Raw genomic sequence first — 128,175 nt, forward strand, 5'->3', positions numbered from 1 at the left:
GTCCAAGCAACAAGAAAAATACAGAAAATCTGCATCAATTTAGTTTTTGCACATTATGTCCACATTTGTATTCATTCAGCTCTTTGTCACAATATGTCAAAAGCCAGAGTGTCTTAGGCATTTTGACCCTCTGGATTGCCGGATATCTTTTCAGGGCAAAGTTCCTTGGAAGGATCCATCACGAACGGTGCAGTAATGTTCAGACATGCCGCCTGGGCCTTAAACTCCTCCATCTCCGTCTGTCCCACCTCCCTACTCCTGCTGAACAGGTAGAAACGCTGGACTTGCTTTGACTTGTCAAAACGCATCGCCACACAGTCTGAACAAGATGTATTGAGGGCCGTCACAGTGACGTTTAGCTGTTCAAAGGTGAAGCTGCTGCCTTGTAGTGTGATATTAGAATGCATGTATTGACAGCTGTCGTGAGAACTGAAAACGCGCGTGAAGGATATTTTGGAGGTGTCATTGTTACCGGCAAAAATAATCCTGGCACTGTCTCTGCTCTTGAGGCTTTCCAGGTGCGCCGGATCACTCACGCTTCCTGCAACCAAGGCCCAGCTGCCCTCCAAATGGTGAAAATCCAGTTGTTCCAAAGGATGGAGCAAGTTTTCACAGGCAGAAGGAGCTGCATGGCTCACAGACTTCCAGCAGATGAAAACGATGATATAAACAGCAAACATGTCTTATGTGTGATATGTGGCCCTCTTTATGTTGGCAGTGTTCAGATATTAACTGTCACAAGTTAGCATCAGACTGAAAATGAGCCTGGGAATGCAGCTCAGGGGGTTTTCATCCAGTTTGTTTGTTTTTTTTGCAAGCTCTGAAGAGCAGAGTCCTTTTCTTTTGTGTGTCTGTTTATTTTGTGATTGTGAAATGAGCGTTCTGGGACTATCTAATATTAACAGTGCTCGCCTCTCTCTTGCATTACATGTGATGCAGCATTTGGTTCACTGTTGGGTCAACTGTGACTCGGCTGTTCTAGGGTTTGTACATTGTGGGAAACTTCAGGGGGTTTTAATGCATTTATTTTATAAAATGCAAATATTTAGATACAATACTTGTATTATTTTCATGAGACACGCTTTTTAAACCCTCTCTTTGGGTTGATTGTCAGTATAGTTACATACACTTTTACTCACAGCACAACTCTGGTTCCTGTTATAAATTATGCAATTTCTGTGATTAAAGATCAAAGTGAAGGCAAAAAGAAAAGAAAAAGAGAAAAGGAAAAAAAAGTCCCAAAACAGCTCACCTTCTCTTTTCATCGTGTAAGAATTTGCCAGCTTGCAGAAACAAGATGAAATATTGGAGGAAAATTAATCCACTCATATAAATAGACTTATAAAACAAACATTTGAACATACATAAATTAAATTCAGTGTTAAGAACATACAAATAATCAGATGCCTGGGGTGAGAGAAAGACCAAACCATGACTTAAGACTTTTTGCAGTTTAAAATTAAACAATTTAACATAATAATTAATTTTTATCAGGTTGGGATAATGATGGTGTTGGCATCGTTTGTTGTGTAATTTTGTTATTATTTTGTTATTATGTGTATTTGAAGTTAAAAGCCCCTGAAAAAATGGTTAAAAAGGATGAATGTGCCGTAACATTACAGGCTGTGAACACAATCTGTACGAGTGTAACGGCGTCACCGTGTTAGACGACAGTTGATTCATGTAAATACAGAGAAGAAACAAATCAGGCTCTGTAGAGTTTTACTGATTACAAAGCAGTAACTTTAAAAGAAATCCGTCAAATATTCTGTGATGAGCTTTTACAGATACCGTGTTGGCACTTATTTTCGGTGATGTTTTCAGTCATTGTTTTCTCCTATTGCAGAATATTAGCAGCACGGTTCCTGTTGTCACGAAGCTTAAATTAAAAGCTCAAGACGCTGCAATAGAAAGTTTTCTTTGAAGCCAGAGGCTTAAAAATGAATATACTTCTAGTTACAGACTGGTTGAAGAAAACAGATATTAATGAGATGGTTTCCATCAGTGACAGTTTAATTTTACCGAGCTATTATCTCATTGTCTTTCAGTACTTCCTTTCCTCTGCTTTTCTAGCATCTTTAGCTGTTTTCTCTTCAGGACAAAGCTCTTTGGTGGGATCCATCACAACAGGCGGAGGCATGTTCACACACTCCACCTGAACTCTGAACTCCTCGATCTCCCTTTGCTCCAACTGTCTCCTCCTGCTGTATAGGTAAAAATGTCGCCGGGTCCCCGATTTTACATCAAAACTCAGTAGTATGCAGTCGTCACAGGATGTCTGGATGAAGGTTGTGTTGACTCTGCCGTTGTCAAAGGTGAAGGTGCTGCCCTCCAGCGAGATGTTGAAGGACTTATAAGAGCATGTATTATTTAAACTCATGGTACGTCTAAAGGAGACGTTGGTTTCACTGGCGCTGGAAAACTTAGCAGTAGCACTGTCTCTAAGTCTTAAATGCTCAATCAGGGGTAGTTCACTCAGGCTGCCAGCAATCATAGCCCATCTGCCCTCCAAATGATGGTGGTCCAGCTCATTCAAAGGCCGGAGCAAATATTCACATGCTAGAGGCACAGCATGGCTCACAGACATCAAGTAGATGACAGCAACGGCACACACAGCTAACATGGCTCTTTCTGACACAGTACCGTCTCTCTGCAGGATTGTGTTGATTTGTTAAGTCTCAGTTTGTATCAGAAAGGTTGGTTAATAAATATATATTGGTTTTATAGTTGCTTAACAAACATTACTTTCACAATACTGAAAATACCAGGGAGCAGAGTCCCTTTTTCATCTGTGGTTTCTTTGATTACACAATAAATAAATGGGACACTGCTTTGTAAATAAGTACACCACGCTGATCTTATACAATTCATCCATCAATCAGTAATCTGTTAAAAGAAGCATAACAAGTACAATCTGTAATAACACCCCCCCCCCCCCCCCCCCCCCCCCCCCCCTTAAGCCCCGGGGCGTTGGGGCTTAAGAGGCTAAGTGCCTTATTGATTGAAGTCAGGGGAGGATGACTAGACCATTTTGAAATAATAGGAAGGAAACAGTAACTCAACAAACCACTTGTTGCTAACAAGGTATGCAGAAGCATCTGAAGCAGGTAGCAGAAGAGCATCTTTCAATGTGCAACACATTGATAATGGGCTACAGCAGCGGAAGACCACACCAGGTCCAATCCCTGACACTTAAGAGCGGGAAACGGAGGCTACAATTCACACGGGCTCACCAACGCTGCAGCAACTGTGTGAGGCTTTGTTGTCACCATGGACCAAAATCTCTGAGGAATGTTTCCAGCACCTTGCTGATCCTTTATGTGACTGTTTTTATTGTTAACTAGCAATATACAAGTGAGTTGAACTGAATCTATGCCACGAAAAATGAAAGCAGTTGTGAAGGCAAAGGGTCCGGTCCTTTTTACTAGCAAAGTACTTCTAATATGTTTGTTTGGAAAACTACATTTTATTTGATAATATTACAGGCACTTATGATGAAATGAGTCTTATGTGTTCAAAGCATCTAATTTTTCCCTTTCAAGAATGTCTTAAAGGCCCTCTGATGAAATTTTAATTTTAAGCCTTGTTAGGATCTGTATGGGTTTTTTTATATGCCAGAAAACACACCATGACCAATAAAGGTTTTTACCTTCTGTGTTGAGCACATTGAGTTTGCATGTGATGAAATGTGCTGTATGAATAAAATGAAACAAATGACAAAATATACCATCTTGCAGTGGTACATTTTCCATCGTTTCACACAGCTACATTATTCAACTGTCCATCTCAAACTGAAAGATAATGAAGACACAAAAATGCCTCTATGTAACTGTCTTCATACAGTTCACATCACAGAAGTTGGCAAGCTTTTTGAAATTCATTTTTTATGGGCCATTTCACCTTTATTAGATAACACAGTGAAGAGTGACGGGAAAGCAGGGAAAAGAGCACGTGGGAAAACATGCAGCAAGGGCCCTGGTTTGGAATTGACACCCTTGTGACAAATGGATGTTCGCTCAGCTTGCAAACGAAACCAAACGGGGTCAAACTTTATAATAATGACACACTACTAAATATTAATAAAAATAAGTAAGTGCTCAATTCATCATTTATAGAGCAATACTCCTCCTTAGTATGCAGTTTATTTAAATACAGATATAAATGTTTATTCTTGTTTAATAAGCTCATAACATGCTCATTTTATCATTTATAAAGGCTAAGCATGTATATATATTATGATTAAGGTATGATCATTTGATTAATAATAATTTATTAATTAATAATGTGTCATTATTAAAACAAAACAAAAAAAGTCAACTCACTGTTTGATGGGAACTCCTGAGGTAAAAGTTAAGAAATGATAGTTTTTGTGATTTTAACAGTTTTCATGTTTTTAATTAATTACTTTATTTGGGTTGTGAAATTAGAATTTAAATTTGCACCTTAAAATATCTTCTCAAACATGCCTGAGATACAACAACCTATGAAACAGAGAATAATATGGTGGTGAAGGTGAAAGCTAAAACGTGTATTCTCAGATAATCTTCAAATGAGTTGAAAAACAAAACACTGTATCATAGAAATAACAATCATTTATTTCAAGTTACAAAATCAAATATCAGACTTTTGATCTTTCTACACTAAGGAGTGTGAAATGCACTTCACACACACAAATAATTTTTATTGCTGTATGTTCATCCACCACATCAGAGTGAGAGTTTTCACTTTCTCTTATTCCTTCTGTCCCTCTGTTTTTTCTTCAGGCTGTGCTGCTGGATCGCTGGCAGTCTCTTCGGGACAAAGCGCCTTGGTGGGATCCATCACAGCAGGTGGAGGCATGTTAAGACACTCCACCTGAGCCCTGAACTCCTCCATCTCCTTCTGCTCCAGCTGTCTCCTCCGACTGAACAGGTAAAAATGCTGCCTTTCCCCCGACTCCATTCTCATGTGCATCAGCATGCAGTCATGGCAAGACGTATGGGCAAAGTTTGCACTGAAGTTGTCGTTCTCTGTCCCGTCAAAGGTGTAACTGCTGCCATTCAGAGTGATGTTGTAGGTGTGATACTGGCACTCGTTGTGTAAGCTGATGCTGCGGGTGTAGGAAATATGAGTTTCACTGGTGTTGCTGTAGAAGTTCACAGAGGCACTGTCTCTTTGTTTAAATCGCTCCAGGAATGGTGGGTGGCTCAAACTGCCTGCAACTAAAGCCCATTTCCCCTTCAAATGATGAAGATTGAGTCGGTCTAATGGACGGACCAACTCCTCGCAGGTCAGGGGAGCTGAATGACTCCCAGCCACCAAACAAAGAAGAGAAAGCGCAGCAAAAATCATGTTGAGCTATTAATAGGCAGTCAGTGGAATGTTGTCAGTCACACTGCAGTTTCAAACCTCTGGAGACGGTGAAGTGTGCCGGGTCGTTTTATAGTTGTTCGGAAACATGTAGTTTCACAACACAGGAGAAAAAAGCACGGTAATTTTTCACCTGTGGTTTCCGTGATTGTAAAACTAAACAATATTTTGAAGTCCTGCCTGTGACTATTGATTGTTCACAGATAAGTTTTACCCGCTGACTGGTTTCTCTATTCCAGTACCTGTGGTGTAACACTGTGAAGTCATATTGTTTTTATTTACTGTTCCCAGATTCCGGCTGTCCAAACATATTGTAAGGCATGAAATGCCAGGAGTTGAATAAACAGTACATATTAACAACAGGTGGTGCGCTAATGAAAGCTGCAAAACCTTATTCTTTTTTATTGCACTTTGGTAAACTTACCCTGGTTGGGAAAGTATAAAAATCAGCTTGGTGTTGCATATTTTCTACAATTAATTGTATGCTGAAATATGGAGTTTGGAGTATATAAAATATTCCAAATGAATAAAATTCAAAATCTGTCAAAGTCTGTCAAGTCAAATTCTTCTTCTTCTATTCATCTTCATCTACTCTGATTATAATAAATTTAGATGCTGAACTTTATTGTTTTATTTACTGATAAAGCAACTTTACATAATATTCTGTTATAGTACAATGAACTATGAAGTATAAGAAAGATGGGTGGAGGTAATGGTGGCGATATTTACTTACCCTCTGTTGCACTTTGTGTGCAACTATTTGATTTGGTCAGAAACCCCACAGTTATGCAACACTACCAGAGCCAGAGGGCAGAGTCCTCCCTCTACATGCAGATTCTCTGACATTTTTCTGAAACCATTTCGAATTCTGATGTAATTACATAACTGGGATTTGCTTCATCATAAAAAAAGAAGAAAAATCCCTAATTTCAAAGAATGAGCACACTTCCTTCATTAATTTGTGTTTAAAAGCAACATTGTTATATTCTTATGATATCTTTATTTTGTTAAAGAAGATGTAAGCAGGTACAAACAACCCAGTGGCTACAACATGGCATGCATATTTTTGTGTCTGACTGCATCACATCTGTTCAAAGTTTTTTATTCAGTTCATGATTTGTAGGAGTTTATTTAATAAAACCTTTTTAGTTTGTATACATCAAAAAAAAAAAGTGGGATATTCTTGTGTATTTTGGTATCTGTAACCCAAAAATATAAGTGGCTGAACTATCCATTTAAATGAGCAAACTAAGAAAATAATTTAATAATGTTATCTAAAGCTGTAAGATTATATAATGGATTTATTAAAGGCCTGTTATTTCTAATTAAAATTATATTCTAAATTCCCACAGCTTAACAAATTAAATCAATTATTTAATCAAAAAGGACAGTCAGACCCAACAATATGAGCCAATATGAGCCAACGAATGTTCTTTGCTAATCATGACATACCTATGATAGCGAGAGCTTCTTCTTCTTCTTTTTTTTAATAGTAGACTTAATTTAAGTATACTGATAATTGATTTAGTTTCAGTTTTTAAGTTGTTCTTCTTGGGATCAAAAAATATGTCACACAAAACAACTGAATTAATAGCATATAAATATACTAAAGGTATAATATCATAAAAAAACCTAATTCAGTCAGAATGATAATTATCTGTTTTTAGTACATCCAAAGATGTACTAAAATACAATAAGTACATGCACATGTACTTTAAAGCTTTTGATTATTTTTGTGTATTAGAGCTAAACTACATATTTATGAAGCGAGAGTAGGATGATAAAAATGTGAAGGAAAAACATTCCAAGATTAAAGTTTATACTGTCAGTTTATAATGAAAACCATTTAGTATGTGGGTGTTTGCATATTTTTTTATCTGTAGTATATTATGTCCAAGATATAAATAATGCAAGTCAGAATCAGCAACAAATATTGCAATCGGTGAAAAAACAAAAAGCATACATTTCAAAAAGTAGCATCATATAAATGAATTCACTTCATATACAGCCATCTGTTATGGTTTCCAACACATGACCTTGATTTGGTAAACTTAGAGAGATTTCTGCTTAGTAACAAAGCTCCTTGGTAGGATCTGTCACAGTAGGTGGTGGCACCCCACTTGAGCACTGAATTCCTCCATCTCCTTCTGCTCCAGCTCTCCTCTGGTTGAAAAAGTTAACTGACTTGTAAGTGGAGGTCATGATGCCAGCAGCGCAGTTTGGACATGTATGAAAGAATGTTAGAGTAAAGGTGAAGCTATTCAGTTTCATGAGGAAGAGCGCCAGTGTGTAATGTACTCTCCGTACTGTGTTTCTCACTGATACTGTGTCTGGTAAAGACGTTCAGGTTTCATAGTTCAGTTTCACATATTTAGCTCAGGAATTCAAAAGATCCTGGATATGTTGATTTGGGAACTGTCAGACCAAAGGGCATGGACTGTGCGTTATTTACACTGGCTGTTTGGTCTTGGTTAGTCGCATATTGTTTATGAAATTAAATTAAATTACAAAAACAGAAGTGTAGTGTTTTTGTGAAATTTTGTAAATTCAGTATTCAGTGTGATATTTGTAATATTTGGGGAACAAATATGAGTTGTACTCTTCTTGTGATTATTACATATGGATATATTTGCATGCATACTAATGAAAAAGCTCACTTGCACAAAATGTGCATACATTCTGCAAACATGCAATGTGAGCAGTTAGACTTAAATAAACTTATTAAGTACATCAAATGCACTTCCACAGAGAATTTAACTTTATATTATATAGCTTGTGTTTAGTTGTTGAGACATCAGGTCTACTTTGTTGTGTCTCACACGTTTGTCTGACAGTAATGTCTTGTGTGGGCAGAGATTCTAACATAGCCACATTAGCTCTACCAAACTGTAAAATAAACTGTATAAAAACTCATAAAATGGTAAGACATCAAAGCTTCATGTTGAACCTATAGGTCACAAATAGGTGGTCTTTATTCACCCTTTCTTCCGCTTCAGTTTCACTTGACTTGATTTTGTGTTAGTTTCCGCGTTAAATGTCTTAATAATTTTTATCCAGATTGACAGATTTGGTTACAGCAATAGTTGTACAATACTTTGTATTGAGGCAAATGTAAAAAAAAAAAAAAAACTAAAACAAAACACTAAAAGAAAGGCGGTGGAAGCAAATCTGGCTATTGTTTTATAATGAATTAAAGTCTGAGTAGGGGAAAAAAGTCTTCTCTACCAGGGTTCATTAAAATTAAACTACAACCTGAATCTAGGTGCGGAAAAAAATTCAGTTTAATTAAAAAAATGACTATTCACAGCCATCTTCATTGGAAACTGGGCTTCTAATCTCTGCTTTCGTATAAAGCAGCAGGTTGACCACTATCTAGCTGCTGGCGCAGGATCCATATGTAATTGCCCTTTGAAATCCAGTCGTCAGGCAGGACAGACGTCCTGGGAGTTCTCAGCTCAGCAGGAGTTATTTTCACGTAGAAGACATGCTGCATTCCCTTACTCCAGGCGAGTCCAGAGCCTCTGACTTTGGTTTGATCCACATAAGGACCCTGCTGTTATCCATGGGACAATCCCAGGAGCTGGTAGAGACACATGCAGTGATACATGCTGAAGGGAACAAAAGGCACAGACACCGAAAAACAACAGACACTCTGGGCCTTCCAGTTTTCTGTCCTGATTCAGTTTTTATCTCTCAATCGTCATCTTGATTTGTCGTAATGCTACCATCTATGCCTGTGAGTGACTCACTCTTCTCTGTAAAAGTTTCTGTTTTTACTTTCTCCCACACAGTCTTACCCCCCTTTCCTCACTCCCTCGTCGCCTGCTTCTGGATTTAGCAGAAGGATTTAATCTGACTGTGTGGACTCCGGTTGATCTGCCTGCTATATAACGTCTCCATAAACATCATGCCCATCATCGTCTGCTCTCATCATCAGAGTGCCCCTTTCTTCCTCCCACTCTTTAACATTGTCATTTGAAACCCGAGCAGGATCTGCCTCAGGAAAACCCAAATCCATTTCCATCCTCATGCTAAGAACAGTGGGTGTCATTGACCTGTTAGCAACTGACTGATTATTCTGCCCTCGAGCAAGGTTTTCCCTACTATTGGTTAGGATGAGTTCATTCTGCTGTTTAACAAAATGTATCAACCACTTCAAAAACAGCAAATAATAAACAAAACAAAAAGAGAAGAATTATAAAATGTTCTAAACCTTTATGCTACGTCGCAAAGCAAAGAAGCAATGGCTGATTGAAGAGTTGAACACAACTCTTGGTGAATTGTGCAGTCTGGACAGAAAGTTCTAGACACTGGATGATATAAATATAAATGAAAGGGTTCAATGTATTTAGCAGACTGCATTTATTGACAATATGTAGTCTGCTACTGAAAGCTGCAGCACTCATTTTCGATTGGTATTTAAGGTAGCTTCTGAAGGGCTAAAAATATTTTCAGTTTGGCATATTTTTGCAATTAGCTGGATGTTATGTTAGAACAGTTCACAGCATATAAAAGCTCCAAACTAAATAAGAGAAGTTTACTGAATAAGAACGTCAAAATAGACGTACATATATTTCTTTAAAATGATATAAACTGCTATAAAATAGTGCTGAAGCCAGTTATCCTCTTCTGTACTGTGTACAACTATTTAGTTGGATCAGAACCCTCCAGTTATGCAACACTGGCAATAACAGGTTCTATGATTTTGAAATAGCAGAAATTTCTGTGAACTGTAGCAAAATCAGATTCAGTTACTGAATAGGGATACACTTTTATTCTATCATCAACAAAATAATGAAAAAAAAAGTCAAACAGTGAACTAATTTTTGTCATGAATTGATGCTGATTGAAAGCTATATTTTCACATTCTTATTCTACCTTAAAGACAAGCACACATTTTAAAAGGTGTGACCTACTGCTTACCAAATATGCAACATGACGAACATGAAATATCATGAAACCGTGTGTGGATAGTCATTTTTGTTACGGTAAACTGGATGTCATTAATCTCAAGTTTCACAATTTCCCACTGCACAACAAAACTAAACAGACTTTATCTTTCTTTGCACACTGGGAATACTGAAGCAGACTATGAATACTTCCATGTGAACCCATAATTGCTTTAGTTTGGTTTATTATGATGCTACAGTTTCCCACTTTGCTCTTCCCGAGGACAAGGGGAAAAAAGGTATCATCATAATACGCAACATAGGAATTTAATTAACAGCATATGAAAATGTACTAGCGTGCTATATTTGATGCACTAGCAATTTCAGTAGGTTAGTAATATAACATTAGTACACCCAAAGATATGGAGCAATACCGTTAGCTAAAGCTACTATTCTGATGCTCTTGGTTAAACAAAATACTTTGGTTAACCTCTCAGTATACTATGTATTTGAATACATTTTTCAGAGAGCTTCTATTTACTTCTGTGTAAAAGGGCTTATCAAGGTAATTTAAAAATGATGAAGTGGTATAGTGGGGTAATGTGCAGAGAAAAGACTGAGAACTTCTGAGATTAAAGTTATAAATTTACAATAAAAATCATTTTACAGTCTTGGTCTAGCATGGTAATTTACAAGCAAAAATATAGACATTTTTTGATGTGCAGTATGTCATTTGCAAGATATGATTAAATGCACTATATAATGGATCACATAAAACTCATAAAACCATCCAACAAGAACAGGTTCAACAAGCTGTTGTTGGTCCTTAAACATAAAAAAAAAAACACAGATTAAAAAAATGGAGAATTAGAACTCGTTTTTATAGCTTCCAACACATGATCATCAATTGTTATTCTTTTTGTCACACTATACGCTGACATTTGGCACATTGAAGTTAACTGTCTTCTTCGCCTCCTTCTTCTTCTTTCCCCTTGCTCCCTTTATGGGACTTCTATCGTTCTCTGGTCAGTTTGTTGGTTGGTTGTCTGTACAGGACAAAGCTCCATTTTAGGATCCATCACAATAGGTGGAGGCATGCTGAGACACAGCACTTGAGCACTGAACTCCTCCATCTCCTTCTGCTCCAGCTGTCTCCTCCGGCTAAGCACGTAGAACTCCACTGCGCGGTAAGTGGGGGACTTGATGTGCATGGTGAGCACCATACAGTCTGCACAGGATGTATAAAACAAAGTTCCAGTGAGGTTGACATTTCTCGCCGTCATGGTTAAGACGTGGCCTTCCAAAGTAAAGTCAAGGAGTTCATACTGGCATCTGCCAGCAACTCGTTCAGCTGTGATGTACGAGGAGTTGCGGATATCAACAACTACACTGGCTCTTCTTCTGGCAATGGAATCAAATTTCAGACTGACAGCGACTAAAGACCACCTTCCTGTCACATTGTGAATATCAAACTGTTCCAAAGGCTTGACCAACTTTTCACAGGCCACAGGAGCTGAACGGCTCACAGACACCAAACAGAGAAGTGTGAGAAGTATCGCAAACATGATGTCCGTCGCACCGTGGGGTCTCACTGAAAATGTGTCTGGTAAAGAGGTTTTCCTTCTAGTTCAATTCTTTCACATTCTCAGTTTTTTAGTGCTGGAAATTCCAGGATGGGTGAAAGGATTGTGTGTTGTTTACACCACGTTTGGTAAACTCAACATTCAGTCTAATGCAATATTTGAGTAACAAATGGTCAATGACCTCAAGTTGTATGCACTCTTCATTTTATCAGTTGTGATAAATCTGTTTTAAATTGAGAAGAAATGGAAAAATATTAAAACCTCACTTTTGCTTTATTTAGCAGAGACGTTTGAAAGCTTTTGGGTTGGTTTAAGTACCTTTGCCAGCGTGGCTGCTTTAAGCGTAAAATTCATCATCTGCTCTCCCCATAGAGAGAAAATCTTAAATATGAAAATCTAGTAATAATGTTAACACGATACAGGCTGTTCCAATATATTGTGTGCAAGTTTTTTAATTGTTCAGGTTTCAGGCTATTAAATCATAAATGAGAAGTTCTTTCTCAGATGCTCCCCTACATATTACCAAATCTAACACTGAGCTCTTGAGATGAGAAGACAACTTGTGGTTTGCACCAAGTAACTGAACAACTTTGCTTTTTAAGGCATTCTTAACCAGAGTTAAGCCAAGTAATAACACCGGTTGGGCAATATCTCATTAAGTCTCGTTAAGTCTGTTATTGAAAGGAAAGAGTGATGGCGATGGAGGAATATCTGCCTGTTTTGCAATGCTATGCACAACAGCAGTGACTAGCACTGTTACCTCCCGGCAGGAATTTCCTGGGTTTGAATGCTGCAGTTGGCTGGCTCATGTCTGTCTGGAGGTCATATGTTCTCCGTGTGCCTAAGTGGGCTCTCTGAGGCACTCTGTCTTCTTTCTGAAGTCCAGACATGTGCATATTAGCTCAACCAATAATTCCAAATTGGCTGTAGGTGGAAATTTATTGTCTGTCTCTCTTTGTTAGCTCTGCAACAGACTAGTAACCTGTCCTAGGTGTGACATGGATGTGTGGGCCGGACCAGTGAAACTTTGCCTTCTGCCAGTGTGAAGACTTTAAACTGCACATTTAATCACTGAAATATCTCTGTATAAAATGACCATACATGATAAAGAAATGCTACAATAATAAATGAAAGAAATCTTAAATTGAAAGAAATAAGCGTGTAGGTCAGTAGACTTAATCTTGGTGTTGAAAGAAAGGGTTGGCTATAATAGCAAATTTGTAAATATGTAATTTATAGCTTGGACAAATATATCCATGCACAGCCAATCTGCACAGTGATGTTTCAACCTAGTTTAGAGAGGTACAGGATCCCCATGCAATAACTTTTTGAAATGTCTTTGTTGTCAGATGGAGCAGAGATTCTGGGAGCTCTCAGCTCAGCAGGACTTCTTTTCAGTTCGAGGACATGCTGCAGTCCTTTCTCCAAAGACTCCAGCTTTAGTCTGGTCAATAAGAAGACCCTGCTGTTATCCATGGGACTATCCCAAGACCTGGGAGAAGCACATGCAGTGAGACATGTTGAAGGGAACACCAGCTACTGCCAAAAGGTGATGACTAGTTCCCTTATTTCTTTCATAATAAAAAGCTTCATGTGCATACATTTGGAAGACTGGTCCAGTGTGCACTCATGATTCACCTTTCAATGCTTTAACATATCTTTTTCTAAGCAGTATGTCCAAAATAAAAACCAATAAATACAATCTAAAAGTAAACTGCATGTAGTAATACATGCAAAGTTAAGTTTTGTGTCGTGGGATTTCTCAATCTGAATCTTAAATTCTGTTTCCTAGTGGTGTCTATATAACTAGGTAAAAAACCATGAACAGAGAAAAAATGTAATACAGCCGTTTTTGCATTTCTTTTGCATGAAGCATGGATGATGTTTTGGGATAAATTCAGTATTTGAAGAACAAACACTCTGAATGCAGACCAAGTTATGTTAAGAAGAGTATTGCAAATGACAGTTTAATCATTAAATCATTTCAAAAAAAAAAAAAAATTATACACGCTTTCTGTATACAGTATGTACATTTGTAACAGAGTCATCTCAGGAATTCCAGGCCTTCCATGTTAAGAATTTTTTTTTAAAAAACCCATATGTATCATACTTTTAGGTAATATTTTTTTAACTATCAATGGAGCACACTGTTTATAAATGACACAATTTAACCAAATAGTCAGTTGGTTAAACCTGTTTAGGCTACTGTAGTGGGATTAAAAACATTTATTAAAAAGCCTAAAGCGATAACAGTCCAGCTTCAAGTCAGTAAAACAGAATATCTCCAGAAATTTATGAACCTTTCCATAACATTGCAATTTTCCAGTTACAACTCAGATTTTTAAAACTACAAAATGACTTCAGCAAATAATGTAAAATACATGAAATCATTTTTGTTCTCTCAAGAGAATTTTATCAAACTCAAAACAGTGTGGCCCAAAAAAAAACTGTGTGGTTTTTCTTTTTAAAACTGTAGTTCCACTTTAAAACTAGTTCAGTCCATGTGATTCCTCTCCTCATGTTGGAGCGAGCACACTTCCTGTTGCAGCATCAAAGCTTGAGACTGGGGATGAGGAAATTTCAAGAGGAATACTAGGAATGTTGGCAGTGGACAGTGGAGGAAAGGGAAGCAGCTTCCAGGCATTCTTATTAAAAAAAATGGATGGATGCACAAAACAAAGAGATGAGGGAAGTAATTGTTATGAACTGAGCAGCCAATGCACAGGCTGAAGGATACTGGCAGAGTGAAGAGGTTGAGAGTAAATGCATGTACACAGAGGGCATTTACATGACAGAGCAGCAGTCGCATTTTTTGGGCTTGGTTGACTCTCCTTGGCTAGCTGCGTTTGGGCTCGGTGCCCCAGCATTGGCTGGGCTGTCAGCGCCTGCTGGCTCTACCATGGTGCTGGGGGCTTTGGCGTTCAACAGAAGGGGTTCCTGTTCCCCAGACCCTGCCTCTGTTCTTTGGTTTTCTTGGGCATCAGCCAGAGGCACCTCCTGGAACTGATCAGTAAGACAGGTAGCCTCTTGTGCTTTTGATGCTGCCTCAGTTTCCTCTGGTACTGCTGCTGATTCTTCAGCTTGAACCTGTAGATTGGGACTAAGATTAGAAGGTTGTGCCTCAGTATAGACAGGCAACAAAGCCACCACAGTGCTCTCTGGAGGACTGATTAGGGACTGCGACTGCACACAGGCTGGATCTTTCAATTCGTTGTCCTGGCCCTCAGTTTTTACATCTCTATCTTCATCTTCACCTGGATTTGCCTTTATGCTATCATCTATGTCTCCCAATGGCTCTGTAAAAGTTTCTGTTTGTACATCCTCCTCTGCAGCCTCCCCTCCCTCTTTGCTGGCTTCTGCTTCTGGATTTGGCAGAAGGATCTGGTCTGACTGCACGGACTCCTGTTGATCTGCCTGCGGCACAACCTCTCCAGAAACATCATCCCCATCATCTGTGATGAAGATGCATTCTGCTCTCATCACCAGAGTCCCTTCTTCTTCCTCCTCTTCTTTAACATTGGTATTTGGAACCTTGACTGGATCTTCCTCAGAAACATCCAAATTCTTTCCCATCTCCACACTAACATCACTGGTTGGCCCATTAGTGAGTGACTGATTATTTTCATCTGAAGCACTAACTTCAGTGTTTTCCACACCATTGGTTACAATGACTCCATTTTCATCCAGTGGTGCTTCTTGGTATACCTCCGTATCACTTTCACTTTTTTCTGAAGAAACCAACAAATACATATCAATAAAGGTCAACAAAATTCGTTAAAAAATGTTCTTCATTCATCAGTATTGAACTGAACCTTTTACATTGATTATAAACATTCATAATGGCTGGTGTAGAAGCAGCTTTTCAATACAGTTAGAGGTTGCTTTTTACATCATTAGCTCAGTGCAGCCAATTCATGTGCAACATTTAACCAAACGGTTTTCTATCCATGAATGATCCATTAGATGGAAAAATTATTGACCTGCTCCATGAAGTGCATACTAATGAAGAGAGGTATCCATTTGAATGAAGCAGAACATATTGACCATTTCAACATCAGCTAAAAATACATTAAAAAAGAAAAATAATAATAATATAGATATATTTTTTAGCTGATGTTGAAATAGTGTATATATCAAATAGTAAAAAAATAAATATATGCTAAACCTTTTAGGCTCGGCCATGAGGTAAAGAAGTACTAGCTTTATAAAGAGTTGGAGACACGAGAATGGAAAAAGGACTGGACTTAAACTAGATACGTATGCCAACTAATGTTTTTGAAGCCATTTAAATTCTGCAGTCTGGACAAGAAAGTTTTAGGCACTGGATGATTTCAATATAAATGGATGGGTTGATTACATTTCACCAACTCTTTTGTCTACTTTAACAGCTTGAGTAGCATCCCAACGGACATGTCCATGAACCTGCTGAACTATAAAAATGCAAGTTATGCACTTAGGTTTCTATTAGCATATATTTAAATTCAAACCCTTATCCAACATGTGTAATTATTCATAACAGAATATATGATCTTCCAGTACAGCATAGGTACGCGTGTGCCACTCTGTCCTTTATAATGCAAATTTCTATCAGTGTATACAACTCATATAGACAAGCACATCTGCAGGGAATTACGTGGTCTTTGAGGTGAGATAAACAGGGTCAGCACAAGCTGGTGATTAGATAAGAATTAACAAGAGGAAGGACAGAGAAAGGATAAGATTTTATCAGGCTCAGGATGATGACGGAGATTTTAATAAAAGCCTGGATGTTTCTGGATGATATTCTGTTGAGGTGAATGTCCTATGCCCACCTGATCCAGTTGAATTGTTTTCTCCATTCTGTGCAACATCACTGACCACTTCTAAGGACAAAATAATTAGTTATTAATAGACATGTAATGTGTAACTTGAGCATGCTGAACATGATGGAGCAATAATTAACCAGAATTTACAGTATAAGGTGTAGTGCATCAGTTATTACACCTGTGCTTTGGATAAGCTGTCATGTCCTGACTAAATAACGTTATTCTTTTCTATAGGATGGCATCCATTCACAATCCATTGCAAGTAAAGAAAGAGAAGCTGGAAGAAGTCCCAGAATTAAAGAAATGAAATCTAACCAGTATGGACTGATGCAATTAAGTAAAAGCAGAATTAGTAGCGCAGCTGTTGACTGATAGTTGGTAGGTGCCAGAAAAGTGTGCACGCACACATTAAAAGGTTTTGGACAGAATACCATGTGAGTGTTAAGTGAAGCAGGCAGATGGATGACAGCAATACCTCACTCTACATTTATACATACAAATTCTTTATGAATTTAAACTATTTTTCAGGGTTGATTTACTGAATTTATCACTTTCTTTGATTAAAAAGACAATGAAAAGCAAAGCACCAAATTTTTACATTTCTTAATTCCCAAAGAGATGTTCATCTACTTACCATCTCCAGCATGTAACATTTTTACCTGTTGGGTAAAAAGGAACAGGGGACAAATGAAATGTATTGTACTCAAATGGTGACATTGTGAAGTGTTGACTTTATAAAGTTTGCTAATTTCTACCCAACACTATAATCAGTTAAGACAAGTGCAGTTTAAACTGATCTAAACTGACTAAACTTCCCCCTTCAAATGGGTGAGATCTGATGAGATTGAGACAGATGATCCGCTATGGCAACCACTAAAGGGAGCAGCCAAAAAAAGATGATGCACATTTTAAGTGTACTTAAAGTCAATGCTCTGTCATAAAATACAAACATTAAAAAAGCAACAACCACAATAGCATGAAAGAAAGAAATGAAGCTTTATTTCTGAACAGACTGTGGCTGTAGCCAGCAGCTGCCTGCTGGCGTCACCTCTGCTAATTCGAGTCACTGACTCTCTCAACCGTTATTGTGATGTTGATGCCCTTTGGGGCATTTCTAATGCAATTACCTAATTGCAGACCATCCAAGAAGCTCATTCTCCACTTTTAGTGACTGAAATTTTGGCATTTTAGCCTAAAACTTCGCTCTACAGTTTTTTTTAAAGGTCACCACATATTATTTTCTGTGGTGTGTGAATGTGCTTGCAGAATGATTGCAGTGTTAATGGCATTTATTCACATACTGACTAACTTATCTACTTGTTGCTGTGGCTTGAGCATTCACCCCTGCTGTGTTAGTCAGCACCACTCAATCAGTGTAAAGCTAGCACAGCACCGCTGTCTGTTCAGATGTTTTTGGCCAACGTAATCATGCTGATGTAACATGGATGGAGAGACTAGCTGATGATTTGCACTGAGATAATGATTTTATGTTTGCTGGATGAGTCATTAATAAGCTACGTCCCAGTCCTCCTCCTTTAGATTTAGCGTTCGACACAATTTATTTTGCCAGCTCCCTATAAACAAGCTGCTGCTGCAGCTGATGAGCAAAATTTATGTGGTTTTGCTGTAACCGGTGAAAGTTGACCCCATCTAAAGTACTTAACCACATCAAACACGCAAGAAGTGAAGAAAAATGTGAATTTGGTTTATCAGATGTACTGTACCTTTCACTCACTCCCAGTCTGGCCCACTAAAATCAAAGCCTTATTGGCTGAGCTTGTTTAAAACATTTAATTTTCACAGAAGATAAGGTCAAGCATTCAAAGGTTCCTCTATCACAGCCAGAATGGCTAATAGGCTGTAAAACCTATTAAAAGTGGAATCTTCTGTTTACGTCTCCTACTGATTTTAGTTGAGCTCCAAAAGCCAAGGTTAAGATATACAAGTATGACAAACTTTACTAAAAGACCCTGGAGCAGGCAGTTGACGAGGACAGACAACTTTTGTCCGACTATAAAGGCCTTCGGACGTGAAGTACACATACACGGCCTTGGCTTGAGCTAAAACAATAATTCAAGAGAGGATCTAATGCCGTATTGTTTACATAACGGGGTTGCTTGCATTTATAAAGTTCCTGCTTTTGAACAAGAGGTGCTACATCAAAGGTACATTAAGAGTGGAATGCATTATGCATGGCAAAAAGCCACAGACAGAGGTTGTGGGAAATTTTCTGCTTAATGGAAGATGATGGAGCAAGCTTGTTCAACACATATACCAACCCCTTTTGTGTCCACATAGTGACTGGGTGAGTGGGTGAGTGTGAGTGTGTGTGAGCACACAACTACCGCACCGTTTCACCATCCTCTGTCCTTTGCTCCAGCTTTTCTTGCTCGTCTGCCAACTGCTTATTCTCTGACTGCGACCTGAGATGGACACAAACGTACAAAGAAAGAACAAACACAATCAAACCTATGATAACAACATCCTCATACTGGGTAAGGTCTAAAAGAACTTGGGTAAATATTACATTACCCTAACTGAATAATAGTAGGCATCACTACTACAAGCACTTTCCCCCAAAATTTTAGTTTACATGTACAACATGTGCTGGAAAACTTATAGGAAAGTGATACAAAGCTGTGGACCTTTGGAATAATTAGAGTGGGATCTTTGTAATTTTCAGAGCTTTGACAACTTTGTGCACTACAGTTCAGAAAAATCTCTTCGTGTGTGGCTCCTTCTCTGCGTGAGTTCAGTACTGGCAGGATTAAAATTCAGTTTTGCCAAAGAATACATTATGTACAACAAAAGCAAAAAAAGAGAAGAAAACTATTAGAAGACTGAAACAGAAGAGGGTATTCTGCAATATACATGAAGTTTCAACTATGCAAAAACAACTGAATTGTGACACTTCTCTCATTCTCTGCTTTGCTAACTGTCTCAGACAAACACAAAATGTCTTCCTTGTCTTCTAGCACTAACACACAGATGCACACACACAAAATCCCACAAACTGTGGATATACTTTTCAATGTGCTCTTCCATATGCTGGGCCTGGGCACTCCATGGAGGTGAGTGAAGGCTCTCAGCGTCCAGAGAGGTTGGGGATAAGGGAGCTCCTTCCATTAACCACTGCTCTCTCAGCGACTTCCTCTACAGGAACAAAGAAGGGGTGAAGGAGATGAAGGGGGAAAAACAGTGAACCAACTTTCATTAGTATTGTAGTTCATTAATGTAATTATATTACTGATGGGTTTAGAGGGTAATAATATGGAGAAATAGACTGCAAATATTTTATATATATCCTGATTATATCTCAGATCATTTTCAGTCATATGTTTAAGCAGCACTGCAAATCAATAGATAAACTAGCTTATTAGCAGCACTGGAGGCCTGCCAACATTCAGTTTTTTCATGTTTTCTCCTGTATTTTAAGACTCCCAGCATTATCATTGTGTGTCTAATGATATTCACTTTGCCAAACCATCCATGAAACACAGTCTACACCACAGACATAATAAAAGAGGGACGTGGCTCCAAGACTTATCGTTGCATAGAGGTTTATGGGAAAACAGTCCTCTGCCCCCTCGGTCTTTGACATCAGTAAACACTTTCCTGATGACTTTACTGGACTCAAACACTGTTACAGGTCACATTAAATGGAACATTATTCATTTTATAAATTATAGTAATTTTAAGACTCAGACAGGAGGATTATAAAGGGTACTGCTGATTAGTTAACAATATGTCACTCACAAGTGGTTAGCCAGTAAACATGCAGCTTCGTATCCATCGTGTCTAATTTCAAAATCCCACAATAAAGTGGTCAGGTTTCGTAACAGGACAAACCAGCAGCTGAAATCATGGTGACTACATCCTTTAAAAAAAAACAGACCGTCTATTGTCTAGGCACACAATCAACACACTGTATATAATTTCAACTCTTCTGCCACCTTAAGATACCAACACAAGACCTGACACAAGAGGTGTGCGCACAACTAATAACTCTGTAGGAAGATCTTTTAGATGCTTCACAACTTTTACTTCGAAGGTATGGTAATAAAATGATGAAAACAAATAAATGTGACTTGGGACATATGTTTGAATCAGTGAAGTTGAAAAGCTTTCTAATATTGTACTACTGGATTTAGCATGATTTTTAAAGAAAACATGGTATCCAAACAGTCAAATTATTGACAGGTTTGAAAAGCTCTGTGATATTTTATTTTTGCATTTGTTGAGTATTTCATTTGGTGGATTGGCCAGAAACCAAGAGACTTTTTTTTTGCTACTTGTTAGCACAGGGGAACAGAGCTGTATGAATTTATATTTATCTTCTGTCTTTTATTTTTTTATTATTCTGATTTATTATGTTTTGTATACATATAGATATGAAATATTAAATAAAAATATTCTTACTAATGTGATTATATTATACTACAGCAGTCCACATATAAGTTTAACAGCACAGTCAGAAAGTTTAACAAATGACAGTTAGCACACCGCTACTAGCCTATTTAGCACGAGGCTAACCTGGGCTAGTAGAAATTAATAGACTACAAGAATATTAATAAAACAGCTTCAGAAAATGAAATACCTACAGATAGTGGTTCAGCAAGGTTAGATAAGTTATATCTGGAACGTAGTGAAAGCAATAGAGTTAAGCTAGCTTACTGTTAGGTTACTCTTACTGTGCTGTTAGGTTATGGAACCGAGTTAGCATATTGCTAGTAGTGGTTGCTACCAGCAACAGACGTTTAACTGAAACTCAAGGCCTCTGAACTAACTGCAGGTGGCAGTATAATAAAACAGGAAAACAGTGCAGTAATATTTCATTAACACTTGCGCTAATATATTTAATGCAGTTTGGGGACATTTAAAATTTAATCTTGTTTTACTACAAAAACTAACATTTGATAATGTTATGATAATAGACAGATTTTGTTGACATGTACTGTATATTCTGAAATTGGCAAAAGTCAATATTACCATATTATAAAGGAAATCCCAGTTGGCCAAGAAAATTGCAACTTGTGAATCTCTGCTTAACATGTCTCTAGGCACCTGCTTGTGCAGTTAATCGAAGCATTACATCAAATAACCTTAATTTAAAAGCACATATCTGATAAAAACTGCTCAAACCTTACCTCGAAATAAAGCATGGCATATAGAAGGCATAGATTTCTATTGAGTGTCATGTCTCTCTATTAAAATGTCTGGTCAAATCAATTCCAGCTGACACCGGGTGAGCTCTATCACAGTCCTCAATGTGATATAAATCTTGTAAAAGTGATATCTCTCACTCTGTAATACGAGGCGATGTCTGCAATCTTCTCAGAAACCGCTCTGTTCCAGATTATTGGCCCATGTGTTCATAATCTGGCCACCGTTGGCCAGTAGTTTCCTACTCAAAAGTAAACGTCACAATACCATCTCTGTGTTTTCTCCTGCTGTGCAGGACAAGCCTAGCTCTGTTCCCCTCCCTGTGCCTTTGGCTAGCTAGGCAGGCCCCTCTAAACTTCTCTGCAGGTCAGGAACTGCATATAAGCTGCTACTCCCACTTATCAAATCCTTGCATCTAACCAGAGGTTAGAGTCAATGTCAAAGCTAATGAATGTGCTAAAAGCTGTAACGATAATAACTCCTGCGAGACGGCAATACAATCATGTAAGATTAATCGCTGAAGCCTCTTGCACATAGACTTTTGATCTCAAAAACGCACATTTGGAGCACTCTGCACAAATTCACAGGCACACACAATATTCTGCTACAGGATTTATACTGGCACACACATGCATACCTGCATGCACACAAACACTTTCTGCACAAATTTCACAAAATTTGAGGAATGTGCCCCAGGGCAGCATAACACAGTGGAGTAGGAAGTTGGAACACCAGTGTGGAAATGATGTGAAAACAATAGAGCAGCTCTGTAACTATGTGAGTGTGTAAACACACACATAAAAACTGATTTCAACAAAGGAAGGCTTGCCGCTAACCTTGTGAGAGAGTGACAGGGCGAGGAAATGTGCAAGTCTGTACTTACAGCTCATCCGTGTGTCTATGTGTGAGATACTGAATGTGAAAAGGAAATAAATTTGGAGGCAATCTGCTTGTTAACAAGCTGGAATGAGCTGGAATGAGCCTACGGAGGATTTTAGCTGAGTGAAATTAAGGCTGTGTCTCTCTGTGTGAGTAAGTGTGTAAATGAATGAGACAGGTTAGCTCATCCTGAATACGTGTGTGTCAGACCTTGAACTGCCGTAGTCTGAGCTTCTCATCCTCCTTCTCTCTTCTGGATCTGTCCTGCTCTTCCTGCAACCGACGCTTCTCCTACAAAAAAGAAGTGGAGGAATGCGAAATATGGCAAGGAAAGAGAATAAATATGGACATACTTAGAGAGTTTAGTAGAAATGAAGAGAGGCAGCAGGAAGATGATTTGGAAGAGTAAATAACACATCAGAAATAAAGAAAGGTGAGAAGCAGCCATGAAGAAGAAGTTAATGGAGAGGAGAAGTGAAATGAGGACACCTATCTAACCACCCATCATGTCATAGGACACTGTCACTGTGAACATTAGGTGTACTCTATTTTACATAACGCTCAAAGCAGCTGTTGCCTGGCAAACTGGTGTTGTTTTCGTGGGACCGGGGACAGACTGGCTCAGCACGCAGCACACTCATTAAAATATTTAAGAGTTAAGGACAGCTCTAAGAGCACGGTCTCTTCACCCTCTTTTTTTCCGTGTATGCAGACAAATATATGTGTGTGTGTGTGTGTGTGTGTGTGTGTGTGTGTGTGTGTGTGTGTGTGTGTGGACTCACAGCGATGGCCTCAATGCGCTGTTTGTATTTCTCAGCCTCATCCATCTCGGCACCTGGGACAAAAACAAGACGGGATAGGAGCAAAGGTTAAAGATCAGAGGTTAAACAAATATGAGGCGAGTCAGCTGGATGCATTTATGCTCAAAATGTACCATATTCACTGAATTGAGAGAATGAGCTTCAGCACTTATTTTGGATGAATGCTCTGGATTCCTATTATGTGTTTCCTTTTGTTGAGATGTCCATGTTATGCAGTTTTTGACGAGGTTTTTGTGTTCTTGCAAAAAATGTCTCTTGCCTGAAGCAGTATTTCATAAACTTTTTTCAAACTTTTCTCAATAATGTTCCTCCTTTGAATTGTCTTCTCTAAGGGAAGTAAGCCCGAGCAGCTCAAAGCATTTTCTAGTAAAAAAAAAGAAGACATCTGCATAATATGTGTCATTGAACATAAAAAAAAGACTTAAAATACTACTCATTAGCTGTTTAAATCCATCACTAAGTTAGTGATAAACAGTATTTTCATGACTTTATTTTTGCTGTGTTGTAGCATTGTTTTTCTTCCTCTCTCTGGTTTAGAAACTGGCTAATGACAGTTACAAAGTGCATCGGAAACAGAAATACTGAACATAAAAATGTGGCTTGTCAAACATTTTTATATCAACTTACAACAGTTTTGTTTAAAAAACATGCATAACTGATAGGTTTTAAATTAACATAAAAATCATAAGAACCCTCAGCTCTATTTAGACTAACACTAGGGGTTCTAGTACCCCCAGTTGAGAAACACTGGTTTGAAGAGTGTATAAAGATGAGAATCAAACAACATTTCTGCATTGGTCCCCAACTCTCGGAGTGCAGTTGAGTCTCTACATCAGAGGACAGCGGCAGCTAATGAGCGGTATCAAAAATCAAAGGCAGGAATTTAGCCTTTGCTATTTGTGAAGTATGCAGCTGGACTAGCATTACTATGTATCCTCATTATCGGACCCAATATGACTCACGATCATCCGCCCAAAATGTCTTTCCAGTACCCCCATTAAGCTTTTTGTTTTTGTCATGACGCAGCCTCAGGCATCTGCAAGAAGATAAGCACAGACAATATTTGTTTTCCCTTGCAGCTGACACTCTGTGGGATAATATTTGAGTTACCCCAAACTAGGAGCAGAGCCACACATAGCAACCAGCTCACGGCAACTCAGTCATTACCGACTTCCTGCCATCACAAGCCATAACTCTCCATATTTTGCTCTCCACAGAGTGAAACTCTTAAAATAAAATTTAAAAATAAAGTTAACTTCCTAGGAGAAAAACAACACGTATTTCTGACCCGCATGTAATTCAGCACTGACTAGGTTCCATAAAAATATAGGAAACATAATTAAAACAGTTATTGGAAATTGAAGTTTTTGGGGGTTTTTACCCCACAAAATGACAGCAACATTTTGCTTGTCACCGTCAATCCTGTGTGGTATGCTAGGAGTGCTGTCCTACACCAGTAAACATTTAGCCACCAGGGTAACTGAGATGTCACACTGGGACAGATCTGACTAATGCAGGGAGCCGTTTCTATACCAAATGCCACGCTGTCACAACTACTGCTGCTAATCGCCATCACAGCACTTTGAAGCGCAAAATATGTGCTTACCAATGCACAACATGCACTCGCAAAACACTTTCCAGATGCATAACCTGTAAAACCTCATAAAGATGGCAATAAGCACACCAACAGGAAGGCTACATTTCAGAGATGATGCCAGATTTGAGACTAAAATAAAACTTTATCCTGGCACATCAAATTCAATAAAATTAAAGAAGCTGCCAGAATAAGCCTTGACACATCAACTCTTGGACACATTGCTTGTTTTTCCCCAAAATGCCCTCCCCATCCTGATACACGCACATTGCAAATCAGGTCTCTTTTCTTTCTTCCCAGAAGGCAACCTAGCACTTTAGCTTATGTTGCTCCTAAAATATGGTAGATCTTTCAGGGCTTATCATAGCAAGAAACTTTCTCTTACCAACACCTGAAGGATTCCTTTTGGCACCCTCCAGGAGTGGGGAAGGTAGTGGTGGTGGAGGGGGAGCGGGAGCGGGACTCAAATAAAATATATGAAAATGTGCATGCACTTTGTATGGAGAGGGGAAACAGAGAAAGATGGAAAAAAGGAGGAAAGAGAAAAATTTTGATGAGGACACAACCTCCAGCATGGCTCTCATTATTCTGCCGTTCTCTAAAATGTGCACAAAGTAAAAGCATCAGCAGAAAGACATGGGAAAGTATATACATATGCTATATATACAGAGACAACATAGAATGCAGCTTTCAAGAGCAAAAGAGCAAAAGAGGTAGAAAGAGACAAAATCTTATTGTGCCAGGGTTTTGAATGACTGAAGGTGCAGTGACAGCTTACAGTATAACCCTCCGTGGGGAGCGGCGGCTTGTGTCTCATCAGGGCTCCAGGAGAGCGCCTAGAATAGCAGCCAGAGATAAACAAGCAAACACAAACAAGAGCTTTGATGAGGAGGTATTGAGGAGCTCCCCGTAGACACACAGACTTCGATAATTAGACATGATACAAGAGGGTAGAGAAGGGAAGGCTGACAAAGTCAAAAAGTTAAGAGACTAGGAAAGTCAAGCTGGCTGAAGCTACAGAAACGGAAAAGATGTAAGGGGACGGAGGTGACATGTGCAAATGTAGCAACTGCTTAGGGATTGTGATTTCTTATTGTCACTGCGACTTATTGTCAATGTGACTGACCTGTAACACAAAGAGCCAGAGAGAAAACAAAGGATTTAGAAGAACAGATCCTGATTGTCATCAAACTCAGGTCAGTGGGTTTGCAGCTAAACCAAAGAATAAATTTGTAATCTGGAATTTTAAAAGCCTGGAAGTGGCGCAAAGAAAAACATCCAACATCTGGAGAACTGATTTCCATGCCCTCTGGTGAGGAGGATTTCAAAACCAATCAGTCAAGCTAAGTCAATTTTGTTAATACAGCTCCAAATCAAATCCACTGACACTGTCTAACTGTAGAACCTTAAAGCAAATGCGCTACAAGCATATTTTAAAAGGATAAAAAACAGCACGATGTGCATGATGGGAAGATGTGTAGGTCATATTAGAATAGATAGAAATGGTAAAACAAAAACAAAAATCTGATTTGTGGGGACAGCAGTCTAAGCAGAAACAACCTGACTTCCTCCTCCCTTGCCATCTCTTCCAGGAGGACACCAAAGGTTTTTCCAAGCAGGCTGAGAGGCATAATCTCTCCAGCAAGTCCTGGGTCTGCCCCTGGGCCTCCTCCTGGTAGGAAATGCCTGAAGCATCTCACGCAGGAGGTGGCCAGGAATCATCCTAGTCAGATGCTTGAACCTCCACATGGGGGATATTGGCTTGAACCCCTCTTGAATGACCAAGCTCTTCACCATGTCTCTAAGGGACACCCTGCCACCTTTGGGAGGAAACTCATTTCTGCCACTTGTATCTATTATCTCAATCTTTCAGTCTCACCCAGAGCTCATGGCCATAGGTGAATGTAGGGACATAGATCGACCAGTAAATCAACAGCTTCACTTCACCACAGCTACAACGTCCACATCACTGCTAACACCAAACCAATTTTCAGTCTCCAGTTCCACTCTCTACTCACTTATGACCAAGACCCAAGATACTGATACTCCTCCACTTGGTAGAGCTACTTATTACCAACCCCTAACTGGGTAATCCATCCTTTTCTGACTGATAACCACGGTTTCAGACTTGGAGGTGCTAATCTTTATCCCGTTCTCATTGACACTCGAATGCAGACCACCCAAGTACAAACTGAAAAGTCAAGTCAACAACCCCCCCCCCAAATTAGGAGTCATATGAATATGAAATCTTTTTTTTAAACTATGAATCTTTTCACCTCAACTGTGAATATTAACACGACTCCCACAATCATATTCTGGCATTAAGAAAGCCCAGCAGCGCATAAATGTGTGGGACTTCAGGGCCTTTGTTAATTTGGCCTAAATCCAATACATCCCAGAAGCAGACAGCGGCAATTAAGTCATGTGGTCATAATCATAGTTTTGCCACTACAGCATTTAATTACAGATAATGCTTCACCTGTAACACCTGCTACATGCCAGCTTAGATCAGTTCCATTAAACCAGATTTGGTTTTGAATGCTGTAATTTGCGTCGAACACAAAGCTTGCCAATTGAAGCTATCTGCTCTCAGTGGTATGACCCTCTACCACACACACAGACACACACACACACTCACACACAGTAGTCTGTGTGTGTCTAGCAATGCTGAGATATCGTTAACAATAACCATTTTGCCAGTGAACCAAAGCAGTGTGAATGTGGGCCAACATAAACAATACAAGGACAGGTTGAAGAGCAGAATTCAGCCATCAATAACTTTGTTTTTCAAAGTTCTAGATGTCGTAGTGCTTTCCCCTCTGTGACATATAAAAATGGCTGGTATAGAAAAGATCTCTCTTGAGAAATGTAAGGGTCAACTATCCACTATCAGAAATAAATGGCAGCTTCAAGGGATGCAACCATACATTTGCTTAGCGCCAGTTGACCGATTCACGCTGACTTGCATCAGCCTGTTGGCCCTTCTTGGACACTTCAATGAACTGCTAATTGATGTGTTCATTGGAAGGCTGAGGAAGTCGAGTTGCGTCACCGTCATTCAGCATTACCCCAGCAGGGTTTCTTTACAAACATTCCTCCTGCCCCGTTGCAAAAGAATGTGGTGCATATTTGCCGTGCATGCATGTGTATGTAAAAATGTATATTTGCCTAGTGGGGAGTCATGAAGTCTGTATACCAAGTGCTTGTGTAGTGACATTAGCTCTGTGGGAACAGATGGAGGAACAGTAGGGTGTCTGCAATGCAAACTACAAGTATTATAGAATTACAGCTCGCAGTTTGTGCTGTTCTCTGATCCACACCGACGGGGAGTGCACAATTGACTGCATATGAGACTGAAAAATGGGAAAGTTGGGTAGTGTTATTTCTAAAAGGCAAGGCACTTAATCAAAAGACCAGAACAACTTCCCTACAAACTTTGATGTTCAGCTAAATCACAGGGCGAATGTAAAGAAAAGTCTGAGAAAATACCACAAAAACCACTTTAAAAAGAAAGTCTCTAAAGAGTCTGCGTGGGATGCAATCAGCACAGTCAGTGTTACCTGATAGGCAGTCATCACATGCATCAATGCCTCATGTTGGTCTCTATTAGGTGGAATACAACCTATAGTGGTAGGAAAGATGCAATGTCTATAAGCTTGCTACATGGGTGTCATAGAAATCTAAAGGATGTTTCTGAGCTCAGAACCTTATTTAAAAATAATAAATGACTCAAACATGAGAGCAGCAACTGCAGTGAAGCATGGAAACTGAACTTTTGGTATGAGACTAGCAAGATTGTGACATGGTGCACTTTGAGTCCAGACATTGCTACATTGGGATAAATGACTGACAAAGCTCCTGTGATGAACAACTGGCTTAAACAGGAGCACTATAACACCCTAAATATATTTTGGGGAAATTGCATCAATTTAGTCAAAAACTGAGATTATAGGGGAGGACGGTGAGGAGAGGGAGTCACTGAAAGGCCACCCATTTACATTTTGATTGTGGGTGAGGATGAAATCATGCTGCTGACAGAAATACAGAGAAGCAGGGTGGCCAGCACCGCAAGTTTCTGCTCCATTTTTTTTAAAGCTCCTTTCACAGTTCATCCTATAATGACGCTAAGAATACCCCCTCATTAAACTGCTTTTCCTGGTTCAACCCGAAGCAAACAAAGAGGGTTGACGACTAACACAGCAGTGTAGGTGTGCAGGATGGCGTCCTGCTATGCTGGCTCCCTGTTTCACACAGATGTTGATTCAGCTCTGTGACTGGCTCTGTTACAGGCTTAAAGGCAACAATAATCACATAAAAATGCATAATGGCAATGTATGACTATGTGAAAGGGGCTTTGAAGAGATGTGGGGATGGAGATGGGAGATCAAAAAAATAAAAATAATATAAAAGAAGGTGCCGACTGAGAGGAGTGGGGAGCAGATAAGTGTGCGGTATCGTGTGTCCTCAATTACTATAAGCTTACCTAAGTACTAACAGTGTTAGCTTTTTTTCTTTCATAAAAGCAAACCTCATACGCTGAAATCAAGTATAAAGTTTATTGCATCAGCTTGAGGCTCATTTACAATATTGCTTCTAAATGTCCTATTTGTGTTTCTGTTCAGTATTGCTGTAGTTCTTTTCAGCCTTGGGGAATAGAGTCTTCAACTGTAGCATTTAAACTGCAGAAAGGAATAGTCAAAGATGACAGGAGCAAAAAAAAAAAGGTTCAAAAACACACTGGGACTAAAAGTTCAATCTGGAAAGTTTCACATTTTCTAATCTGTGAAACAAAGAGAGACAGACAAAGTATTTCAAGGCCACCGCAAGTTCAAAATATCCTTCCACCAAAGTGCTTGGGAACAGGAAGAGCGAAAACATCATCCTTCGGCAGGAGAGCGTGCAATCTCACCGACCCTGATCTCTGAACCAATGCATCCTCTGCTTTCGTCACCGGCTCTTGCTCAGGAAGAGGCAGATTTAAAGAGCCTGCAAACTTACTGTAAAACAAATTAGCAGACTGAACTTCATTTGGAGACGAGTCAGTCAAAGAAGCAATTATTCTTTAGCTTGAGGGATGGACAGAGCAAACTGTAGTAAAGTGCTTTTTCATCAGCTATTGACTTTTGGTTGCTTTGCAGACCCAGCAGCAGAAATTACTTATTGGAGATGGACATCCTGCATATCTAGATGGAAATAAATCTGACACGCAGTGGGAAGGTGTGTTTATGTGGGTTATGTGTGTGTGTGTGTGTGTGTGTGTGCTGTACATGAGTGGGTGGTATGAGTGGAATTTGTGTAGCTTGGATCGTTCTGTCTCAAAAGCACACGGCCAACATCCTCTGATTGACAGTCCAGGCCAGGGAAATGAAAACACCACATTCCACTGCTCTGTGTGTGTGTGTGTGCACACGCGCGCGTGTGTGTGTGTCTGCGCACAAATCACAAAAAAAAAAAGTTTAATGTGCAATTTGTGTGTGCATTCTAAATCACAGAGCTAACAGTGTAGTAGACACCGGAGCATGTTGAGGATTATCAGAATCAACAGCAGACATCACAGAGCCACTCCAAGTCATTTATCCACTTCATAACTCCAACTACAACCTAGCATCTACGTAACAAAGAGGATAAAACAATTTGTGAATATAAAAGCGCAGAGAAAATCATCCACCTACGAATCTCAGATTTATCAGAGGGTTACCTTTGCAGATGCGAACAGTAAGCTTGCACAAGTCATCACAAGGGAACGCATTTGCTTGAAAGCATCAAAGGACTCACTGCAGGAGGATATCAAAAGACATGTTCCAGTGGCTAAGACTAAAGTGAGTTTAATGCACTGACAATCTGACTAAACAGTGTTGAGAGAGGAGACAGTGATGGAACAAAAGCACCTCCAAGGAGCAAATCTCTTTGCTCTCATTTGGTCTCTTAAGTTTTACAGCAGTGAAAAAGATTCAGCGGGATCAATAGGATCCTGTCAGGTAATACACTCACAAGTGCATGTGTGCGCACAGACACACACACACACACAATAGAGTCTCTGTTGAGCAGGTAGTGGGCTGGTCTTCGTTCTGCCCGCAGTATCCTGCTCCAACATAGCACACACCCACAGAACTCCATCCGGGGTTGTACCTCAAAGCAAGTTCAAAGATATGTTTTTGCGATCTTGCTCCACTAAACCTAATTTCTGCAGTAAGGGCAAATACAAAGCTGCTTATAAAATATTTGAATCTACCAAAGATTTGTCAATATAGCTACGACCACATTCAAATTAAATGGGTGATGTTGTCAGCTTATGAACTTATGACCAGTCACAAGTCAGGAAAGATCTACTAGCAGCAGAGCAGACACATTTTACAAAGAGCAAACTATATATATGAACTATGACAAGGTTAAATACGTTACATGCTAAAAACAGCAGCGTTGTTCCAGCCCTAGCAGCACTGTGTGAATGCGTGTGTTTTAGGAAAAGTGTTCAGTGTTCAGATCGTAATATTAAACTGTCTGAAAGCAAGTAAAGAACAAATAAACAACCAGCAAGAAAACCTACGCTTATACAAAAGGTCAACAACTACAAAGAGTTGGACATGAAACAATGGAAACAGATAAGTCACATCTGTGAGAAAAAGAACAACAGCAAGGGTTTAAAAATACTTGCAGTCAGTGGTTAAAAAGAAATTTATAGATTGCATGAAAAAAGGGCTGACTCTGCTGGAATCTATATTCCTCATGATGCTCGCCAGGAAAGACAAAGATTTTAAGCAGTCTCTGAAATCTATACACCTCACTATCTCTTACGCAGGGCTGCAGGATATTCTGAGAAGGAATGAATGATGATGCAATTTTCAAAGAGGTAACTGGTCAATTGGAAGTGATTTTCATATGTGCTGGTCTCTTATCTTGAACGTAACCTGTTCCTGGGCAGATTAGGTGGGCAGAAAGTGAATCATATTCATAATCCTCGGCTGATTCATGAACTCCAGTTGTGATTCTCTTTCCCAACTGGAGTTTGGTTCACTTGGTTTGAAGCAGGGAGAAAAAGTTACACACTGTAACCTATTAGACCTGGAATGTCAGTGCTACATGGATCCATGTACAGAAATGAAGCAAAGCGAATGATAGGGGGCTCTTTCTTTATGGAAGGTTTAGTTTCTTTTGTGTCACAAATAGCTCAGAAAGGTACAGGAAATACTTATTGGGAACAATTTTAGTCAATACTGCAGCTTGACTGAATAGTGTTATCCTGTATCTGACAAAATGATCTACCAAGTCTGCCTTGTTGTGCCTACTGACATATTCTGTGCTGTTAAACTACAGTTTGTGCAGCCATTATGTCTTCAGGCAAACACAGATGGCTGAAAGAATACTAAATACCGTATATGGCTACCTACTGCTCGATGCTGCCCTCCGAGTGGTTCTCAAGACGGGCAAGCTTCTGATCACTGGCTATGTCAAACTCACCATCTGCCACACACATTTAAAATATTAAGTCTAGATGGATTTGGGGTGAGAAATATCAGTTCCACAGCCATTAGGCTGAGCGACTGATCAAAAGCGACAGCATGGCGAGGCCTTTGTTAAGACCTTGTCATCCACTCATCAAATCAGCAGAGGGGCTGCAGAGATTAACACGGTCATCCAGAACATACATATGTATGATGAAGCTGAAGAATAATGCGCGACGCAGCTTGGATGAGTCATCGTGGCTTACTGAGCATGATTAACATGCAGGATTATCTGTTTTATCCAAATGTGAAGAAGTCAGATTGCTGTAAGAGTCTAACTGTACGCACTTTATAGAATGGCTCAGTTTTAGAAGTGTCAGTGTGCGGAAACACCTCTGTGATCTGAAGGTTTGTGTGAAGTCAGCTCAGGCAGTCTTAATGTAATTAAGAGCTAACAGGGGATTATTATTTTGTACTGAAGATTTCATAATGTTCACAAAGATTATATTTAAATTTGGACTAGATTAAGGTAAAATTTCAGTATTTTTTATTTGGTCTGTAAAGTCAGTGAATCTCTTCACGCCTTAAATTATGGTATGTTGGGTTGGACGTCTCTAAGGAAAGTTAACATTATACAATGTAACGACTTTGCGATTGGGCTATTAAAAAGATAAAATAATTGCATTTCATTTATCATCCATGATGCACTGAACACTTCCCTTAAGCCACCACTGAAAACCATTAACTTTTGAGAACTGTGACTGTATAAATGAAAATCGAATTGAACCTAAAACGAAGCACAAAATGTTAAATTGACCTTTTGAACATTGAACAAATTATTTTTAATATACATTTTTTGCTACTATTTGTGACATTTTTGTGCAAATGACAGAAAATGTGTTAAGAGTTTTCATCTCAATGAATAAATAAAGGCTTGATTCAGTTTGAGTGATGCAAATTTTGTCATCAGAGGATCAGCGCCCTCAAATTTGTACTCCAGTACTCGAGATGTACTCTTCAGGGACTTGAAAAAGTGAACAACAGTAACTGCTCATCCGTGGTGCCTGTAGCTGTTTGTGTGCATCCACAAGTGAGCCTAATCCCAGCCTCAAGCTTCAATTAAAACAAAACCAGTAGTTAAACTTTTAGTTTTACAGCTAGTTTTGTTTGGTTTACTGCAGTCGATGACAGTGCAACTTAGTCACTGCTTTGAAAAACACAGCTATGAGAGCATGATGAGTGGCCATCTAAAACCACCCAAGGTGTGCCTTTATCCACATCTTCTTAGCTGTGGACAGCTTGCAATTAAGCCCACGCACTTCCAAACACTATAGCCACTGTCCCACTGCAGGGCCAGCAGAAACTGCAAAGGAATGCAACACACTGTTCAGCATGTGGGTCTAATAAAATATCCCTATTAATATCACTAAAGGTTTCAGCCGTGTTTCCCTGGCCTAGGTGAAACCCATCGAATTGACAAGGAAGATGTTTGCAAAATGACCATCATGAAAGCACTGGCTAATAGCTGGGTTACCACCCAGCTTTTTGTTTGCATGTAGACTAAGTCATGACCCTGCATGACAGTTATAAAGTGTCACCCTTAAACTGTAAGATGCGTAATCACTGTGCTTTCAGTGTTTTGGTATGCACAAATTCCCTCTATCTGCAGCTACGAAACACTGTGCACAGGTAGTCAAGGTACGTATTAGTTTTCCCGATAAGTAGGAAACCACTGGTTTTTAACCCTGAGGTGGAATGCACCGAGTGGGTGGTGTTACACTCAGATGAGTGAAGATTATATGTTAGATGAGGCTTCACAGGAAAGCGAGAGAGGGTAACTCGATGTCATTACAGTCATTATAACCTTTTACAGTATATTTCACTTTGGTACATGGTGCCAGTGTCATTGCAAGACGTATACTGTTTACATAATAGCTCTAGAAGTGTAAACTTGAAATGAATCTGTAATTTTAAAATGACTAAAACCTCCTAACTTGGAGGAGCAGGGCGAGCTTCAGAAATGAAAAAAGTAAGGGGAGATTAAAGAAAGCATAAAAGACAGATGAGACGGAGACATAAAAGGAAGTAGAGAGGTTAAAACAAGCGGGAGAACAAGAATTAGAGGAAGTGAAGTTAAGAGGGGGATCAGAGTTTCAGACACCTGTTCTGACAAGTCCTGACAAGACACTTGAGGCAGTAACACCACTTTTAACAGTCTACCCGCACACATTAAGTTCACACCAAGACTCTTTATAACGCCCCTGTCTTCATTCTGTGCAGACACATTCACAACAAAGCTAGAATAAAACTAGGAATGCGATAGTAATTTCACCTGCAATAGTGCACTAACAGTTAAAACTGTAAAATAATCATTTTTCCTAGAAATACAAAAGTGACATTCACATTGTAAGTAAATTACTGAATATCCTGAAATAACCTTTGATGATATCCTCTTATAAACGCTCTATTCCATAAAAAATATTGGACTAAAACTGAGTTTTAAACTTGACACAAGCTTATATACCGAAACTGTTCACTAAGCATAAATTTAGTTTGGAAAACATACTGGGTACTTTTGACTATTCATTCATTAGAACCTGATAAAACCATATTGGGTTTGAAAATACAATTACTCTTGTTTTGTTTAGACTTCATTTAGGAGCTGATGTGAAAAGGAGGCTTCAACTAGGCTTGGACAGACTGGGCTTGTTCTTTTCAAAGAGCACTTTAGAAGCCTTGTGCACTGGCAAAATGTCATCAAAATGAAGGAGAAGACTCTTTTCTCCCCAGCCCAAAGTGGCTCTGCCTCCTCTGCTCAATGATGCACGCAGGCAGTAAGGATGTTCATTTATATTGCTGCCTTCAGGTTATCTGTTTGTGCTGCTTTGTGGTTTAATCATTCACCACTCTGTGCATTAGGAAACTGTCGACTGTGTTAACTGAAAGCAGGTCGTGACAGGTGGCATTCATGCAGCAGAATCTAATAAACAAAGGCTGCGAACAAATTCTGAATTAAATACTAATCAATTTTAAAATGTATTTCTTGGCTAGCGTACTGATGATGCAGACTGGGCCAGGACTTCATTTATTTTCAAGTCAGCACAGAAAAGTCTGGGAGTAGAACTGAGCGAGTACAGTGAAACACATCTAATGATCGTTATCAATGATTTGACCTCTTTTTGGTTACTAAGACTTATGATTGTGTTATTTTAGGATGTTCTACTCAAGTATTTTCAGACTTTCTATTCCCACACAATTCTTGTCCTAAGTACTCTCTTTGCACTTTAGGCAAGAGTGTGTTAGACATGTATTGGCTTGCTTCTGTGATCTGTCTGCTTGTGTGCCGGATTAGTGCGTGTATGTGTGTGTGTCAGGCAGGTTTGGAGAGGAATGCAGGACTGTTGTAATCCAGTCTCGGTTCATTTTCGCTATTGTCACCGAGTCAAAAGCCTGTAGGCCTGTTTGCCACAGGGCCCCATAGCTCAGTCATGACTACAGACATATTCTCACATATAGTACTGCAGCCTAAATCGTTTTTAAAACAACAACGGGACAACACATCATTAGAAAAGCAATCTGTAGATACAGTGAAAAGAACTCTTAAAAGATCTTTAAATTTCAAGTTTTGAAATAACCTAAGGATACAGTTCACTAAGGTAACAAAATGACCTTGGAGTTTCAAAGTGGTGTTTGTTTAAATTTGTTCTGGAGGATATCCAGTCACCTTGCAAATGTCTAGTCAGGCAACTTAATGTTTAACTTCCCTCCTTCCTTGTAATCATTGTGGACAAGCAAACACAATTTCAACCAATCATTAAATACGTTAAAGACAATACACTGATCCTTCAATCCATAGCTGTCAACACTCTCAGCTTACCATTATGTAAACACAATGTTAGAAATGTGACATGATTTTGCTGCATTTCATTTGGGCATTATCAGTGCCAGACTTAGCTAGGCTGATTTAGTTATTATGGTATAGTTTATCCCCGGATGTCAAACTCGTTTTACACAGAGGGCCACATACAGCTTACTTTGATCTAAGGACGGCCAGATGAGTCAAACTTGTAAAGATGTTTAACTACACATTAAAATGCTGTGTCATGGCAGTGAATGAAAGACATCCGTCATTTGTGCTTAAATTGTAACAAACAAATGCGTAAAATTACAGGTGAAGTTCTGGTAACATAGCTAGTTTTTGTTATTTCACAGAAGAAAAATCCCTTCTTTTTCTGTTTTGTTAAATGGGGGCCCGTTGTAGAAAACAAAACATGTACTATAGTTAAATTTCTATAGTAGATAGTGGGGAAAAATGAAAAAGTCTACAATTTAAGCTTCACATTTTTCAAAGTGTCCTTGCCGGGCCGATTCTAGCCCTGGGGCATTATGTTTGACAAACCTGGTTTACCCTACCAAAGAGTCTAACATTTTTAAATATTTTTTAAACATAGTCATAGACAGTTAGGGAAATCTGTCACTTAAACCAGCGGTCCCCAACCTTTTTTGCGCCACGGACCGGTTTATGCCCGACAATATTTTCACAGACTGTCCTTTAAGGTGTCGCAGATAAATACAACAAAATAAAAGTAGTACCGGTACTGAAAAAAAAGAAGATTTATTCATAACACACGTGAAAAGACCCAGGAAAACCGAGTTAACGATAAAAACGATAACAAAATAACGCTGAAAACCGATAAAAACCCTGAAAACCATACATTTCACACCTGAGCCTCTACTCTCGCGGCCCGGTACCAAACGACTCATGGACCGGTACCGGCCTGAGGCCCGGGGGTTGGGGACCGCTGACTTAAACAACCCTCTTTTTCAAAATTAACTTTTTCTACTGCTCACTGAGTGACTCTGCTCTGCTGACCTTTGGCGTTCCTCAGGGATGTGTTGTAGGACCTAATGTTTTCTTTAACATTCTTCTTTTAACAACATATTTTTCATCATTATGAAAAAAAAACCCAGAGAAAAATGCACACCTCACATATTCTCAGACTTCTTAACTTCAGCTTTAACATGTTTAGTTTAGTTTGGATTGCAAACACAAGCGCACAGACACACACTCATACTTATGTAATTGTTATAAACAGCTGCATTCGTGTGTAATGGTTGTCCATAGAGACGCCTGCTCTGGCATTGTGGAATAGTTTATTAGGCTAAATAATTAACTGCCTTATTTATCTTGAGCTTATCTAATAAAAACATTCAACAGTTTGTGCACCTGTGTCTCCGTCTTCATCTCGGGCTCTTAGAGCCACCCAAAGCTGAGTGGCTCTAAACACAAGTGGAGTAAGCTATCACAGATAAAACAGGGTTTGCTGCTCTTCTTCATGTTGCCCTCAAGCTTTTTTTGTGCTGATATGCTTTTTTTGCCTCACATTTGTAGTCTGACGACTTCTCCTTTTTTTCACCCCTGCCTGGTTCCTTTGCTATTGCATAGAAGTCTTTTCCTTCAGTAGTGTTTGTTCAGTCCTGATTCCAAAAGAAAGAACATCTAATAAAGCAGTTCTCCTTTTCTACTCTTCTCGGAGTTTCTTGATTTTACATTTGGTGTGCGGGATTTCAATTAATGGGGCTTGTAGATGAAGATGAACACATTTTCTGAAAAGAATCCATATACACATTTCTTCCTTCGTTCACACAGATGTGACACAGTTTTATACATCTGTCCCCTGGCCTTTGCTCCAAATCACTCCTTGGGTAGAGTACAGTGTCGTTCATCTTGATTTTCTTTTCCACTTAAAGGGGATCTATTACAATTTCTCCAACTTTCAGTCATTCACACACACACTATTATCATGTTGGATGCTCATATTTAAAGATGGCCAAAACTGCAAATAATAAACTCATTGTCTGTGTAAGTCACCCCATACTTGAAATGCTTGTGCTTAGATACTCTTACATGTGTGATGTCGGACTGGGAAAATTCATAATATAATCATCTTGGCTTAAGGAGAGGTTCAAGAGCTAAAACTGCTCATTTTAGACAAAAGATGATGCTGCACCAGGACACCAAAATAAAATAAAAGGGGTTGTTTTGTTGATCACATAATGCTTATTCTGTGAATACAATTAAACTTAAGAATTAAGAGGTAGATAAGAAACCACATTAAGAAACCATGACCTTATTCACTCATATCCTCCAAATGTAGAACATTACCTCCTTGGTTCCTATTTATCACATAAATCCAAAATCCCACTCTTAATATGAGGTACATAAACTCCACAGGTCATGCTATCTCAAGTCCTCGTACACCTCAGACTTTCAGTACAACCGATTCTGCAGTGGTTGGATGCATTAGTTATGGGCATGAGAAGGAGTATACAACACTAGTGGGTGGTTTTGTGGAGTGGTCTGGGAGAAATAATCTGCTTATGAATGTGAATAAGACCAGAGAGATGACCTCAGAAGGAAGAGGACAGCTACACAACCCATGTCTATCCTGGCGCAGGATGTTGATATGGTGGAAGAGTACAAGTACCTGGGCGTCCACATCAACAACGGGCTGGAAGACCAGTGCTGTATACAAGTTAAGGCTGCATACAAGAACGAGATGAGCAGGCTCTGTTTCTTAAGGAAATTCAGATCCTTTAATACAAGCAGCAAAATGTTGGAGATTTCTTCCAAAAGTCCATTAGTGAGTGCAGTATACTTTGCTGTGATCTGCTGGGGATGCAGAATCAGACCTGCTGACACAAACAGACATAATCAACTGATTAGGAAGGACGCCTCTGTGACTGGCTGCAAACTGCATACTTTTGGAGGGGAGAGGAGGTCAACGAATAAATAGTTTCCCATCACTGACTCATTGTATCCCCGTTGTTTGTTAATTTAGTGGCAGCAAGTTGTGAAATGATTTTGGTCCCTTAGCTTGTCAGTTTGTGGACTGAGCCTACCTGGTTGGAAAATGTTTTACGTACGGCCAAAACTTAACTACACCACCTTATTCTGTACAAGAATGTTTGGTTCTTTGCAGTACTGAAATCTATTAAAATGGTGTAAATGAATATTATTTCCAACCATATATGCTTGAAAAGTCTTTTGTAGCAGAAGTATAGGCTTGGCAAGGGTTTCAATAGCAGCTGACTCAATAACACTTTACCACACTAAACAGGCTATTAGTCAATGTATGAAGGTAATAACTCTCTTTATCTACAGAGCCAAACTTTGGAGTTGGCCATTAAAGTCTGGCACGTAACACCTGCAACTCCATCACAAGCTCTGTGTCTAGTTAGACTTATTGACAGAAATCCAGTAAGAGTGAAGAGTCCAGTAAGAACAAAACCTTTCAGAGCAGGTATGATACACACGTTTCTTCAAATATCCAGAAAGGTTACAGCTCACAATCTCTCATGGTTGCCATTAGACACGGAAAAGGGGTTTAAATGCAACTTCAAAACAACATGTTGAACATTAATTGGTATAAAAACTCGTGACTGCAAACAATTATACAAAATAAACTTCAATAATAAGGGAACAAGTAATATGGATGGGTTTCCAGGTACAGACATCATCATGTGTTCTGGACCTTTCTTTACTGGGAGGGGCAGACGTAAGAGCATAGGACCTTTCTTGACCAAGCAGTAGTTGTACTAATTGTATTTTACTGAATAGCGGACAAGGACACATACCTCTAGGCAGCAAAAGAAAACAACACATGTCAACCCCCTCTGATGATGAAAATACCGTGTTTATGCTGTGATTGCAATAAGCATTTCTGCCAGGACTAAACCACAGCCACCAAGCCCCTACAGACAAACTATGCTTGGTACATCAGTTATATTTTCAGTGTGGGATGTAGATCTGTCACTGGCAGTTTGTGCAGTTCAGCTACAGGTGAGGTTCTTCCAAAATTAGTTGTGAAGTGGCAGTGAGAAGATGTGGTTTACCATATAATTGACTAGACAAGAGCATCACACATTGGCTGCAGCTATGGAAGGATGCCTAACATTAGACTGATTTCTGGAATCACAAAAATGTGAGAAGACTTCAGCTTCTCCCACCACAAAGACACAGACTCACCAAAAATGTGGACACAGTCCTTTCAGTTTTGTTTTTTTTAATTGGGCTGTTTTGTTAAACCACTTTAGTGCACATAATCTAAAACATATCCAGTTCCTGTTTTGCAACCATGCTATTCCAGTGTTTTAAACATCCAATACTTCAGATAAAGATTACCACATTGTTCAGAGTAATTGTTGCGTACAGTGTGCATTAGTGGGATTCTTTTGTTACATCTGTGCATTGCTTGATGGCCAACCTGACTTTGTAACCTAGTAACCACAACTGTGGGCTTTTTTTTTTTGTTTTTTCTTATGTCTTGTGGTTGTATTACTTATGTTATCATCTTTGTTTCATTTGCAGATAGAAACACCAAATCATTCTAGTTTCTGGAACAGAGATGCAGCTAGCAGTTACTCTCATTGTTCTCCATTATTGATCAGTTGTTTGGTTCATATCACCCTCCCACATTTCTAAAAGCACAAGGTTTGTCATGGAGCGCTTGTGTTGTTAATTTATTATCATATAAAGAGTAACACAAAGAAAAATCACAACTGAGACACTGATTCAGATAACCTTTTTGGATTTTTGCTTGAAAATGTACTTAAATGATCAACAGTTTTGCACAAGCAGCAGCTTAATTTGCTGTTAATTACCATTGTATGTCCATCAGAAAGGCCAGATTATCCTGTGGCGGTTCATTAACATTCCTTTTCTATGTATAAATTTGAATTTTACAAGTTGACTTTCCTCCAACGTTTAATATATGATAAAAGTCACAAAGGCACAGGTGACATCTTAATGAAGACTGCAATCTTACACCACAATTTAAAAAGAAATGCATTAGAGGGATGTTTTAAATGCTGGCAAGCTAAGAAGCTAAAGTATTCAGACAGCTTTCAGGCAGCTCTGATATTTCTTGTTATCTCCTCAGACTCCTTCGCTGCCATAACACATTACTTAACTCCCTAATCCTTGACCGCTTGATTAATACTTTTCTTGTGCAGACAAAAGAAGGGATCTTTACTCTTTACCCAGTAAACTGAAGATAGTAAATGTTTTTCCATCCACCCCCTCCCTGTTCGTACTGTCAGCGAGGATTTTCTGAGGCTTTAAGTCATTATTATTGCAAATGAAAGGAATACCACACACAGGCATTGATTTGAAGAGAAAAACAGTCGTCTGTGCCTAAACAAGACAAGCTAAAGAGACCTGACAAAAAGATGAATCTTATACCACTGTTGATAGCTCAGTATTAGGGAATGGTTGCCATGTGAGGCATCTTCGAAGTGACATGGTGACATATCGCTGAAACATCCTCCAAGGTCATGTAAGCAAACTAGGAAACAATATTCTAGGATGAACTCTTCTTAAAGGGAGAATCCATCCTTTTACACAAATCAATATCTTCACTACTAAAATCGGAAAAGTTAAACTAGGTTATATCTTGAAGGTTATGCTGGCTTGGGCAAAAAGATTTCTAACAAGAAAGCCTGTGTTACAAACAGGGCATGTCAAGTTTTAAAAACATAGCAGTGCAAAAAGCTGGAAGGCTCTAACCAGGGACGCTTTTAAGTTCTGTTTTAAAGCTTGGCCCATATTAGGAACTAAGTAAGAATCTATCCATGTATGATGTCTTTGATGCAATACCTAATTGGTGGAGGAACTGCAGTATGAGTCATAAAGTCATAGTGGGACACAACAGCTTTGCCTAAAATTCGAATTCCAGTTGCTAAAATTTAAATACTGGCAAATGAAACCTAAACCAAATAATACTAGAATGCTGAGACCTTTCTGTCGCAATAGGAACGACTAAAAAAAAGCTTTACATGTGACCATTATCATAGTAATCTGTTGTTTGCACAGGAACCAGCTCTGCCCATGCTCTGCAATCTGAGTCTAATTCTCTGTTTAGCCAAAAAAATAACCTGAAGCAAGATGTGCATTTTGCACACTGAGATAGAAGCATGAGGCACAGAGTGTGTGTGTGAGGTAGTACGCCCAAGCAGTACCACACAGTGAGCAGAGGGAATCATTAATCAGGCAAAGCTCCACAGAACATACTTTTAATGGAAAAAGTTGCACTTGTGTAAAAAGCTCAGCTAAAATTTGACAATGTGCTAACAATCATGGAGGAGTTGGTTACTGGTGTCAATGCTTCAGTGAGGGGCAAAGAAATGTGTAAATCCAATCTCACTTAAACCAGGGATGGACAGACTTTCACGGAGAAATGCTGGAGGCGATTTGACAGTGAGGAATTTCCCTCCTGCTGGAAATTCATCCATCACCCAGTTTGCCAAGCAAAGAAGTGGTGGGTTTCATCACTCCCAGCTACACTTTTGTCTCCTCCCCTTTATCTTTCTGTTTTTTAATCTCCCTCTGCCTTGTCAGAGTCTAACTCTCCAATGCTCTTTTCAACAGGATTTGAAAAGATAAAACTCTTGCTGATTGGTGGTGCTGACGACCACACAGTCTCTCCTGTCCTTTTATCTGCCTTTAACAGCCCGCTCTCTCTTCCTTTTTGCACATTTGTGTAGATTTCTGCAGATTCATATAAAATCTAAATGCTCTGCAAGCGACGTGCATGCGGATCTGGCTGCTATGGTATATTGTTTGTGCATCAAAGATAAAACTTTTCAGCTGAACAACAACAAACAGGCCGTCACTTTTTGCTACACAGGAGTTGGCTTTATTACTATGACACAAAGCAAGAGAGACTGCTGTGACAGCCAAAATGCAACAAAGACATCCACACCATTAAAAGTATGAAATTAAAAAATACCCTTCATGCATGTTTCATTTGTGTCCACATAATGTGGAACATTCGAAGGCTATCTTAGACAGATGTGCTGTCTGGCTTCTCACAGAAGATATTAGCGAGTTTAATGGTTATTTAAGATAAAAATAAAACTGTCACTGTGCAAGAGCAGAAAAACACAATTTGAATCAAACAGATGAAAATGTGACAGCAGCTGAATGCAGCACAACTTGCTCTTGGTTGACATTTCAGTCTCCTTCTTTCTCCAAATGGCCTCAAGGCCCTCAGTCCTTCAACCTGACAGAAGACGAGCCATGTCTGGAGCTCCTGCTGGGCGCTCGGCTTGTAAATCAGTATACTCAGCTGCATGCTAAGCAGCCTTTGTTTGATAGGCTGCAAGTTAAATACTGGTTGTTTAAAAGCGAAACTCAGAACACAGATCCTGCATGGCTGTTGGCGAAAATGATGAAACAGCAATGTAAGTTAGTGAGTCATGAGAGCGAGAAAAACAAATGTGTGGTTGGTCTGATATGCACACCTTAAAATCTGCCTGCTGTGTATCCGTGTGCGGGGTGTCTGCGAGCACCGCTGGTGACATGCAGCTGCAACAATAACTACAAACATGCAAAAAGATGGAGCCTCTATCTCAAACCACATTTCTTGAAGCTACTCTAAATGAACTGCAGACTTGTGCCTCATGGGCGTAATTACCCTATCTCTCAAAACTGATAGAAAGATATTGGAGAACAGAGACGCAAATAGTCTGATACTTAACTGTGAAAAGTTGGGGGTTTTTTGGTGGGGGGTTAAATGATAAAGTCCTAATATGCAGGACCAAAATTTTCTCTGTGAGTTGTATTAATGTTTTTGATCAGGATTAAAGAAACTAAAGAGGGTCCGAAAAAAATAACATATGCGACCCTTTTAAAATTATTTCTTAATGGCTTTAATCAAAAGGTAACTCATTAATGTAGAATGCTTAACAGAGGTCAGACAAGTCAACAGCAGCATGGGCTGTCCCAACACTGTGGCTGGGCTCACTTCCACCTCTTGGCTCAAACTCAAAAGGTGTCAACCGACCACGTACACCAAATACTTGTTGCAAATCATGCAAAGAATATTGACGGGGAAAATGAAAACATTACGCTGTTACTCACCAGCTCAGGCTTGCCCGCTTGATGATATTATAAGTCCAACACGGTGGGAAAGCTGAATTACACAAAATAGAAAAGTTAAAAAAAAATGCGGGGAGAAAAAAAAGTGACCCTTCTTCCGGCTCAATCAATTTTATGAAGAGAGCAAGAAGAGTTACAAAAAATGCGACACAAACTCCCCGGGTAGTGTAACTGTACACCTGAGTAGCTTCAGCGCGGAGCTGGCCCCAAAATGTGACAGTCGTCACATGGAGGCTGGACGACGCGTCGTCAAATGTGTGAAACTTTTTACTTTGAAAGAAAATAAAGTCCTCGTCAAACAGAAAGCGCTTGAAAAAGTGAAAGAGTCCTGCCTTTCGGCGCTCTCCTGCTCTTCCAAACCCGCTTTTTTGGAGTGTATGCGTGTGTGAGGAGGACCAGAGTCGGTCTGTCCGGCGGTTACCTGACTCCAGTCATTACCGTGAGGCCAGCCCTCCTCACAACAGCAGCTGCCGCCTCATGTTTCCTGGTATTGTCGCTCTGAGTGGCTGCAAAACCGACAAACAGCTTTCCTCAAAAGCAACAGGTTGAGATGCTTTCCTCTTTTATTTGCCGAGGACTGAGCTGTGACCTGCGGCTCTGGCTCTGATCCGTTACATTAACATAAGAGTAACGGCGAAAACTCCAGTTACTGTAGTATTTACTTTTCTTCGCGTTTCCTTGTAGCTGTGTAGCTGCACTGTATTAAACCAAGTCTCAATGCTTGTTTCTCGTAGGTGTGCAAGGGCAAGTCGTTTAAAAGGTATGACCATCACGAAAGTCTAACCAGGGTATGAACAAAAATATAATTATCATTATTAGCATCCCTTTCAGTTTCGGTTTCATTAGTGGCAAAATTAATATGCATGCTTTTTTTCTCTCTCTCTTTCGTATGTGTGCAGAGGTGGATGCTATCTGATTTGAACCCGCTGTTAGATCTGCAATACATTTACCCAGTGGCAGCCCCATCTAACACAGCTAGCCCAGCTTCCTGTCTGTTTTCAAAGGAAAAGAAGCTTATTAAAAATAACCGAACTCAGAGCAATTATAACACTTCAGAGGACTGCGCAGTAAAAGTGCAGCTAATTGCATGTAATTAGGTAGCCTATATATTGTGATCCAGCTTTATGATTATTTGTGATGCTGTTCAGCTCCTTTGTGTTATGCTGACAGGTGTTTATATTATTTTGACCAGTCTTTATATTAATCACACCTCTAGCTGTGAGGTGAGTGGGTGGTATATATTGGATTGCCCAATATGTAGCTGTAAAATTAATAGACTGTAACTGCTCAGGGCTGCATTAAGCTATGCGTGTATTTATTATTTATATAGGATGGGAGCCAGGGATTAGATTATAAAGTGTGACCTGTGGGTCATCTGCCTAAATGCTCCTGAGTGTCTGATGTAAACAGGTGCCTGAAATCAACTAATTCAGCTGCATTCTGGTTGCTTGATGGAAACACGAGAGGCTGTTTGGAATATTAATAAGCAAATGAGACAAGGGTAATGTAGGAGTGGGTTGCACATTTATTTGGAATAGCTAATGTGTCATGTCCCTAACCTTTATTTTTCTGTTTGCAATATTTTAAAAAGCAGGGGGGAAAGACACAAAGAAGAATTTCTTGTTGCCTTTGGTAGTAATTTTGCTTGTTTTGTGAACATATTAAAGCCTAACAAACTCTGCATCTACTTTTAAATTACTCTTCAAAGCTTACTTTAACCAAAAGTTGTTTTTAAATAAATAATACAATATTATTTCTTTATCATCCATTTCTTCTTATCGTTAATTAATTCATTACTTAGCCTACCTCTCATAGTCTGTCTGTCCAGGTTTTATGCCGTGCTTTCATATATTGTTATTTTAACTGTGTTTGCCTTTCTTTTTGAGTTTGGATTGTGATCTATTGTCCTGCTTTCTGTACAGCACTTTGCAACCACACTGTTTTGAACAGTGCCCCACAAACAAAGCCTCATTGCTACTGGTAATCATTCAGGCTCTTGTGCAGAAAAATCAATGTTGAGATGCAGATGAATAGTAGAGAATATATATGCTTGTGTTATGATATATTGCCTCATATCAAGGAAAAAGGGTGAAAAGCAGGCACGGTTATACCATTCTGAAGTCCTAATCTCAGACAGTGTCACATACCCCTTCTTATATATCAGCTTTCCAGATAAAGAAGCTCAGTATGTCTCTGCACTGTCGGCAAGCAGCTAGGCTGTCCTTGTGTCTACCAAGGAGCCAAAACACCAGGCACCACAAGAAAGCCAAGGTCATCATCCTAAAAGCTCCATTAAGACTAATTTCATTTAACCTCCAAAAATCTAATGCACTATCATCTTCACAGTCACCAGATCTGTGTGTTAATTTGGACAGAATCTATTTCAAGGTGCACTTTTGGTGAGCTGGTAGGCACTGGGCCCAAAATCCTTACTAAAGTTGTTTTCACATGTGCCCTGCAGCAGATTTTTCTAGACATTATTAAGAGGAAGTGCACGGGAAAATACTAATGTCTGACTCAGGGAGACTGCCCATTAATCAGTCTTTAACCTGCCAGTTCCCTAGTACAAAATACATGTGAGTCCAGTTGTGCAAAGTTGGGCCGATAGTGCCTTTAGTCCAGTAAATTTACAGCTACTGAGTAGTTGTCTGGCCTCCTGTACTCCCATTGCTCATTGCAACTCAACGATGTATTCCCATTAGCTGACGCAATCTAGCTCCGGCTCTTTGTCACATGTGAGGAAGGACAACTTCAGACAGTGTCTTGACCTGATTCACATGACATTATCTATGGTTCACGTGTGAAAAAGTCTCAGGGCACTTTATATCAGTGATAAAATAATTTTATGAGTGACAGAAAGGACAGACCAAAGGCGCTATTCAGCTACTCTATAGACCCATGAAATAAAACTAGGCCAAGCTATTTTTACGTATCATTACAGCTTAGTCATATTTCATTTATACTACATATACTTCATCCTCATTTTCCCACCATTAATTGCTTTTTTAATTTTCCCAAATGTAGGGTATGAACCCCTGATGTCCAAGCGTAACAAGTTCTTTAGAGATGTATTTTAGCCTCATGAATCACAGCTTAGCTGACCTGTGCTGTCTCTTCTTTATAATCCCATTTTGCTTAAAATCTGATTAATTCTTTATATCTGAAAGTCCCTACCATGGCGATTTGAAGTAAGAATGTCCTTGGCTGTGATCCCCTACAGTGATATTATATGAAATGAGTGCATCCACTGACTCGTCCTACTTCTAATTCCCCAAGATACAGTCTTCACACCACACCAGAGAGAGAGAGAGGGAGCACGCAGGCTAAAATCATATAGATAACAATACAGCAACTAGTCCTTTGTCTGTGTTTGTAGGGGAGGCATTTGGCAGGGTAGCAGCGTTTCTTTAACAATACTGCATGCACAGGCTTTTTGTACCTTTGTGTTCACGTGTAGAAGTACCAGCACGGCTCTTTGTTTGCCTGCATCTGTTTTAATGGCATAGTTTGAAAAAAGCGCTGTTCTTGTCTGCGTGCTTATGTAAACACAATACAAATGTAAAGAGGAAGTGGGAACACTGGTTTCTAATGGGCGGTTTACTGACAGGGTTTTGTGGTTTTTAAGAGACAGAATTATCTCAGTGAGGTTCAGCCAGGTTGTTTGCCGTGTAGGTGTTCTCACACATAATCAGGTAAACAGGTACTTTCCACAGTTGTAGCAAACAGCACGAAATAATACACTTCATTCATACATTTTTGGCAATCCAGCATCACACAAACAACTAAAGGCTGGCTAGTTTCCATTTGACTGAGTAGGAAACTTTGTTTTTACATGTACCCTGGTCATCAGATGCTCTGTATCTAGAAAACATTGGGGTTGCGGTTCATTGGTGAAAACGCCTTGTGTCTTCTAACAAACCAGTGTGAGCACAGTTGTTAAGGCAAACATTAACAGGGCAGACGCTTGTCAGCACAAAGGTATAACCTGGGGCTGAAAACAGTGCTGACATAAGATGTGACAGTGAAGGAGTAAATCTTTGGACTTCATCTGGTGCTTGCAAACAATTGTGTGTGTGTTTATGTGTGTGTTGTCAAGCATTTAAGTAATGTTAAGCTTCACCTTTATTCACCATCACCTGTATTCAAACAGTCATGTGATCCACTTGTGATGTAAATGCTGATTAGGCTATCAGCATCACATGACTGTTTTTACATTACTTCTTACTTACATGCCTGAAAAGTCCTTTCTAGTGCAAACCTATGACCTGTGAAGATTTAGATTCTGCCACTCTCTAATAAAACATTAGCTGCAAACTTAATAAAGATTTGTGAAGTCTATTGTAAACACAAAGCTGTAGTTCCTATAGATGGGGCTATAAGGAGTGTGTTCAAAATGACTGTAAAGATGATAAGTGTACTGCATGTGTTTCTGTTTGTGTGCATGTCCACTGCACTTGTGTGTCTCAGTGTTTGCAGGCTACACACGCCCACCTCTGTGTGCTTGGTCTATTTAAAGAGCTCTGCAGTGTCTTACCTTGCTTGTTTTGCCCTTGACTTTGTCAACTTTTCGTGCTTTTTCTGTTCTTAGAAAGCGTGATGCAATCTAAGTTATTTTGTCAGACATACATCGTGGTATCAGACCAGACGGGCATATCTAAAAGCATCAGCTGTCATAGAAGAGATATTACAGAAAAATGTACACCTGCAGTGTTTGGGCTAAAGTGATGGGATGGATGAAAGTAGCTCTCCTTTGGGAGATTATAAAAGACAGATATTAATGTAGTCACAAAAAAATACTGCAGTTCTTATGATGTCCTCGCAGGAAGCAGGTGCTGTGGTGACAGGAAATTTGTATCTGTGCAAAAAAAATCCACTTATCCTTATTTTTTTTATTCAGATTTATTAGCTGTGCAGTTATTGATATGATTTTCTTTTATTTATTTTTTTCATGCCCAACACTTTTTTGTTGCTTCCGAGAGCAGTGATTTAGGCTAGTTGCTAAAGTGTTTTTTTTTTCCTGTGTGTGTTTTACAAGTGGTGTCATTAAGGCAAGGTCATTATTAAGTGGCACTTGTTGAATCTACATTGCGTTTGTGCTGTAATAGCATACACGTTTCTGCGTATTCACATTCCTTTCCTTGATATACCATTCAATGAATGTATTAAGTTACCATGGGAACCATGACATCTGTGACACCACGTGATATTATCTCTGATTTTCAGAAAAAAAGAAACACACTTTACCACATGTGGTCCGTTGTCCCTCTCCAGCTGTGAATGATTCGTTTGAGTGCATTAGAAAGGTGGGTGGCTTCCTGTTAACGACGGAGATGTATTCAAAAAACTGTGTTAGCAATAGGGATGCCAAACACCTTTACTTATTCTTTTATTCTCTTTAGATTTCATTCATCATAATGCTATAGTCTCAAGATGCAATTTGCTATTATTGTCTCGCTTTTATATATTTAAGAGGGATGCAGATATCGTAAACAAGGTTGGTTTCAGCTTGTCATCTAAGGGTGTGGTTTTGGAAGTAGTGGGTGGAAATTTAAAAGGAAGAGGTTTGAAAAATGGATTGGTAATTTCAGATCAAAAGCTCTCTCAATCTCTCTGAGATTATGTTTTTGTTTTTGTTGTTGTTGTTGTTGTTGTTGTTGTGTGCGTGTGTGTGTGTGTGTGTGTGTGTGTGTGTGTGTGTGTGTGTGTGTGTGTGTGTGTGTGTGTGTGTGTGTGTGTGTGTGTGTGTCCCTGACAAGGACTAAAAACACTTAAATATATCTATCACTGTTTTGTTTTGTTTCTTATCCAAGTTAGAGTGGGTTGGAGCCCCAGAGGAAGCCCACATAGCCACAACAAAATCAGCAAATTCTGTCAACAGCAAAACGAAACTTAGAACACAAATTTTGTTACAGTGCATTTAGAAAAGGTTATGATTTTAGGTGTTTTTTTTGTTGTTTGGTTTTGTATGTGCATGTGTGTGTTTGTGCTAGTATGTATGATTGAAATATGAATTATCGGAGTTCCTTCTGTTTCAGAACCCTGTGTGTCTGTGAATGCAACAACAAATTTTTTTCTTGTCTTTGTCATTTTTTTCTTTGCAGTCAATGTGAAGCCGCAGCTGTATGATGTGCCAGTAGTCCGAATGCATCTTCAGTGGACGCCACGTCCTCTGTCAGTGTGAACAGCCAGCCAAGACAAGACACTACAGCATAAAGAAGTAAAGTATAAGCTCACAATATAATCTGTGCAGGCTACATCCACCCATTGATGAATGTAATTGCGATGCCTATATGAGACAAAGAAGTACAGACCTGTGCAACAGTGCTGCCTGGTTATTTCACAGTGGTCCAACAGTTCAGCCTCTGCAGCATGTCTAAATATTTACCAAAGGTTACCAGCACATCAACATGTATATGCATGCGCGGCCACAGAAATGCACAAGGTTTCGTTTTAGCCCTGAGGGAGGCAGAATTTATTAAAAATTATGCAGTGTGCTCTTACGTACATACAATAGCCCAGAAAGCTGCCCGTGAACTTTCACCTGAAGGCCCGTGACCTACATTGAAGCGTGTGGGGGATGCATCCCACTTTTCCGCTTGACGATGCATCATTAACCTACTTCTGACTGTCCAAAGCCAAGTCCCTGCAGCTCACCTGAACCCACCGTTGAATTTAGATACAAAAGCACACACACACGCACACATACGAAATGGCACCATACCATTAGTTTATTTTTTTTCTCCATTGCTTTGGCTTTCCACTTTACCATAATTACACAACACACAACGGTACACTCGCTCTCACAGAGTACATGATGTCTTCCTGTGTCAAAGTGGTTTCCTAGGGTACTAAAGTGCACAGCATCTACCATTTTAGCCACTGTGTTGCTTGACACACATACAGTCCCTCCTTCTCTCTTTATCTAATGCTCTCTCTCTCTCTCTCTCTTGCTCTCTCTCTCTCTCTCATACACATTCTGGCTGCTTTCTACTCTCAGTCTCCACTCCTGCCTTCTCATTCTCTTGTTCCCTCTTCCAACTCTGTTTTTTCTTCTTCTCCTCTTTGCTTCTCCTCCTCCTCCTCTTCCTCTTCCACACACGCATACAGATGCACACACACATTTTCTCTCTCGCTTTCTTTCTCTCCCTCTCCTCATATCCACCGGCAACTGAGCAGGCTCCCTCACCAAGCCCGTGGATCCCTTCACTTGACTAATTAGCCTTGAAGTGCTGTTGAAGATCATCATATTTAGCTTAGTGACCTAGCGGCAGAGTGCAGACAGATATAGACTTGGCTGGCTGGAGGCAGAGTGCCTGGCAGCGGGCAAGCTCTCTATCTCTCTCTATTCACACTCACCGCCGAGGGCTTCTCAGTGGCGGAGCGGCGGAAGTGAGGGGCGTTTTTGCTTTGAAAGAGACGAGAAGGGGAAAAGAGAAAGAAGCGGAGCTGAGACCACAACAAAACCTCAGAATGGAAGTCCGCTGCAGGAGCACAACCTCCTAGAGACAGAAACTGTGAGGTGGCAGCCGTTACTTTGCAGCAGCACTGCTTCCAACAAAAAGACATAGAAGGTGAGACTTTTTCAAACCAGTTACTGCTGTGTTTTTTTCTTCTGGCTCTTTTGGGAAACATTTTGTTCCTAAATTTGCGTGAGTGTGTGTGTGTGTGTGTGCAAGAGAGAGCGAAAAGGAAAAAGTGTGAGTGCAGATGTGCATCAGTGTGACCCACATTGTTGAACCTGAGGAGCAGCACAGCAGGAATTCTCTGTAGGATGTCTCTCTCCCCTCTCTCTCCTTCTCTCTCCTCTTATCTCTCTTCTCCTCTCCTTCTCTCTCTCTCTCTCTCTCTCTCTCTCTCACACACACACACACACAGACTCGCACGCAGCTGTGTGACACCACTTGTTGGACTGACATCCAAACTGACATGCTATGAATATTGAAATACTGGTCAGTTGTATGCGTGCACACATTTGCATGAATATCAGTGAATGTGTGAATGCACCTGTGCATGTGTGAGATAGTGACTAACTCTTTTTGTGCTGTGCTACCAATGCAAGGCTTAAGGGTGAAAAAAATCATTGTGAGCAACATGGACAGCAACACAAAAGACAATCAGACACAGCTGTCTTATGCCTGATTGCTTCTCACTGCTTTGGAAGATGGGAATATAAAAGAAGACCCAAATACAGTATTTACAGCATGCAGCCCCCTGTGTGGGAATGTATGCATATACAATACACAGTCTTTTGATCTCCTGCCATAACCTAAACAATCTTGTCTTTCATGCTCTGAAGCAGAACCTTACAGTGGAATAGTGTTTAATTAATGAAGCAGACAGGTGGCCTTGAAATTAAAGAATCAAATACATTTATATGAACCACAGCATGAATACTTGTGTCCGTTTCTTCATTAAGCGTACATGTCTGAAGGAAATTCTTGAATATTATAAGAATTTTTGGTCATTAACAAGCCTCATTCAGGTCTATAAATAGCGGGACATGATGTTTGATAACTGCAGAGGAACCACTGATTCTTTAAGTTTGTGCACAATGTCACCTGAGGGTGATTTTTGCCCAAATTGGGATTTTTAATTTAGAAATCTTCCATGTTTAAAGTGACAAAAATATAATTTTTTCACTCCTTTCACAGCATAAGATGATTATATAAAAAAAATAAGTTCTTTAAATCTTATCTTGTTGCTGCCTCAGAAGTCAGAAAAAGCTTTGATAGCATATATGTATGAGCTTAAATTATCTGCTAGGGGAAAAAAAGCTGTTAAAGATGAGAGAAGATCTAAATGAATTCCGGGTTGTCAGAGTATTACATCTTTAATTCTTTCTTTATTAATGCATATATTGTATCTCTACTATGCATACTATGACAGCGTTTAACTGCCGTGCTCCTGTTCGTCATGCAAATGTCCACTTTGAATCGCCGTCACGAATAACAAGATGGTGTATTTTTAGTGTTTGTGTAAACAGGAATGAATCATTTACCTTGTTTTTACTCTTATTTTATTTTTAATCTGGCTTCTATCATTTTAGGATGTGACTGATAGGGGGTCAAGTGCACAACGAATGCATGGACACACTCCAAACTTGTGAAGTGCCTTCCTTCTCCTCTCACCCATAATGACCATTGATTGGGGAAAGGGCTGACAAGGCAGCAGAGACTCTCACTAAGCCATAAAGTCAGCAAGATAATTGTTGTCAGGGAGATCGGGGAGGGGGCTAAGCTCGATATCTGAGAGGAAAACCAATTGGTTTGCGAGTGAGTAAAATTATATTGAAGATTGCTGAAGCCTTTTGCTTTATGATTGATAATATCAGGATTTCACAGTTCTTGAAAAATGCATTTACTGTGTTAATCAGAGGATATATTGGAAAGCCTTTTGAGGCTCTCCTAAACTTAAAAGAGTAGTAGCTGTCATTATTTAGCATGAGCGCAGTCATTTGCATGTCACAAACCCCTGAGCAACTCATAAGCTACTCTTCTTACTCTGACTTTTATCATCATCCCCCCCCCCCCTTACCACCTCTTCTCAGTTTGGGGACTGGATCTGTTTTTCTTCAGCGTGTACCTGTTATCCCTCAGTCACTATAATTTCCCATTGCTGAGTCTGCTGGCTTTCACCCCACCTGCTTGATTTCTGAAGAGTTTCCGAACGTCTGCATCAGAACTTTGTCTCGCTCTTATCTCTTACTGTCAGGCTTTTGTTTTTGATCATCGCTCCTCTGTTTCCACTCTACTTCTCCTCCTTTCAACCTCATTTCCCCTCCAATTCTTTTGATTGCCTACCCATACTGGTTTGTGTGCGTGTGTGTACCTGTGTGCATTTTTGATGTGCCATGCAGAGTGTCTTTACAGGCATCCCGACAATTTGGTGAGTGAGCTGGTGTGGATGTATACAACTGTGGTTGTGTGTTTGCTTTGGAATAATCTTTTTGTATTCGTACTGATGATAGATAATAAATGGTTTCTCTCTTTGTGCTCCGACATGATTATCTATGAAAATATGAAGCACAGGGGTTATCAGCTGTTTCAATGGGGCCAATTTATTAATGGATGGATGGCACATTGTGAGCATCAGGCAAAAAGTGTCCTCATTATAGTTAATGATCTTAAGTAGTACAACACTTGGTGCCTCTATTGTTCACCGTGAAGATTTAGTCCCAGAAAAGCGTTACCATATCTTTAAAGAAACACATCACCGAGCTGATGAAGTGATAGCGAGTGAAGCTTTCTCTTATGCTAGGAGAAGCGGTGCTCTAACAAGATGAGTTGTGAGAAAACCTTTCCTCAATTATATTTAGGAGTTCTCAGGTCCATTTTTTTCATTATTAAATGAAGAAGAATATACTTTGAAAAAATCCCCCCTAAAAACTCACCATGGGAAATGTCAGGGGGGGTTGTGTTTTAGGTCAAATGAAAAATTACTAGTCTGCCAAGGAGATGATTGGTGGTTGTTTGCCAGTTTGTAATCAAGATTATTCAAAACTGCATGAAAATTTTAGAAGAGGCGGGGCTGGGATCGACAACAAAGTGATTTCTGGAGTTGATTAATGATTTATTATCTTTACGAGACAGGGCAGCTTATATATTTGCATGTGATGTATATTTTCTCAAATAAATATCATAATTAAATAAGATAAATTAGAATACACTTTCTTGTATGTCTTCAAGAAAACGTCATACTCTTATCACAGTCCAAATATCCTTCTGCACCCAGGGTCTCAATTCATGCATGGTGCAGAGGCATTTTCAGCCTTGACTGTAAGCAGTGAAGACTCAGACTGCTGCAGAAGAAGATGTGTGTAAAAAACACTTTGATATTGACTTTGTAAAGGTAGGTTCAATCTACTTTATATACCACAGAGTTAATCAACAATTTTATATATTAATTTCTTAGTTATATATTCTACAAAATAAATACTCACTTTTAGGCAAGTAAGTGTCCACCTATCCATTTTTATCTGTTTATCCAATTCAGGGTTGCATGGGGGCAACAACCTGGGAGCCTATCCCAGGGTGAGACACAGGATCACCAGTCTATCACAAGGCTAACACATAGAGACAGATAACCATTCCCACTCACATTTACATCCATGGCCAAGTTAGAAACACCTGTTAACCTAACCACATGCATGTCTTTAGACTGTGGCAGTAGCCAGAGATAACCCACAGAGACATGGGGCGAACACAGAAACCCCACACAGAAAAGCTCCAGACTGGATTTGACCTTTCTCGCTGTGAGATAACAGTTTAATCATCATACTAGTAAATGAAAGAAATTTAAAAACAACTAAACATCCTATCTCATAGAACTATAAAGCAGCATAAATTGATCATGCAAATACACCACTGTATAAAAGTCTTGTGTCGCTTGTCATTTCTTTATATTTTGCCAGGAAAATGGAAAATGGTGCATTTATTCAAATGTAGAAATATAAATGAAATACAGTAAATGGTACAAAACAGAGTTTCTACAATTCTAATGAGCTTGAAAGTCAATATTTAATATGAAAACAGCCTGAACTGTCTTAAACAAGCTTTCCCTGAGACTATTTAAAGAAATAAGAAGAAAGTTCTTGAGGCTTCTTTAAGGAGATTCAAAGCTCTTCTTTGGATGCTGGCTGCCTTTTGTTCTGCTCTCTGTCAAGGCGATCCCACACTGATTCAATAATGTTGAGGTCCGGGCTCTGGGGAGGCCAGTCTATGACTGATAGTGGTCCAGTGTTTGGTTTTCTATCCAGTATGTGTTCGCTATCATTGATGTGATGAAAGATGATGTCAATCGGGCACTTTTCAGATGGTATTTCATGGTAGATCACAATCTGACAGTACTTAAATTAGGAGTACTTAAAGACAAACACCACTGGCTTAAATGCAGCCCCAAACCTTAACAGTCTCCACCATGTTTTGCAGATGGCTATAGACAGTCACTGCTGTATCGTTCTCCTAACCTCCTCCATACAACAGTGATTTAAAACAAAAATTTGGATCCATCACTTCATAGGATGCCACTGATTTTCAATCCAGTTTGTGTTTATTTGGCATCCCTCATCCATTCTCCTTGTTTCACTTTCTTAAGAATGGCTTCTTGACAGCCAGCTCACCACTAAGACCTTTTCTCAAGATATGCCAGGTTTTCAGCTAATAGCTATTTCAAAATCACCTTGTTGGTGCAAAAATACTGTTTATGGCTGTGTTATCCCAGGTATTTTTATAGACTCAATTAAAGAAACAAATTAAAGTGTCAAACAGTAAAATGCACATTTGTTTCTTTGCAAAGTTGTCTGTAGACACAACACAGGTTCACCCTCTGAGTTAGGTGCCTTTTTTAAGCTTGAATGATTCATAGGTGAGTGTATGTAGCTTAGCAAAAAAGGGTCAGTGGCAAAGTTATAAAATGCACGAGAACTATTGTTATTAGAGGCAAAGTAAGGAGAAATGAGAGGTAGCTCAAAAGGTTTGCACAACACTAGATCTGAACTGAACTTCAGCAGCATGCAGTGCTTTTTAAATGTATTTTGCTGTGTTTGAACATTGCTTCATTGTAAAGTTTATTGCAGTCTGATTGTTCAGCATTCTCCGAACAAAAACAGCATAAAAACGATTTTTCTAGCATGCTGACCTCTTTCTCTATGAGTAAGGCCTTGCAGAGGTTTTCTCTAGCATATTTTAAAACAAATATATTTGAAAACATCACAGGATGTAGTGATACACAAAAAACTGCACAAGAATCCGCTATACAGGCTTTTCCACTCACACACAGTCCACTCTATGATTGGCACTATATTAACTACCACTTTTTATCGCCCAGAACTATTTAGTGACTCATATTAGGTACAAAGTTGAAGAAAGTGACCAAACTGAAGTGTCAGTCTCTTTGATGGGTTTCTTTTTTGCAAATACAACATTTCAAATCAATTATTAACCTCTGCCAAAGCTTAATATTGACTCTGATTCTGTCCAAAATCTCCTCAATACACGTGAGACAACGTGAGGTCAGTGTGTATACAAATAGTCAGTGTAAGCCAAACATTCAGGCTTCAAACTGCTCTAAACACTCAGTTTCAGATCATTTTCTCTACTCTTGGTTCTGTATGATGACAGTGAGAGGCAATATTGCCACAGTGGTCAGAGCCACAGTCCTGGCTATAAAGCACTGGACCCTCATCTACCTGCTGTTCAAACCTATTTGTTTGCAGGGGGCAGCCAGTCAGTGGAAAGCAGTGAGGTGAGGAGCTAAAGCAGCTTCTTTCAGACAGTGGGTGAAGCGAGTAGACACAAAGGCTCAGTATAAGGATTAGTTCAACACTATAAATCCAGTAGACTGAAGCTTTACAGAGACTTTTTCTTTTCCCCAACAGATGATGGACAGTCGCCTGTCAGCACAGGAGAGGACAATGAGGAACCTTCCTGCAGACAGAGGCTTTCAGAAAACCAGCACCTACATCGTGCCCTGCTTCCTCCTTGTGGAGGTGAGTGTGACTGTTAAGGCACATTTTCTTCAACATTTCAGCGCTTTGGTCCCTGCTGTGCTCATCAGGCTTAACTCACAACAGGACATTTCAGCTTGATTTGGCCCGAACATCATTTGGAAGCTATAACTGAAAGAAATCTACTGCAATCTAAAGGTTTAATGTGTTTTGTGCTGTGGAACAAAATGATGTGCTGTGTAGCAAGCACAGCAGAAATAAAAAAAAAAATGCTTTAAATTCAGCTGTGTATTTAGGTCTTGTTGGAAATTTTAGAAACCTCTGTAAGTTGGAGTCACACAGAGCAAACGGATGGAGACATAAAAGCACATTTTACAGCCGTCTGCTGGTGGATGTTCTCTTCACTTTCTATTCCCTCACTCCTGCATCGCTTTCTGCAATCTCTTCCTGTGTTTCTCATGGTGGATGAAGAGCAAAATGTGTCCCTTGGGGAAAAAATGCATGAATTGGCTGAACCACTTTTCAATTCAGTGACTCTCGAAGGAAGTGATTGATTTTGATTAACTGTCACAAATGGGTAATTACCCCCTCGTCCATGAGTCCGTTTAGTGATAACATTCAGCACAAGGGTGAAGGGATCTGTCACAAAGACCTTTTCCCTCATATGTTCCTGCTCTTCCCACAACTCTTCTTCTTTCCCTGTAATCCCTAAATGACCCGGTGAAGCTCTCATGGATCAAGCTGCATTTCCTAATTAATTGGCCTGATTAAGAACGGAAACCCAATTAGCCTGTGCTACTGTTAACATGCTCCAAGCCTGAGGATCCTCAGAGTTACAGCAGAAATAGCAAAATATGCAAAATTAGCACTTTTTAGCATTAAAATAAGGGTCTTTGCATTTAAATTCAGCCTAGAAATATAATTTCTTACTCTTACATGAGATCAAATGTTAATGTTTAATGTTGATGAAAGCTGTTTAGTCAAGTAGTGCCATAGAGAGCTGACTAGAAATAGAGGTTTTGCAATTGACAATAGTGCCTCCAGTAGGGCCCTGTACCCTAAAATGATATTCCTAAACAAGTAATGTACATTTTTAAATTGAGGAAAGCATTTTTTTGTGTGCGTGTGTGTCACCAACATATCTTTGATCTTTGTGTTCTTGCTTTCATAGTGTCTCCCCTTTTCAGGAAGCTAACACGAAATCGGGACAGTGTTGGGAAAATCAGGCCCAGACATTGTCCACAGGTTCCCTCTCTCATATGCATCACACAGTAGGCGCTTCGCTGTGTCAGATGTGCTCTCACTACTGGAAATACTCAATTTGGATTTGGCAAGGGGTAGCGCCTGGAGCAAAAGCAAAAGCTGTTTAATGTCTGATCCAACTGATGGGTACTTACTTACAGCTTTTTGTGCCTAAACGTAATCAAAGGGCGAGTGAAAATGAAAGTAAACAGCAAATTAAAACAGACACTAAAGTAGGTGAAATAATGACAGTGCCTTTAAATGAACCCTAGTCTCACGGATTATGTTGCCACCATTCTGCTTATCCGCCCCCTCATGCAGTCTTTATTGATCTTTTAAATTATAAGGTGTTTTGCCGGAGAGAAAATTGGTTTCTCTTGAAACATCACTGAGAAAGCAATCTAGTTATATGGGAACGTATTTTTATTTGTATTTTTTTTGGAGACTGCTTGGCTGTTCAGTCAAGCAAAGAGCTGATGATGTATATGGCCATTTTTCTGATTTACCAACTGAGACAAACTTAAACTGACTATCACTGATATTGTGAAAAGCTGGTCTCTTTGTGGTATCCATCCATCCTTTTTCTTCCAGTTAGCCAGCTGCCATCGGTTGAGAGGTGGGGTATACCTTAGACAGGTCGCCAGTCTATTTCAGTGCTGTGGATTTGCAGTTTTAAAAAAAATTAAGCTGACTCTTTCTTTTCTACACGACCCAACCTCTTCACCTGAAACTCCAAAGGGATTTTCCTCAGCCTTGTGTTTCATCTCTCTATATGTTCAAAAACACAACAACCTCTTGAGATGTGACTATAACTTTTTTTTTATCTGCTCTTTGTGCCTCAGCCAACACACGGAGCCTGCACTGTTTCCACGCACACACCTCAGTTACCTCTCCATCTCTTTATAGCTCAAATATCTCACGATCCCTCCAGGTTTACACGCGGCCTTAAGCTTGCTTTTATTTTTCATTCATTGCGATTTAGCATTCGCTCATTCTCGGGATCCTCTTGAGGACATGTTATAATGATTTTCCACCTTTTAAAAAAAATTGTTCATAGTGCGTTTGTAATATCTCTAGGCTTGAATCTGTCACAGGTGCTCTTCACCTCCTTCTATATTCTCTTTGATGGTCTCCTGAGTACTGCCCAGTCATTCTTTACCTCTCTGCATCACTCCTATTCAGCACTCGGTCCCTTGAGTAATTACCGTACGTTGTTTGTACCATAGATTTCTCCATTATTCCCCTTTGATTGTAAAGCTTCGTCTCCTCCTCCCACTCAAAAGCCAGTCTGCTATCACAAAGTCTCTATTCTCCTCATTTTTCACCAACACTCTGTCCGTGTTTTCCCGTGAGTGTCCATCGTTTCTTGGTATTTCTTTGTGTCGCTCCTCTTGGTTTTGTTCATTTGCTCCTCCTCAGGATAGATTTTGTCCTCGGTAGACCTTGTCCCCAACCTTACCTCATATCAGAATGGAGACAGGATGGCATTACGTACCAGGGTGTGAGCGCTTCTTCCCATTTTTGCCACCTTATTACCCCATTTCTGAGGACCCCTCTTTTTTTCAGCTTAGAGATGGATTTGGAGATGGAGATTTGGTCTGACTTTAATGACTGTATGTGCACCTGAATGAATCTGCGTGCATTACAGTAGTTTAATAAAGAGCGTTTTAAAATTAAATTCCCCCCTCTGCTGCATTCAGACTAAAGCAGCTTGCTGTAGCATAGCTCCCCCCGGAGGGCACACTCTCCTTTGTTGTTACATTAGCATCTCATTACCCATTTCTTTTCAATCCAAACGCCCAGTCTTATTTCCCTTCCGCTCTTGTGATCGTGTTGCCGATTCCCTCTCTCATTTCCCGCACAATCTAACTGTCTATCTATCACTGTCTGCCGCTCTATCTCTTTTATTCCTTACTTATAATTTTATTTATGGCGATGGCCCTTTTCCTCTTACTCAGTCAGTCTCTGTCAGTTCGTCACTCCTTTTTTTTTTTATAAAGGCCTGTCTACCACATCTCACCGCGCTTGTCTGTATTTCTCTTCCCCTGTGATCGTGCTTGTGTCGCCCCCCCTTTAGTGATTGTTTTTTGCCTCTCTCTCTCCCTCTGCTTGATTAAAATGTGAGAACTGGCCCTATCACTTTCCTGTTAAAACAAGAAAGCGTTTACACCATTTTCCTTTAAACTGCATGTGATGAAAACAACATAATGGACAGCAGATTAGTCGTCCTCCTTCGCCGCTCTATCTCTCCGTCCTTGCTGCTCTCTTTTGTTTTTGCTTCATGCTGCTTCTGCAGCTGTGAAGCCACACAAGAGGCTGGTCTGGGGCCTAACAGAGGCACGGCTTCAAAGGATCCTCTTTAAAAAGTCATTTTGATACGACTGGCTCCTGACTTGCTTTAGACACTGGTGGGTGGGAGGAGGGCTGTTCTTTGGTGTGATCTAGGCCAGGCGGGCCTACTGTGAAAATCTGTACTGAAGTCGAGTTACATAGTATCGAAGTAGGAGTGACTATAAATTGACTGTTCTCACTGCAGCCGTCAAATAGTAGTGTTGTATCAGCTGCAACAATAGTAAAATATGATAATTATTACTGTCAACTGTTAATGTGCTGTGGTTATTAATTCATGGCACACAGCTTGTGAAGCGTGCGCGCGGGCTTTCCAGCTTTACTTTTCGGCCAGCTCGGGCTCGCTAAGCTTCCTCCTCTTCGCTCCTTCCTCACGCCTCGTTGGCTGCGTCCTCCTGTGGCATAGCAACTTCTGTAAAATAAACAGACTGCTCAGCATCAGACCACATAATATTTCAGGTCTGCAGCTTATGCTGTCTGATGATACTCTGAGGTGTTAGTTCATGTCAGCTTGCAGCTCTCATAGCTGAGCTTTTCTGTACATACACCAGTACGTGTTTGCTTAGTAATTTTTTAATAGTCAGTAATATTCATAATACAGTAATACTCGTGGCCATTGATCAGTGGGCTTTGATCAGTGGTTGTTGATCAATGGTCATGAGATTTGCATAATTAGGATTAAGGAACTGACCTCCCAGCCCATTGTTCCTTCACTTGGCTGATTTCAGTCATTATGCAATGTACTGTTTATAAGATTGGGGAAACCTGCAGTCAGTTGAGACTGAAGAAGTCACTTGGATGAGTGACGAAACGTTTCTCCCACAAAACGCTACGTCCAGATGAACAGAATCAACTTTTGGAAGGTCAGTAATACATTCAAAGGCCATCTATTTATATACATCTTGCTAATAGCCAATTGAAACTCTATTGCTTTCAAATTTCCCTACTCCAACACAGCTGAATCAAATGAATGGCTTGTTATCAGGCCTTTGCCAAACACGATGGCATGCTGAAGAGGTAATCAAACCATTTGATTCAGCTGTGTTGGAGTAGGGATGCATCTAAAAGCTGCAGGACGGTAGCTCTCGAGGACCGGGATTGGGCACCCCTGGTTTAAACAATGCTCAGTTGGTGTGGCAAGAAAAGAATTCTCCCGCACAATTACACCATCACCATCCTGAACCACTGATACAAGACATGTTTTAATGTGGTTTACATCAAATTCTGACCCAACGATTTAATTGTTCCATCAGAAATTTGGTCTGGACAGGGCAACATTTTTCCAGCCTTCTATTTTCCAATTTTGGTGACCTCATGTGAATTGTAGCATCAGCTTTCTGTTCTTAGCTCATAGGAGTGACATGCGGTGTGGTCTTCCGCTGCTGTAAATGGAAAATGGCCTGTATTTGTGTAGCGCTTTACTTAGTCCCTAAGGACCCTGAAGTGCTTTACACTACATTCAGTCATTCACCCATTCACACACACATTCACACACTGGTGATGGCAAGCTACATTGTAGCAACAGCTGCCCTGGGGTGCACTGCTGTAGCCCATCTTCTTCGAGGTTTGACATTCTGTGTTGATTCTCTTCTGGACGCCGAGTTTGTAACAAGTTACCGTTGCGTTCTTGTCAACTCAAAGGAGTCTGCTAATTCTCCTCTGGCATAATCAAAGCATCTGTGCCCAGAGAACTGATTTCTCTTTTTTGGACCATTCTCATTAAACCACCGCCCATTAGGCAACAACAATCTTGCCAAATCCAAAGTCAAATTTAAAGAGGTCAGTGAGGCTATTTATTAAAACTCTGAAGTTTTAATAAATAGGTGCATTTATATGCAACTGTAATAATTTACATCCTCAATCCTAAAACATACTGAGGATATCTTGCAAGTCACAAATTTTCTTGATACTGAAAGTTCAAAACATTCACAGATGTCTTTGCTTTTCCTTTCTAGCGAAACAGTTTTCACTTCTAGCATCCAAAGCAAGACAAAAGTTTTAATATTTAGGCTCTTGGTTGGTTAAGCACTGCTGTTTTTACGCTTCGGTTTGTTTACATGCATTGGGGAGTGTTCGTGCATATGTAAAAAAGTTGTGCAAAGCCTTTTTGTGTCTCAGAGGGAGCTGCGTGAAATGACTTGTCTGAAGTGATGTCACTGAGCCGGTTGTTGTTTGAGTGCGACAAGAATGAAAAATTTAAATCTCTGAATCTGCTGCATCTGTTTTGATCCTTTGTCCATCTCTGACAGTGTTACAATGCAGTGCTAAAACAGTGGAGTGCTTGCCTAATCATAATTTAGATCTCTGGTCTCAAAAAGACTTGCTCCTTCTGATATTTTCAGTATTCAGAAAAATAGAGACACTGAACACATTCCAAATACATGGTTTCATCCCTTTTAGAAACACAGAGCATAAATATCACCATAATTTCTGGGGGCAGTACTGATCCTGACAAAGACAGAACAAACTTCTGTTTTGTTTTGTCCATCTTGTTGGATTCAGCCCCGGCATCAGTTTGCTTCTTAATATGTTATGTTATTCAGGACAGACACAAATCTAGCATCTTTTTATCGTTTCAGGTTTTAAAAACAAGTTCTCTAGCCTAGCCTAGTTTGCTTTAATAATAAACAGTGTTGCTAATACATCAGACCAACACTTGCCTCCACCAAAGCCTTCTCCTTACATGCGCTCACTTCATCCACAGTCCCTGCTGGGTATGATATCATCTCAGTACATCTTCTACCTTCAGGCAACGTGCTTGATATATCATTTGCTTTTTTCTAAATATTTCTTTTTGGTTCATTTGTGCTAGGAAGAAGAAACACAATATTTTCTCAGATACAAAGTAATAAACATGACTAGGCTCTATTGCAGCAGCTTTGCATGATTCCCAGTTCAAAACAATCCCTGTTTAACCTGTACTGAAGTCTTGCCTGAAACAAGCCACTTTAGCTTCTCGTCTTTTAAGGTCTCCATCAACGATTGGTTGATCAGTCCCTCTTAGATTGGCAAAGGTTGGCAAATAATTGCCTTCTAATTTATAAATGCAGACAGATTGCCCAGCCTTTGCAACTGACCTAATCCAGTCTGCACCACTGAGTGCAAATCATCTGTGACAGGCATCTGCGTAAAAGGGGACCTGACTCAATTTGTTGCCCACTGGTTTTGCTCCTATGTCAAACCATGTCGTTCGCCTATGTCATTTTGCAGTTAAACTATTTGTGGAGGAATTTCTGAAGTTTTCAGCTATATGAGGTTCTGTCTGAATCTCTTTGTGTATGTAGACGGAAACAGATTTGGAACAGACAGCAACAAATTTGCAATTTTCAACCATTTCTCATAGTTATTCACTGTATTTTAAAAACAGATAGCAAGTAATTGCCACCTTGACCCATTTAATTGTAAACTGACATCAGACTGTCTCTGTGTTATCGCTGTCATCACCAAAGCTGCTTTGAAGACCGCATTTCAAAGGTAACAATATCGCCAGATCACAAGTCACAATTCTTTTGGTCCAACCACAGTTTTCCTTATGACTGTAGAATAACCCAGTTTTCTTCTGATTGGTTGGTTTACGAGTCAGAGCTGTGTGCTTGAGATGGCCATCTCATCTATTGCTGTCAGTTTATATATGACAGAAATTAAAAAGAGCATAGAGGGTCCCCATTACCTTTTCCATTAGTGTTCCTTTTCATATGTGCTTTCAGTCCAGCTTTACTTAAATTAAAACGCTCCGGTAGATTAAACGTTATTGCTAAAGTACTGTACATCCCCGTAAGTCGTTTTGTAATAGTGCTAATGATTGCCATTAACTTCTTTTTAACTTTGTTATGATCCATTTATTCACAATCAACATTTCCTCATGCCACAAAGGAAAGATAAGAAAAAAATTAATTCAGTTTCATAACATCTCTGAGCACATTACCTTTACACTAGAGCGTCATAGTTTCCTGGTAATTTTTGGGTGATGAAAAAGTGCCTGCACAGATTAATTTTTTTTTTATGTCCCCTCCCTCCTCAAGACACACACATACTCCCATGAAGACACTGTAACAGTTCATTGGCACATCATTCTCTCCCTAGTTCTCTCCTCATTATCTCTCTGACTCCATGAATAGCACCTGCCCACCTGTCTGCTGCTCTGGGATTTCTCAATATTCTGGGTGGATGTTTGAAACACTTGTTAGCTGCGCTGCTTCCCACCTTTTATCCCTTTAGGGAGGGAGGAAGAAAGGGATGTGGGGGGGGGGGGGGGGGTGATAGAGATCCTGTACTGTATGGATATCACAATATACTGTAGGTCCCTGTCATCTGCAGGTAATCAGTAGAGTAGCTGAATATCTGGCCAGCGGCATCAGAGCTAACTGTTTTAGAAATAGAACAACAAGATGCTGGAATGAGACTTTCAATAAAATCTGTATCTAAGATATAGTCTTTACAAACTCTTCCTTCTATTCATGTTACATGTAATTACAGGAGTCAGATATAGAGGTTGGCTCTCAGTGCTGGTTATCCATGTAGCTCTAAATAGATTCGGCTTAAATTCTAAATTGTACACACTTTTTCCAGAACACGTTAAAATCAAGTTAGATTTAAATTATTCTGCAAAAGTGCTGTTTTTTTAAAGGCTGAAGTAACAATAGAAAAGGGGGATGCATGTCAAATAACTGTTTATTTAAAAAAAAAAAAAAAAGCAAATACATGTGTATATTCATAAGCAAGATAGCGTTGGCATAAAAACCTTTAACTGCACTGTAGGCTTTTATTCTGGCAGCGTGTTTGTGCGAGTGAGCCTCTTCCTTTTATTCCTCCCTGTTTGTAAGATGCGGGGGCATGTGTGCTTGAGGACTGGGGATTTCATACAATTATGTGATTGTTCTTTGGTGTGTAGCAGTGAACATTTAAACGCACTATTCATGGATATGTAGTCCACTGGCACGAGGAAGCTCTAAATGCATTTGTTTGCTATGGGGAGAGAAAGAGAGAGACGGGGGTGAGGGAGCCAGTGAGAGACTGTGGACACAGAGAGACAAAGATGTTTTGACAGTGAGGATGATTGAGAGACATAAAAGGAAATGCAGCGAGAAGGGGAGACACAGAAAGCGTGGGTTTGAAAATTATTGAGGAAAGATGTTTTTGACAGATGACGGGGAAGGGGGGGGGGCGATTTTAAGATAAATAAACCCATAAGAGAAACAAAAGCACTGGGAGAAAAGAGAGAGAGAGAGAGAGAGAGACAGGGAAAAGAGTGGAGGACATGTGGGTGCCCCCCCCCCCCCCCCACCTCGCCACAAAAAACTGAACGCCTGCTTTGATCCTCTTCATTTCCCTTGTTCCCTTTTTGTATTTTACCTCACTCTCCACTTCACCCTCTTTCACTCTCTCATATATCCTCATTTACTCTCTTGCACCTCCTCTCCCCTGTTTTCCCCTCCTCCCCGCTTCCACTCCTAGTTTTATTTCCCAGCGGCTTTGCCCGGCCGCACTCTGTGATGTACTAATGTCTCATTATCTCTTTTATCTGTCTGTTTATCTTCTTCCACTTCCACTAACCCTAACCCTCTGCTGCTTCTCCCAGTGCTCTCTTAAAGGCTCTATCCCTCTGGCTTGACCAAGGTTTTCCATCTAATCCATCTTGTAGTCCTCTTGCTCAGTGTGTTGTAATACAACCCAGTGACACCAGGCGGCAGTCAAGGCCATTTATTTGCTTGTTATCCATGCTGATTATGATTTCCTTTAGTGAGTTTTTTTTTTTTTTTTACTTTGTTATCTCATATAATCACACTCATCTATTTAACAAATATGTTTTTAAGGGGCAGTGTCCCTGCGATGCATCGTATTGGTGCTCTACTTGAGCTGTTTCTGTCCCAGAGGCTGCATGCGCCCAACACCTTTGCTTTTTTTTATCTGGAAATCTGCTGAATCTCATAGAGACGCACAGATCGAGATCTCAGCCGCTGTAAAATATTTAGTGGCTCCGATCACGTGAGCGAGTAATCATGTGGCTCATCAGGAAAACAGGAGAGGTGTTGCTGCCTCGTCTCACTCTAATTTAGGTGAAATGTTTTCAGTGAGGCTCTGTGATGTGTGTTGTAACTCTGAAGTCAACTGAAGCCATGCAAATATAAAAAGCGTTTCAGCTGAAGATGCCAGCTTTTGGTTTAGAGGTTAATTTGTGTGGATGTGTTTTTAATTGTGGCTGATTAATGTTGGCACATTAAAAAAAACAGAACATTTAGCTGTTTAGTAACATATAATAAGAAGAAGGTTAAACATTTTGCAGCCACTTTATGAGAAACACCTTCACAGGCTAATGTGTGCCAGAGATCATAATCATTTGTTTTTGGTGACATTATTAAAATATGTTCATTCAGTTATATTATGTATATAACTGTGGTCGAGGTTAAAGGAGGTATTATTGAGGACCTAATGTATTTAACAATTCAATGAAAGATTAAAGGAACAGCACAACAAAGAATCAAGATAATAATTTCCTTATTAACTAAATTTACATATTTTTCTTCTGCCCTGTTGTGATGTTCATTCACACAGACTGCTTTGGTGTGGGTTGTCTGGTTTTGCAGGTATCTGCTGCAAAAATGTTTGCTTTCTCTTTAATATAATAGAACTAAATGATAATTGTACCGTGATATGTTTCATTTAGAAACAGTTATCTGTCTGCATCCGCCAGTTAAAAGAAGCCAATATTACCAGTCAGCTGAGGGAGGCAGTCAGAGGACAAATGTAAGTAAATTTGATTATGGGTTAAACTTTCCCTTTAAAAGCATACATTGTGATGTAAAACTCTTGCACTACCCCTCATTTATTTATATGAAGCTAGGAAAATAGAAAATGTATGTAGCAAGTTAGTGAAACAGGTGCTTAGATGCATACTTTATATAAGACAAAAACAGATTTTTTATCGTTTTAACAAGCTTGAAATTAAATATTTGATGTCTTTTTTCTCCAACACAGCCTTAACTCTATTGGGAAAGCTTTCTTCTTATTTCTTTAAATAGTCTTCAGGAATAATTCTCCACGTTTCTTGGAGGTGATTCAAAGCTCTTCTTTGGATGTTGGCTGCTGTTCTGTTCTCTGTCAAGATCACACTGCTTCAGTAATGTTGAGGTCTGGGCTCTGGGAAGGCCAATCCATGATTGATAGTGTTTCATTGTGTGTTTTGGATCATTGTCATGCTAACAAATGAAGCTGTTGACAGTCAGATGCTTTTCAGGTGATATTGCATGATGGATCAAGATCTGCTTGTACTTTTCTGCATTCATAATTCATCAGTTTTTAACGTCTCCAACACCACTGCCTGAGAAGCAGCCAGAAACTATGACAGAGCCTCCACTGTGTTTTACAGATAGACACTCACTTCTGCCGTCTTCTGTATATATGGATATGTTGATGACGACAATTTTCAGCTTTAAAAGATCTGTGACTGCTGATTTTTTTTCTTGAGTAATTTGCCATACCTCAGCCTTTTCTCCCTGCTTCCCTTCCTTAACAAGGGATGCCCACCCTTCCACTAAAACCATTTCTGATGAGGCTTCAGTCAACAGTAGAGATAAATATTTCAGGTCCTGTGTCAGGTCTTTGCTGGATTTCTTTTCCTATTTCTTAAGGACATGACTTCCAGATGCTGTTTATCTGCTGCAGATAGCTTTTTAGGCCTGCCAAGGACACACTGCACAATGTGCTGAGATTTGCCAAGTTTGCAGCTAATAGCTATTTGGGAATCACCTTGTTAGTGCAAAAATACTATTATATGCCTGTCAAACTGTGTTATGTTTGGCATTTTTTGTAGATTCGTTTAAATAATTGGGAACAAATGCTGTGTTTTTGCAACAGGCTGCTAAGTTTTCTGTTATTTGGAGATCCAATACTACTTCATCCTTCCAGTTAGGGGGCTTTTTCATGCTTGAATGATTCATGGGTCAGTGATAAATGACATAAAAACTACAGCCTGGACTGAAAATTAGTGGGGAAAAAGCATTCAGTTAGAAAGCCTGGAGAACTAAGAGCACATTAAAAAAATTACAATAAAGTCTGGCTCCTTGGAAGCAAAGGAATTAGACTTTTCCAAAGTAGATTTTATTGCAGAACATTTACATCAGGTGCAACTAATACGCATGACTCAAAAAAATTAAAAACAACATAACTAATTTATATAAATGAAGTTTCAAATGTGCAAAACCATACTTAAATATAGAAAATTATCTCTTAAATGTAGGCTTACCCAGCCTCACCCGTGCTCATTATGACTCAGTTATAGTATAGAGTGTATATTCATTTAAAAACACTGCAGACCTGCTGTTAGCAAAAAGCAGCAGCATGCCTCCAGTTCATCCTGAGCCCTGTGACATTTGTCTTCTTGCAGCAGGACGCTGTCATCTCGTCACCAGCCTCCATCCACACATTCTCACCTCCTGTAAACATGTTTGACTTTAGCAGTTGACTTTTCTGCCATCTGGCTGCTCCACACAGGCCGACGGTAGACATGCAGCAGTTATGTGCGAACTCACAGTTTGGCCCCAGGAGACATTAGTGATGCCCACTCTATTTTCACCTCTAGTTTCCCTACCCATAATGCACCATTATTGTCACATTTCATTTCCCCCTTTCCAGTTAAAGGGCTTTTAGGGGAAGGAGATTTTCCTCATTTTCTGTCACGAGTCCCATATTAGTCTCTTTGATTTCTTGCTTTTTCTCCCTTTGAAGTGCAGAGGTGTAAGCATTAAGTCTTAATTACATGGTCTGATAAGTGATTTCAGTTTACTGGGTCAGATGGAAAGAGGTCAAGCTCTTGAATCTTTTGCAATTTACAAATCTGATTTAATCCCATGGCTAAATTTATCCTGACAGATTTTAGTATCTAAATCAAATTGGGTTTTATTGCATAACAGTGCAATCCCTTTTTTTCATCATCATTTCTGCTGGCAACATTGTTCCAGATTCTGAAGCAGCAGGCTAGAAATAACAAATCTATGTGATTCATAAACAGGGATGCCAATTCCTTTTTTTTTTTTTTTTTTTTTTTGGCCTGTCCCGTTTGGCTCTTTTGCCCTCAGAATTGTTGTCTAAAGGCAAAGAAAGATGCCCAACGGATTTACTTTACCAAATTGACCATCCCAGCCTTGCCGTAATGGTCCATTTGATTCACCTTTTATTGTTTATTTTATTTTCACTTACTGAATACGGGACAGACTTGACTGGGGGAAAGAAGGGAAGAAAGAAAGAGGGAAAGAGAAACAGCTGAGAAGAGGGACGGGGGAGAAGGGCAAAAGACAAAAACCAACAGAACGGGCAGAGAAAAAAAAAATGCATATATCAATCACCTGGATCACCTGCTGAGAAAGAAAAAAGAAAGCAAGCAGAAGAGAACAAGAGTAATAGAATAAACAACATCACAATGATATATGGGAATATGACAGTAAATACTAAATGTTAAACATTATTGTGCAGCACATAAGATCAACAGAACACAGTGTGCTTTGAGGTAGGAGCCAAAAAGGGTGTAGTTTGTGGGATGCCAATTCCTGGCTGTGCTATGATATTTACTGTACAGTACAGTACGGCTGTACGTTCTTATTTCAAAGATTTACAAGCATATAGTTGTGTTTGCATGACAGTAAGCCTTTCAAACCTCAGTGTCCACCAAGACTTAAAAAATGCATGAAATATTTAGTTTCGTCATATTTGAATTTTTTTTTAAAATATGTGAACAGAAGCCATTGTCTTATTTCCTGTCGTTGAACTGGCATTCAATGTTTCGAGGCTTTAGTGTTTTATCCTTTATAGTCTTTGAAAGATTAATTTCACATCTCTTGAAACAGACTGACAGAGCAGTGAAAGGAACACGCTTTGTGGCATAAAACCAACTGCTAATTTTCACATTCAGAGAAGATAACAAGCAAATTTATTTAGACCCTTTTTTGTGATAACATATGTGATAGCCACAGACTTTCTCTGCCCTCTTGACACTATGATTATGTGGATTCATTTCTTATAGAATATATATAATACACAGTAAACCAGCAACTTGTCACTCTACTCTTGGCACACTATCATTAGAATAGAATAGAATAGAATAGAATAAAATGCCTTTATTGTCACTATACAGTTGTACAATGAGATACAGAGCATCTCCTACTCAGTGTAAACATGCTGGGGGGAGGGGGGGGGGGTACAGTTCTGCAGCGCTATATACATATGGACAGTATTAACATAGAGAAAAAGATATATATATATATACATATAATGTACAAATATGCAAGCCGTTTAAAAAAAAAAGTAATATGTAATAAATAGTGTTGTGTATATACAGTTGAGTTATTGCACATAGAATTGGTATTGCACAGTGGTGGTCCATAGAGGAAGTGGGAATAAAAAAATTTGGGGGGGGGCTGTGTTATCGGTGCATGTGTGAGTTCAGGTCAGTTATGGCTTTGGGGAAGAAACTGTTTTTGAGTCTGTGGGTTTTTGTGCTTACACATTACTTTACTTTATCCCCTTCAGAAAGTAAATCATTCTACTTATGCATCACTCTTATTTACCACCTGAGTGATGTTGGTTTGCTTAGCAATTCATAATATTAACATTAAACCTTACGTATTGCTAAATATCCGCACAAATGCTTGTGCACAAATACTCTGAAAATAAGACGAGGATACACAAGGTCATCCTTTTAGTGTTGTTCTACTGAGCCACCAGCAGACCTGATAAAAGCAAACACAAAGAGCACTTCAAAATGCTGTGTCAACAGTGCTCATATTAAAGAGAAGGGCAACATTTACTGTACTATTTTCAATTCCGCGAGCCTGTTCATCTCTGCTTCGGTGACCTGTTGAAAATTCAGGCTCTGGCTGCTTGGTTGGGGCTGGCACACATTTGAGCATCTCTTTGGACTTTGAGGTCTATCATTACTGGCTTTGTGTTGTCATGTATTTGCAGTTTTTTGGAGACATTTCATGTTTACAGCAGTGAGTTGTTGTCGCTCACCCATTCTGCACTCTACCGTCACATTTCTTAAAATGAAAGTGAATTAATTTGAATTTTTGTCTTATCCTCCACATGATAGTTGTTGTTCTTGAAGGCGTGCAAAAATTACATATTTTATTGTTTGATTAGGAGGACTTTTGTGTGAATGCAGCTCTTAAGCCTGGTTCTGTCTGTGTTTCATTACAATTTCACCATGCTTTATTTCTATTTCCAGGCGAGTTTCCCAAATAGCCTCTAAAGAATTTAACAAAGAGCTGATAAATTACTAAGAGAAACATTGAACATTTACAAGTAGCAGATATAAATCTAGTGCAAGATACATTTTAACAAAAAATTTAAGTATGCTACTTTAAAAATTTTAAAAAAAGGAAATAAAACATTTTGTTTTATTTTGTATGTGAGAATTAGGCGGAGGTCTTATGTGTGTACACCCTGAACAAAAATGAGGACAGAATTGAAAGGGGAAGGTGTGGACCATCTGGTGAGCACTCCTTTAAGTGGGACAAACAGGTGGACCGACTGGATTCAAAGGGTGCCAGAGTCGCGACGTATTGGGGCAATAAAGAAGACATTTATTTTCAGTGGCTGCAAGGAAGACTTACTGTGTAAAAAATCAAAATTTAAGCACTTCTACTGGTTACTATTGTAGCAAAGATGTTAATGAATTTACAACGGCAGTATCCTGGTTAAAGAGCATGTGTGAAGATGACTTGTGACAGAATGACATTTGGCTTGCCATAGCCCTTCATTACCACCCTTACTACCAACTTTAATTCATCAGTGCTGTTCATGATGCTTTAGAAATAATTTTATGCAAATTAATATTCCAAGGTGACTTGTGCAGGATGTTCCTCGATGCTAATTAGAAACCATCAACTTGAAGTTGCTTTGACCTTTACAGATATTACGGCAAACTGGCAGTGCCTGCGGAATATGCAGGGATTTGGTTTCTTGTTTGTGTGTAATAAAGATGGATTAAATGTTATATATCACCTCTGAATTTGTAATCAGTAGGAATACTATGTATATTTCCTGTTTTTACCAAGTTAACGAACTTTAATTACTCAAGAATTTCAATCTGTCCAAATGCAGAACTTTTAGCCAGTTTTAGAAACTGGGGAGTGGTTTAGCAGAGACCAAGAGCTTTTGACCCCAACCCAGTCCACAAAGCACACGACCTCTTTGGCTGCTCTTGCTGCTGAATGGCCCAGAGGAGGATGGGCCTATGCAGGTTGCTCTGGCTTAGTCCTTAAAGGGCCCCATGGACTAAGGTTTGGACACCTGGTGGTCGTGAGTGAGCTCCTCCCTAATACCCCGGGTGGGTATTAGGTATCATTGTCACAGGAGTCTTTTGAATTGCACTTAGTCTGGCCTCTCAATCAGAATACATTTTGTTTTGGGAAATCTTACCAGGGGCAAGTTGCCTTAGACAGTATAGCTGCTGGGATTACTTGGGCTTCAAAACCCCCCTTACATCATGCCCCCTAGGTGAGATGCTTCAGGCTTCAGTCATATTCAGGACCAAGGACACTGGAGAGACTGGCTTGTGAACACCTTGATATACCCCCTTCATACACACACACACACACACACACACACACACACACACACACACACACACACACACACACACACACACACACACACACACACACACACACACACACACAAAGCCAGGAAAGTAAGGGGATAGGTAGGTCCAGAGCCGTTGAAGTGTTGAAATCCCGTAAGGCTTGCAATGATCTACTTTGACTTTCTCGTGAAAATTACCCCCCATTTGAATGTTCTGACTACAAGCAAACATGATGCTTAATTCTTATAGTACACGATGTATAAGTCTGATGGGACATATAGTACACAAACACTGACGGTTGCGTAGAGCAAAAGTAGATACCAAAATGACGCGTAATCTCCCAGGGAGGTTTTCTGCGGTTGTTTTCAAACGCTTTTTAAACTTTGATGGTTGTTCGCAGACCTCCCTCGCTCTCTTTCTCCCACTATCTACACCTCCCTGCCTCAAGCCTTCTGTTGCTCGGGCAGAAGAGAGAAATGGATGATGGAAAGAAATGTTCAACACAGCGTATCTGTGTCAGAGTTCCTGCTCAGACATGGGAATGCACCCACATGCCCACAGACACTCACGGAAACACACCCACATACTGAAACACAAACACACACACAAAGCTCATGTAAAGGGAAACGAAAAAACCATGGAGGAATAAGTTGCTTGATATTATTGGTCTATATATAAACTACAGGCTGTGTGTGTTTTTTAAAGATTTCGCTCGAATGGCCTACGTGATGATGCTCTCTTCATTTGGGACCCTCAGTGAAACGTCTCCCATAAACAGAGTTATGTAGATTACGTCTGCATATTGCCAACAGGAACAGATCAATTATTTGATCTTGTTGCTCATGAAGGGAATCCATTCATTGAAATTCAATAACTGTTTACAAAAACACTGAAGAGAAACGTGTAGACTTGCAGATCAGACAGCAGAGCTGGGTGTGTAATGAATGTTTAAATTAGGTCACCCTCTCCATCCCATCTTCAGTGCTCCTTTCTGTGTAATAAAGCAGAATAGTATCTAAGACATAACAAGCCTCCCCTTCCCATAGCATTAATCCGTGTGGGCTCTCTGTTTTCTGAAGAGCATAAACGTGTTGGAGGACGTTTCTCAGTGTTATGTCACTTTTCCAGCCATCTGCCACTGTGAAACCTTTCTCTTTTGGTGCTGTAAAAGAAGATGAAGCTCCTTCAGCACATCTCTTCATTTCAAATGAATAAATGCAAGTCTGCTTGACATTGTCGCATAAACTGAAATAACATTTTAGAAGCTTTCGGTTAAAAGCACTCAACATGTTAAGCATCTTTTGCTCTGTGTGTAGTTGAAGTTACATTATATGCAGGAAGTTAAAGCAAGAGTTTTGTAGATGGCATGTTTGCCTTGCCAGGTGACTCCCTGAAGTCTTTACACAACAGCGAGTTTGCTCAACAGTCAGCTGAGACTGCGGGAATCCACAGCACTCATTAACTGGTCTCCAAGATGTTGCTACAGCCAGCACATTTACAAGTGACTAACTTCTCAAAGACATGTGCAAGGTGCCCATCAGTGTCTATGGCACGATGCATGGGGTTATATACACAGTGAAGCACGTTGCACTTCCAACTTTGTTGAGGATTTCATGATGCTTCACTGAAATGCAGTGAGTAGTAGCTTTTAGGGTTTATGTTTATGTGAAGTAAAACTAAATAAGTGAATCAGAAAGTAAAAATAAAGGACTTTGTGTAAAATCCAGTATTTTGTCAACCCATCTGTCCACCACAGCATCCTGTCTACATGTTACACTTGTGTGAAAGTCACACTTAATGTGAGTTTCTCCTTTTCTCTGAGTTGCAAGGATCGTGAAGATGAAATATATATGAACTACATGAAGTATAAGTTTTAATAAAACTGCTTTTCTTGAAATGGCAGAGAGCCTGTTCACTTAGTAATCCCATTGCACCAAATTTGGCTGCATTTCAACTTCAGGGAAGACTACATTTACTGGAGCTCCATAAAACCCCATTTATTATGGACTATCTCCATAATCAATAAATATATTTGAGATTTGGGCTTCCTGCCTGATTTTCTTTTAAACCTACACTATTGATATCACTAATATGACAGCAGTTCAGCAGTTTACTTTTACGGCAACATGAGGTATTGCGTAAGAATGTACCCAGACCCCATTTTGTTCATTAACACCACCTGATAGATGAATGAAAGAAGGCGTGCCATTTTTCTTTTAAGCACACCAACTTTGATCACTTACGTGCATTTAAAACCTCTGGTAGTAGATCTCATGGTAAGCTAGAAAACTGAGCTTTGTAACATGTTTTATGCTGCGAGAAAAGAGAAAAGTCCAGTAATCCAAACAGAGATGTAATGAAGAAACACAGTGAAACTCACCAGTTCGACACAACAAGGAACATGGGAAAACTGAAAGCTTAAATATGTAATGAGGGGAGGTCCTTTTCCATCAGGTGGAGAGCAGCTAAAAATATGAGGGCAGTGTTAGCCAAGGAGTACAAAACTCAAGCGTAGCGGTTAACGTCATTTATTTACAATAACACAAGAGTAGAGCATTTCAAAAAATGGAAAAACTAACGGCGAGCTAGATGTCCCTTTTATACAGACGACATGCAGAAGTCTTGAAACACCAAACATCACAGAAGTCACTCTTCACCAGTCGTATCACACTGGGAAAGGCCTTCTTACTGGTTCCAACTCCTCCACTACATCCAGCACCAGTTCCACAGACAATTCCAGGGCCAATCTCATTGGCATCCATCTGGCCAATCCATCCTGTTGCTCTTGTGAAGCTCTGCCATCTTCATGCTTGTGCCACCTCTGCATATGCTCTGTGCCACCTGTCTGACTGCCCTCACCTCCCATCTTTTATGCAGCACTAGCAGGTGCAGATAATTTTTTTTGATTAAGGTGTGGGTAGGAAGTAAAAGAAAAACTTCAGAATAAAAGCATGCATGCAAAATGTATACAAAAAACATGGTATAAACTAAACCACTAAAAAACACAGAATAAAACATTAAAACTACTCCTACCCCAAAACAAATACAGACAAGGTAACAGGGATAGAGGACACAGCGGGGGGAAACAAGACATGGGTTAATTGAATAGAAAAAAAAAACACAAGGGGAAGAAAAAGTGATAACGTCCCACAAAACCAAACAGACAAAAAAAACAGGAAGTAACTAAACACCAAGCACACATAGAGACTTAACAAGACATAGATGAGGCAGCATAACTGAAATGTAACCAACCGGAAAACTCTGAAGTCCAGCACATAATCAAAAACAAACAAACCTAGGAAATCATTAATAAGCTGTAATAATTATTAACTCTCAGCTGGGGTCCTTTCTTAAGATCTGCTTTGACTTATGATGTAGTACTCTGTTGTTGTGGTTGAAAACCAAGGATCTCATCACATGATTAATTTGTTCATTTATATTTTGTTAATGTGCAAATGCTAAATAGTAAAACTTTCTTCAAGTAAAATAAGAAATTGTTAGTGACAGCCACAAAAACCGCTACAATTTGCTCCTTGTCTCACTGTCCCTGAAGCTGCAAACCAGCTCAGCCTGCCAGCAGAGGCTCCTCATGTTTTGCTGCTGATAAATTTGTCCTTCGCATACAATGCAAGTCCATCTAGCAAGCATTTAGGCTGCAGCTTAAGAGGAAACTAATCAGCAGCTCTCTATATTTAAACTCACATTTTCCTTTTTCATTTGCAGTTTTTTTTGTTTCGGGCCGATCTGCGAGGGCAAGCTAATATTGCACAAACCTCCAGTTTTCAGTTGCAAATTTACAGGAGCTCGCACTGCAGTCACTTTTTTTTCCTGCAAAGAGCGTCTGTGTGCTGTTTACTGGAGTATAAATGAATAATTAGAACTTGTGCATCTGTCTCATCTTGGGAGAATATCTCACATTTTTTGATGTGTTCTATGTTTATCATCGCCTCTTCCTGTCCTCTCCCTCACATACATACAATCTGCTTTGAAATGCTTATTTATTATTTATGTTTTAACAGCAATGAAGGTCATATTTTATGCTTCACAGCTCCTGCTTTGCATAAATCTGATATTTTATAAATGTCAGAGTAGCACAAAGTTATGCAGACTCATGTACCCTGATTCTGCTTGTTCTCATACTCTCTGCTCTTGCCCGGGTTCTTCCTTTCCCTGTTGCCTGCTCCTTCCTCACTATTCTGCTCTTTTTCACCTCTCTGTGTCTCACCCTCCACTCTCTCTCCTGCCCTTCTTCAGCTCTTCTTCTGTTCCTCCATACAGCTTTTTTTTTCTTTGATCGCTCTCCATTTGTTTCTTTACCCTCCCACTCAGCATACTGACACAGCTGAAGGGATCTCTCTCTCTCACACTCTGTCTCCCTCATTGCTCTCATTCTTCTCTCTATCTGTCTTTCTCCTTATTTGCCTCCCTCCGTCTCTATCTTTACCTCCCTCCCTCACTCTCCCTCCTTTCCTCCCTCCCTGTCATCCTCCTCCCTCGCTATCTCTCCATGCACACTTGATTCATTTTACACATTACGGAAGCGTCCATCATTTTGCTCTGTGGAGGAAAAATCTCTTCTTTTTTCCCCCTTTTCTTTAAAAAAAAAAAAAAAAAAAACCCGCAACAGTATTTTCCACTTCTCTTCTTTACGGCTGTCTTCTCTTTCCCAACTCCTACACTCTCCTGTGGATCCAATCCTAAAGCTGGAACCAATATGTTTTATTTTCAGCTGGTCATCATGGCAGGGACCGTTCTGTTGGCGTACTACTTTGAGTACACAGACACGTTCCCCGTGCACATCCAGGGCTTCTTCTGCTTTGACAAAGCTTACTCCAAGCCGTACCCAGGACCAGAAGAAAACAGCAAGGCTCCACCTGTCCTCGTCTACTCTCTCGTCACCGCCATACCCACTGTGACGGTGAGTCTGTTTTCAACTTAAATTTAAAAAAAGATACTTCCACATGTGATCATCCTGCACACATGCACACATATCTTACATGAATATACGTGACAGTCATGCACACAACATTGACCCACAGCATGTGAAATAAACACGCACATGCACATGGACAGTACCTCCTCATCTACACGTGGTGTTTATGGATTAAAACAGGGTAGCGATGCGTAGGTGTGCATCCTCGTGGACTCGCAGCTCTGTTTGTGTGGTTGCGTTCTCTGTAATAACCATGGCAACGGGCACTATATTTGTCCTCCACAGAGCAGTCAGAGATAGCTACAGTGTGCAGAAAGTCTGTCCTTATTTCCACATTGCATTAAAACAGAATAAAACATCACCTCTGAGTGGTCTGACTTATTTAGGTCTGCAAGGCACAGTTTCATTATTTTCACCTGTTACTTCAATATGCATATAGAAGCATCTTCAGTAGCTGAGTAGAATTGAATACTGTCAGTCATAATACAGCAGATCAGACCAATCAGTGTTAAAGTGCTTTCTTTTAGTAATTATCTTTAGGAATTTATCAATTTTCATTGGCACTCAATCAGTTTATAGTGGCTATAATTCATGTAATTACCCCAAGTTAATCACAGCATGCACAGTTTCTCATCAGTAGATTTGAATATCATTAATAATGAAACATTCACATCCTCATCAAAGCTGTGCATCCATGACTTCTGTCTCTTAGGGACTACTTCTTTGATGCCCTACAATTAATTGGCAGTAGGACATGTCTGCCTCGGAAACACATATTAGGGCAGTGCACACATAAAAAAAAATCCTCCACACATACTTTATAAACTTACATATATCATTAGTTGGCCTGTTTTACTTATGTATCACTTGCACATTATTGTGTGTAACTGATATTTAGGTTGTGTGAGACTTTACCACCAGTTTAGGAATCATCCAAAGTTGACATGCATATCACAGATGCACAGGTGGAGCCTAGCGTGTGCTCTAATGCTTGCAGGCTCCAAGCGTCGGGGTACAGAGTGGGAGCAGAGTGGTGTGATTTTGCCTGGAGAAGGGAAGCGGCTTTTTTAAAAGTCAGAGCATCTGTGTTCTCTTTTTCTGGAAGATAACGCTCCATCCCACAAGTCTTTCTTTAGTAACAATGAAAAAGGCAGACATTTTGCAAACTTTTCCCTCAAATTTCACTCAGACTTTTAGCTACAAACACAACTCTAGCTCTTTCAAGTGACCGTGCAAACACTTGTTTTAACAAAGTATCCATATCTCGTGTGTGCGGATTCTATCTTTGATAGCTCAAGATTATTTTCAAATTCACCAGAAATTGTGCAGATTTTTCTTTTTTCCCTTTAACCCCTCTTCTTTTTTGCTGCTCTCTCTTTTCACGTACACTTGCTGCATTGTCTTGCCCAAGTTAAAATATTTATAACAGAACTCTGGAGATTTACGTTTAGTCTCTCCATTAAATGAGGACTGAGATGTTCTGACATCTAGCCCTTAGTGTGACTGAATCTCCAGAAATGCTGACACCTACACTTTCTATAATGAATATAGGAAGTTTTTTTTGTTCCATTAGAGTCCATTTATTTATTAGAATAACCCAAGTGAAAGCCCCAGATTTAAATTTTCTGACTACACAACCCCCCTTCCAGAGCCACTGAAGACATTTTACTGCAGTTTTTGTGAGACGAGAGATACTCCCTTTGATAAACAGTGAAATTTGAGTGCCCCTAGAAATGTCTTTGCATAACTTTGCACAACCTTTCAATGAATCTGTCACATGCAGGAATGTGTTTAGTTTAGTTCTCTGTAAGATAGGCATGTGTTGCACTGACACTCAGGGCAGGTGCTCCTCTGGCTGACACAGCATTTAAGCAGCAAAACAAAATAGTGCACTACTGTAATGAGATTAAATATGTCTGTAATGTAACAAAGAAATGCATTAGTCTTCTTAGATTCAGAGTTTTCATCCTACTTTCTAATCCAAAAATTATGCCACTTGTGTTGCATAACTTCTTCAATTATCTGCATAATGAGGAGATAAGAAAGAGAAAGAAAAGAGAGAAAGAAAACATCATGAGATGCATCAACGTGCGTGAAAAGGCTCTCTCAAGAATGTGATGGCAAAGTGCAAAGCTCTTTGGTATGTCTTTGTTTTCAGGAAAGCATATGCATTGATATGTAAGGATGGCAATTATGTAATAATGGATTTCAGGCGAGGTTGCAGAGCTATGCTAAATAAGTTAATGAGCATTAAAAGATATTTTCTATACGATTAGTAAAGTCATACCTTACATGTCTTTTACAAATTAAAAAGTGATGTTTTATATATATTGTATAGTATTTTGTATCACATATAAAGCCAAATTCTGTTCAGACGAGGACATCACCATTCAAAGTGATATAAAGTTCTGAAATGATGTGCACATCACATTTCTAAGTGCTACATGCTTAATATAATGCACTTTAACTAAACAACTCAGCTGAAGTGAGGTGAGGACCTGCTCAGCGGAATACATTTGTCTTCATCTACACAGATATGTGAGGTCAGACAGTGTCAGAGGCATGACTCAGGAATTCAAATTTCATTTAAATCTCCTCTTACTGGCAATATGCTGAACATTATATAATTCATCTCACCATTAACATTTTACAGAATGTGTTTCCTACCCTTCAGTACACATTCCTGGAAATGGCTCTGTACTTTTCTACTGATCTACTGGAGCAACATACACTCACCCAGTACTTTATTAGGTACACCTCTTCAACTGACTGTTACCTAATCAGCCAATCATATAGTAGAAACTCAATGCATTTAGACGTGTGGACATGGTCGAGACGACCTGCTGAAGTTCAAATAGAGCATCAGAACTGGGGGGAAAAGGGCGACTACAAGCGGGTGATGGTTATTGGTGCCAGACTGGTTGGTCTGAATATTTCAGAAATTGATGATCTACTGGGATTTTCCCACACAAATATTTCTTGAGGTTTATGGGGAATGGTCTGAAAAAAAGTTCTATGAGTGAAAATGCCATGTTGCTATGAGAGGTGAATGGCCAGATTAATTTGAGCTGATAGAAAGGCAACAGTAACTGCCATGTTAACCAGCAGGATTACACAGCATGTCACAAAGCTCACATCATCTCAAACTGATTTCTTGAACACGACAGCGAGTTCACTGGCCTCAGCTCTGCAACTGTGTGATGCTATTGTGTCATTATGAACCAAAGTCTCTGAGGAATGTCTCCAGCGCTTTGTTCAGACTATGCTGCGAGGAATTAAGACAAATAAAATATTTCAAGTTTTCGGCTGTTTTAAGATTAAGCAGGTCTATTCAACACATCTGTCAGACCTCTGCACTGGTGTGGGACCATGAATTTGTTTTTTTGGGTGCATTTCAGTTTCAGGATCCATTTACTTTTTTTAAAATTAAGCCTTGCTTTTTCTTTTTATCTGTTTATTTAAGCTTGTTTTTTCACCCTGGAATAAATTTTGGCTTCCATTATGGTTTTCTGCAATCGCACCCAAGCAAGGGTGATTGAATGACTAAGGCACTGGACTACAATCAAAAGCTCCATGAGGGTTTTTTTTTCATAATATAATTATTTATTTTCCATTTGTTTTTCCATCAAGTCCTTCACATATTTTTGTTAGAAAAAATGGTAAGCAATAGCTAGTAGCACACATTAGCCTTGGTGAAAATTTGATTTGCACTGGTTAAAACAGAGTCCACTCCATCTCTCTGACCCAAAAGTCTGTTCTGAAGCTAACTGTGCTGAAAAGCAGTGCAAATCTTGTTAATCTCAAACAACCTGTAAGAACTGAATAGCACACACACCAGATTGTGTGTGAGTGTGTGCAGTACGTGAATGCTGCACAATGCTAAAGGGACACACAGAGAGGAAGTGAGAGGGTGAGTGAAATAAAGGCACTTGTGTGGTACTTGGCAAAAATGCTGTAGGTTTCAGTGCATCAGTGAAGGTAAGTGTGTGGGAGGATGACGGCACACATCTCCTCCGCGGCCACTGAAAATCATTTTTGTGTGTGAAGATAGAAAACGGCGTGTGTGTGTGTGCGCGCACGCAGTAGTGCTCGGATCTAAGTACTAGTCAGAGTAGCCTCAGGCGATCTCTATGACTTTCCACAACTGCAGATAATTCTGTTTTTACAGACACAGTATTCAGTGCAGAGCATGTAGCATCCCGCGTGTGCAATACATGTAGCAAATGCATTACAGGTGACATTTCAGCACTCATTTTAATCATCACTCAAAGCTGAAAGAGCAAGGTGAAGTGCTATTTGAACCATTTGCTAATTACGTGCATGTGTGTGTGTGTATTTGAGTGTATTTGAGTGAATGGAGACCTTATGTGCACATGTTGATATCACACTGCAATCCACCCAGTGGTAATTGCAGGCTTGGTGTGAGCTTTCACAGCACGTGGACACACACACACGCACACTCACACTCACACACAAGGGTGCGGCAAATGAATGAAGTTTTTAATGCAGAGGTTTATTTCTCCACCTTTTTTATGTGGGTCAGAGGCATAATGCTAAATACCTTTGCCCTTGAGAGCTCCGTTCTAATGCTGCTAAATATAAGCCTCTCAAACTGTGTGAGAAGGCACAGCGAGGGCGCTCTTTGAGAGGAGAGACGCAGAGACAGAACGAGTTCAAAACGCAGCAAATACAAACTACAACATCGAGGCAGAGAAATGGCGAAATGAAAGAAAAGAAAATGAAAAAGAAGTGTTAGGGCAGCCAAAAAAGAAGGAAAGAAGAAACAAGAGGCTCTATTCCAAGTTTGTTTTCTGCTGTCTGTTAAAGCTTGGGAAAAAACCTTCATGCATTATGCAATTCCATGTGACAGAAAGATGGGGATTGGGGCAAACCAGGGATACAGACCACATTATCCAGTCATGCCAGAGTTTATCAAGGGAGAGCTCTTGATGCATGAAAATCTGTATGGTGCTGTTTTTGCCATCACAGGGTCTGAAGTGATGAAGGGGAACAATAGTGGGAGTGGAAGAGGACTGGCGAAAGCAAAGTAGCTTTGAATAAATGCAGCATTCGGGGGAAGGAGATGGTCCTGCTTGTCAGATGTCTGGGTGTTTGCAGATCAGCGTGATGAAGCTGGAGAGACAGGATACAGTGCTTTATTTTTTAATTGTCAATTTCCTTTCTTTTGCTGTTTGATAATTATCTTTTTGTCACAATGAGTTATTTTGAGATATTAAAAGAGCTCCATCAGTGGAGCTTAACACCATAAAATGAAGAAATGGCATAAAAATTAAATGCCTTTCAAGTCTTTTAGTGTCAACTCTTTTGTTTTTGCCACTGTTTGCAATAAAAACAGGAAATTGTTCACAAAATTAAACCTGGATTGTACAGAAAACAACAAATCGCCAGTGCTTATATTTCCAGTCTGTGTGCTGGGACGTATCAGATTAGGACATTTGACAGATGACATCGTGACCAGTGTTGGTCAAGTTACTTGAAAAAAGTAATCAGTAACTAATTACTGATTACTTCCCCCAAAAAGTAATCCCGTTACTTTACTGATTACTTATTTTCAAAAGTAATTAATTACTTAGTTACTTAGTTACTTTTTAAAAACACGATTTACAACCTGAAGAGGTGATAAAGCGATAGATCTTTCAGCCCAATTCTACTTTTTCTGCATAATCCATCATACAAAATGTAATCAAATGGAAAAGTCTCTTTTTAAAACTTTTATAGTTTTATTAATTTTAATCTTTTAACTTTATGCATCAAGCAAAAATGTAATTATATGTAACATTCTCTGACTGGAAGAAATTTGTTTAATATTTAAACCTATTTTCTGCACATTCCAGCACATAAAATTTTTTTTTTTTTTGTGTTTACACTCACTCTTTCAAATAGATGCAAGTAAAACACAGCAGAAAATAAATAAAATCAAAGACTAGCGGTCCTGTTGCTCTATTTTCACCTGTACAGCAGGAGTTGGGTAGGCGGAGGTTTACCCTGGTGCAGGTGTGCCGCAGCGGTCAGTGGAAGGATACGGCAGTTTCTCTGTGAATTTTCCATTACGTCATAGCGCACTCGGAGCTTGCTTGGAAGTTTAGGGGTTTTTTTCGCTGTAAAAAGATGTTTTCTTCCCACGCACAATGCTAATGGACACTAATGTTTTTGTCACTTTTTATGGAATCAAACTCAAAGTAAGGTCAGTACTTCCACGCTTTAAACGCTGCACGCTCATACTCTCTCCCGCACTCGATATATGATCCATTGTTGATCTGCACACAGCTGTTGTCACGAACGTCGCACTCGCTTATGTCACTGTCATGAGACATTCTCGCAAAAAAATCACGGTTTTAGTAACGCAGTAACGCAGCGTTCCTACGGGAAAGTAACGGTAATCTAATTACCGTTTTTGCAATAGTAATCCCTTACTTTACTAGTTACTTGAAAAAAGTAATCGGATTACAGTAACACGTTACAAGTAACGCGTTACTGCCCATCTCTGATCGTGACTACTGGTTAGTATTCTCAATGACAAGGTGGCTATAAAAACAAAAAACCCTGCTGCTTATCATTTCAGAGAACATGATTTTGTCAAATGTAATGTTCTCACACCTCTAATAAGCTAGCTTCTCCCTCAGGAAACTATCTTTTTAGAGTTATTTCTGTCAAAGGTGTCGAACACAAAAGCTGAACTCCTTCCCTGCTGATCTTTTTGGGCTCAAAGTCATTAAATGTGCTCTAACCTGTGAACTCTTTAGAAGACGTTTGCTCTCTGTAACCACAAACCAAACTCTTCCTGTAGCCGTCGCATTGAAATGTAATTATTATGTGATTGCAATGTTCAAAATTTGGTGTTTAATCTGGATTCATGTTGTGTTGTCGCCACCTACTGGTGGGCCTGAGTGTGGCGCTTTGTAGTGCGCATGCTTTGGGGTGATGCTCAATTAAGCGCACGTGTCACCAGAGACTGAAGGCTCGAGCCAGAAAGAGAATGCTGGCCTGTGTAAAGGGTGGAAATATAGAAGATATGGACTACAATTGCTCATGAATGTTCAGTAGAAAGGCGCACACGGTATGTTGGTGCATTTACTTTGTGTGTATGTTTTATTTGAGTTGTAATTTTTGTTCTGCTGATGTAATATCCGTGTTTTTCATTGATCATTTCACCATAGTTTTTCACGGTGTTTGCTGGTGAAAAGAAGATTAAAATACTGGCTGAACATCAGTTGGAGCATGGCCCTTTATTCTACTTCGAACATGAAAAACCTTCAGGAGCAGTTACAGTGAAAAACGTGGCCTGTTATGGAGCGAGCAGCCAGAGCCCTGCACGCCGTTCTTCCAAGACGGCAGCCCACATGGAAGAGTAGACTGTGAGTTCTTACATCAGCGAAATGTTTGAACGGCATAAAGAGATCTAAGAAAAAGCCAAAAAGAAAATTGTATGGTGTAGATATTGTACATTTGTTCATTTATTGAAAGTTTATTACTGTGCTGTTTGATATTTAAGGTAGTGTACTCTGGGTAAGTTTCCTTTTATTGTTCTAAGTTGTTGGTTCAAAACATTGTAATGGAGCAGAGTACACAAGAAACTCATATCCTTGAGCAAATACTTCTAGCCTTAGAAGATGAAAAGGCACAGTTAGAAAAGAAATTAGAAACTGAACTTGAAGATGCAGAAAGAGAAGAAGTTGAAGCACGCATAGGAGAAATTCATTGAGACCTTGAAATACACAAAATAGGGCTGCCTCAGCCATCATCTAAACCTGACGCAGAGGTGAGGCGGACAGACCGTCAAAGGCAACTAACAGAAAAAATGCGTGATTTTAAACAGACAGAGATAACAAGCAAAGAAAGAAAGTTTATGTCAACATATTTAAACTTTAAGGCAGAAATTCAGCTCACTAGGTCCAAACTTAAAGAAGAATGTTCTAAAGCAGAATTAGCTGAAATGATCAAGTCAGTAGAAAAATGTGAGTTAGACCTACAGCAAGATTATGTGGCTTTACGTGCACTGACTTACACCATCTCAAGATATGAGAAGAAAGATGGATAGCTGTACTTCAGTTTCTGCTGAGATGATGATACTTCTGAAAAGGCGTTACGCTAGGGCTGCTCGATTATGGCAAAAATGATAATCACGATTATTTTCACTGAAATTGAGATCACGATTATTTGATGATATTTATTTAACCCTTTAAGACCTACCATAGAACCAAGTCGGCCAGAGCTTATATTATTTATTTTACATGCTGTAGTGCCATTTGTGGGAGCATTTCAAGTTGCTATACATCAATACAACTGTTATGGCCCATATTTTAATAATATGTATGTATTAAGTCCATAGTAACTACATTAATTGCAAAAAAGTGCAATAAACTAGAAAAAAATTGAAAATCGTTTTTGTTTTGTTTTTTACATATATTTCTACTTGGAGAAATTTAAGAGGCTTATCCCTCAAATCTTTAAATACAAAAAAGTTGCAAAAAATAGTTTACAACAACAGGAAATTTATTTTGAGTGTCTTCATAGTTTTATTTTGGAGATACAGCAATTTTTATATACTGCAGGAAAAACAAAAAAAACAATCCTATGATGCAAATTTGCAAGGAAAACAGCATGTGCATCAAAATAAGGCACAAGCATTCTCCACTGCAACCACTGAACATCCAAGGTATGGACATTGAGGCTGTGGACAGCTACAGGTACCTTGGTGTTCATCTGAACAATAGACTGGACTGGACTCATAACTCAGACGCCCTCTACAGGAAAGGGCAGAGCAGGCTGTACCTGCTGCGGAGACTCAGGTCGTTTGGAGTGGAGGGCCCACTCCTGAAGAAATTCTATGACTCTGTTGTGGCTTCTGCTATCTTTTATGGTGTGGTCTGCTGGGGCGGCAGCATCTCTGCTGGGGACAGGAAGAGACTGAACAGGGTGATCTGAAGGGCCAGCTCTGTTCTAGGATGCCCTCTGGACCCAGTGGAGGTGGTGAGTGACAGGAGAACGGCGGCTAAGCTGTCATCCCTGATGGACAACATCTCCCACCCCATGCAGCAGACTGTGACAGCACTGAGCAGCTCCTTCAGTGGGAGACTGCGGCACCCACGGTGTGGGACGGAGAGATTTCACAGGTCTTTCCTCCCCACTGCTGTCAGACTCCACAACAAAGACTTTAACTGATCAAGCACACACATCCATACATATGCAATAATACTAAGTGCAATAATCCTTTCTGTCATCGTTGTATTTTTACTCAGTTGTATATAGTATTTGTATTTGTATTCTATTTTTATCTTATTGTATATTTATTTTATTTTATTCTACTGTATATAGTATTTTATTTTATTCTATTCTGTACAGTTGTGTACTGTATTTATTCTTATTGTATTCTAATTTTTGCCTCATAACTTTTGCACTGTCCACTTCCTGCTGTGACAAAACAAATTTCCCACGTGTGGGACTAATAAAGGTTATCTTATCTTATCTTATCTTATCTTAAACTATTTCCAGCAGTGCAATTCGAGTTCTAAGTATCCCAGAAACTATTCAGAAAAGTCAAACATGACTTATAAAAACACCAGTATAGGCTTTTAAGGCCTACAAGTAAAAAACTACATTTTCCGCGAAAATGACGTCACTTCCGGTTTCGGGCAGGAAATGGCGGACATGCGATAGTTCGCGTTGACGTCTTTTTCAATGTGGGTAGTGTTACGAACAGCTGATCGGATCGGCAAAGCGTGTTTCTGGAATATTATGTTTTTGTTCCTGCAAGCGCTTTTTATGCAATTTTTGCAAAGCTTTATGTGGAAGGAAACCGTGACCTAGGACAAGCTGATGGCATAAGATGTAAGTACAACTCCTCTGGTTTCATATGGAAAAAAATTTATTGCGCTAGCTTAGCGGGATTTAAAAATAGTTACACAAAATGGAGCTTGCTGCTCTGACCGGCTTTAAAGGGTTAACAATAACAATGTGTTGAATAATGACTTTAAAAAATAATATAAAATAGTGTGCAAATACTGATAACAGTGCAAATGTTTGCAATATAAGAAATAAATGAAAAATTTAAACATCTATGTTTAGTGTTTAGCAAAGTTTACACACTATGTCTACTTGATCCACGTCTGACTCCGCGAACCCATAATGTTTCCACACCACTGAAGTTTTTTTTTTTTTTACCTCTTTTCAACCAACGGCAGTCACTCTTCTCTCCAAATAACTTCTGCTTAGCTTTCCGAGCTTCCCTCGGGTCCTCTTAATTGTTGTGACGCGTGTTCGAAATGCAGAGCGGTGCACTCAATTTGCCACACGGAGCAGCGCGAGAGTAAAGCATGAGGGAGGGGCTAATAATCGGCTCAGTCATTTTTAATGATCGTTGAAAACCCAGATCGTAATCGTGATTAAAATTCGATTAATTGAGCAGCCCTACGTTACGCAGATGCTGACAAAGAGTTTGATGCAGGAGCTGTAAAAGAATCACTACTTCAGTTACTCCAAAGAGAAGGTGCAGAATCAATTTATGGCTCAACTGTGTCTAGAGCTGGAAGAAATAGCCAGCACAGCCATAGTCAGCAAGGAAGTCATGTATCTGCAAGGAAAGCAGAGGCAGCAGCACGACTGGCATCGAAGCAAGCTGAAATAAACAGAGAAATGGAAATATCTGCCCGGAGAAAGGAGATATTAGCTCAACAAGAGCAACTGAAAATGTTGGAAAATCAAAGAGATCTTGAGGTCATTCCGGCAGAATACAATGTATATGCTGAAGAGGAATCAAAAATGAATGCTGAAATAAGAAATTGTGAAGTAAGGAGTACTTTGTCTTTCAGTCAGCTTCCTAAACCACTTAGCAGTCCCCCATGCACCCAAGTTCCTCAGAGCACTGCACCTCCTCACTCTGAAGGTAAATTCATCCTGACCTCACAAAGTGTTCACGCCCCTCACTATGATACTCAAGTGGTGCCAAAAGAAAGTGAGCCGTCTCTGGTGCAGGCATTAAAAGAGTCCTTAGTAATGTCTAGACTCCCAGTGCCAGAGCCGTTTACATTTACAGGAGACCCACTTAAATTTGTTGAGTGGAGCACTTGCTTTAAGGCGCTTATCGAGACTAGCTGCACAGATTCAGCCCATAAGCTGTTCTACTTGAAGAAGTACATTGGTGGAGAAGCTCTCTGTGTTTTAGAAGGGACATTTTATCGAAGTGACGAGGAAGCTTACAAACAAGCTTGGGGTGCTCTGAACAAACGCTATGGACACCCATTTGTAGTTCAAAGAGACTTTAGGGGAAAACTAAGCAGTTGGCCAAAGATTGGTCAAGAGGAGTCACTTAAATTGAGAGAGTTTAGTGATTTCCTCATTTCTTTTAAGAATGCTATGCCTCACATCCAAGGCCTCAAGGTTTTAGATGATTGTGAAGAAAATCAAAAAATATTGCTGAAACTTCCTGACTGGGCCACAACCTGCTGGAATCGTTATGTCACAAAATTACTGGATGAAGAAAAGGCATATCCAGGGTTTGCAGAATTTGCAGACTTTGTGGCTGAAGAGGCGCGTATAGCATGTAATCCAGTTTCTTCTCTGTTTGCCTTAAAAAACACATTTGAAAAACCTGAGAAAGAACAAAAACGTCTGAAGGCCAGTGTCCTGGTGACATCAGCAAATGGCTCTAAAGATGTGAAGAACACAACTACAGTTAAGAGCAACAGAAAATCAAAACCCAACCCTTCCTCAACTCAGAACAAACGGCAACTTGAATGTATCTGCTGCAAGCAAAATCATTTTATCTATAAATGTGCAAAGTTTACAGCAATGCCGCTTGAAGAAAAGAAACAGTTTATTAGGGACAACAATATGTGCTTTGCTTGTCTGCGAGTCGGCCACATTTCCAAAAACTGTCGACAGAGAGCAACATGTAATGTCTGCAGACGAAGCCACCCTTCTCCTCTCCATGAAGATCCTCCACTGGGAGATGAACCTGAACCACCATCAGAAGAGGAGAATGCAGCCACCGTATCGTGCAGTGTGAGAGTGGGCAACAATGATTGCACTTCAATGATTGTTCCAGTGTGGCTTTCTTCATCAGCGAAGAATCAAGAGACATTGGTTTATACTCTGCTAGACACCCAAAGCAGCAACACATTTATTGACCAAGATATTTGTGAAAAGATACAGGCAAGCAGGGAACCAGTGAAGCTAAAGCTGACAACAATGACTGACAGGTGTTCGATTGTACCTAGTCAAAGAGTGGATGGACTGAGGGTAAGAGGGTACAACTCAGAAAAGTTCATTGACTTGCCACCAACTTACACTCAAGAGTACATTCCATTGGAGAAACACACTATTCCAACTCGAGAGACAGCAAAAAAGTGGCCCCATCTACTTAGCATTGCAAATGAAATGCCAGATCTCTTGGACTGTCCTATAGCTCTTCTCATCGGTTACGACTGTGCAAGAGCGCTAAAGCCAAGGGAAGTCATACCAGGAAATGATTATGATCCCTATGCAATAAAAACAGACTTAGGGTGGAGTATCGTGGGAGCCATTAAGCCATGGAAAAGTTCGATGGAAGCAGCAGGGATCTGTCATCGTGTCACAGTAAAGGTGCTGCCATCTGTCACACCTGCTTCTGTGATTAAAGCACTTGAAAATGACTTTCTGGACACAAACCATAAAGAAGGGAGTGTATCTCAAGAGGACATTCAGTTTCTAGAGATGCTGAATGAGAGCATTCACTACAATGAGGAAGGCCATTTAGAAATGCCTCTGCCTTTTAGAGAACGCCCACAGCTTCCAAATAACAAGCAGCTTGCAATGTTTTTCTTGAAACGTTTAAAAGGAAAAATGGATAAGAACCCAAAGTACAAGGAAGACTACATCAAGTTCATGAATAGTGTCTTTAAAGATGGTGATGCAGAGGAAGCAGATGGCACATCAGGTAGTAACACATGGTACATTCCGCACCATGGCGTGTATCATCCCAGGAAGCCAGAGAAAATTCGAGTTGTTTTCGACTGCTCTGCTAAACACGAAGGCATCTCTTTAAATGACCACCTACTCACAGGCCCAGACTTGATTAATGCTCAGGCAGGGGTTTTGTGCAGATTTCGAGAGCATCAAATAGCAATTATGTGTGATGTGGAAAAAATGTTTCATCGCTTCCATGTCAGCCCAGAGGATCGAGACCTCTTAAGGTTTCTGTGGTGGAAGGACGGGAATACAGATACTGAGCCTAAGGAGTATCGCATGCGAGTCCACATTTTTGGAGCGGCATCATCACCGGGATGTGCTAACTATGGCATGAAGTATCTCGCCAGGGAACAAAAAAAGGACTACCCACTGGCAGCCAGATTCATTCACAAAAACTTTTATGTGGATGACGGGCTAATCAGCATTGATTCAGTAAGGGAAGCCAAGCAGCTGGTCTGTGAAGCACAAGAGGTCTGTGCAAAAGGGAAACTGCGCTTGCACAAATTTGCATGCAACAACAAGGAGGTCATGAGCATTATCCCAGAAACAGAACAAGCCAGCAAGACCAAAGATGTAAACCTGAACTACTCTGTAATTCAAATGCAAAGTGTGCTGGGAGTAAAGTGGAACATAGACGCTGACGTGTTCTCATTCAGTGTAGCCCTCAAAGAAAGGCCAGGAAATGTGCAAACGCGGAGTGGGATGGGATGATCCTATTCCCCCGGTACTAGAGACCAAATGGAAAGCATGGTTCGGTGACTTGGAGAATCTAAAAAGGATTGAAATACCAAGATGCCTTGTTCCTGAGAACTTCGGCAAGGTCAAAAAAATTGAGCTGCATCATTTTTCGGATGCCAGCAGAAGTGGCTATGGACAATGTTCATACATCAGGATTGTTGCTGATAAGAACGTGCATTGCGCACTGGTCATGGGTAAAGCCAGAGTGGCACCCACAAGAATAATCACTATCCCACGCCTTGAGCTCACTGCAGCTGCAGTTTCTGCAGCTGTAAGTAACTTCCTCAGGTCAGAGCTCAAGCGGAAAATTGACGAGGAGTTTTTCTGGAACGATTCTAAAGTGACGCTTGGATACATAAAAAATGATGCTCGTGGCTTTCATGTCTTTGTGGCAAATCGAGTTCAGAAAATAAGAGACTCTACTGATCCGAAGCAATGGTTTTACATTGAATCTGATCAAAATCCAGCTGATCACGCGTCTAGGGGCCTCAAGGTGGCAGATCTGCTAAGCTCGAATTGGCTCACTAATTCCTATGGGAAAGGGAAATTGTCACAAACCAACATTCCCCTGATCTTCTTGTTGGGGACCCAGAAGTAAAGGTCCTGAAGACAAATGCCCTTGAAGAAAACAGCTTTCTTGAGAGGTTCTCAAGATTTTCCAATTGGGATACAGCTCTTAACGTTGTGGCAAGAATTAAAAGACTTGCAAGGAGAGATAACTCAGGACCCATTAGTGTAAAAGAAAGACAAATGGCTGCTTTTGTACTCCTCCAGGCAGCACAGAGGGAAGCCTTTAAAGAAGAGCTCAAATGGTTCAGTCAAAACTCAGCTGGACTACCAAAAACTCATAAAATGTATCAACTTGATCCTATTTTGGTAGACAACTTGCTTAGGGTTGGAGGAAGGTTGAGAAAATCCTCAGCATCATTTGCATTGAAGCATCCAGTAATCCTTCCAAAGGAAGGCATTGTCACACAACTCGTTCTTGACCACTGTCACAACAAAACGCAACACCAAGGCCGAGGCCAAACTCTGAACAAACTCAGGGAAAGTGGCTATTGGATCATAGGTGGCAGTAAGGTAGTGGCCAAATACATTGAAGGGTGTGTCAATTGTAGAAAAGTGTGTGGGCCAGCTGAAGAACAACGCATGGCTGACTTGCCATTTGACAGAGTGGATCCTTTGCCCCCATTCACCTACACTGGAGTTGATGTTTTTGGCCTCTTCTATACGAAACAAGGTCGAAAGGAATGGAAGAGGTATGGCCTATTGTTTACGTGTTTGAGCTCGAGAGCCGCACACATTGAGATGTTGGAGGATCTCTCCACTGACGCATTTATAAACGCTTTAAGATGCTTCATAGCAATCAGAGGCACAGTCAGACAGATTCAATCTGACCAAGGGACAAATTTTGTCGGAGCTAAGAACGAGTTCAAGAAGGGTCTGTTGGAATTAGACAAGGAGATGATTTCTACTTATCTAGCTAAAAACCAGTGTGACTTTCAAATGAATGTTCCTGAAGCTAGTCACAGAGGAGGCATTTGGGAACGACAGATCCGCACTGTTAGGAATGTCATGAGTTCTGTCCTAGCCCAAGCCACAGGGAGGTTAGATGACACCTCATTGAGAACTTTCTTCTACGAGGCCATGTCAATTTTGAACCATCGTCCACTCACTACTGATACAATCAACGACACCAACAGTGCTGAGCCTTTGACGTCTAATCATTTGCTCACAATGAAAGAGTCTGTGCCACTTCCGCCTCCTGGTAGATTTGTAAGAGAAGATTTGTACGCCAGGAAGAGGTGGCGGAGGGTGCAATATTTAACAGAGTTGTTCTGGAGCAGGTGGCGCAAGGAATACCTAACCAGCATTAGTTTAAGACAACGATGGCATACTCCTAAACAAAATGTACAGGTTGGAGATGTAGTGATTTTAAAAGAGGACAATATTCCAAGAAATGAGTGGAAATTGGCAAGGGTGGTTGAAGCCAATGAAGATGATGATGGTTTAGTGCGGAAGGTTAAGATCCAAATAGGGCAAAAGGATCTGGGAAAGAAAGGTGAACGTTTGAAACAAGTCTCTTTTCTTGAGAGACCAGTTCAGAAACTAGTGGTACTAGTTAAAGGGTCTAAACTACAGTGAAGTAGTACAAGGGTTAAGAACACAAACATAACATTTTTGTAACATAAGTTGATGTTTGATTGTCAATTTATTAAAAATTACAGGATTTAATTTTGTTTAACACATGTAAATAGAAATCCTTTGTAATTTTGGTGGCAGTGTAGCCGTCGCATTGAAATGTAATTATTATGTGATTGCAATGTTCAAAATTTGGTGTTTAATCTGGATTCATGTTGTGTTGTCGCCACCTACTGGTGGGCCTGAGTGTGGCGCTTTGTAGTGCACATGCTTTGGGGTGATGCTCAATTAAGCGCACGTGTCACCAGAGACTGAAGGCTCGAGCCAGAAAGAGAATGCTGGCCTGTGTAAAGGGTGGAAATATAGAAGATATGGACTACAATTGCTCATGAATGTTCAGTAGAAAGGCGCACACGGTATGTTGGTGCATTTACTTTGTGTGTATGTTTTATTTGAGTTGTAATTTTTGTTCTGCTGATGTAATATCCGTGTTTTTCATTGATCATTTCACCATAGTTTTTCACGGTGTTTGCTGGTGAAAAGAAGATTAAAATACTGGCTGAACATCAGTTGGAGCATGGCCCTTTATTCTACTTCGAACATGAAAAACCTTCAGGAGCAGTTACACTTCCCCCTACTTCACAACAGCCAATCTGCTCAATTAGATGTCAGAAAAGAGATGGAAATGTCAGCTGTAACTGCAGCCGGCAACAACTAGTCCTCTGTTTCTCCATCGTAAACACTTGTGGATAGGGAAATTGGTTTCCCTCTTTACTCCCAGCTCAGGTGTAGACTTGCAGATTAAATTGGTGGAAGGGTGTGGGTGAGCCCAGCAACAGTGGAGTTCTCATGTATGAAAATGGTCCCCATCATACTCCTTGACAGAGCCTTTGTTATGCTAATGTTTCGAAAATTATGATGTTCAGAAAATCCGGGCTTTTCCTGTTCCCATTTATTGCCTTTCTCTACTCTATATTTACCTCCTATTGTTATTCTAATCAGACTTGTCATCTTTGACAAGCAGCCCAAAAGGAATCTGCTCGCACACATGCACAACAATGCACAGAAACATACAACTACATACTCATAAACTGTAAAGGAAAGCTGAAACGAGCGTCTTTCGTGGATCACGACGGCTCTGAACTCATACTTTTGTACAGACATTTCGGATTGATTGCAGTTACCTTCTGTATTTTTTGGACACTCGTGCACACATAAGCCTAACATAACAAAATAATCATATACAAATTGACCAGAAGTTTGCATACTGCTAAGCCTGGGCACAATCCCTCATGAATAATGGAGTCACATATGAAAGACAGAAGAAGACTGAGCAGAGCCACTGGGTGAGAGGACAGATTTGAGTGTGACACTGAAACTCTTCCAGTATTTTCGTTCCAAAACCATGGATGTTGTAGTTGCTGTGAAAAGGTGCTTGTAATGCTGCCGTCACTGTATTTTCAGTGCTTATTGTTTGCACTCTCTAGTTTACTTGATTATGTTTGATTAATCCTGTGTGTTTCAGTGCTACCTTCTGTGTCTGTTGCCATGGTTTGCTGAATTGCAGTGCATGAGAGCTTTAAACTGTATATAACACATAGATGTGGACACTATGATGTCACCTATATTTTGTTTGTTAACTTTTGAAGCCTGTGGTTGTTGATTTTTCAGAGCTAGAAGTCACCACGTTTTGCTGACAGAGTGCATGTGAAGTTTTCAGCAAACTTGGTTAGTGCTTTCCATCCGCAGACTGGAAGAGTGTGTCAGATGAGTGTAATAAACATGCTCCAAAATGAACCAACACTACAAACACTGCAGAGAGGCCCAGACTTGAATTACTGGAGGTGAAGCCTAGCTGACAACTATCAGGGGCCTGTGTCAGCATCCACCTGTCAGTCAAAGCAGTCAGACCCAGATAATCCATAACTTTAAGCCTTAGTTTAAACAGATGCATTTAAATTAAGGTTCCACCAAACCATTTTTTCCTAAAACAGGCTATAAACCTGTTTATTTATTTTAACGTGGGAATCTATGGGGATTGCGTTTAGAGTCAGCCTCAAGTGGCCATTCAAATAATGTAGTTTTTGGCATTTCTGTCTTGGCTTCATTTTTCAGCCCCAGAGGTTAACAAAATGCTTTGATCAGTGTAATGTATGCCTTAGTAGCTTCATTTGTGAGCGGGACCTTAAATATTTCTGGGGGCCCTGAGAGGCAGCAGTGTTTCTGGTGTGACTTAATAGTCACACAAAGCACACATAGCAGTGTCTGTGTGCTTATCAATGCTAGAACCAGGTTAAAGTGAAACAAACTTTCCTGCACGCAGTCCAGTATAAATATTTTTCTGGTTAAAATTACTCCACAGAGATAAGCAGAGAATGTGAAGGCAAAATCACAGAAGACATTCTTGCAGGGAACAGAGTGAAAGTGGCTGTACACTGATTAGGGAAATGATGGGCAAATGTGTACTGTTGGCATGAGTAGATGAGGGGGCTGGGGAACATTGGGAAAAACTCAGGACAGCTGCTTGAGGGTGAGGAAATGGCATGGTCTGGAACTACCAGAAGGACAAGAAGTAAGTAAAATCACAAAATATTAGCCTAGTACTTTCTCCTTGTCATAGATCAGCATTAGAGAAGGTATTAAACTGTCAAAAGGTGACTATAATTAGACTGGCATTAACAATTGTGAAAAAGGAAACACAACCTTCTACATATCAGCACATAAAAAATTCACCTGGTTCTCACCAGATCTTAAAATTGGGTAAGTACAGCCTCAGATGAACAGCAACAAATCACGATGTCATTATTTATTTAACAAAAAATGCAGACGCAATGAGGAAAAAACTACAGAGCCTGTAGCTTGCAGAAGCAGCTTTAGCAGTACAACCTAAACTAAAGTAATCACTTTCAGGGACATTTATTTATGCACAGCGCTCTCAAAGCCCCAACATAGCATTTCATTGAGGTTTAAGTCGGCCATTGCAAAACCTTGATGTAGATTTACTGCTGTGCTCGGGATCATCCTGTTCCATGACACAGTTTTGGCCAAGCTTTAGCTGTCGGACAGCGGACCCACATTTTACTTTAGAACCCTTTGACATCATGGTTGACCCGTCGACTGCAAAGTTCTCAGGTCCTGTGGCTGTGAAACAATCTCAGATCATCCTCCCTCCATCACTGTAGTTAACAGTTGGTGTGAGGTGTTTGTGCTGATATTGTGTAATTGGACTTTTGCCAAACATGGTGCGGTGCATTATGGCCAAGCATCTCCACTTTGGTCTCGTCTGTCCAAAGGACATTGTTTCTGAAGTCTTGTGGTTTTCTCAGATGCAGCTCTGCAGCTGCTGCCATGTTCTTTTTCGAGAGAACAGCGTCTCCTGCCAGCACTTCCAAACAACAGATATTTTTTTTTCACATTTTTCTCCAGTTGTCAAGAATTTTAACATCTAACTAACTGAGGCTCGTCTGAGAAGCAGCTCTTGTTTTGTTTTTGTTTATATCTTTGCAGTTTCTTTGAGCATTGCATGGTCAGACATTGGGGGTGAACTTTTTCCACTTGCAAATAATCTTTTTCACTCTAAATGATAGGTATACAATTATTTTGAAATGGCCCTGTCTCAGATGTCTTTCCTCCTTTACTATTGTATTAACACATACCTTCATTTTTCAAATCTGCAAACATAATTAAATGGCATTACTGTTTATCTTAGTAGGCACTCATAAAACTACACATAACTACACAAATATTGGGGAAATCAGTTTATGTTTTATTTGTCTGGGAAAAAAATATCTGCCCATAAATCAAATTTTATATGTCTTTAAAATCCTGTATCAGTTGGGCAAACACTGTTTCTGCGTTTGGTTTAGTTTTTTTGTTTAACAGATAATAACAATTTAATATGTGATGTGATGTTGTTCACCTGAGGATGTATTTACCTAATTTTAAGACATGCAATGGACCTGATGTTTTGTATTGTGTCCTGATCCTTAAAACCTTTAAACTGCAGTAGGGTCTCAAGGACACTTATACGTGTGGATTGAAATGATAGAGAAGTCTTCCAATTTATAGATAATCCATTCTACTTCCTGTGCATCAGTTATCTGACTGTCACTGATGAATTATTAGAATTATAAGCTACTTTTCATAATCTAAAGGGGTTTGCACTGGTAAAAAAAAAAAGTTGTAAGCTGTTTGACCAGTGACCATCAAATCACAGTGTCTCGAGATCATTGGCGAGATCATTGCGTCATCATGTGTATGAGGTGGAGCAGTGGAAAAAAGGGCAGGGATAATAAGGGATAATCACAGCTTTATCCTGTCACTGCCAGTCATACTTGGTTGAGGTCTGAAAAATGAAGACAGAAGGGCCCATGCTGATACGCCTGACCAGCTATCTGCTCCCATTGTGATAGCCTGTAAGACATGGTCTAACCCGCAGATGAGAACCCTAATCCCCCAATATACTCGCACTCTGGTAGATTAGCTGCAAGGTCTCTTCCCACACTGAGCCAGGATCCCTCAGTTTCTTCTTAAGAGGACACAGATGGAAGGAAACTTATATGGGGAGAAGATTATGAGTATATGGAAAGAGAAATAAATAGAAAAAACAGAGACAAAGCAGGAAGAGGACAGGGAGGGGGAGACTCAAAGAACGAGAGAGATGAAAATGCAAAAGAAACAATAGAGAAAATGGGAAAGGAAGAATATTGGGGTCATAGTTAAAATCTTAGAGGATTGAGAGAAGGCAAGAAATGACTTTTTTTTAATTTATATCAAAGAAAAACAGTGAAAAAGAGAGATGCTTCTGGTAGCCTACTTTCTCCTCCACAAAGACCTGAGAAAGCCGGCCTATAAAAATAAAAACAGTAAAAACAGAGCTAGAGATACAGAGAAGGATGGGGAGAGTGTGGGTGATGATGAAGCTAAATTGTCATGGTTACCATTGCTAGTCTGTGCGAAGGCTGGCCGTGTATCTGCGTGCGTGTGTGTTTAAAGTAGAGCACTGGGCTTGCAGTGTCAACAGATGTCATGTGATATTTGCAGAAGGCTTATGTAGATTGAGTGTAATCCTTATGAAGGCTTTTTTCTTTCAATTTGCTTCTTTCCACATTAACCAACGAAGAGCCGTTTTCAGAATTACATCATTTTTAAACTGTGGATAATTGTAAAGGACATCTATCAAGACACGCGTTATAGACACAAACCGTAAATACATAGAGCAGGAATGTAGCACTGCATCAAATGTGAGTCACTCTGAGCATTTCACGGTGTAAATGGATAGCTAAATTTACTGTTTTCTCACGATGTGCCCGAGGTGTTAGCGAAGAAAAGTCCTCGCAAATCTGGAACAAAAAAAAGGGAAGGAATGGATGCATCGGTTTACATTTTCACACTCTGCCTCAAGCTTTACATGCTTTTTATACGTCGTGACGTCAAACCAACATTTAATGCTGCATCACTGATTCCTGATTGTTGTTACTCACAGTGCATCCTGCGAACGAGTGTGTGTGTCTGTTTTCTACGTATATTGTGTGTCTGTGTGTGATATGATGTCTGTTTTTGAAGGAGCTCTCGTATATTTCTTTGCGGAGGGGCTGAGAAATTGAAAGTGACGCTTGACTGAACACCCTGGATACATCTGATGTTACAGAAAAACATGAGTTTGCAGGTCCTGCCTTTACAGACAAAGCTGACGATTAGATGCCTGTTAACGGCTCCGTTGTCTTACAATACATTTCTGAAAAATTAGGTTTTCAACAGGCTGTTTTTCTCTGAGGTTAAAATAATAACGATCACCCTTTCATCCTTTTTGATGTTCGCTCGCTTGTGAAGCAAGAATGAGTGTGCAGAGTCATGCTTACAAAAGCAGGCAAAAGCACATCCCACAATCAGCTGTCACTCAGACCCAGGCAGTGTTTTGGTTGTTACTCAAGAAAAGTAATGAAGTACGTAGCATAATTAAAAGCAGAGAAAGCCACGAGTACTCGTTACGTTTTTGTTTCTCTTTAAAATGACCTGAAACACGTACATAATAACCAGCTAACAATAGAAATCTCAGGCTACAGGCTCACACACCAACACAAATTCCTATCCTAATGAGGATACACGTACCATCTTTTCTTCAGTTTTTACATATGAACACCAGCACAAAGACACTTCCTACAAAGCAAATTCCACAGTGATTCTTTAGAAGCATGAACAAGCAGAAATGGAGGCTTCAAGCCTGACTGCTCGTCACTGCTTTAGTTACCTGTTGAAGTTCAGGCTCTAGCTGGGCAAGTTACTTTGAAAAAGTAATTAATTATAGTTACTAGTTACTTCTTCAAAAAAGTAACTGAGTTAGTAACTGAGTTACAATATTCTAAAAGTAATTAATTACTTGAAAAGTAACTATTGCGTTACTTTAAAAAAACGTTTAACCCTCTGGGGTCCAGGGTATAATTGGCCATTTTTAACTACTTTTGATTTTCCCTCCACATTTTACCTTTAAAAAGGAATTTACTTTGCCTTGTTTGGTATCATTCTTTTCAGCACAACCTCACATGTCTGAATTTACAGTTGTGTTTTCATTTTGATATACTGTATTACCACAATAAAATCAGACAAAAATCGTAAAATCAGAGTAGAAAAAGTTTTCTTTTTTTTACTGTAACAACCACAAACATGTTTAGTGAATCATATTTCATAACTTTAAATGCAAATGTAAATCTTCAATTTTAAAATCCTATGCACAAGTTTTGCAAACAAAGTTATTTGCATCCATTTACCTTTTACCTCAATTTTTTAAATAACCATTTCAAACTATTTACAGAACAAATCAGCTGTTCTGCATTAAATAAGATGCCACACAAATTATTTGTGCCACTCCAAAAAAATCATTTCTGTCCACTATGAAGGAGAACATCACAGCCTGATATCTGCAGGTCTGACAGCAGCAGGCGTATCACTCCTGTTTCTACCTGGAGACAGCAGTTGCCTCATTGTTCTGACACACAACACAAAACTATCCACAACACTACACACTAACTACACAAGACAACGCATTAACTACACACTCCAAACACGCTAAACACAAATCTCTCACATCTCAAAACTCGCTCTCTCTCTTTTTCTGCTGTCTCTCTCTCTCTCTCTCTCTCTCCGTCACTCCTAAAACGTCCCCTGTTGTGTTTTTTTCTCTCTCATAAGCACAGAGTGCTTGCTAGCGCTGTCCTTAGACAGTAAACGCGACTAAGCTTTGAGGGAAAAACCAGAGTCATTTGTATCATGACTCTGGTTTTGACTCTATCTACACAATTTGAAAGCTGGTATATATCACCTTGTTGCTTTGTCTTTAAGTGGTCATGTGACTGGCTTACCACAACTACTTTACTCTTCCTCACTCAAACAGCAGCACTCATGTGATTGTATGTATATAAGATGCGGTAAGCTGAACACAGCTTCAACCTTCTGTTTGTTGAAAAACAGTAACGGACCGCATTTTCTCAGACAGTCTCGGTCGTTGTGTCCTTGGGCAAGGCACTTCACCAGTTGCCCACTGGTGGTGGTCAGAGGGCCTGGTGGCGCCAGTGTCCGGCAGCCTCGCCTCTGTCAGTGCGCCCCAGGGCGGCTGTGGCTACACTGTAGCTTACCATCACCAGTGTGTGAATGTGTGTGTGAATGGGTGGATGATTGTGTATAGTGTAAAGCGCTTTGGGGTCCTTAGGATCAAGTAAAGCGCTATACAAATACAGACCATTTACCATTTACGTTACACCCAAAACTGGTCACAGAGAGCCCAAAACGCCAATTAAGATCAACTCAGCCTCTTGATTTTGTTCCCTCACTTTGAGCGAACACATTCATGTTCTCATTCCTGTGCCACCTGTTTCCCTGGATGTCCTTATAACTTTTTCAACCTCTAGTTGTCAGGGCTGCACATCAAAGACTCCACAGCTACTCCCTGACTCGCAAAGTCACACTAACGGGTTTTGCTGTACACAGACACCTACACATTTGTGCACAACACATGAATAAATGTGCCTATTTTCTCAACAAAGAAGGTTGTTTGGTCTCTGTGACAGGAGAGGGCAATTTGTGACACTCATTCATCATTTCTCTTTTTAGTGCCCCTCTCTGCTACCCCATGTTCTGCCCTCCACTATCTCCGTGTCGTCTCATTCCCACACCCTGTTGCGTTATCTCTCTTCAGGTATTTTTCACACAAATGCCTGCCTGTATCCTGCCATCTCCTCTCACTACCTGAGAACTCTTTTATCCCTCCCTGAATAGTCCTACAAAAAAATAAATATGGCCTAAAAAACACAGCAACTGCCTCCAGAAAACAGCCAACATCTGCTCAAAACTAACTGACTGCCAAGTCAGATTTTCACATTGCTTCAGTGGATTTTCAGTCCACCAAGACTGTGCGAATTAAAGTTAATGTTGGCAGGACTCAGACACCTGTCTCGTGTACTTGTATTTTCATACTGTTACAGCCTAGCCTTGCTCATTTGGAGTCTCCTAAATCAAATCAAATCAGTGCATGTCGGAATTTGTTATACTATATCCCACTTTTGCATGAATACATATGGTATGTGTTGCCTCAAAAATACCTTTCAGATAGACCTCATGATGGCTTTGAAAGCAACCCATAAACAATCAGATTGATTTTCAATCAACATAATGGCACCAGACACCTAAAGCATGGAAAGCAGGTTATATTTTGCTTTGGGCTGCATGCTGGCAGTCTGGCAGCTCCCATCCACATTGTTCTGATCTTAACAAATTCATTGAACCTCACAAATACTTTCAAATTACCCAACGATGCTTAGCACCATTAGAGTCAGATTATTAGCTTGGAATCAGTTGCTTTGTATTTCTGAATGCTGTTTCACCTCATTACCTTCCTCTAAACTGGAACCTCCTCACAAAGCTTGTCACCTGCTTTACTATCTGTTTGTCGGATAATAATATTTCACCCTTTTCATATTTGCACCAACCTTCTTTTTCTCTCTCTCTCTTTTGGCTTGATTGACCATATGTGTGTGGTTGTGGTTGAGTATTTGCTATTGCTAAAAAGCAGAGATTACGATTGCGATATCTTCTATGGGTTTAATTTGCATTGCTGTAAATGCGAGAGGAATATACTGTTGCTGCTTTAGCAGAGTTTTGAAGTTTCACAGAAATTCTGCTGACATGAAGTTGTTGTCAGAATCAAATCATGCTGACAGAAGATCTTGCTGCTTGATTATAAAGCATTTTCAAGCTTTCTCTATGTATTAATGTCATTTATACTGACAGCAAACTGTGTGTTTTCAGTATACTTTTCCATACATTAACTTTGTTTCAGCTGTTTTTTTTACATTGCAACTGTTCAATTGCATTTTACACACTCAGTACTGGCTGCTATCACTGATACACTGGAAGCCTGGAAATACTTCTGTGTGACAAAAGTTAAATCTAGAGTGTGGTATTGTATGTATGTAAATAAGCATTGGGTATGTGCCAATCCTTGCACACAATGTTGAGTAAGTCTATCAGCATCAGATAAATCTCTCTGTATTTATTTATTTTTTTAATAGTGTGCAGTTTTAAATTTTGTGTCTGCAGTTGCATTTCCGATGTGGCGCACCTGCCGAATACTGAGCAACAATTCAACCAAGGATTTTTCTCCATGATGGGCCATCCTGTTCATACAAAGCACCAGACCGCTCATTCTGTAGCTTAGCTCCACTGGTTGATGTAATAAGTGACAGACTAGTTATAAATATCAGTGATATGTTCATCCGTGTCTGTGTGTGTATGCTTTACGGTAGCGTGTATTTTTTCGCCCTAAATGTTCCTACCTTGCAGCGTTTAGCTTTGTCTGGTTTAAGAGCCTTTTCTTTTTTTCATTGCTGATATAGAACAAATGCAAGAGCCCATCAGGATATTTGTAAGTGGCCCGACTGTCCATTTCATGGCCACATTCATAGTCTGGCACCCTTTACATCAACAAGTAGTGCTGCAAAATAAGCGGTCTGCTCGTTTGCATGAGCAGCCTGGGATGGAGGCATATTGCTGAATTAATGCTTCAGTGTTCCTGCGGAAGAGAAGCAGGCAGACAGTTGGTTTGTCCATCCATGTCCATCTTTAGTGTTTGCTCACTCTCTCAATTGACTATGCAGCAAGAGATTCGTGCTGACATAGTCGTGTGCAATGTGTGGGTTCTGAAAGAGCTCTGAACTCCTGTTTGCAATGTGAAAGCTGGGCAAGGTGACCGGTCACACCTGGGCAAAACCATCCTCAGAACACAGTGCAATGACCCACCCAGTGCATCTTTTGTTAGCAAGCAAAGACTGGTTTGCCTGAGCTGAAGAGGAAAGGAATCCTATTGGTGGAGAAGGATTAGGGTACGGCACTACCAGATTTTTAGAGCCTATTGTGGAAAAAAAAAATAGGACTTTTTACTGATACAACAAGTAAAAAAAAGATATTTGTGAGTGAGAATTACAGTCTAAGAGAGAAAGTGATCGACTGCAAGGATAAGCAAAAACATGCACATGTGTTGCACACCACACATTTAAACCTGTGATAATATTATTAATCCTTTATTTATTATTTAAAAATCTCATTTCCAAGAGAGACCTGGCATCACTCTTTCAGTGATTGTTTTTAACGTCGCTCTTAATGATCTGTTATTGTATATTTCTCACATACTGGTACAGAATATTGTATTTGTTTTAATTGTTATGTGGTGCATGTGTTTTTGAATTTTTGCTGCCATGATGCCAGGTCTCTCTTCATTCAGTAAAAGCACAGTACTAGTATATTATCAACAACCAACAACAGGTGCCTATTTACACAGCTAGCAACTACCATTAAAAAAACAACATTAGCATTCATTTGAGGTAATATACTTGGCAATATTAATTCCATTATTCATTCTCTTTTATAACTGTTTAATCTGAAAGCATCCATTAACTACTAAGAGAAATATGTGACTCTGTTAAATGCTGGACTATGTAAACTGAGTGACCTTTTTAACGCTTTTGCAATCCAAAAAAAAAAAAAAAAAGTCACACAGCACTTTATTCTGCAGACTTTAAGCACTTTATCTATCACGCACACATGCACGAACATCAAACTCATGGATGTATCTGAGGCAGTTTCGTGTGCAGTATCTTGCCTGGGGACTCTACAGAATACATACTGGATGAGCTGGGGATCAAACCACAGATTTACTGATTAGTCAACACCTTGCTGTCTCTCCTGAGCCCATAGCTGCTAACTGTGTGCCTGCTGTTTGTAGCTGAACAGGCTGAATATGGGGAATTTTATTTTGTATCGTTGGAAATGTTGGAAAGCTATGACAATGAGACAAATACAAATTAACTCTGTATCACTGAGGGGAGCCCTCTCAAACTGCAAACAATCCCCATGTCTTTTTATTATAAAGTATTTATAAGTGTAGCTTTGATATATGTGCTGTGATAATAAGGTACTGTATATTACTATGTTTCAAACATACCTTGTTCAACAAAATTAAGTTAATACTTGATCATCACAGTGTTACACAAAACTTCATGGATGTCAGTCTGTTCAGTTAGGAAGCAGAAACCATTGTGAATCCATTTTATTTCCTCCCAGTGCAAATGAAAGTGACTGGACAAGCAACAAGACAACCAAAAAGGAAGTGGTTTAGCAGGAGATGTTCCATTACATGAGTAGAGCTGGGGTGACAGAGTGGTAGTAGGACCAGTTTCTGCTCCTTTGTGCGAGGAAGAAGAGGAGGCACAAAATTGCTTCCAGCAGGTTACTAATGTGCATGTTCCTAATCAGACTCTGAGAAATAGTCTTTATGAGGGTGGCTAACAAGTGCTAACATCCTTAGTGGGTCCTGTGCTCACACTTCGCAGCTCAATCAGCATTCGCCAGAAAATCCCAACACTGGTAAGTCTGCTGTGGTGCTCTGTCCTTGTGTTACAGCATGTGTCCTGATAAAACTGCCACACTCTTGAGACTGTGCTGCAACAGTAGCAAACCTTCTTGCAATGCCACATATTGATGTACAGTCCTGGTGGAGCTGGACTACCTACTGATTACTATGAAGAGACTTCTTTGTTAAAAGCTGGGGAAAACCAAGACTACTTTTTAAAATTTCCGTTCAGAAGTTTCACTGTGATTAAAGTCGGGGTTTTGTGGAGCAGCAGGAAGTTACTTTTAGTGAGGTCGGTGTGGGGGAAAAGGATTGAAACCACATAATTCTGATGACAGCAGGAGACATGTAGGGGATAACAATTCAGTTGGAACCCTTCCTGTGAATGTCAGTGTGAACACAGCTTTGGAGTAGCGGGAAAAAATTAATGATAATGGAGTGGATATGGCAACCACTTCCCTAATTGGTGTGCAGTCTTGATTTTCTCACAGTGAGAATTAGGGGGAGGAAAAACATGGCAGAGGAAGGGGTAACAAGCCCATTCAGTTGTTAGCTGTAGCTGCAGCTTTGTATGAAACACCACACTTCCTAAAGCACTGAACATTGCACTGCTATCACATCAGAAATGAATATTTTATTTAAACGTAAACCTTCAAATACATGCTTCAACAAGTGTCCTCCACTCTGTCTTCCCACATGCCCTTCAGCCTAACTGTATTTTATTTTCCTTCAGTTTGATGTTGCCTTCAAGGGATCATCAAGAAACTTGAGTTCAATGCTGTGGAATATAAATAAGATAGCAGACACATAAATTCCTGAATTGTTTTTGTTCCTGTGCAATCTGAAAAGCTATGTAATGTTTTAAAAAAAATATAGAGGTGGGTCTGTAACAAAGATTTTCTGAGGCATATACTGACAAATCAGTATTCATTAAGTAACACTGTTTGTGTAACCTCGGTATGCTGTCTGAGGAAGCTGTGCACGATTAATATTCCCTCAGTAATTACACAAAATGTCATTTGCTGTTAGAAATAAGAAAGAATTAAACCAGGTGGTTGTTTGAGTGGAAATTTGTATAGTCTTAATTAGGATATTTGTTTGTGCATCTTCACTAAGTATTCAGTTGTGAGGTGGATTGTCTTGAACAGATTTAGCTGTCCTCTTACCAGAAATGATGGTTGTGCTAGTTTCTGCAGTTTGTGAGCATTTGTGAAGTTAGAACTGGATTCTTCTGAAATGAAGATGACAATTTAACATTAATGAATAAGAAAAAAAACATGCGTAACATCAGTGGCTAAACAGAAAATGCCAGCTGGAGGCGTGGATGGATATTTATTGTGTTACACTAGATTCCAGCTTGGTGACCTTTAAAGACAACGAAGATGCTATAATTGTGGATGTATTAGTGATTAAGATGATGGTATTCTAATTTATTTAATCCTTTCAGTGACTTGATAGCACCGTGATTTGATTTGATCTTTAATTGTAACTACTTGTCCTTATTTATATATTAAAAAAAAAAACATCCATCCCTTAGGTTTACCAGCTTATTACTGAATGTCACAAACACACCTTTTAGAACAGGTTTCTGGAGGTCTGAATGTGCACAACACATGTGATGTTCTGTGAGCCAGCACAACCACCTTCACTGTTGTTTTTTACAGTTAGCTCAGTGTTACATGCTCTTTCCTTTGTATTTGTTTCCTCTATCCACTTTTCCTCTTTTCTGTTCCTCTCCCTTACTTATCTCTTCTTTCTTTCTCATGGCATGATTGATGGCTGGGATGGCGGTCCTGGAAGTCTGTTTTTCTGCAGCTGTACTTGTTAGTTTCGTTTTCTTTCTTCAGGGCAGGAGTTTCTGGGTCCAAGACCCCATTGTTTCTCTGGCCCAAACCCATTTCACCTTGTTTTTTTTTTTCTTTTTTACGCTCTTTCTCTCTCCATTTAAATAAAAGAAGTTTTTTGGTCATGGAGATAAGTTGATGGCCGTAACAGCTGCTGTGTCCTGCTTCTACACGCTGAAAGTTTTTGCAACATTGTCAAGATGGCAACCATTAAAGATTAGAAATGTATACTGCACCACTCCACCATTTGCGTTCTCATAGAGAACTTAATGTAGCCATATAATTGTCAGCGCAAATGCGCGTAGGCACTTAATGGTGTGAGCATAAGTATGGAATTATGAGATTCGAGACACAGTATGTGTGTAATATGTACAAATAGGGATGCAGCTGTCTTCTGTGGGTTTTGCTGAAGTTTAAAAATAGCCAAATAACGCGCTGCACCCAATTAGCGCATGCTGTTCTTTATAAGGTCTGTGTGACGCTGCTTACACATCCTGCTGCCCTGCAGAGATGTCTTCCTTTTTGTGGTCGTGCTAGTGGCAGCCAGAGCACTCGTAAACCACACACGTGGCATGCTTCCTTGATTTGTTATAAAAACAAAAGCAAACAAAAGAAAATCTTTTTTGCACTCCACACTAGAAAGAAAGCTGCTAAAACTAATTTGAGAATTGTAGATTGAGCCTCTTGATAGTTTTAATTATGTTGTTATAGACCTCTTTAATCTGTAATCTCAGCTTCACAATGATTATTTGCCAGCACCATTTGCAAGTCTCTTTGCCTCCTGCCTTGTTGGCTGCTAGCTACTGTATCTATCATCAGTGGTGCTGTCTCCTCCGGTCTTCTACATATTCTCCCCACACTCACTTCACACAGCCAAGTCACAGGAATACATTAGAAGAGTTTTATCATGATCCTACTGTAGAAACACTACAAAGGTAGTTCCTTGTGATGGCTTAAATCTTTGTATTGCCTTGCAACCTAAATAATTACCTCACTACACATGTTCCTGTCAGACAGATGCTCTCTTTCAGTTTTATAGCAACGCCCAAGTTCAGTTCAGAGAATCAAAGAAAGACTGCTTTCATTTCCTCCTCTCTAAAGCTCTGCCACGGCCTCTGTGGATTCTGACCATATGTTTTAAACCAAATACAAGAAAGCCTTTCCTTTGTAGTGTTGCTTTCTCAGTGAAACTCACTGTGATCCAAGTTTTACGACCACCAACAGAGGCTTGATAGAGCTTTTTAAGTTTGGGCATCAGACTGAAATTTACATGTAACTGCTTTACCTGTTATATTGTATTTCTTCATGTGGAAAAAAAGAGTTTTATATATCAAGTCAACATCTCTGCCTCAGTAAAATGACAAGAAGCTTGCACTATGAGACAGGTGGGTGTCACCTAAATCTCTGCAGGAGACATCGCAGGATAGGATGAATGAGTACAAGTCTCTGCCTGAAAGCAACACAACAGGGTGAAATCTGCCATGTGCACGCATACATGTCAAGTCAGTGCACAAGAGCAGCTAGAGAAAATCCGGACCCAAAGAATGACCGTAACACACTTACATACATAACAAAACTTTATAAATAAATAAATAAATACTGAATAAATGTGTCATACAGCCATCACGTCCACAGAAATGATGTGCACATAAGGTCAGTAACTGACAGCAGCTCCATTCTGACACATAGCTCTACCTACCCACACCTGTCACTCACTCTAGCATCAGTACCAGTACTCAGTTCTGAAAAATCAAAACTTTATCGTCCATCCTGAGACAGATTTATCTTACGATACTTGTTTTAAAAGATTTTTTTAATTCCTTATCTATTATTCATCTATTATTCAGTCACACGCCAGCTCTTCTGATGTAGATCCAGGATCACTTGCACTTAGCACTATACAATATACTATCATTAAATGGATTTCCTCGATAGCTCAGAGGGACGGGATGGCAAACATTAGGACTGCTTTGAAAGGGAAAAATTTCCACTAAGAAGAAAAATTCCTGGGACTAGAACTCTCTTCAGGCAAAATGAATTTACACTTTTTGCTGAATTAATCTCGATAAATAGTTAGAACTCTGTAGTAGGTCGTCTTCATTTTCATGCTAAACTTTGAAGGTGATCGCAGGGATGCAGGAGCAACACTCTCAACCTGCACACCCCTGCTGCATAGCTTTGCGGCACTCAGGTGACATTATGCTGCAAACAGATAATTTATGGTGGCACACACGCTACTACATGTCACACCGAGTCCTCTATTGGTAATTCTTACTCCGTAACACAAACCCCAGCCTTCATCTGCCACACTAAGGGCAATGAGCTTTAGTGCATTAGCATCGTCCCACGCTTTTGGCCCTGGGCCACGCATATTGTATGAGCAGGCAACCTACATATACCCATGCTTCTGTCAGCGGAGGTCCCCTGATAAGACAGGTTCAGTGTGCAGAGTTTAATGGTGTCCTGGAGTGTGTATTATAGTGTTTAGTCAATTTATTCTCCTGTCAAAAGAGATCAAGGTCCTGCTGCTTTGACTTAAAAGTGCTTTTCAAACAGCTGCCAGATGCTCTGGGTGTGCGCTCTTCAAATGAGTTTTGGAATGTAAAAATACTGATATATACAGTGATGGGTGATAGGGTGCGATCAGTGTGAGCTAAAGCGTTTGCTCATAGATTTTAAGCATTTCAAGAAAGTCATATAAAATGGGTTTGATTGATCTTATCTTTCAGACCGAGCTTGTTAACTTGTGTGACATAACCAGTCCATCCATGATTTTATGGAGTTGCAGTAAAATCTGAGCGGAAAAACCGGATAGACGCTGGCAAACAAACTTTCGCTGATGACAAGGAATGGGAGGTGTTGGTGTCGGGATTTACTAGCAGCATAAAATCAGCCAAATGATAAGGGGAAATTTTAATCAAGGCTGTGGGAGAAACAGTCATGAATAATTTTGGCTTTGCACCATGTTTAACTGACAGAATATTCATCGAGGCTGATCAATACTTAAGCGCACAGTTTAAGCTTTCTGTTTGACAAAAATGTTTGTGGTCTCTCTCTCTCTTGGGGTGTGTGTGTGTGTGTGTGTGTGTGTGTGTGTGTGTGTGTGTGTGTGTGTGTGTGTGTGTGTGTGTCCCAGATTCTTATCGGGGAGGTGACCAGTTTTTTTGTGAAGACAGAAGGCGCTCAGGAGAAGACCATAGTGACGGCTGACTGCTGTTACTTCAACCCTCTCCTCCGTAGGATCGTACGTTTTCTGGGTCAGTCACAGTCTTAAAGATCAGAGCTTCTTCTGCTTTAACTAATAAATCCTCTCTTCTCTGGGGTGCAGCCTCATTAAGGCTCACACCACTACATCTCTATCTTACAGTATGTAGACTAAACACAAAAAGCCCTTGTCCTTAACATGAGTCTCCTGTGGACGCATTTTCGTTAGCCTTATTTTTATGTCCCATTCTGTTGATGCTCTGTGATCTTTTTCACCACATCTGTATGACAGACTGAGGTTCTGAAGCATAAAAGCAAAGACTGCTTCTGTCTAGTCATTTGTTGCACACTTGAATTAAAATGAATTGAAACCAGTGTGGCTTTGTGAGTTCGCCTTTACTGCATCTGCAAATATATACATGGACATAGCACAGCGTTCCACACTTTTGCAGTCTCACATAACGCTTATAGGCGCACTGCCTTATGGGTAGTGTTTAAACTCAAACCACTAATATTTCTTACAGTGGAACAATGAAATAAACATAAACAAAAGATAGTGTGATCCACCAGTCTATATCTGCTGTGATTACAGCCCGGTACAGGTATAAATCCACAAAAGTGCCACGAGGTTTCCGCACAAACTAATGAATTAGATCTAGCTGCTAATCGTTAGCATCACGGCTAATTCACATCGCTACCAATAACTTATATACTAATGACACATAGTGGGGATTAACGGCCAACTTTCCCACATTCTCTGCAACCCCGTGGACTCATCTGTAGATACATTTTAAGTTATTTACCATCTTGTATCTGCTTACCTGCAAATATATACATGGACATAGCACAGCGTTCCACACTTTTGCAGTCTCACATAACGCTTATAGGCGCACTGCCTTATGGGTAGTGGCTGGCTTCTTTACTCCCGCTAGAGCTGCTCATTTTAGGGGATACTCCCTCTTGTGGTGTAACGGAGGAATAACTACGCTTCCTGCACTATGTCATTTTTGGAGACTGGGGCACACATTATTTTACCACAATCAAAGAAAATACAGATTTGAACAATCAGACCATTTAACTAACTACAATATTGTCACTAAAGATTATGGGGGGTGTCTTGTTTTGTCCACAATGTCTTTCTTGTCCTTACACATTTGGTGCGAAACACATAAAATCAACAATAACAGCTGAAATCCCAGGAGAGTGCTTGTTTTCTTGTACACACTCCCTCACTTTCACTCTGTCTGTCTTTCGCTCAGGTGTGTACTCTTTCGGCCTCTTTACCACCACCATCTTTGCCAATGCCGGTCAGGTGGTGACAGGAAACCAGACGCCTCATTTCCTATCTGCCTGTAAGCCAAACTACACAGCTCTGGGCTGCCAGTCTCCACTGCAGTACATCGCAGAGCACCGAGCCTGCACAGGAAACCCGTATCTGGTGGTGTCCGCCCGCAAATCCTTCCCCTCCAAAGATGCAGCGCTCAGCTTCTACTCAGCCATCTACACGGTGGTAGGAGACTTTCTTTTTTGAGTCTGGGTGAAGGGAGATGCACCGGATGAGATGACTGATGATCTGGTTTTACTTTATGAAGAGTCTTTAGAAGAGCTGTAACACACAACAAAGCACCAGAAAAGTTTCTGATAAGTGGCTTAAAGTAGACTAATATTGTTTATATTGTTTAACATTTTTACTATTATTCAAGTCTAGCTAATGCTGAGAGCTGAGTTATCAGCTGCTGAGCTTGGCAAGCAAGGTGCATCCACAGACTGTACAGGTGAATTGCACAGACACATACACCTCCCAATTTGTGCCAGAAGAAATATAAATGAAATACTATAATTTTACTCATCAAATTTGGAGTATAGGTTACTTGGACTGGCTGTGCAATTAATCATACATATCTGTCAAATAATTACAGTAAAAATGCTTCAAAAGGAAGTGAAATGAAAACATGGCTGGTTTCAGATAGCTGACGTAAACACTAGCACGCAGCTGGAGCCCTCAGCCACCTGTAATTCAACAGTCTGTAATTTAAAAAACTAATAATAGAATAGACTACCCCCATATATTTGTATATGTATAGATGTCCAAACAGGTTTTTGTACCAGGTTGAAAACATGGTTATTTTTTCCACTGTTAAGTATTTTTCAGCTGCTTGGATCTGACACACACTAAATCCTGGCAGCACATCAACCCTACTCTCCGCCTACACTGGCTCCCAATAGAGTGCACTGATATAAATATGAGATCTTCTACAAGTCCCTCCACAGTCTTGGCCCTATGTACCTCTATGAACTGATCTTCATCCCGTGACAACCACCTCCACCCTTCCTTCCTTTCAACCTGTTTGTGTGGCTGGTCTTAACCACAGGCACTGGAGGGCTGGTGTGGCTTGTTTCCCATCAGTGACACTGAAAAGAATGAAAGGTTCACATGCTGCAGAACTCCAGTTTTCTGATTTATTGCATCTAGAAGTGATGTTTTGAGCACACCAGCGTTCTATGAAATGCCTCTGAGCTCAGTTGCTGGGTGGCTCTGTGGTTTGGATTTTTACACTAAACAACACTGCATGAACCATTTCTTTACCCATGCTCTAACTTACACCGCTGATTGTACTGACTACATCCATTATAGTTAGTTAAAGTTCTTTTCTTCTTTAAAATAAACTGTATTTAAATTGGCATTTGTGTGCATCTTCCTTTTCGTCATGGCCATGTGGCTCTATACACCATCCCAGAGTCACTTGCTCCTCAAACACGAGGCAGTCGTCCATTTCCATCTCCACGTTGGAGATCCTGGGGTACAGAATCATATGTGTCGGGATTCAAACACTAGCCAATGCTACCACTTTACATCAGGTATGACAAATATAAGGTTAAGCCTGGTAGTTCTTTCAACCACATTTTAAGGTATGTGCACAAATAAAAAACAGAAGTAAAATTCCCGATTATCCCTAGATAAATCTACATTTTACGAACATACTGAAATAAACAGCTTGAACACAGTCTTTATATTAATATTATATATTTTATAGAGCATAGCAAACCGAAAATCATCTTTTCTTAAAACAATCCCTCTGCAAACTGGCAAGTTTTATACCTGACTTTCAAAGTTTTGAATATTCAGAATTAAAATATGTTCATGTAAGAGATTATAAAGTAAAAAACGTTCACTTAACTAAGTTGGACAAAAAGAACGCACACCCTTCTGCCTCTTTTCTCTGGAATTACATTAACTTGCTCCTGTCATTTTAGAACCTTTAAACCAGCTGCGGTGGTTTTATTATGCTGCTTTCCCTGCGGATAAACCACTCAGCTGTTCAAAAATCCCTGCAGAGTGCGGCCTCTTGTGGTTTACTCAAGCTGTTTGAACTATTAAGCTAGTCAGTGTCTAGAATATTTTGCATTATCTCAGCTTGCTGCTTGAGCTTTCAACACATTGTTCAACTCTTTGCTTTGTTAAGATAACATAGCATTTTAAAAATGTACCTAATTCAGTATATTACTGCTTTCCAGATGTATGTGACTCTGGTGTTCAGGACAAAAGGGACCCGCCTGATGAAGCCCACATTATGCTTGGTGCTGCTGTCTCTGGCTGTGCTGGTTGGGGTGGTGAGGGTGACTGAACACAGGAACCACTGGAACGATGTTCTGGCTGGATTTGTAACGGGTGGTGCCATTGCTGCCTTTCTGGTAAGAAGGAGAAAGGGAGGGAGGAAACACTGAGAGGGGTAGTAAAAGAAAGTAGGGTGAAAGAGGCGATAGATCATAGCCTATTTATACACCTCCAGATAGGAACACAGTCACCTTATATGCTGTCAGTTGCTATAAGCTGCCTACAGCTGCTTCTATCTCTGCAAGCTGCTCAGCAACCCGCCTACATCCTCCACCCTCCTTATTTTCATTCTGTGCCTGACTTAATCAATGCCACGTCTGCTGCCATCGTGCCTGCTCTGTTCTGTAGCCATCAGGCCTTGCTGTCAAATATAAATGACTGTCAATGGACATCACAATCTTCTCTGACTAAACTGACTGAATGTTCTGTTAATATTTGTATTCTTGTATTTAAATGTGTGATTTAAAGGTAGAATTTTAATTCACATTTATTGTATTTCCATTTTACAGTTACAGAGAACAACCGTTGCAAAAATAAATGAATAACATAACCAGCGTGCTTTTCGTATGTCACTGTCCTTTGTCTGTTTGCATTTTAGTTTCATTTTCTTGTCATTCTCGAGTTTACATGCTGTTTTTGTGGATGTCGTACTTTCTGAGCCTTCACCATCATAAAAACTCAAACTGTGATCTGTTCCACTCCATTTTCTGTGTGTGGGACATGTTGAAGGGAGAAATGTGGTAAAATACGGTTACAGGAATGATGGTGGGAGGATTTACTGATGATTAAGGCTACAAAAAGGATGCACTTCCATACATGACTGTAAAAGAAAAAAAAGCGTGGACTAAACAGAGTCTTTTATATTGATAATTCAAATAATGTCATTTAGTGTTGGACCTCTTGACCCAAAGTATCAGTATTAACTTCAAAGATCAAAGTCATTTCTGGTGTGTGTCCCTAAGAATATAAATTTCTTTCCATGCCTCCCCGCAAAATTCATTGCCTATCCCTCTTTCTTTTATCTCAGTCTCTCCCACTTCACTATCTGTTTCCATGCACACTTCAGCATTTCATGCAGCAGAAAATCATCCATCTCTATAGTGGAGTAGAGAGAATTTCTCCCTTCCTTTTCCCTTTACACCTTTTTTGTCTGCTCTCTACCAGGTGTCATGTGTGATCAACAATTTCAGGCCAACCCAGATAGCAGCGTCGACTCCTCCACCTCCTCAGCGCTCAGAGCCCCCCGTTGGGCTGCCTCTTCTCAGCCTGCCCCGCGTGGAGAGTCCACTTGAAAAGTTAAGTGGCCTCCAGGTAAGGGGTGGGGGAAACGAAATGTACCAAAGCAATCAAAACAATGTTTTAAATGTGCATGTACTTGTTTTTTTATCGAAATGTTTGGGCATTTTCATTCCATGACAAATCAGTGAGTACATCCAACCTGACCTCCTCAGAATCAGCTGTAGTGTCTTTAGAAAAACTATATAAATTTTTAACATTATAGAAAAAAAAACTTGACATATTACAGGCCATCATATTACATATTTTCCAGTGTTTGTGATCTTTTTTTGAGCTTCAGATTAATTTTACACCCACTTTGAGTGCTACAGTCTAAACCCAGATCTTATCTATTGCTATGCATGTTTTCTCTTATTTCTATAACCAGCTTTGAGCGTCAATATCATGGGATGTAGTCTGTAATGTAGAAGAACAGAAAAAAAAGCATTTACTTTTAAGGGTCATATCCACAAGTGATCGAGGTGGCTGGTCACAACAAGTAGAATATAAAAGGTCTTTTGTTTTGATGCCAGGTTCATTTTCCAGCTCTGATTCCTTTGTGTTGAAATCCTTTACTAATCATTACTAACAACTAACCATTTTTTTTAAATTGAACATCCATTTCCTTCAGAATAGCCTTAATGCTTCATCGCATAGATTCAACAAAGTGCTGGAAACACAGTTGCTGCAGATTTTTACTTGGCTGCACATCCACATCCTGAATCTCCCATTCCCCACATCCCTAAGGTGCTTTATTGGATTGAGATCTGGTAACTATGGAGACCATTGGAGTACGGTGATGTCATTGTCATGTTCAACCCATCAGAACATAGCTGCTCGGCTCACAAAGGAATAGACGTGGTCAGCAACAATACTCAGGCAGGCTGTGGTAGTGAAACAATGCTCAATTGGTTCTAAGGGAGCCAAAGACTGCCAAGAAAATACTCCCCAAACCATTACACCAGCAGTCTGAACTGTTGATCAAAGGCAGGATGGATCAGTGCTTTCATGTTGTTGATATTTTATTCTGATTCCGTCTGAATGTCGCAGCAGGAATCAAGACTGATAAGACTGGGCAGCATTTTTCCAATCTTCTGTTTCCTGTGCAATTTATAGGAGTTGCACACACCAGGTGATCTTCTGCTGCTGTGGCTGATCTGCTTTGAGGTTTAACATGTGTTCAGATATGCTCTTCTGCATAGCTTGGATGTGATTAATGGTTATTAAAGTTACTCTTTACTTTCTATTACCTCGAAGCAGTCTGACTATACTTCAGGATGTCAGCGTGACCATGTGTACATGGATCTAAATGGACCCAATTATTGCTATGTGATTAAATATTTGCATTATTAAACAATTGAACAGATGTACCAGTGACTGCCAGTGATTGTATGTGCAGAGGTTGGATTGCAATTTGACGTGAATATACAAAAACCATAGTGACAAAACAACACGCACCCAGAGACCTGTGGAATTGATATTTTCATAAAGCATATGTGCAACAAGACAACCTATTAGAGAAAATTTTCATACATCAGTATGAAGGAGCAACTTTGTAAGGCTTTGTTTTTATATACTAAAAAAAAGTCAGCTGATTTGAGGGGTCAGATTTTATGGATCTTTTATGGAATGATCTTCCTGTCTTGTTTGACTCATTATGTCTTAATGTGTACCAGATGCTCTGATCTCTGTCTGATATCCCAGCTTTGTGTGTCCATTCTCTTGTCTAGACATCATCACTGGGCATTTTTTTTTTACTGTTATTATCTCAGTCTAGTCAAGTTCATTTGCCCTTTTCGCTCAAATTGAACTTCCCAAATATTTTACAATGTGTTCTGATATGAATTTTCTCTCTCGTCTTCCCCTCCCTTTCCTGTGTCCTCCCATTAGGCTCCAGGGCTACCGTATTCTGAGATCACATGACCATCAGCCAATCCCGTCCCCCGCCCCTCCCGATGTGCTCCTCCCCTCACGACGTTGCCTCACCAGCGCAGTCTAGACCTGCCCACTGAGTGCCCCCCGCCCTGCCACGCCCACCCTGAAGGACGAAAGCCTCTCAGACGAGTCAAATCCACCCAGGTCTGAAGGTCCACCCGTCACATGAGACAAACCAGCAAAAATCACACACGGCGAGCCTGGCCAAAATTCGCCATCTGCTAAGGACCAGACGGAGACAGAGACCTGCCCTCCTTACCTTGCACTGTCCTGTTTGTCATCCACGGTGGCCTACCTTCTCCTTTGGGTGAAAAAGACCCATTTCATGACTCGCCAAAGCCAGAGCTGTTAAAGCAATACTGTTTCCTGCTTTCTTGTCCAGTTTTTCCACAAAGACTATAAAGACTGTTGGCTGGTGATGACTTGATATTTTAAAAACAACAACAACAACAACAAAAACAATTAAAAAAACAACTCAGCAGCGCTGAGGGTTTGGGGATCGAAGAAAATCCCGGGCACAAGTGAATTGCCCTCAAGACCATTTTGTAACACTCAGGATGATTAAATAGAAACAAGCAGAGGACAGGAATAAGAACAAAGACCTTTATAATAAGAATACACGTACCATCGAGAGTATTAACATTTTCTTTTGTCCTCAAAGTCAATAAGAGATGCTGTCAAAGAGAAAGCACTTTTGTAAATTATAGCACAGATGAACCGACTCAGTGTTCACGAAACTGTGTTGTATCCTATTTTATTTTATTTTATATTGTGTGACGTGATAGAAGAGAGATTTATACACACCACAGCTGTGCTCGTGATGCCACGTGTTTTGTGGCATCATTTAATTCATCCTCGAAGTGAACAGCATTTGATTTTCACCAACTTTCCAAATATCCTTATTCCTTTCTATTCAGGTGTGTGTTCTAAATGTACTGTAGGATTAATCTCCATCCTGTGAAACATTATGGAGAGCTCTGTGATTTGACATACTGCCTGTTCCAATGTGAAAGTCTGTAAAAACAAAATCCCTTTTGTCTGTTTCCCTCGTCCCCTTTTTTAACACTTCCATGCATCGTCTTTTATTCCAGAGTACATTCATCTAAATACTGGACACCTGTATGATGTTTCCTACATTTATATCAGCTGGTGTTTCCAAAACTAGTCTGTAATAAGAGTGGTTATGACATCAGTTTGCTGCAGTTCATGCATCTGTCCTGTCTAGTTGTTCCTAGCTCCATCAGTGTTTCCTCTCACCGATTCTCTAACAGTGATGGCACAGACCAGTGTGTAAGACAGAGGTAAGCCCTCTGAGCTGTGTATACTTTTGTACAGAATATAGGTTTTTTTTTTACACAGTATATACCACATTGTGTTTTATTGTGTGAAAAATGTGAAGCTACCTGAAGCTGTCTTGTATGAACATGAGTAGTAGCCTGATCTAAAGCAGGAATGTAGCACAGCGGAGAAGTGTGTGAAATCTAAAAGCATAAAATTGGGGTGTTTGGCTCACAACTTGCTTGCTTCTGCTCAGTTCAAAAGGACACTCCAGGGAGGGTATACTACTCTACACACTGGGTTATATAAAGAAGACGTTGTTAAGGTTTTATTAAGCGTGTGTGTGCGTGCGTGTGCATATTTGTGTGTATGTTTATAATGAGCACATTGTATGGCAGCATAACTGTTAATTTGGCAATCTGTTTTCTTAAGTTAAACTGTCAAAAGTAGCTGCTATAATTACACACTTGTACATGTGTGTAACTGCAGGCCTTCGAAGGACCCCTGCCAAGGCTTCTTAACAATGCCTGTTATAGCAGGTGCTCATTATAGCTCTGTGATTACCTGCGGTGAAACTTTGTAAATAACTGAAGAGATAGAGAATACCATAACTGTCTAAATAATGTTATTTTCATGTTGAAATGTCACTGTTTTGTATTTATTTACCAAAATAAATCACAATTATAACACACCGCTTGGTGAATTACATTTTCTAATTTTCACTTTGTTTGCTACCGTTAATGAGGATATGGATTTTATGTGTTACTCTTTTTTTGTTGCATGGTCTTATTTGAAATACCGGACATTCAGTAGTGGTGCATGCTGCACATGCAAGTGACGGTTTTTGGACAATTTGTTTCAGTTGGGCAGCTAGCAAGAATGGTAAATGGACCGGTTCTTATATAGCACTTTACTACTCTGGCTGAGCACTCAAAGCACTTTATATAACTTGCCATTCACACAAATATTCACTATGCTTTGGTGCTTTTTATATAACTTTAACATACATTCATACTCTGTGTCAAAGAGCAACTTGGGGTTAGTATCTTGCCCCATTACAAGAATTCTGCATGCAGTCTGGATCAAACCACCAACCAACCACCAATTAGTAGATGACCCATTCTAGCCAAACCCAACTACCCCCAGCTACAGCCACCCCTGAGTCCTGGGTTCAAATCCACAGGCGGCTGAGGCTTTTCTGTGTAATTCCACCCACAGTCTAATGACATACACAGGGTTAGGTTTATTAGCAATACTAAACCAGCCATAGGTCTCTCTCTGTGTTAGCGCTGAATCACCTGTCCCAGGTGTACCCTTTACTTGCCCTATTTTAGCCTCCCTGTGACCCTGAATTAGATAGCTGAAGAAAATGGACAAATGGTTTCTGTTAATCTTGACAACAGTGACCAGAAAAATCAATCTCCTCCTTCACTACATCCATGAAGCGTCTCTGTGGTCTTCCTCTTTTCCTCTTCCCTGACAGCACCCTTTATTTTGCTTTGACTTTTTTGGATTTTTAGAGAACAAAGTAAACATACAAAGTGCTAAAGAATAAGAATGTACAAATTTGAAAAATGCAAAAATAACTTCACTGGAACTTAAAGCAATTTCAAATTCAGTGGAAACAATTGAAAACAAGTACACATGGTTTAAAGAAGCAAAACAATACAAATAAATCACACTTATCTCACAGAGTTCTTCGTGCAGGGAATTACACAGTCGTGCTGCTGAGAGTGCACGGGCTTGATCATCTTTAGTGTCCTGACAAGTCTTTGGCATTACTTATAAAGGTCATGTTGGAAGATCTCAGGCAATATTATATGGAGTCAGCAGTTTATGGATGCAGAGCGCATCTACAAACCGACTATGCAGCGATTTAAAAACCAGCAATAATATTTTTTAAACTATTTTAAGACAGTGAAGGTCTACAAGGAAAGTCTTTTGATGCCAGTGTATGTTATGATGGGCGATGCTGGAATAATCAAGTAGTACAGGCTGAAATAAATGAATCTACTATCCCTCCTCTTTACATGTCCAAATCATCTCAACCCATCATGGGACAAATTCAATAAAAACAGCTGCAGTGGTGTGCTGACTTTGCCCCTAAAAGAATTTCTAAAAACTCCTTTTTCCCCCCTGGAAATTATACTAATATCACCATTTTTGCCATTGTGTAATTGTGCCATAGATTTGAATATGAGTGCCATGTCTCTCTATTATAATGTCTCTGACTGAAATGAACCAGATCCACAGTGGTTATCCAACCACAGGGCACTGCTAGAGGTGTCTAGAGTCAGAACTAGACGGACAGAATATAAGGCTGGTGATTTTAACATTGCAGCTGATTGGTGTTAGACATTTTAAATGAAACACCGGCGTGACTGATTACAAGAATTCTAGCCGGGACAGTGTGACTGTGACCCAGCACGCCACTAGATGGAATTCAATTTCCATTTTTCCTGCTGCTGTATGTCATGACATGCGATGATCTGTGGGAAAGATCTGTCTGTGCTCAGGTTCTGGAGTCATGATCCAGTTTCACACATCTGCACAATACATACTACAAGTACTCAGTGTATTGTACAGCACACCGTTTTGCTATTTCGACACAAAAAGACTTTATATTAGAAATTAGGGCTTGACTCAAACTGTGATCTTAGATTCTCACTACACTTCACAAAAAGGGTTTCTCTTATGTGAAGTGTTCCTGGAGATACCACAACAACCACAATTAGTCTGCATCTGTGATTGCTTCACTCATTTCCTTTTTAGGAAAATAATAAATAAATATAAAATAATAAAATTCTCATCAACATCATATTCTGAAAAGCCGACTCTTACTAATTTTGTCAATTTCACAGTGTAAACACTACAGGGTTTGTTGTAAAGCATGCAGGCAGTAATGGGAAAGTACTGCCCCTTAGTGGTCTTAATTGAACTTCTTGTTTAAGATGTACCAATCAACACATGAAATGTATTTACATATGCACTTGCATTTAATTATCTAACGCGCACTTGGAAGTACATTTGTCTAAATCTGTCTTTATCAATATACTATTAAAATCTGCAGCATTTCGGGATTGCAGCTTTATTCCTTGTGAATCTGCAGAAACGTGGCTCAAAACGTTGAAGCAGATAACTGTGGACACAGGGTGGCACTGTTTACCATGGTTACTGGGAAAGGGAAGCGCAAGAGAGGAGCTTTCAGGACTCACCAGCTTTAATGTTTATGAAATCAAACCCCACATTATGAATGTAAAAATATGCTAAAAGAGAAAATTTTATTTATTTATTTATTGTGGCTTGAGACCTCTGCTGGCCCGGGAGCAGGCATTATTCGTCAACTAATAAATGCAATGCAATATGGCACAATTACTTTGCAATAAAGACAAAGGCAATTTCTCTCCCTCTCTTTTCTCTCTCAATTGCCCCAATCTCTTCCCGCCCCTCTTTGTGTTCCTTTGAGTTTGTGTTTGTCAGTCTTGTTAATAGCAACACAAATACACACATGCACACACGCACGCACGCACGCACACACACACGCAAACAGAGAACTCTCTGCACTCTCTCGACAACATTATCTTTTCCGGAAATTGCTTCTCAAGCACAGCCAGAGCCCCATTAGAAAAGAAGAGCGCTACGCTGTAACCTTTTTAAAAAGCCATTAGTGATGCACCTGCTTCTCTCTCTGTTCCTATTTGTCTCTCTTGTTAACACTGACACACGCATACACACACTAACAGACACACACACATTTTCTACATCCTGATTGCCAGCATCCCCATTCCCAATCGTACGAACTGGCTACTGAGCAAAAGCACACATCCACTCCAATTAGAGTATGAATCACTTACATCTTGAAGTTCTGCCTCAGAGTGCAAAACCACTCAATTTAATAATTTACGTGTGCTATTCTAATGACTTGTGACCGTTAAATTAGTGTTTTGGACATGAGTAATTCTCTCTCAAAGCTAGACACTGAGAAAACAGGATGGATATTTTGTAACATGTCAAGCCACTAGAGCTGATATAGGCCATCTGAGATGAATGATGAACTTGATTTGGGTGATTAGAATGTGTTAATATCACTTTAAGTGCAGTCAGAGATAGATCAGCGGTTATGACAGAACATAATGCGCAAGACGTAAACACGCGAACACGAGAAGCACACATATCTGTTAAGATACCTGTGTGAAAGAGAAAGGATTCCACTGATTTTAAACATCAAAATGTTATTAAATGTCTTGGGGAGGAGTACTACAAGTGTAAAAAACTAAAAAAAAAGTAGTATAAAGCCTTTTGTGGTTCCAGAGGGAGCCGTGTGAAGTTTTATAAATTGCCTCAAAGCACTTGGATCTGAAGACAACAAGCTTGAAAATGGAACAAATCTGAGGTGGAGTTAGAAAGAATGAGCTAGCCAGGCTGGGAGAGCAGACTGATGTTACATTAACATCAAAATACATGTGTGAAATCTAATACTGGCTAGTACAGCAGCTCTTCTACATATAGCCTACTACTTTCAGCACATACACACACAAAAGGACAAAAGAAAATTAGCATTTTTATAAATGTAGTGATGCAATTTATCAGAATGCCATGACCATCCACTCAGTTATATAGCAGAGCAATCAACTATAAAAAAAAAATGAAAATGAGGAAGGGTTGTAAAAGTAGAATTTGGTGCAGAGCTATTGCGTTGTATTGTGCTGAGGCTTCAGCTAAATATCTGGACCTGATGCATGGATTTTGATCTGGATTTTTTTTTTTTTTTACCTGTTCATCGTGAGTGAGACAGTTTTAAAGAAGTGCAAATGTAATTACACCATTAAACCTTCTGAGGAAAAAAATGAAAAATGTAAAACATATCTGGCTCTCACCCGAGACCAAACTGCTCATAGGCATTCAATTTATGTATTAAAGGGTCATGTATGACTGACTGCGCTTCTATGTGTGCGTTTCCTTGAGTACGTTCATGCTTGTCTGTGTGCGCCTTTGTGTGTGTGCGTGTCTGTGACTTCCTGTGATTAGCTGAACTTTACTCCCTGACTAAGTGTTTGGTAGTAATGGCCTTGATCCCTGAGTCACACGCTGTCTGGGACTGAACCGCTATGCATGTGTGTTTGAGAGAGAGACAGAGAAAAAGAAGCAGAGACTGAGGATGAGAGAGAGAAAGAGAAAGAGAAGTATCAAGGGGGGGGGGGGGGGGGGGGGGGGGGGGTAGTCAAATGAGTGTGGTTTATCGCATCCCAAAACAAACCAGAGGCCTCTGAGTAATAAAAAGGCACTATCTGTCATAGTAAATTCCAAATAGTGGTTGTTGCCTTGCTGCAGTCTCCTGATTACCCTCAGTGGTCTGCCTCTGACAATTATGAAGCCATTAACACTGCGAGTGTGAGTGCACATATATACACGTTTGTGTGTGTGTGTGTGTATATATATGTGTGTGTGTGTCCAAAAGAGAAAGGAGAGAGATACAGAGACGCTATGGCTGCTGATTTGAAGAAATATGCTTTCATTTATTTTATGGCCCTGGAGGCTCCAGTGCCTTACAGCATCAGCCTTCTGGGCTCTCAAACATTAAATTTACATGTTTGCTGCCTTTCTGCTATTGTTACTGATGCCTCTGACCAAATCAGAGACAGTAAGGCACAAAGAAAGAAATGGATTAAAAAACAAATCATACACAAAAGTTACTAGAAAAGGGTGTATACAGACTATCTCGTGTGTCGGCCATTACTGAGCACTTGGCAATCATACACATGCACACACTCTAATGGTTTTGAGCGGTCAGCCCTTTTACACACCACCAAATGAGGAGATGAGCAAAAATGTCTTTACCACCAATCCTATCCAGCATGTCTAATAAGGAAGACCATCCGCTGAATATATAAGAGAAAGATTGTTAAAAGGAACACAGACACTCCACCGGGGGAATATACAGTAGAAATCTTTTTGAGACTCTGCAGCAAACGCCCTTAATCAAGTGCAACTATAAATACACACACGATAATTGGAAGAATATGTAGTCTGTGGTATACATTGTCATTAAAACACTCTGAGAATCCAGATTCATTCTCTGTAGTGAGAAATCTGTAAATCTACACTAAGTGGTCGAAATCTTTTATCCGTTTGGGTTGCAGTGAGGATTCTACTGAAAACCGCTGAAAAGTGGGCTCAGCGACACATCCGAAAATCGCTGTCAGTGAACACAGTTGGTCTCTGCATCCATGAATGAAAGTTAAATCTCTGTCACGCAAAGATAAAACAAATATGAACAAGAGCCAGAAATGCCACTCCCAAGCTCACTTTAGATGGGCAGAAAAGTTGTACTATCAGGTAACCAATCAAAAGCTAAAATTCTTTTTGAGAAACGGTGGATGCCACACCCTGCAGCCCAAAGTCCAAGGGGACCACCTAGCACGGCATGGATGACTCAAACTTCTGTGAAGGCAGCGCCAATGCTGCACAGGATACGTGTGTTTTGGACTAACGTATGCTGCAATCACGACAAAATCTTTTCCAGTGTAGGCCTTTCTTATTTAAGCAAGGTAAAGTCAAGAAACCTTGTGCACACAGTACGAGCGTCCAGGTGCAAAACTGGGCTGGCTGCATATCATATCTGTCACCTATATAAAACATCTGGCCCATTGTGCAATAAAAATACAGCATTCTAAAAGCCTTGAACTGTTGAGCAAGACTGAGGAAAGATATCACTTCCACAACTACAGATATCCTCAGTTCTCCCCCAAAAGGAGTGTTATTTGATGAAGAATAATGAAACACAGAGTGAACATAAAATGTGTTGCTGGCTGTAAATTTTAAAATGGTCCCATTAAATCAACATCAACAACAATGACAAACAACAGAACCCTCTTTTAAGTGGGCAAATAAGTACTACATTCGGTTTCCCCTCCAAAGAGACGCAGCTAAATGAGATTTTAAAACAAACTGAGCCAACGGTAAGTATATGTAATGCCAAATGTAACGCACTGCAACAGCCCAGACCTTTAAGTCAATAACAGCACAAACTAAAATCTAAAATGACCATGGGGTTGAAGCAATATCGTGAAAGATTAAAACCTGGCTGTTGCTCCAGATTGCATTGTGTTTTCCAGGTTTGTTCACTCACATTATTTAGAATATTAGTCAGACTGCTGCGGGCTCAAAGCATCACGAATCCACGAACAATGAACTACAAAACGTGACACCTGTGATAAATACAGATTTCGTGTGAAAGCCGCCCACATATAATATTTTTTGCATAGGAAAATTAAAAACAACAACAACAACAACAAAAAGGCACCGTGTGCTACAGCCAGCGGGCGAATTAATCAACCAGTGTTGCATTCGATGTGTAAAGCCAATATTTCTATTTTCTTTCTCTAGGGCCTGCCAGTGGTCCATTATGGCCCTGGACTTGGGGACCGCTGCACTATGGGCGGGGGGCATTGGTCCTTGTCGGCGTGGTTTTATGGAGGCATGGACAAGAAAGAAAGAAAGAAAGAGAAGAGGAGGAGGGGATAAGAATCAGAGGTGGGGGAAAAGAGAGGTGAGAGGTTGCAGATGAGTTGCATGGCATGGGATAGTGATGCTGCTGCATAGGCTCCATCGCTCCATCCCTCCCTCGGAGAGAATGGAAAAAACAAGGAGTGGTTATGTGATTCCCCACATGCAGGGTGAGGAGCGCACAGTGGAGAAAAGGAATAGCGGGGAGGGGGCGTTTCCCTGCACAGCACAGTCTATTATCACCACACTTGAGCATGGATACGTTGTACAGCATATGGAGCGGCTTTTTCAGCTGACATAAAGGTGGACGTGGCGGTAAGTTAAATGTCTTTGTTTTTTTCGCTTTCATTAACCACGAAAAGCGATTTGGGCATAGTTCGCAGCACGGCGTTGTTGCTCAGGGTCCCGTCACTTTACACTGTCCTGTTTATTAAAGATATTTTGTTGATAATCCCTGAAGTGAAGAAAACAAGACTTGTAGATTTCTGCTTCATTAGCCGCTTTGCAGCACAGCATGGCATGAGATTACGCCCTATCAATTTGTCGCTGGCACGCTTTAGGATTTGATAACTAAACAGGTTGGTCCCAGCAGCCTCACTCCCAAATGCCTATCAGATTACTTGATGCGAATTGTACCTGCATGCAGCTTAGGCTAATATTTAACCACAACAGCATGCCAACGTGTCTTCCTCCTTTGTATCCGGTTGGGGGGGGGGGGGAAGAAGAACGAAAAAAAGAAAAAAGAAAAGATGCTTAAAAAT

At 39.9% G+C, this 128,175-nt stretch overlaps 2 protein-coding genes across 7 annotated transcripts; one reads left to right on the forward strand and one right to left on the reverse strand.

Annotated features, from left to right (window-relative positions):
* Positions 1-13,763: 13,763 nt before the first annotated feature.
* palm3 (paralemmin 3) lies at positions 13,764-44,881 on the reverse strand. 6 transcript variants are annotated; one of them, XM_080880780.1, is made up of 9 exons: positions 44,646-44,881; positions 44,449-44,500; positions 23,451-23,503; positions 22,879-22,959; positions 19,652-19,779; positions 18,977-19,049; positions 17,261-17,285; positions 16,633-16,683; positions 13,764-15,549 (listed from the first exon to the last, which is right to left on the reverse strand). In XM_080880780.1, exons 3-9 carry the CDS (start codon positions 23,493-23,495, stop codon positions 14,606-14,608), a joined length of 1,347 nt encoding a protein of 448 aa, XP_080736906.1. In that variant the 5' UTR covers positions 23,496-23,503; positions 44,449-44,500; positions 44,646-44,881; the 3' UTR covers positions 13,764-14,605. The 6 variants fall into 6 exon arrangements, with proteins under 6 accessions (XP_080736906.1, XP_080736907.1, XP_080736909.1 ...); XM_080880781.1 differs by adding an exon at positions 25,862-25,919 and having other exon boundaries at positions 44,449-44,881; XM_080880783.1 differs by having other exon boundaries at positions 16,633-16,680; positions 44,449-44,881.
* Positions 44,882-44,899: 18 nt separating this feature from the next.
* Positions 44,900-120,592, forward strand: plppr2b (phospholipid phosphatase related 2b). The gene is made up of 10 exons (XM_080880785.1): positions 44,900-45,226; positions 49,690-49,769; positions 50,568-50,683; positions 57,842-57,952; positions 78,808-78,996; positions 111,737-111,857; positions 113,064-113,314; positions 115,321-115,497; positions 116,585-116,731; positions 118,586-120,592. Exons 4-10 carry the CDS (start codon positions 57,842-57,844, stop codon positions 118,616-118,618), a joined length of 1,029 nt encoding a protein of 342 aa, XP_080736911.1. The 5' UTR covers positions 44,900-45,226; positions 49,690-49,769; positions 50,568-50,683; the 3' UTR covers positions 118,619-120,592.
* The last annotated feature ends 7,583 nt before the right edge of the window (positions 120,593-128,175 follow it).

This window comes from Rhamphochromis sp. 'chilingali' (assembly GCF_963969265.1).
Source record: "Rhamphochromis sp. 'chilingali' genome assembly, chromosome: 4".
Taxonomy (NCBI): domain Eukaryota; kingdom Metazoa; phylum Chordata; class Actinopteri; order Cichliformes; family Cichlidae; genus Rhamphochromis; species Rhamphochromis sp. 'chilingali'.

Coding starts and splice junctions, on each gene's coding strand:
- palm3 (XM_080880780.1), bottom strand. CDS start 23,495: ATGGATGAGGCTGAGAAATACAAACAGCGCATTGAGGCCATCGCT. Junction 17,286..18,976: donor GGACAGAGGATGGTGAAACG/GTGCGGTAGTTG, acceptor TTTACCCAACAG/GTAAAAATGTTACATGCTGG. Junction 16,684..17,260: donor AATGTTACATGCTGGAGATG/GTAAGTAGATGA, acceptor TTTTGTCCTTAG/AAGTGGTCAGTGATGTTGCA.
- plppr2b (XM_080880785.1), top strand. CDS start 57,842: ATGATGGACAGTCGCCTGTCAGCACAGGAGAGGACAATGAGGAACCTT. Junction 78,997..111,736: donor CCGCCATACCCACTGTGACG/GTGAGTCTGTTT, acceptor TGTGTGTCCCAG/ATTCTTATCGGGGAGGTGAC. Junction 116,732..118,585: donor AAAAGTTAAGTGGCCTCCAG/GTAAGGGGTGGG, acceptor TCCTCCCATTAG/GCTCCAGGGCTACCGTATTC.